Here is a 106,545-nt window from a genome sequence, read left to right on the forward strand (position 1 = left end):
AGGAGGTTTTTAAAGTCCTTTAAAATACTTCATTAGTTATCAATCAATTAGTAGTTACAAAGCGGGTTTGCGAGTCGCCGATTTTCGTAGCGAGGATAATAAACACCTGCGGTGGGAGCCAACCAGCGGGCCGCTGGTGACGCCATGCATGGCAACCACCCTAGCAACCAGTACACAAACCCTTCAACGTAAAACATCAAGTCAGTTGTTGTTTGTCGTGTTTCAAGGTGGGTGACGAGTATTTCCCCTCTGACGTGGAGCTACGAGTGGGCACCAAGTGACAGAAAAGCACGAAGTGTGGTCACAGTTTCATGGTGTGGTGCTCGGTTGTGGAATGATGCAAGGGGGAAACTGCGTATCTGTGTGACAAAGACCATTTGTTTACAGATAGGTGTGGTAACTCGTACCTTGGTTCATTCAGGGAAAAGTTAAGAATGAACGCGTGAGAGACGAGTCAGGGGCGTCCGCAGTACCCGTTTATAACACAGTGGGACGCGACACGCCTTACGTCGTCCCATCACCAGCACAAAGAGAATTTTAAGAGAACGCGCAGCTGACGTACTGTTAAATAAACCTTAAGGGTCACGCAGCTAACGTGCTGTCAACAGAATTTTAAGGGACTTTTAGCTGACGTACTGTTAAGATAATCTTAAGGGACTTGGAGCTGACGTAGTCCAAAGGTTCTATATGACGCGCAGTTGATTTTGGATGCGCGGCTGACGCGCTGTCTAGAGAATCTTAAGAACGTGCAGCTGTGTTAAGATAATCTTAAGGGACGCACAGCCGACGTATTAAGAAAGTTTCAAAAGACTCGACTGACGTACCGCCTTTCAGGCGTGGTGGTGTTTTACCAGCAGGATCTGCTTCACCATGCGAGCTGCTACATCAACATGAATCACATGTACAGTGTGGGCAGCAGCAGCAGCAGCGAGGACGCCTGGCCTCTGAGATCGTGTGTTAGGTCTCCATCTCTTAGTCCGTCTGAGGGCCGCCTTCCAGTAAGCAACGTGTTGCGCGTATCTTGCGTTGTGATGGGCGCGGGAGTGGCCCTCTAGCATCCAGTTAAGATGAGTGCTAAGAGGAAGCCCCGGACGCCCACACCGCCCCCAGGGAAGGAGAACGCAGAGGAGACCGAGGACTTGTACGCCGGCAGGAGAGTCTCCGTGTCGGAATTCGACGGGCAGGACTTCGGCTACGAAAGCGTCAGTTCCCCGGGGGCGTCGAGCACATCATCTGAACCCGGGTATATCAGAAAACCCGGGTTCGAACACCATGCACACGAGTTCCGAGCAACGCCATCCACCCCCACTCAGGTGGGTGCAAGTACATCGGGCGGGACTACTAGCCTAGCTACAAACCTGGCAGGAGGATTGGCTATCAGAACCTCCCTGCATAAGTCCTTGGTGCTGCAGTCTCCCACCGGTTCTATAGGTTCCAAGGGTAGCAAGAAAAAGAAGAGCAACGCCCATGAGACCAGAGAGGACAAGAGCGATGGTACCGGCTCACCCTCGCCCAACCCTTCCAGACCCAGGGTTAAAAAAGGTCAGTTTTATAGTAATGTGGATAATCCTCTTTCCTATCTATTAGCAGACGGAGGATCGAGCCTCCACTACTCTTTACACTGAATCACCCACATGGGATTAGCAATGAAAATCAATGAGTATGTACCTCACGACCCATACTCCATTCCCTACGGCAGAAAAAAGAAAGTATAACCAAAATTCACAATTGGTCAATACAAACCCCTATTACATACAGTGCTCTTCAAGCGCTCTTCTTACACCTTTAGCCCCTGTTCACGTTACAGTAAACAGACACCTGAGTGTTGACTTTCGCGGGAAGCATCCTGGGAGGGAAGGGAGAGGAGGTAGTAAATTTTAGATAAGGCTTTTTTTTTAAATGAGCCGAGGTAAATGACTGAACTAAGAGCTCTTAGCCTGTTAATGAGCTGAGGTAGGATAACAGCTCTTAGACTATGAATGAGCTGAGATGGGATAAAGAGTTCTTAGCCTGTCAACAGCTGGTGTAAGTATAACTTTTAACTTGTAAATTCAAGGATATTAAAACTGAGCTCTGCTTGATGCAATCACAAAAAGATATAAATGAGAACCGACTATAGAGTTTAAGGTTATTCTCCATCAAGGGGAACAGGGTGAGGTACCTTGATGCTAGTGAAGGGCTCTTGATGCAGGAAATTGGAGCTATCCTACTTTCACTCAGATCAAACCTAATTGCATCCTATTCCCCAGGCGTTGTATGAACCCCTACAGGTTTAACTATTCTACAGGAATGCAACACCAATAACATTGCTCCTTAGGATAAGTAAACAAGTATCATCAATAAGATGAAAAGTTAGTTGTAATATTCTGTAACTTCCTCAAGCATACGTCTAACGTGACGGTCTGGAGTTTTGAGACTCTCTGATCGAGGGTTCTAACCCCGCCCGTGGTATGGTTTGATACGTCTAATATTTTACACCTTCCTCGGGGAAGCTGTAGCATGTCCCTTCACCGAGACACTCGGAGTCGAAAAAATGAGCAGTGTGATAGTTTACATTAGTTTCCTATCATCACGGTAGAAGTTCTGAGCACCTTGAGACCTTGGGTGGGATGGAGTGGTTATAACTCTCATAGCATTGAATCTTCTTGTCTGTCCGTCAATTTATGGTATTTTATTTGGTGGGTTGAAAGCGTTGGGTGTTTGTAGTCACCAGACCACACTGTAGTGACCTGTTTCACTTGTGCGTTCTGGACTATTAGTTGTATCGGAATCTGTACTCATGATGGGGCAGCGGGCCTCCAGCAACAACAGCCTGATTGGCCAGGCTAGCACTAGACGAGCCTGGTCCATGGACGGGCTCCGGGAGTAGGAAGACTCGAAACTTATCAAAGGTATATGATGTTCATAGCCTCGGATACTAAACTTTGAGCTTCAGGTCAAGGTGGTTGAACTTGTCCATGTAAGGTAGAGCCAAATGTTTCGTGTCTCTGCTGCTGATGGTATGAAAGTGTTAGAAAGTGATGTAGAATAAGTAGTGGAGGACACGGTTTATATAGAACAAGTTAGGTCATCCACAGTAGTGGAGGACATGGTTTATATAGAACAAGTTAGGTCATCCACAGTAGTGGAGGACATGGTTTATATAGAACAAGTTAGGTCATCCACAGTAGTGGAGGACATGGTTTATATAGAACAAGTTAGGTCATCCACAGTAGTGGAGGACATGGTTTATATAGAACAAGTTAGGTCATCCACAGTAGTGGAGGACATGGTTTATATAGAACAAGTTAGGTCATCCACAGTAGTGGATGACATGGTTTATATAGAACAAGTTAGGTCATCCACAGTAGTGGAGGACATGGTTTATATAGAACAAGTTAGGTCATCCACAGTAGTGGAGGACATGGTTTATATAGAACAAGTTAGGTCATCCACAGTAGTGGAGGACATGGTTTATATAGAACAAGTTAGGTCATCCACAGTAGTGGAGGACATGTTTTATATAGAACAAGTTTGGTCATCCACAGTAGTGGATGACATGGTTTATATAGAACAAGTTAGGTCATCCACAGTAGTGGAGGACATGGTTTATATAGAACAAGTTAGGTCATCCACAGTAGTGGAGGACATGGTTTATATAGGACAAGTTAGGTCATCCACAGTAGTGGAGGACATGGTTTATATAGGACAAGTTAGGTCATCCACAGTAGTGGAGGACATGGTTTATATAGGACAAGTTAGGTCATCCACAGTAGTGGAGGACATGGTTTATATAGAACAAGTTAGGTCATCAGTAAGGCATTATTTCGTTATTAAATGCATCATTTAATTATCATTGAGATAAGAAACCTTTGTGATTATATATCACTATTTCAAAAATCCCAAGCGAACCTAACCTAGCTGTGCTTAATCGTACCTAAAATAGTTACCATAATAGTAGTAGTAATAGTGGTAGTGGTAGTAGTAGTAGTATGTAGTATATGTACGTATGTATGTATGTATTCATGGTTGTTAAACACTGTTGACAAGATAAGAAATTAGTCCTTCACATCAACAAAACCTCATTTGCTCTTCCCCTTCTTGATGCAATTAACGTGTATCAGATCATGATGGTTTGGCGGCTTCTGGCACTACACTCGTGATGGTGGGTTCATCCACCTCTCTAGTCAGTCATCACAGCCACTACTCTGGTGGTGGGTCATCCACCTCTCTAGTCAGTCATCACAGCCACTACTCTGGTGGTGGGTCATCCACCTCTCTAGTCAGTCATCACAGCCACTACTCTGGTGGTGGGTTCATCCACCTCTCTAGTCAGTCATCACAGCCACTACTCTGGTGGTGGGTCATCCACCTCTCTAGTCTCAGTCATCACAGCCACTACTCTGACGGTGGGTCATCCACCTCTCTAGTCAGTCATCACAGCCACTACTCTGGTGGTGGGTTCATCCACCTCTCTAGTCAGTCATCACAGCCACTACTCTGGTGGTGGGTCATCCACCTCTCTAGTCAGTCATCACAGCCACTACTCTGGTGGTGGGTCATCCACCTCTCTAGTCAGTCATCACAGCCACTACTCTGGTGGTGGGTCATCCACCTCTCTAGTCAGTCATCACAGCCACTACTCTGGCGGTGGGTCATCCACCTCTCTAGTCAGTCATCACAGCCACTACTTTGGTGGTGGGTCATCCATCTCTCTAGTCAGTCATCACAGCCACTACTTTGGTGGTGGGTCATCCACCTCTCTAGTCAGTCATCACAGCCACTACTTTGGTGGTGGGTCATCCACCTCTCTAGTCAGTCATCACAGCCACTACTCTGGCGGTGGGTCATCCACCTCTCAAGTCAGTCATCACAGCCACTACTTTGGTGGTGGGTCATCCATCTCTCTAGTCAGCCATCACATCATTTACATTCGTGATAGTGTCATCCACCTTTCTAATCAGCCATCAGAGCCACCACACTGGTGGTCGTGAGTACATGCACCTCTCTGGTCAACCAACACAGCCACTATATTGGTGTCGTGGGTTCATCTTCCGCTCTGGCCGGTCAACAGCCATTACTCTCCTGGTGGTGGATAGTAAGTATTCAGGTATACACAAATACAGTTACATAGATTATCATACATAGCAGCATATGTGTAGTGAACTTAGGATAACCCAAAAAAGTCTTAGTTACCATTATTCACAGGAGTATATGAACTGTTTTGTGCCTTAGCATATATAAACGGTGAGATGTGAATCTGTATATACACCGTGAGGTGCATATGAAAATTATTATGTGAGCAAATAACCTGCAGGAAGCTTACAGGGTATTACCTGAATTATTACCTGCAAGTAATTTGGTTGAGGTAAGTGGGACTTAAGTCACAGTAGGTCACTGAACAGTAATTCCCTCGAATGCCCACTTCTTCACCACACTCACAAAAAGCTAGACCTGGCATTAAATTAATACTCATAATACTAAAACCAGCTACTCTGGCAATTAAAGTTATGTGGATTGTATGTTATTTTGGTTTACTTGCTGGGTACACAAAATATTCATATTAACACTTACCATTTAATTACTGTAGATGGAATACACCACAACACTTACCTAATACCTAGACCCTACAATGGCCATCTGAGATCTAAATGCAAAGACTAATGGTGTACTTCCCAGTGAGTGATGTTGCATCCCTTATTTTTCGCCATTCACACGTAATTCTTGAGGTCCTGCAAATTTCCTATCCTAATTCTTCAGCAGGGGGCATTAACACGGGTTCCTATTACAAATTTAGGCCGAAACACCCCCAACTTGGCCTCGGAAAACGCCGAATTATATTGCACAATTAAGTCCAGTACGCACACATTAAATTCAATATGGCGTCTCTCCCCGGCGTCACTTAGCAGGTCTTCTACCCCCCCCCTCACTCGAAAGGGTCAAATCAGCATCACATTTTATTACACATTTATTGTATTATTCAAATTTACTCATGCTGAATTTAGGAAAATCCAAAATTTTCCAGAGTGCATATTACAGTGTATAAACACAGCATATACACAATAAGGCGTGCATATGAGCCTATCGTTTCCCGACGGGTAGAGAACTGCCTTTTACTAACTTTTTAACTGTCTTGCCAATGATTCGAACCCTACACGTACCCTCAGTGGTTTACGGTCATGTTATTACGATCCTGACGAGTCAGCCTAAGCAATCTTCTAGGCTTACATAGTTCTGGACCGAATATATCGCGTCAGGACGCTCTAGAAAAGACATTACAGTGTTTTTTCACTACGATATTTCTATTATCCTACTACGATATTTCTCCTATTATCCTACTACGATATTTCTCCTATTATCCCATCAGTGTTCTCCCACTGTGGTACTTGTGTTCTCCCACTGTGGTCCCTGTGTTCTCCCACTATGGTCCCTGTGTTCTCCCACTGGTACTTGTGTTCTCCCACTGTGGTGCTTGTTTTATCCCACTGTGATACTTGTATTATCCTACTGTGGTACATGTATTACCCCTCTGTGGTACTTGTATTATCCCACTGTGGTACTTGTGTTCTCCCACTGTAGTACTTGTGTTCTCCCACTGTGGTACTTGTGTTGTCCCACTGTGGTACTTGTGTTATCACACTGTAGTACTTGTGTTCTCCCACTGTGGTGCTTGTTTTATCCCACTGTGGTACTTGTATTATCCTACTGTGGTACATGTATTACCCCTCTGTGGTACTTGTATTATCCCACTGTGGTACTTGTGTTCTCCCACTGTAGTACGTGTGTTCTCCCACTGTGGTACTTGTGTTCTCCCACTGTGGTACTTGTGTTGTCCCACTGTGGTACTTGTGTTATCACACTGTAGTACTTGTGGTGCTTGTTTTATCCCACTGTGGTACTTGTATTATCCTACTGTGGTACATGTATTACCCCTCTGTGGTACTTGTATTATCCCACTGTGGTACTTGTGTTCTCCCACAGTAGTACGTGTGTTCTCCCACTGTGGTACTTGTGTTCTCCCACTGTGGTACTTGTGTTGTCCCACTGTGGTACTTGTGTTATCACACTGTAGTACTTGTGTTCTTCCACTGTGGTACTTGTGTTATCCCACTGTGGTACCTGTTATCCAACAACACTACTTGTATTATCCCACTACGTTACTTCTTGTATTACCCCACTATGCTACTTGTATTATCTCTCTATGCTACGTTCTGTATTACTCCGGGCGATACACAGTAAAGTGGTTCTTTCATCAGGGATAGTAAAAGACTAAATTGCCTACCAGGGTAATCAAGGGTATATTGATTATCCTGCTAGGATACAGAGGTAGTTCAAGCTCTTGTCAAAACTCCCTTCAAGAGGAGGGTGGGAAGTGCTTTAATACAAGGAAGAGTTCTTGATCTAAGGACCTGAAGCTACACTCTCCTTCAATGGATCAAACTTTATTACCTCCCATGGCGGGTAATGGAGGTTACTTTTGCTGTAGTTAGTACGGCAGTATGTATAAATTCTCTCCTTACTTTGGTTACTATTTGTGTTTTCCTTAGATAATATTTGTTACATGAAGTATAATTATTACATTTGTATGTGGTATTATATGGCCATGGAAAGCTTATTACATTTGTTGACAGATAAGGCCTATTTTGTTATTTTTATGTGCTGTGATGTACTTTTTAATAAAATATATAAAAAAAATGGAGGTTACAGCCTATTCACTACACTAGGCTCATTTAAGCTGCAGGTAACCTCTTCACTTTAAGCCATAAAATGGGGATTAGACTCTCAACATATATACTCCGAGAGAAATACTTCTCTGGGTGTATATATCCTGTGATTACCTCCAATTCTCCAGCTATATGACCCCTAAGGGTTTAGCGTTTCCCTGTGATTATAATAATATACTATAGGAAAAAAAGAGATCCATCATCGTGTTAATCAGATCAAAACGTTCATATAATTAATGATTATTTATAAAGTTATACACTTATATTATGAATAATAATATTATTATAATAATATTATTATTATTTTTATTATAAAAAAAAGCTAAACCACAAGGGTTACAATGAATGATAAATATGGCATTATGATACACAACTATTCAAAAAATTTAGGCCCAGACTTTCATATTTTTATAAATTATTTTCTTCATTACTGAGAAATTTATGCAACAACTTTAAACATTTTTTTTACCAAGTTTCTGAAGTAGTTTTGGGTTTCCGGGTGAAAAATATATTGTGGTTAAGGATAATGAGGACGGCTCCTACGGTAATAATAGTACTTATTTGTGGTTACAAGGGTTGATTCTCAGCTCCTGGCCCCCGCCTCTTGATTAACTTGCCACTGGCTAGATTCACTCCCTCGTAGTCGTGTGGGCCCTATCGTACCTGCTCTTAAAACTGTGTGATCCCTGATTTTGATGAAAACACACACACACACACTGTGTATATATATATATATATATGTATATATATATATATATATATATATATATATATATATATATATATATATATATATATATATATATATATATATATGTGTGTGTGTGTGTGTGTGTGTGTGTGTATATACACACTATGTTAGGTTTAAAACGTATCATCTGAGCGGGAGTTATTATGCTGCATTTCACCTGTACATTAACATCAAGAATATTATATTAAGATAGGGATTAAAGTAAACTCAGAGTATACAATAGGAACCTCACTACTCAGTGTATATACCCTGTCTTATATATCTTAATTACCGTGGCATTATCTGGAACACTGATGACCAGAGGGAGCAAGGGACTTTAATAATAGCACCTCTAAGCGACCCTGTCCTAGATACCTGTAAGCATATATATATATATATATATATATATATATATATATATATATATATATATATATATATATATATATATATATATATATATTTATATATATATATATATATATATATATATATATATATATATGTATTAGTTGGCGTAGGAATTCAAAGAATTAAAACATAAAATGTCACGCGTTCTTTCGTTCAAATCTTCAACGCTGATATTTCTTTCTTGTGGTCTGCGGTAGAGGGAGCTGGACTTACTGGACACAGAGATACTTTCTGGGACAGCACATCAACCGAAATATATATAATAATTATTAAGGCGAAACGCTGTGGTTTTTTGAATCTTTGAGCGTTGGAGTATTAAAAGGACTGTCCTGTCTTTTAATGACATGAGACATACTACTCTCATAGCCAGACTTTCCACCCAGAGGACATAAAGGAATAACCTCTCCGTGATCCTCATTTTTCCTACCTATTCTTCCCGCCCTGCCTGTACTCCCCCCCCCCCCCATCTACCATGATGCTTTATAAAGTTATATACTAATGCAAACGTACATACAAGTATACAGATGCATAAGGGCGCAGAAGACATGCACATTGATGAAGGCAGGCGCAAGACTCGGAAATGAATGCTGAAGACACGCACGCAGGAGACGCATATGCATGCATTTTGACGCAAAAGACACCTACATGAACGCACAAGACACGCACATATACCCACAAGATACGCACACGAGCATATGATACGGAAATACATGGGCAATACTCACAGGCATACACATACAGATACACAAAACACCCACACATAACAGGGGACAACATGACAAATTATAGAGCTTTAGGATGATTGCTAATGTTTGTGATGGATGGGGAGCAGCAATTAATGCCGTCTGCACCTCAACATTAATGATCTGAGGCTTTGATAATATCACACGTAAAATATACAATTACTGTTTGTGTATGTGCGACCGGGAGGTCACGATGAAAATATTGTCGGTCAAATGGTAGCTGCTGTGTGTTAATTCACCTATATGTGGGGTGCAGGGGTCGAGTCTCAGCTCCTGGCTCTGGAGTGTGTACTCCCCTATATGTAATTGCAGGGGTCGAGTCTCAGCCCCTGGCTCCGGAGTGTGTAATCAACTATATGTGGGTGCAGGGGTCGAGTCTCAGCTCCTGGCTCTGGAGTGTGTACTCCCCTATATGTGATTGCAGGGGTCGAGTCTCAGCTCTTGGCTCCAGAGTGTGTAATCAACCATATGTGGGTGCAGGGGTCGAGTCTGAGCTCCTGGCTCTGGAGTGTATACTCACCTATATGTGAGTGCTAGGGTCGATTCATAATGTTAGTCAGCACACTTGATACGTCATTGTTTCCAATCTACAACTTTTTACAGTTACTCCTCGATCCTCTATCCTTGCCAGCCGCCAGATAACAATAGCGTAAGCAGTTCTGCTAAAGGTCACTTAAAGCACTGAGAGTTAAAAAAAAAGTGAAAGAAATCGACCAGCGCTGGCCAACGATCGGGTTACAAATATCACCCGCCAGGGAGATGACACTCATGTATATTTAATTACTTCCTCCTGTTTACAGAAGTCATTGTGGTCACTGTTGATAAACAATGAAGAAAAAACCGATTAAATATTTAATACACACACAGAATATATATATATATATATATATATATATATATATATATATATATATATATATATATATATATATATATATATATATATATGTCGTGCCGAATATGTAAAACTGGTCAATTAGCAAGAACTCATTTAAAATTAAGTCCTTTCTGAAACTCTCTTATACGTTTAAAGATATATTTTTTCATTAATGTTAATGCAAACATTTTTAATTTTGCACCAAAAGAATCTTAGAAAACTTACCTAACCTTATTATAACAAGATCAATTTATTTTAGCCTAACCCAACTAAATATATTTTAAATACATTTACAGTAATTTAGTACTAAACAAACACAATCAAATATATTTTTTTTCGTTAGGTTCAGAATGATTTTGGCGAAATTATTGCATACACAAATTTTCACTTGTCCTATAAGGCAAGATGAACGTTGCTATTTAAGCCAAGATCGCAAGTTCTGCCTATTCGGCACGACATATATATATATATATATATATATATATGTCGTGCCGAATAGGCAGAACTTGCGATCTTGGCTTAAATAGCAACGCTCATCTTGCCATATAGGACAAGTGAAAATTTGTGTATGCAATAATTTCGCCAAAATCATTCTGAACCTAACGAAAAAAATATATTTCACTGTGTTTGTTTAGTATTAAATTACTGTAAACAAATCTAAAATATATTTAGTTAGGTTAGGCTAAAATAAATTGCGCTTGTTATAATAAGGTTAGGTAAGTTTTCTAAGTTCCTTTTGGTGCAAAATTATAAATTTTTACATCAACATTAATGAAAAAAATATATCTCTAAACGTACAAGAGAAAATTTTAAAAAGGATTTAATTTTAAATGAGTTCTTGCTAATTGACCAGTTTTACATATTAGGCACGACATATATATATATATATATATATATATATATATATATATATATATATATATATATATATATATATATATATATATATATATATATGCAATGCAAGGAATTCGCGAGAGCATGCGAAATATACACAAACACTGATCTCTGGCTGAAGGAGACTCGAACCTACGAACCTTAGGACAAAACGTGTAGCTCATGCTACACGCCAAGGTATTGGTCCAGTGTGGGTAGATTGGTAAAGCACTGCATACCTTGTCCTAAGGTTCGTAGGTTCGAGTCTCCTTCAGCCAGAGATCAGTATATATATATATATATATATATATATATATATATATATATATATATATATATATATATATATATATATATTTATTTATTTTTGTTGCAAAATACAGAATAGATTAAATGCCAAGTGGCCATACCGAGCATATTGTGCAACTCACTTGTATACTTGTAGTCAAGAATACTTTAATCCCTAAGATAAGGGTAAAAATAAACTCTCAGTGTGTATACTATGAAGGAGGTTGTTAGTTTGCCAGAAGCAATGGGTAAATATCTGCCGACGTGGGCGTTCTGGTAGCTACAAATAGTAACAAAGAGGTAATTACGTAGAAGTATATATACCATACAAACACAATCAGCACAAACACTGACATACAGCTGAATATGACTCTCGTTTCTGGTCTCAATTCTGAAACTACCTACCTGTCTCTCCCTACTTCCTTCCTCCGTCTCTCCCTACTTCCTTCCTCCGTCTCTCCCTACTTCCTTCCTCCGTCTCTCCCTACTTCCTTCCTCCGTCTCTCCTTACTTCCTTCCTCTGTCTCTCCCTACTTCCTTCCTCTGTCTCTCCCTACTTCCTCAGTCTCTCCCTACTTCCTTCCTCTGTCTCTCCCTACTTCCTTCCTCCGTCTCTCCCTACTTCCTTCCTCCGTCTCTCCTTACTTCCTTCCTCTGTCTCTCCCTACTTCCTTCCTCTGTCTCTCCTTACTTCCTTCCTCTGTCTCTCCCTACTTCCTTCCTCTGTCTCTCCTTACTTCCTCAGTCTCTCCCTACTTCCTTCCTCTGTCTCTCCCTACTTCCTTCCTCTGTCTCTCCCTACTTCCTTCCTCTGTCTCTCCTTACTTCCTTCCTCTGTCTCTCCCTACTTCCTTCCTCTGTCTCTCCCTACTTCCTCAGTCTCTCCCTACTTCCTTCCTCTGTCTCTCCCTACTTCCTTCCTCTGTCTCTCCCTACTTCCTTCCTCTGTCTCTCCCTACTTCCTTCCTCCGTCTCTCCCTACTTCCTTCCTCCGTCTCTCCTTACTTCCTTCCTCTGTCTCTCCCTACTTCCTTCCTCTGTCTCTCCTTACTTCCTTCCTCTGTCTCTCCCTACTTCCTTCCTCTGTCTCTCCTTACTTCCTTCCTCTGTCTCTCCCTACTTCCTTCCTCTGTCTCTCCCTACTTCCTCAGTCTCTCCCTACTTCCTTCCTCTGTCTCTCCCTACTTCCTTCCTCTGTCTCTCCCTACTTCCTTCCTCCGTCTCTCCCTACTTCCTTCCTCCGTCTCTCCTTACTTCCTTCCTCTGTCTCTCCCTACTTCCTTCCTCTGTCTCTCCTTACTTCCTTCCTCTGTCTCTCCCTACTTCCTTCCTCTCTCTCCCTACTTCCTTCCTCTGTCTCTCCCTACTTCCTCTGTCTCTCCCTACTTCCTTCCTCCGTCTCTCCCTACTTCCTTCCTCCGTCTCTCCTTCCTTCCTCTGTCTCTCCCTACTTCCTTCCTCTGTCTCTCCCTACTTCCTTCCTCTGTCTCTCCTTACTTCTTTCCTCTGTCTCTCCCTACTTCCTTCCTGTCTCTCCCTACTTCCTTCCTCTGTCTCTCCCTACTTCCTCAGTCTCTCCCTACTTCCTTCCTCTGTCTCTCCCTACTTCCTCAGTCTCTCCCTACTTCCTTCCTCTGTCTCTCCCTACTTCCTCAGTCTGCCCCTCCTTGCCGACCCTTTTCTCACTCCCCTCTCATCGGGAGGGGAGAGAAGGGGAAAGGACCCCGCTGTTTAACACAGGCAGGAGTGTAATTTACTCTTCACTGAGGAAAGGTCATGTGTTGTGTGGGAGTGGACGTGTACTGCGCCTTTTAAAAACTTCTCATATATCGTTCATTAGCGTTTAAAAAACTATTCGTCATAATGTATCGTCCATGCGTCTTTTAACAACTATGCCTCACAATATATATCACTAGGCTGTTTCACGAAGATCTAGGTCATCATACATCTCCTCCCTTCACGGACAGAAATTAATGTATCACAGTATATAGTATATATATATATATATATATATATATATATATATATATATATATATATATATATATATATATATATATATATATATATTTATATATATATATATATATACATATATATACTATAGGTAGTAGGTTGGTAGACAGTAACCACCCAGGGAGGTACTACCGTCCTGCCAAGTGAGTGTAAAACGGAAGCCTGTAATTGTTTTACATGATGGTAGGATTGCTGGTGTCTTTTTTCTGTCTCATAAACATGCAAAATTTCAGGTACGTCTTGCTACTTCTACTTACACTTAGGTCACACTACACATACATGTACAAGCATATATATACACACACACCCCTCTGGGTTTTCTTCTATTTTCTTTCTAGTGCTTGTTTTTGCTTATTTCCACTTATCTCCATGGGAAAGTGGAACAGAATTCTTCCTCCGTAAGCCATGCGTGTTGTAAGGGGCGACTAAAATTCCGGGAGCAAGGGGCTAGTAACCTCTTTTCCTGTACAAATTACTAAATTTAAAAAGAAAACCTTTCGTTTTTCTTTTTGGGCCACCCTGCCTTGGTGGCATACGGCCGGTTTGTTGAAAAAAAGAAGTTTATATATATATATATATATATATATATATATATATATATATATATATATATATATATATATATATATATATATATATATATATATATATATATATATATATATATATATCTGTCCTCGATGCATATACATCAGCTTGGAGTGTATACACATCGAGAGAAATATAACATTTTCATTATATTTATACGGAGTGATAATCCGTGTTTATCATTCAGCTCAAGTATTAGCGGAGTCCAAATTCTCCGTCCTAAACACCAGAAACACTTTACCTAACTGTATTCAAATGTATATAATTGTACAATCTTACCTTTACACCTTATGCTATAGAATATAAACACAGCAAATGACTCTCTGCCAAGTGAGTACTTACTGAATGTTGAGGACATAGGAGGCATATTGTTCCACAGTCTAATTGTTATTGTCACTATGCTTCTCAAGATGTTCTGACGCCCATGTAACTCTTGATCAAACCGAATTGCTTCTTATTCCTCGGGTACTTTATTACCCCTACATGTTTAGTGTTTCCCTTTCAATATACTACTACTACTAATAGTAAACTGTTCTAATCTCTAATAAGATTACGTAAGTTACTTAAATATTCAATACACCATTGCTGTCATGGCAGCACTGGCGGAGTGGGAGGAAATGATTGTAAGTACGCAGTAATAGAGCGTGTATAAGTAATTATTAAAATAATTATTTAAGCAATATTTATAGTCCTAGCTAATATGAAAATGGGCCTAATTATCAGTGCAAACATATGCTTGAATATTAGTCCATGAGCCAAATATGCTAGTTGGTACCATCTGTGGTGATGAATGTTTATATGAATTTAGCTATTAGCCCTTTGTCTAGTTTCACATTACTTTGATGGCATTGCGTAGCTTTTTTTGTCTTCAATGTGTTACAAATACCAGTTTACTGTTATTTTCTTACCAGTTTACTGCTATTTTCTTACTAGTTGACTGCTATTTTCTTACCACTTTACTATTTTTCTTACCAGTTTACTATTTTCTTACTAGTTTACTGCTATTTTCTTACCAGTTTACTGCTATTTTCTTACCAGTTTACTGCTATTTTCTTACCAGTTTACTGTTATTTTCTTACCAGTTTACTGCTATTTTCTTACCAGTTTACTGCTATTTTCTTACCAGTTTACTGCTATTTTCTTACCAGTTTACTGTTATTTTCTTACCAGTTTACTGCTATTTTCTTACCAGTTTACTGCTATTTCCTTACCAGTTTACTGCTATTTTCTTACCAGTTTACTGCTATTTTCTTACCAGTTTACTGTTATTTTCTTACCAGTTTACTGCTATTTTCTTACCAGTTTACTGCTATTTTCTTACCAGTTTACTGCTATTTTCTTACAGCTTCGTATTTCCTTAGAAGTCTATTAACAGCATCAAGGAACCTCTTTAAGAGAAGTGTTGAGTATTAAAGAGTGATAGCTGTTAACGTAATCCTGTAATACTGGACTGAAGATTTACTTCAGTCCTATGTACAGTCTTTTGTTTCTATCATATTTATAATTTTTTTTTTATTCGCCGGTATTCTCCCGGCCCGGGTCTTTTCCAAGTAGTGGTGACCCGGCCTTGGCTCCCTCTCTGGGGAGTGTCTCGAGACGTAAGTCTCCCATGGGAGGAGGTACAAGTACCCCCTCATCTTTGGGACCAACTGTCCCTAGGCCTAGCCACATTCCCCGCCCTCACGGGGCTCGTAGGGAGAAGCTAGACCTCTGGTCTGCCATCTGCCCCGCCCCACAAAGGGGCTCGTGGGGATGGCAGTCTTATGAGCTGCAGGTGGTAGCAAGCTCAGGCTATAATTTGGTTCATGGTAACTACTGTGTGATGGAGAGCGGCGTCAGCTGTATAAACAAACACGGGTTACGTCGAGCTTTGATTCCCCGTTCAGCCACTACGAGTACTGTATCTAAGAGGCTATGCTGAGACAGAATTCCTGCCATGTGTGGAGACAAACATGAAAGAAAATGCGTTACCAGAATGTCTTGTAAATGTTAGTTTTCTTACAGAAAACCTAAGTCAATTACAACTAGAAGACCCGAGTCAATTACAACTAGAAAACCCGAGTCAATTACAACTAGAAAACCCGAGTCAATTACAACTAGAAACCCGAGTCAATTACAACTAGAACAAGTTTTGAGACTTATCTTCTTCCGGCTTAGCTACGCGAGATCTGGAGATAATATCTTGAGGTTCTCAGTCATCCCAATGGCGATATATCAACTTTCTGTACAACTTTTCCAGATATGGTCGAAAAAAGCAGTATTGCTTCTGCAACGTGTTTCTTTTGAAGAAAACTGATATCTACATCTACACGCAAACAAATTACGAGACAAATTACGCCAGGTGTCTGCCTAACTTCTTTGCTAAGATGACATCAATAAAATCCAAGCATCCTAGGGTGTATCTGTGAGTTTATGAAAAGTTGCTTCTCTTTCAGCTGTCAAGTGATAACTGTTTCGCAAGTTCTCCAGTAGATCAAACCACTGAAGTTACTCTCAATAGATACGCAAACTCCAGAAGGAACATCGAAGTACATACTTTCATTGGGCAGCCAAGAGAAATGGTAAATAAAAGCTCCGAGATGCACACAGATCTTCAACAATTAAGAGCAGGAAGGGCGAAGAGGCTCTATCACCAGTAGTCAATATCTTAAAAGGTAGGCCAGTCCATTTAGTGGATCACAGGCAATAGTCGTGAGTAGTTCAATGGCCAAGGAAGCTACGACAGACGTAGCAAAGGATCAATTGCGTGCATACGTATTAGGTGAAACTGTTGGTGGAACAAAGACTCACTGACCTCAAGGACAACTTGTTAAAGAAATTTCATGGCGCCTAGCTTAGCGGTGTATCCCATACCCCCCGAAGCACCAAATATATATATATATATATATATATATATATATATATATATATTTATGGATTTGGAAAAGGCGTATGACAGGGTGGATAGGGGGGCAATGTGGCAGATGTTGCAAGTGTATGGTGTAGGAGGTAGGTTACTGAAAGCAGTGAAGAGTTTTTACGAGGATAGTGAGGCTCAAGTTAGAGTATGTAGGAAAGAGGGAAATTTTTTCCCAGTAAAAGTAGGCCTTAGACAAGGATGTGTGATGTCACCGTGGTTGTTTAATATATTTATAGATGGGGTTGTAAGAGAAGTAAATGCGAGGGTCTTGGCAAGAGGCGTGGAGTTAAAAGATAAAGAATCACACACAAAGTGGGAGTTGTCACAGCTGCTCTTTGCTGATGACACTGTGCTCTTGGGAGATTCTGAAGAGAAGTTGCAGAGATTGGTGGATGAATTTGGTAGGGTGTGCAAAAGAAGAAAATTAAAGGTGAATACAGGAAAGAGTAAGGTTATGAGGATAACAAAAAGATTAGGTGATGAAAGATTGAATATCAGATTGGAGGGAGAGAGTATGGAGGAGGTGAACGTATTCAGATATTTGGGAGTGGACGTGTCAGCGGATGGGTCTATGAAAGATGAGGTGAATCATAGAATTGATGAGGGAAAAAGAGTGAGTGGTGCACTTAGGAGTCTGTGGAGACAAAGAACTTTGTCCTTGGAGGCAAAGAGGGGAATGTATGAGAGTATAGTTTTACCAACGCTCTTATATGGGTGTGAAGCGTGGGTGATGAATGTTGCAGCGAGGAGAAGGCTGGAGGCAGTGGAGATGTCATGTCTGAGGGCAATGTGTGGTGTGAATATAATGCAGAGAATTCGTAGTTTGGAAGTTAGGAGGAGGTGCGGGATTACCAAAACTGTTGTCCAGAGGGCTGAGGAAGGGTTGTTGAGGTGGTTCGGACATGTAGAGAGAATGGAGCGAAACAGAATGACTTCAAGAGTGTATCAGTCTGTAGTGGAAGGAAGGCGGGGTAGGGGTCGGCCTAGGAAGGGTTGGAGGGAGGGGGTAAAGGAGGTTTTGTGTGCGAGGGGCTTGGACTTCCAGCAGGCATGCGTGAGCGTGTTTGATAGGAGTGAATGGAGACAAATGGTTTTTAATACTTGACGTGCTGTTGGAGTGTGAGCAAAGTAACATTTATGAAGGGATTCAGGGAAACCGGCAGGCCGGACTTGAGTCCTGGAGATGGGAAGTACAGTGCCTGCACTCTGAAGGAGGGGTGTTAATGTTGCAGTTTAAAAACTGTAGTGTAAAGCACCCTTCTGGCAAGACAGTGATGGAGTGAATGATGGTGAAAGTTTTTCTTTTTCGGGCCACCCTGCCTTGGTGGGAATCGGCCGGTGTGATAATAAAAAAATAAAAAATATATATATATATATATATATATATATATATATATATATATATATATATATATATATATATATATATATATATATATATATATATATGTATGTATATATATATACATATGCAAAACAACCACTCTGAAAGAATAGAGAAATTCCAAGCGCTTTCGTGACTACTCACATTATCAAGGAACTATGAAAGTGAAGCATCCAAGGAAGCTATATAAGGGGTCGGCCAGCACCTCACTATCAGATCCCACAACGGTTAAACATGTGACGCGCGGCGAGCCAACTTGGATAGGTCCTTTGCAAAACTCACCCCCAAGCTATTTATTTGTCCAGTGTCCAGCTTGGGGGTGAGTTTTGCAAAGGACCTATCCAAGTTGGCTCGCCGCGCGTCACGTGTTTAACCGTTGTGGGATCTGATAGTGAGGTGCTGGCCGACCCCTTATATAGCTTCCTTGGATGCTTCACTTTCATAGTTCCTTGATAATGTGAGTAGTCACGAAAGCGCTTGGAATTTCTCTATTCTTTCAGAGTGGTTGTTTTGCATATTTTGAAATCACCTGTTTACTGTGATCTTATTGCATATATACATATATATATATATACATATATATATATATATATACATATATATATATATACATATATATATATATATATATATATATAATATATATATATATACATATATATATATATATATATATATATATATATATATATATATATATATATATATATATATATATATATATATATATATATATATATATATATATTGTTTGAAATAACTAAACATGTATATACTACTAGAGGTATATATATTGTTGCTCTCTGTGCATATGCTCCAAGAATATATACAGAATATATACAAAATGTATTGTACATAATATACTTGTGACAAAAACATTGGAGCTCTGAGGACTGGGGTAATGATGGTCGAGTGTCACACTGAGGATGCAGAACTTCTCACGCATCCACTATTATTCATTGTAGCAAAACGGATTTATGTTTTTTAATTTATTTCTCACTTGTTATGCAAACCTCTGCAAGTGATGTCATCCGTCCATGAATAATCAATATCTGTTATTCATCTGTCTATGAATAATCATATGTGTTATTCATCTGTCTATGAATAATCAATACGTGTTATTCATCTATGAATAATTTGTGTTATTCATCCGTCTACGTATAATATGTGTTCTGCAAAGATGCATTTATTGATGTTGCGATTGGGGGGGGAGAGTTAGGATATGCAGGTGTTTGGGAGGTGGGAGAGTTAGGATATGCAGGTGTTTGGGAAGTGGGAGAGTTAGGATATGCAGGTGTTTGGGAGGTGGGAGAGTTAGGATATGCAGGTGTTTGGGAGGTGGGAGAGTTAGGATATGCAGGTGTTTGGGAGGTGGGAGAGTTAGGATATGCAGGTGTTTGGGAGGTGGGAGAGTTAGGATATGCAGGTGTTTGGGAGGGGGGAGAGTTAGGATAAGCACGTGTTTGGGACGTGGGAGAGTAAGGATATGCAGGGGTGTGGGAGGGGGGAGAGTTAGGATATGCTGGTGTTTGGGAGGTGGGAGAGTTAGGATATGCAGGTGTTTGGGAGGTGGGAGAGTTAGGATATGCAGGTGTTTGGGAGGTGGGAGAGTTAGGATATGCAGGTGTTTGGGAGGTGGGAGAGTTAGGATATGCAGGTGTTTGGGAGGTGGGAGAGTTAGGATATGCAGGTGTTTGGGAGGGGGGGAGAGTTAGGATATGCAGGTGTTTGGGAGGGGGGAGAGTTAGGATATGCAGGTGTTTGGGAGGGGGGAGAGTTAGGATATGCAGGTGTTTGGGAGGTGGGAGAGTTAGGATATGCAGGTGTTTGGGAGGTGGGAGAGTTAGGATATGCAGGTGTTTGGGAGGGGGGAGAGTTAGGATATGCAGGTGTTTGGGAGGTGGGAGAGTTAGGATATGCAGGTGTTTGGGAGGTGGGAGAGTTAGGATATGCAGGTGTTTGGGAGGGGGGAGAGTTAGGATATGCAGGTGTTTGGGAGGTGGGAGAGTTAGGATATGCAGGTGTTTGGGAGGGGGGGAGAGTTAGGATATGCAGGTGTTTGGGAGGGGGGAGAGTTAGGATATGCAGGTGTTTGGGAGGGGGGGAGAGTTAGGATATGCAGGTGTTTGGGAGGGGGGAGAGTTAGGATATGCAGGTGTTGGGGAGGGGGGAGAGTTAGGATATGCAGGTGTTTGGGAGGGGGGAGAGTTAGGATATGCAGGTGTTTGGGAGGGGGGAGAGTTAGGATATGCAGGTGTTTGGGAGGGGGGAGAGTTAGGATATGCAGGTGTTTGGGAGGGGGGAGAGTTAGGATATGCAGGTGTTTGGGAGGGGGGAGAGTTAGGATATGCAGGTGTTTGTGAGGGGGGAGAGTTAAGATATGCAGGTGTTTGGGAGGGGGGAGAGTTAGGCTATGCAGGTGTTTGGGAGGGGGGAGAGTTAGGATATGCAGGTGTTTGGGAGGGGGGAGAGGAAGCATATGCAGGTGTTGGGGAGGGGGGAGAGTTAGGATATGCAGGTGTTTGGGAGGGGGGAGAGTTAGGATATGCAGGTGTTTGGGAGGGGGGAGAGTTAGGATATGCAGGTGTTTGGGAGGGGGGAGAGTTAGGATATGCAGGTGTTTGGGAGGGGGGAGAGGAAGCATATGCAGGTGTTGGGAAGGGGGGAGAGGAAGGATATGCAGGTGTTTGCGAGGGGGAGAGGAAGGATATGCAGGTGTTGGCGAGGGGGAGAGAGGAAGGATATGCAGGTGTTTGTGAGAGGGAGAGGAAGGATATGCAGGTGTTTGCGAGGGGGGAGAGGAAGGATATGCAGGTGTTTGCGAGGGAGGAGAGGAAGGATATGCAGGTGTTTGCGAGGTGGGAGAGGAAGGATATGCAGGTGTTTGGGAGGGAGGAGAGGAAGGATATGCAAGTGTTTGGGAGGGGGGAGAGGAAGGATATGCAGGTGTTTGGGAGGGGGGAGAAGGATATGCAGGTGTTTGCGAGGGGCAGAGGAAGGATATGCAGGTGTTTGCGAGGGGGAGAGGAAGGATATGCAGGTGTTTGCGAGGGGGAGAGGAAGGATATGCAGGTGTTTGCGAGGGGGGAGAGGAAGGATATGCAGGTGTTTGGGAGGGGGAGAGAAAGGATATGCAGGTGTTTGCGAGGGGAGAGAGGAAGGATATGCAGGTGTCTGCGAGGGGGGAGAGGAAGGATATGCAGGTGTTTGCGAGGGGGGAGGAAGGATATGCAGATGTTTGCGAGGGGGGAGAGAAAGGATATGCAGGTGTTTGCGAGGGGGGAGGAAGGATATGCAGATGTTTGCGAGGAGGGAGAGTTAGGATATGCAGGTGTTTGGGAGGGGGGAGGAAGGATATGCAGATGTTTGCGAGGGGGAGAGGAAGAATATTCAGGTGTTTCCGAGGGGGGAGAGGAAGGATATGCAGGTGTTTGCGAGGGGGGAGGAAGGATATGCAGATGTTTGCGAGGGGGGAGAGGAAGGATATGCAGGTGTTTGCGAGGGGGGAGGAAGGATATGCAGATGTTTGCGAGGGGGAGAGGAAGAATATGCAGGTGTTTGCGAGGGGGGAAAGATATGCAGGTGTTTGCGAGGGGGGAGAGGAAGGATATGCAGGTGTTTGGGAGGGGGAGAGGAAGGATATGCAGGTGTTTGCGAGGGAGGGAGAGAGGAAGAATATTCAGGTGTTTCCGAGGGGGGAGAGGAAGGATATGCAGGTGTTTGCGAGGGGGGAAAGATATGCAGGTGTTTGCGAGGGGGGAAAGATATGCAGCTGTTTGCGAGGGGGAGAGGAAGGATATGCAGGTGTTTGCGAGGGGGGAGAGGAAGGATATGCAGGTGTTTGCGAGGGAGGGAGAGAGGAAGAATATTCAGGTGTTTCCGAGGGGGGAGAGGAAGGATATGCAGGTGTTTGCGAGGGGGGAGAGGAAGGATATGCAGGTGTTTGGGAGGGGAGAGAGGAAGGATATGCAGCTGTTTGCGAGGGGGGAGAGGAAGGATATGCAGGTGTTTGTGAAGGGGGAGAGGAAGGATATGCAGGTGTTTGCGAGGAGGGAGAGAAAGGATATGCAGGTGTTTGGGAGGGGAGAGAGGAAGGATATGCAGGTGTTTGCGAGGGAGGGAGAGGAAGGATATGCAGGTGTTTGTGATGGGGGAGAGGAAGGATATGCAGGTGTTTGCGAGGGAGGGAGAGAGGAAGAATATTCAGGTGTTTCCGAGGGGGGAGAGGAAGGATATGCAGGTGTTTGGGAGGGGGGAGAGGAAGGATATGCAGCTGTTTGCGAGGGGGGAGAGGAAGGATATGCAGGTGTTTGTGAGGGGGAGAGGAAGGATATGCAGGTGTTTGCGAGGGGGGAGAGGAAGGATATGCAGGTGTTTGCGAGGAGGGAGAGGAAGGATATGCAGGTGTTTGGGAGGGGGGAGAGGAAGGATATGCAGCTGTTTGCGAGGGGGAGAGGATAAGATAAGATAAGATTTCGTTCGGATTTTTAACCCCGGAGGGTTAGCCACCCAGGATAACCCAAGAAAGTCAGTGCGTCATCGAGGACTGTCTAACTTATTTCCATTGGGGTCCTTAATCTTGTCCCCCAGGATGCGACCCACACCAGTCGACTAACACCCAGGTACCTATTTGCTGCTAGGTGAACAGGACAACAGGTGTAAGGAAACGTGTCGAAATGTTTCCACCCGCCGGGAATCGAACCCGGGCCCTCCGTGTGTGAAGCGGGAGCTTTAGCCACCAGGCCACTAAGGTTTTATGCCAACAGCATTTGGCGTTCCCAGGCGGTCACCCATCCAAGTACTAACCAAACCCAACGTTGCTTAACTTCGCTGATCGGACGAGAAGCGGTGTGTTCAACGTGGTATGGTATGTTTGAGAGGGGGAAGGAAGGATATTCAGGTGTTTGCGAGGGGGGAGAGGAAGGATATGCAGGTGTTTGCGAGGGGGGAGAGGAAGGATATGCAGGTGTTTGCGAGGGGGAAGAGGAAGGATATGCAGGTGTTTGCGAGGGGGGAGAGGAAGGATATGTAGGTGTTTGGGAGGGGGGAGAGAGGAATTATATTCAGGTGTTTGCGAGGGGGAGAGAGAGAGGAAGCATATGCAGGTGTTTATCCTACGGTAGTTTTAATAGAGGACTTCTACCCGTGTGGTCTTGGCTACCTGGTCTGTGTTATATCTGAGATATAACTTACCTTTTCTCCATCTCTTTATTAAATTATCAAACCAGTGTTGATATATGATAAGTAAGGAACATGTACAAGCAGGTTTGGATTAGATATTATCACCTTATAGGTCTACCGGGCTACTCTCATTGTTGGTTGGTTTGAAATTTGAATATTACAGCCTAGGCTTCTCTCTGTTACATCGCTTACCTTATGTGATGTTCACAGTGAAAAACTTTAATTATCAAACGTTTAACCCTTGACCACCCGTTTTACATCATTTAATATATGGTGCATACGTGCAAATTAAATATGTTCTTGGAGTCTACCTGGAGGGTATTCCGGGGATCAACGCCCCCGCGACCCGGTCCACGACCAGGCCGCCTGGTGGATCAGGGCCTGGTCAACGAGGCTGCTACTGTTGGCTGCACGTGGTCCAACGTACGAACCACAGCCCGGCTGATCCGGCAGCAACTTTAGGTATCTGTTCTGCTCACTCACTGTACGAGTAACATAATTCACATATCAGTAAGGGTACAAGAAAAATTAAAACTACATCGATGCAGTAAACATATTAACGAATGCTGGATTCATAAAGTATTATACGGAATCTTACTTTGTATACCATTATAATTTGATAAATGTTAAGTCTCCACGCTGACGAGTCGTCTAGAATTCCCATTTGGCAATGTAAATATGTTTAAATATATACGAATTGATTATCGGTGAATTATAAACCGAAATTAAATACGAATATCAAACTAACGCCTTTCTGCATAATAAATTTGACAACTGGTGACGTAGTCAATGCGACAGCGAAGGTCGTGTGTGCGGGTGTTAACTTGCGGCAGATGGAGGGCCTCCTTATAGGTCGATGACTGTTAAGTCCAACAAGGAAGGACGGTGGAGGTGCTGGTCTGGCTGACTTAGCATGGCTCATGATATTACCTCGCTCTACAGTCACAGTCTTTGTCAGTTACATCAACATCCTCATGAACTTGCACCGTAAGTGTAAATACAATACGGAAAACTCAAAAAATTTCTGCGATTGAAGAATGTAGTAAGTAGGTACCCCTCTAGGAGTTAAATCAGCTAAGGGCCACAACCAAGGGGACGGTTCCTAAGGGCCCAAGGATGTATACACCGACTTTGTATGTCTCATTGTATATATGGTGAGTTTACTTCCATCCTTCTTTTAGGTATTACAGTATTGACTGGCGGTGAACTCTTAAGATTATACCGATCCTCATGTCAACCAAGCCCTTCACCATCGTCAGGGTTCCTTGACGTTGGTGAAGGGCTTTTGATCTAGGGAACTGGATCTGTGCTCCAGTTCCCTACATTAAGCCTGAATACCTTCCACATCCCCCCACAGGCGCTGCATAGTCCTATGGGTTTAGAGCTACCCCTTGATTATGATAATAATTGCCATTTCTGAGAAAGACATGCACACGGAAGATGTATATAGATGTATATATGCGGAAGGTTTACGTTACTTCCTTTATTAGGGATTAAAATATCCTTGACAGGCAGTATACGGGTGACTTTAAGCAATAATGACTCGTGTAAACTGTAGATTTTAAATCTAATAAAACGACAACCTTTGGCTTTCTTGCGTTTTCATGGGAATAATAATTCGAAAAAAGTCTTCAAAGTTATAGATGTCGTGACTTAAAACGCTGGCTTCCCTCCCTTCCCAGTTAGCTTCGCAGCCTACTGACTACACGTGGATCAGTAGGGCTGCAATGCAATAGTTTATAAACAGCGTATATAAATTTGAGACTATACACATCTCGGTGTATATACTGTTTTTACTTCAGAGGGTAAAACTTTATTAAATAGTCATACATTTCATGTTATTCATTTTCTCCTTAGTCACCTTTCGGAAAAAAAAACTAATACTGCATCTCCTGATGAAGGGCTCTTGGTCCAAGAAACTGGAGTTGCCTTCGTTTCCTCTGGATCTACTCTAATTCGCCTCACATTTCCCCAGGTTGGGTATGACCCGTGTGGGGTTAGCGCTTCCGCCATCAATGTGTTAGTAATAGCATAGTATTGTGAGGTCAGCACAGGGCAGAAAGTAGGAACGGACTGGGCCGGGCGGAAGCGTACAACATAGCACGCAATGTGAATTTGAGGCAATAAAGACACTTGCAAAAGAAAAAAATACTGTATATATTAATTATTAAGTGCCTTCTTTCCAGGTGGATGGAGTTCACTAATGACCAAGTGCTGTTGTGTGACCCATGCGAATTTAAAGTTTGTTTTTGTATAATAATAATAATAATAATAATAATAATAATAATAATAATAATAATAATAATAATAATAATAATAATAATAATAATAATAATAATAATAATAGTCTTTCTGGGCAGATAGCCTTCATGCGGACATTAAAAATTTTTCCTGTTTTGCAATGCATCTCCCTTAACCCTCCAAGTTTAGTGAACCCTTCAAAATACTGCACATTTTGATGCAGAGCTACAACTGATGTCACAATATGAAGTTATATGTCACAATGTGAAGTTAATCCTGTGTTAGAAAATGTATACAGTGGCAACTTGTGTAAAATTCAAGCGTACCCTAGCCGCGTTGAAAGGTCTGCCACCGAGTACGAATCAGTGGAGATCGGTGAATGACCCAAATGTGGAGAGGTTACCTTCACCTGTAGTCGTTTCCTGGGGTCACCACCCCTCGACGCCCGGATCCAGAGCAAGCCTACTGGTTGCTGGTATGATCGATTAGGCTGTTGATGCCCGCGGCTCTACACATGCACCACAGCCCGGTTGATCAGGAACTGAATTTAGGAATATATTCAGTTCCTTCTTGAAGAAAGCTAAGGGTTTGATTGTAATTCCTCTTAAGCACGGTGGGAGGAGGTTAAAGAGTCGTGATCACCTTAGATTTACCAAATTCCTTCTCGGCGTACTGATCGCCCCCCCCCCCGCCCCCTCAACCTTCTTTTCACTGGAGGCATGACACAACGTCTGTCAAGCCTCGTGCTTTCGTAAGGAGTGATTTCGCTGTACAGATCTGAGACCATTCTCCCCAAAATCCTTCATGTGTAGGTCACGATGTATCTTTCTCGCCTGCGTTTTAAGGTGTACAGTTCGAGGAACTTAAGGAGCTCCCTGTAATGGAGACCACCCTGCAGCTTATCAAGGACCACCTTCGCCTTAACATACGTAGTGAGGACCTAAAGGATTGCAAACTGATGGGCTACCAAGCAGGTAAAAAAACAGTGCTGTTAAAATTCCAAACTAGCCTACAAAGAAACAACCTACTAAAAACATCTATTTCTATGAAAACTGAGGTTTACGTCAATGAGTGCCTTACCAAAACAAGACAAAACCTTCTTTTTCGGCTAAGAAAATTACGCTATGCCCAAAAAAATCCACCAGTGCTTTGTGAGGGATGGAAAAATTGCAGTTAGGAAACAGCCCACTGGGAAGAGATACTTCATCTCTACAGAACATGACCTTAAAACATTCCTAAGTGAGGCTGGACTAACAGAATCGGAGTAAAGTGCAGATAATTCCCATAGTCCACCGTTAGTGTTATATTGTCATAAATTTGTGCCCCCCTAAAATTCTAATACCCCAACTACTTTTGATTGTCATTGTTGTATTCAACGACCATTCTACCTCATAGTCTTAATTGTGTTTAATATCTACAGAATCTATCTCCTTTTTTACATCTTACCGCATCACTGTTCCATCTTATTTTATTATAAACTAGCCATAACTTGTCCTCAATAATTCTACCTCACTTTAAGAAATACTCAATTGCCCAATTTTATTCTAAAATCCCTATTATTGCCCAATTTTGCTTTAAACTATATTGATCAAACTTATTGTAAACTTCTTTTATTGACCATTTTATTCTATACTTTTTTAAACTAGTATTTTCAACTACAACTTTTATATTATCCTGTCTACCATCTTACTAGCATATTATAACCAAGTCATTGCCATTTTTATTTTTATCATTTTTTTTATTACTATTCTTTTGCTACCTTAATTAACTTGTGTATTTTATCCTGTCAATTTAAATCTAGTTATACTCTAATTCTTGTAAACAACTTATATAAGACCTTAGTGCAATTACAATTGAGAGTCTTGTGCCTTTTTTATATTATTAGATTAAACACAGTTGTACTATAGTCAATACCAAATTCATTATATTAGACCATAGTGCAATTACTAGTGAGAGACTGGTGCTATTTTTAATTTGTATTTTTATATTATTAGATTAAATCTAGTTGTACTATAGCTCATTCTAGCTCAAAACATAGACTCCACAAAAGTCATTATATTAGACCTTAGTGCAATTACAAGTGAGAGTCTTGTTCTATTTTAAATTTGTATTTTTATATTACTAGTTTATACCTAGTTGTACTTTAGTTCATTCCAGCACAACACATAGACAACATCAACTTCATTATGTGTAGTAGTGACTATACTCTATATGACCAAAATACTCTAGCTATATACTTATCCAAACTTCCCACCACTACAGATATCAGTACTAGAACTCAACACACAACTCAAGATATAAATAACCATAATTTAAACCTAGAAGATGATTGATCACGTTGACCCTGATCTAAACCTCCATAATCTGACACCCAATCAAAACCTATTGGAAAGTAACTGCCTTTATTACACAGCATCACAAGCCAGCACTATCCTAAACAATGCTAAAAGTCTATCAGTACTTAACTACAACATCAGGTCCTTAAGCAAACACTATGATGACCTCCTGGCACTCCTTGAATCACTAAAGACACCCTTCTCCTGCATTATTCTTACTGAGACCTGGCTTAAGCAGGACACAATAGATATCTACCCTCTACCAGGATACACAGCAATTCACAACTGCAGACCAAACCAAGTTGGGGGTGGTATTGCAATCTATTACTCTAACCAATTATCTTGTATTAGCACCACTTGCTTTAGTGATGAATATGGGGAATACATTTTTGCTAATTTTACTGTAAAAAAACCTTAAGACACCTATAACAATCGGTGCCATTTACCTGATACCTCACACAAACATCCCAAATTTCAGTGAGAAATTAAAGTCACTAATAACAAACAGACAAATGAATAAGCACCACCTTCTCTTAGCTGGAGACTTCAACATCAACCTTGGCTTACTAGATGATCAGCCTGTAACTGATTTCATCAACAATATGAACAACACACTTCTCATACCAACAATAACTAAACCAACCAGGCTCACTGAGACAAGTGCAACCATAATAGACCACATATGGACCAATATACTAGCCCCCCTTAAATCAGGGATAATCACAGATAGCACTACAGACCACTACCCTACCTTCCTCCTGACAAACATTAGTAAACCACCACTTGAATTCAACAAAGTCTCATTTAGACTCCATGACGAGGCCTCAATAAGGAAGTTCACAGCTGACCTAGAGATTGTTGACTGGCCTACAGAATTCTCCAAGGCCAATGGTATTGATGACTGGACAGACATTTTTCTTAACAAATTACTTAGACTATACAACAAACATTGTCCTATAAAAACGAAACAGATCACAAACAAACGGCTTGGTTGCCCATGGCTAACCAGTACCATTCTGAAATCCAATGACAAGAAACACCAATATGAAAAGCAATATAGACAGGGCTTAATACACAAAGATATTCTTAAACACTTAATCATCAGTTCTCACCAAAGTAATAAAGAAAGCCAAACAACTATACTACTCCCCAGGTAAACTCCAGTAGATTCACAGACACTAGAGGAGATATGAAAAAAGACCTGGAAAACACTCTCTCAGATTCTAGGGACCCACAAACTGAAAAAAAAACAAGAATATTGTCCTAACTAAACCTAATGAAACACCACTACATCCCACTGACACAGCTAACAAGATAAACGACTTCTTCTCAACCATAGGATCTAATCTCGCCAATAAAATCCCACATACCAATGCCCATGCCGGTGACTACCTAGATGGGAATTTCCCAAATTCCTTCTATCTTGCACCAACTGAGCCCTCGGAAGTCACCGAGATTATAAAGTCACTTAAAAACAACTCAGGGAATCTGTCTAATGTCCCACCATTACTGTACAAGCGAGCGGCCCATATCCTTTCGCATGCTATTTCATTACTTTTTAACAAGTCACTAGAAACTAGCACCTTCCCGAAACTACTCAAGATGGCAAGGGTTACACCAATACATAAAGGTGGTGACCCTACAGACTTAAACAACTATAGGCCAATATCAAACTTACCATTGCTATCCAAAATCTTTGAGAAACTCGTGCACAGGAGACTATATTCATTTATAACAACACAAAACATACTCAACCCCTGCCAATTTGGATCCAGGAAAAATAAAAGCACTAATGATGCAATCATAAAAATGCTAGATCTGCTTTACACAGCATTGGAAAATAAGGAATATCCACTAGGAATTTTTATTGACCTAAGAAAAGCTTTTGACACAGTAGACCACGACATCCTACTCCACAAACTTGACCATTACGGTATAAGAGGCCATGCGCTTGCTTATTTCAAATCTTACCTTACTAATAGGTATCAGTATGTCACCATTAAAGACACAGCATCAACAACACGGCCACTTGATACTGGAGTTCCGCAGGGGAGTGTCCTTGGTCCCCTGCTCTTCTTCATATACATCAATGATCTTCCAAACGTATCCCAACACCTGAAACCCATTCTCTTTGCTGACGACACGACTTATGTCATCTCTCACCCTAATCTAGCCACCCTCAACACCATTGTTAACGAGGAGCTGATCAAAATATCGACTTGGATGACAGCCAATAAACTTACGCTTAACACTGACAAAACCTACTATATTATGTTTGGTAGCAGAGCAGGAGATGCACAAATTAACATTAAGATCGACAACACTCTAATTACCAGACATAATGAGGGCAAATTCCTAGGCCTATACCTTGACAACAACCTGAATTTCAGCACCCATATCCAACACATAACCAAAAAAGTATCCAAAACGGTTGGGATCCTCTCCAAGATACGATACTATGTGCCGCAAAATGCCCTTCTCACACTATACCACTCACTTATTTATCCATACCTCACCTATGCTATTTGTGCTTGGGATCAACTGCAGCAACACACCTAAAGCCAATAATAACCCAACAAAAAGCTGCAGTAAGAATAATCACTAAATCCCATCCCTGGCAACACCCCCCCCCACTCTTCATAGATCTAAACTTACTCTCTGTTCAGTACATCCACACTTACTACTGTGCAATCTACATCTACAGGACCTTAAACTCCAATATCAACCTTGACCTAAAACGCTTTATTGATAATTGTGACAGAACCCACAGGCATAACACCAGACACAAACATCTCTACGACATTCCCCGTGTCTGACTAAACCTTTACAAAAATTCAATGTATGTCAAAGGCCCTAAAATCTGGAACACCCTACCTGAGAACTCTAGAACTGCAGACACATTCATCACCTTCAAAACTACCATTAGAAAACATCTTATCTCCCTGATACACCCCATCAACTAACTACACGAATACCACCTGGTGGTTCACACTTACACTCACTCACCCATTTGACCATAAACAGAAATATTAATCTCAATCTTAAAATAATGAATCCTATGATATTCCAATACTGAAACTATGTACTGTGCCAAAACAAAAGCATTCACATTGCTAAACTCACAAACTAGTATTTAGTCACTTAGCCATAATACCAACTTACCTCATAATTTGTAATATTTTAAAATAAAGAATTAAACTAAGTCTGCCCGAAATGCCTAGCCATGCTAGGCGTTCTAGTGGTACACTCTGTAATCATTATTTAACTACATGTAAACCACACAACAACCAAATTCTGTAAATTCAACATTGTAATCTTTAGAGAGAATAAACTTTGAATTTGAATTTGAATTTGAATTTGAATATACGAGTTTAAAAAATTGGAAAATGTCGTTCACCTTTTTTTTGGTGCAGTAGAAGTCGTTAAGATTTTTCCTCTATTATGAAATTGCAGTTTAGTTATAAAAATTATTAAAGTTTAACTTGGCCAACATATTATTTACTATAAATACCTGGATAGGTGTCAATCGTAGTCTGGTTACTAAAACCAATTACAATTAACCGGGATAGCAGAATATGTGTCGCAAGGCGTATTCTGTGTATATACACACCGAATTTACCTTAATCCATATTCTAGGTGATGTACAGGTAAAATATGGCCTTACGACAGACAAATCATTATACGAATCAGTTAAAACAAATTTGAATTTAACTGTACTCTCAGTCATGTAGTGTTAGCCCCCCCCCAAAAAAAAAAAAAAAAAAATACTGATTTCTTTAGACCATAGGTGGACTTAAGCTGGCCTACTTCACGTAGCGAAATTACACAACCTTAACTACAGGACCTAGAACTTTGACAGTTTATCCTGGAACTAAACGTTTTGGGATGGTAAAACTAGTTAAGAGAACTAAACCTCACATCAGTAGATTAAAAAAATGTAGATATTATCACAACATAAAATATCAGGAGACACTGGCAAAGTAAACGTTCAGAGAATGATAGAGAAAAGAACGAAGTAACAGCTGACATGAACAAGACGAACGAATTTTTTTTCAGTGTAAGACAAGGGAACGGTAGTTAAATAATAACATTTTACTAATTCTGTGGCATCTTAAAAGTGTTATATAGCAACGTACCTTTCAGATGTGGTTCCCTGATACTAGTAAGGGGCTCTTGATCGAAAGTTTTGGAACTGCCCTCTCCTTCCTCGGATCAAAAAATTAACCTATTCCTAGGTGCTGTATGATCCTACGGGTTATGCGCTTTCCCCCGAATATTTATAATACTGTCATTATTCTACCAACATTATCACAATATTATAATACCTATTTTTTATATAATACAATCAAACATTTCCCAGCATTAATGCCAACTTTTACGTCACTAGGATACCTGGCTTTATAATTTTATTTTGTCAGTTTTTATAAAAGTCAAGAAATTACCGAGACGAAATATCAAGTAATTTATATAGTAACAAATTATCAAGGGGGAAGCGCTAAACCCGTAGGATTATACAGCGCCTGTGGGGGAGATGTGGAAGGTATTCAGGCTTAATTCGGGGAACTGGAGCACAGATTAAACTCCTTAGATCAAGAGCCCTTCACCAGCATCAAGGAACCTTCCTTGAGGGGTACATAGTAACAAAAAAGTTCATTTATTCCATTCAAACTTTTATTATACAGAATATAAACTGATAATGGATGCGCAAATTACTTTTTTTTAGGCTACACAATTATATTGTTAGAATAATACAAAAAAAGAAATTGGTCTCCGTTGTACCTGGTGTGGGACACTATATCGTGTTCATCAGTGTCAAGTAGATCGAAAACTTTTGGAAGTTTAAATGCCAGGGATCTTTTGTATTTATATAAGACAATGATGACCGATGTTGTTCTGCTCACAGTTACACAGCTCTGTAGTTGATCAGAGACGCTAGGCTGTCCCTATAAGTACTTTAGTTACGTCAGCTGGCAGTGAGTACCGGAGAACTATCAAACTAATCACCAAATAATCTAAATCGAATCATCTAGAGCCCGTGCGATTGTAAAGTGCATCTATTTGTGTAACTATTATTAGAATCTTGAAGTCTTTCAATCTTGCAAAAATATTACGGATCTAGAACTTGACCAGCAGCATGTACAACAAACGTGGACATCGGATTTTTGGTCTTCATTATTCTTTCATCATGCTTTCCACCTCTCCTGAAGGTCTGTATCTTGTCTCTTGGGTCGTCAGTTAGATCGTCGTAACTGATGATAGTACCTGAAGGTACACCATCAATTCTGGCCCAGGCGATCGAAGCAGAAACATCCGTTTACCTAACACTTGTATGCTTTCGTATGCTAGTAATAGCAAATTTTCATGTCTCTTCAGGAATACATGTACCCAGTAAGTGCCTAGAAGATTACTGGCAGACCCTGGTATAACTCTGATTGCAGTACAGGTAATATCTGACAAAAATTCTCAACTCGGTGACAATGAAAGTCATTCCAAAATCACCCATTATTATTATAATCAAGGGGGAAGCGCTAAACCCGTAGGATTATACAGCGCCCAGGGGAGGGGGGATGTGGAAGGCATTCAGGCTTAATTCGGGGAACTGGAGCACAGATCCAATTCCCTAAATCAAGAGCCCCTCACCAACATCAAGGAACCTTCCATGAGGGGCCAAAATCACCCAAAGAAGCTATACTTAGCGTTATTGCCATTTCTTCATATCGAAGGAGCGCTGGTTTCTTCCAAATTTTTGGGGCGACTTGGACCTTCTAGTGAAATGTTGCAAACTTCTCCTAGGGTTATTTTATACTGTTACACGTCATTTCTTTGTGACATTCCTCTTGACAATGTTATCAAGGCATTCACTACGCTCTCCACAGTACTGCAGCCTTGAGGTCTTCCTTCTATACGTGCTCATTATCTTGTAGACAAGAGAAACAATTTTGTATTAAATACTGTATATTAAACTTAAGAGTCGTAAAACATAGCACCATGTTGGAGAATGTTGAAAAACCTGGGAACTGGACAGTGTCTTATTATAGAAACACAAAAGAGCCCTAGCATATTTAGTAAGTAAATTTATTCAGGTATACACAAATAGTTACATAGATTATCATACATAGCAGGATATGTGTAGAGAACCTGGGATAACCCAAAAAAGTCAGACAGAGTGACTTATTTGCCCAGGTGAAAAATGACAGCCGCTCTTAATACTGAAGGTTTCGGATGACCCATGTGTGCTCTCCTTTTTCCCTTACTCCAAACTTATCTATAACTTAATTACTAACTTACATAAATGTAGAATAACAGCAAATACGAGTAGGTGGTCAATGGCTCAGGTAATTCTTAGTAAATTCTGGAAGAAGTTTCAGCAGTTAGTGTTCTGGGTTTGATGGGGAGTGTAAAGGGCTGAAATAATAGACGTCCTTCGCTCTAGTAGCGGTATATTAATAACAACAGTTGTATGCGTCTGTCAAGCCTAGTCCTGTCTGTAATAGGTCCGATTCCTTCTGACACCCACCGCCCGAGAGGTAAGGAAATATGAATAGTATAAAGGAGTTGCAGGGTACATGAGGTACATACCATCTACCAACCATCATACATTTGTTGTATAAATATAATACACGGCCTATAGATAGTAATGACGTATGCACAGACTAATAAAAAAAATGAAAAATATTAAAGCACATATTAGTAATAAAATAATGATTTTTAATACATTAATTTATTATACTAATCATTTTTTTAAACTATACAAGGCTCATAAAAGTCAATTTAAAACCCATTTTCTCTACCTGGTCTTAACTGCCTCGTCTTTCTCAATCACCCTGCTAGGTCTAGTTACCCTGCTTGACGGTACCTTCAATTTTCAGAGTAATGATTAACAAACGAGGGATCGACGCTGCCATCTCACCCTAAATGCAAATTAACTGATTATCTTCACGTTGAAGCTCTAGACCCGTTAGGTCATACAGTCCTTGAGGAGGAGCAATCATATCTGATCCGAGTAAGAAAATAACTTCGGTTTAAACGCGAGGATAATGTACAAAGAAGCGTGTTTATCTTTGTAAGCTGAAAACTTACTCTAATTGCTGTCTTAAAAATCACTGATATGTATGTGTGTTGTGTGTGCGTGTACTCACCGAGTGTGTACGTGATTTTTATATGTATTTAGTGTACCCACGTACATATGTATTCAGTGTGTGCGTGTGTAATTACCTATTTGTCAGCTATATATAGTAGCAGAAGTTCGTCGTGTCCCGGCCCAAGTGTTTGGCTTGTTATACACTATTTTAGAGTGTCCGCTGGTTCTGCAGGCGCTGTTCGATTCCTACAGGTTTTGCGTTTCCCCCATGATAATAATAATTCAGTGGTTATAGCAGATGCCATCTCCTCTTGGATCCTATTCCAGAAGTAAGCTATATTATTGGCAATACCCTGCACGAGGGTATTCATTAAAGATGCATACACCAGTCAAGAATACTTTAACTCATGGGGATCAAAGTAAACTCAGTATATACAGAATGTCATAGCACTTTAACAGAGTATACTTTGCTTAGCTGAATATAAACTGTTTCATAACAGTTGCTATCATGGTGATTTTTTCCCCCACTTCTCTCATTTTTTAAGAATTTTAGTACGAGTATTTATCAATGTGACAGGTTATTCATGTTTTTATCTGAAACTCGAAGGAACATCTCGATCCTCCGCCCCCCGAACAAGTCATGCATGTCACTCTCTTACAGGCTTTCTCCCTTTTTTTTATTTTTGATAGGCTTTCTCCCTTTTTTTTATTTTTTTAAGATTTTACCTATCTTTTTTTTTTAATATCAAGTAAATGATCGTCATTTTCCATCTGTAGTGTATATTTATTGTAATTGTAATAAAAGCGCTTTAGCAACACGTGGAGAAGATGAGGCAAGAGTCACTTACCTTATCAGATGATAGTTGTACACAACCCTCGTACTGTAACACGCGAGGCTCCTTGCATGTTATACATTGGCTAAAATCATACCTCTTACTCTATTAAATCACGCTAGACTGGCATATTTCATACACACCATTTTTCAACAGAGGTTCACAGTTTTGAGCTAAACGAATGAACACCAAAAATAAGAGAACCTCGGAAAATATAACTGCGATGCTTGAGTAAATGTAACCAACCCCTTTTGTGATAGTCTGCTCTCAAGATTATTTAACGAAACTATTGTCAGAGACATAAATAGCAAGATAGTAAGTCCAATAAACGGTGTACCAGACGAAAAGTGGTATCCATCTCATTGCTATAAACACTAAGTGACTGGAGTTTTGCTGTTTCAGTGACACGACTTTGTCCAGGAAATTCTGGCTTGAAAGTCTAACCTCGGTGATATTACATAAATTTAGCTCTGATTTCGTGGTTGATGGCGGTAGCCTTAGAATGTTCTTTACATCAACTTATCCAGACAAACCATACTATGCAAGTCCTACCATTGAGAATTATGGGTAATTTGTTTTAAGTACTTTCACTGTCAAAGAACATTAGTTTATATCTTAGGGATGTGCCAAAGTATTGGTATCAGTAAGTATCGGCCATTTTTACGGAATCGGTGAAAAAACGGCCGATACTTTTAAAATATTAATGTTGCGTTATGCTTAAAAATATCTAAATTAACACTCACTCGAACGATTGTGAGGCTACACACACACACACACTATCGTCAAGAGCCTTTGACAACCAGTAACTAACACAACAGACCAAGTGTCTTTTGACAAGTGCCTCTGACAACTAGTAACTAACATGCTGTAACTAGGACATTTTATTAATACAATGTCCTAGTTATTGCATGTGTCTATTTTACATATTTGTCAGTATTAATCGCCATTTGTATCCTCAGTCGACACTTTTTTTTTTTATATTTTATTTAAAATACAGTATACATTATACGTGTAAGCAAACATGTCACTAAACCAATCAACATGTAACAACAAAATTAAAGTACAACATACGTATACACAATCAAAAAAGAAAAAGAAACTTCACACAGGTGTACCAACAACATATCCAGAGAATCTACTTCAGCACACTTAAACATCTTATGCCAAGTTTTATATACAAAACAATTCTTAAAGGTAAAAACCTCACCACATACCATTAAAACCTATACATCCCCTCCCCCACCAAAGGTACATTTATAAAGTCGTACATATGTGCTCTGGAAGTAAAAAGGTACCCCCCCCCCTCATCAAATACCAACAAAACAATGACATACTATAAGAGCGCAGGATGCTACTATCACGTCCCGAGTCGTAGCATTTGGTCAACTCCTGTTGAATACACACTGAAACTGTTCGTAGAATTATAATGTAAGGATTATATAGAGCGGAATCAGAGAGACTGATATCAGGGTAGACTGCGCGTACAAACAGAACCAAAGTTCACACACTGCTGCTGGTCCCTCACAGCTCAGCTGATCTATAAAAGCTAAATATTTCATGCCTGGGAATGCATTAAAAATTGAAGATCACTGCGCTTGCTTGCCCTCCACCTTCCTTTTACCCTTCCCCACTCTTCAAGGGAAGGGATACCTTGGTGCTGGGGAAGGACTCTTGATTCGAGGAATTGGAGTTACCCTGCTCGGATGAAGCTTCCCTTATCACAGGTGGAAGTTCAGAGATTCCCAATTAATATAATTTAACTTTCCTTTATTCGAGACTTATTTGCTAGGTTGGTTATTTAAAAGTGTACCTAAGCCTTTCCTAACAGTTGAAACAAATTTACCCGACACGACTTGATTGCTGATGTACTGGCGGTTGGTACTACAAGTTTATTGTGAAGTGTATGTATATGTGGTCTCCCATCACCGCTTATGCTATCGGCAATAAAATTAACCCTAACACCCTTTGCATCATAAAAAAAAATGACTAAGCGCATCAATCTGTGTCATCATTAAACGGAGCCATTTTTCGTAATGTCCATCCCAACAGGTGTAAGTGAGGTGGAAAGAGACCGTATCCTTGAGACACAACAATTCGTTGTCAAGGTCACACCTTACCCAGTCAAAACTACACCTCACATGGTTGTCAAGACCACAGTCGACCTGGCCGTAAAGGCCCTCAGTGATTTGGTCCAAGGCCCCACGATATCTGGTCAAAGGCCCCACGAGATCTGGTCAAAGGCCCCACGAGATTTGGTCAAAAGGCCTCACGAGATCTGGTCAAAGGCTCCACGAGATTTGGTCAAAAGGCCCCACGAGATCTGGTCAAAATCCCCACGAGATCTGGTCAAAGGCTCCACGAGATTTGGTCAAAAGATTCCACGAGATCTGGTCCAAGGCCCCACGAAATCTAGTCAAGACACGAGCTTATACACACAATCAACCTGGTCGTCAAGACCCAATCCCATCTGATCATGATAACACTGGAGGGCCAACTACGCTAAACGCGCGGGCAGGATACCCTACCTTTAAGTGATATACTACTACTACTACTACTACTACTACTACTACTACTAATAATAATAATAATAATAATAATAATAGTAATAATAATAAACTGAAACCGTTGGCTTGTCAGCAATCGCAACAGAGCTCTTATTCAGGAAATTTTCGTCACACACAAAACCGCGTAGAAATGAAATTCTTTCCAGACATTCAAATATTTTCATCTGAAACTGCTTTGACTCCATAATTTGTGGAGGGTAAGTACATGCTTTGCACACTACCCATTTAGATGCTAGAGACACGTAGTGTTACGCTAGGTGTGCAATTTTGGTAATAGCATGATGTTTGACATGGCATTAGGCTACCTTTATGTTAGTGCCCAGCCTACATACGTTGCTGCTACAGAGTCGGATGAAGAATTGGGTTGGACTGTGGGGTTGGTGAATGTTAAGTCATAAGTAGAGGTTTTGACGAATAGTGCAGCCATAAGTTGAAGTTTTGATGAATGTTGCAGTTTTAGGTCGATGGGTTGGCAAGTTCTGCAGTGTTAGGTCGATGGAAGAATGTTTTTTGCGAGTGTATAGTTAGATGTAAGTATGGGCTGGCGGAAAGAATTGTCAGCCGTGGCTGATGCATGCACGCACAGCCAGGCGTTTGCCAAAAATTTTGGTTAAAGGTACTAGATGTGTGTTCACCTTTTTTTTTTTAGTGGCAGTCTTTTTCAGACAACATTAGAAACCTGTTATAATAATACTACTAATTATTATTAGTACTTTATCAAAAGAGGAAACTAGTAAGATTCTTCAATGATTCCCCATAATAAGCGAGTCTCAGATCCCTACATTCAAATTTGTTGGAGGGAATATGCGAGATGAGTTCACCACTTAACTTGGATGCTGCAGGTGATCTTAAACTGCAGCTTTGATGAAGTTTATGTGAAACAATTGAAGTTTTTTCTTTCGGTTCCTAAACTGGTGGTGGACATTTCTTTTACATTGCTATGGGGACTATAACGTTGATTTTTTTCTGTTTCTGAATGAACTAAAATACGTAAAAAAATCACGCTTTTAATCGAAACTGCTGCTACAATTGCTTTTTATGGAAAAAAGAAGCCATATTGTATTATTTTTTCAAGTAGTATACGTGCATATTTTAGCGAAAAATTGATGTTATTACTGCTGTTATTTACAAATTTTACAAACACAATTATTACTGTCATTAATGCTTATGATATTGCTAATATGACTATTAATGTGGTTGTTTTTTCCTTACATTTCTAGATCCATTGCCGATGAAGATGAGAGCGCTGCCGCAGAGCTTCTGGTTACAACCCAACAAGAATAACAACTTACCACCCTCTTGTTCCACACTTCCTCCACTCATCCTCGGCAAGGACTCCAGCGACGTAATTGGTCAGTTGAGTTTTAATATTTCTTTCACTGACAGGCGAAGTAGTGCATTATTAATTAAGAAAGATTGTAATATTGAGGGAGTTAGTGACTGTAATGAGGGGTAAGCTCCTGCAAACCTTCCACGCTATCGACTCCATTATGGTGGCTTCAGTAAGAAAATTTCAGACTTGCCAGAAACTGGACTTTATAATGGTTAGTAAGGGTTACCAGCTGCCACCCTAAGTTGCTGCAAGTCTTTACAGAACTCGACCCAGGGTAAAGCTCTTGTCCCCATCTGCTTTTAAGGTCATAAATGTTATGAACAGTTATAACTTCTTTTTAACATGAGGCATGCAGCTGCAATTTTTCCATGCTACTGACTTGCTGTGGTGCCTTACACACACACAAGCAGTCTATGGGTAACCGTGGCCAGTGACACCTACGCTACTCTGAAACCTCTCTGCCTGCTTTGCTTGCTCCCTTGCAACATTGCACAGGTCCTGATGACGCACTGAGAAGTGTGAAAGCACTTGAGGTAAAGATTTCCACCCCCCGTGGCTTGTCCCGCATAGTTAAGATCGCCCGTCTGCGATTGTTTGCATATATATATATATATTATTTATTTTTTTTATTATCACACTGGCCGATTCCCACCAAGGCAGGGTGGCCTGAAAAAGAAAAACTTTCACCATCATTCACTCCATCACTGTCTTGCCAGAAGGGTGCTTTACACTACAGTTTTTAAACTGCAACATTAACACCCCTCCTTCAGAGTGCAGGCACTGTACTTCCCATCTCCAGGACTCAAGTCCGGCCTGCCGGTTTCCCTGAACCCCTTCATAAATGTTACTTTGCTCACACTCCAACAGCACGTCAAGTATTAAAAACCATTTGTCTCCATTCACTCCTATCAAACACGCTCACGCATGCCTGCTGGAAGTCCAAGCCCCTCGCACACAAAACCTCCTTTACCCCCTCCCTCCAACCTTTCCTAGGCCGACCCCTACCCCGCCTTCCTTCCACTACAGACTGATACACTCTTGAAGTCATTCTGTTTCGCTCCATTCTCTCTACATGTCCGAACCACCTCAACAACCCTTCCTCAGCCCTCTGGACAACAGCTTTGGTAATCCCGCACCTCCTCCTAACTTCCAAACTACGAATTCTCTGCATTATATTCACACCACACATTGACCTCAGACATGACATCTCCACTGCCTCCAACCTTCTCCTCGCTGCAACATTCATCACCCATGCTTCACACCCATATAAGAGCGTTGGTAAAACTATACTCTCATACATTCCCCTCTTTGCCTCCAAGGACAAAGTTCTTTGTCTCCACAGACTCCTAAGTGCACCACTCACTCTTTTTCCCTCATCAATTCTATGATTCACCTCATCTTTCATAGACCCATCCGCTGACACGTCCACTCCCAAATATCTGAATACGTTCACCTCCTCCATACTCTCTCCCTCCAATCTGATATTCAATCTTTCATCACCTAATCTTTTTGTTATCCTCATAACCTTACTCTTTCCTGTATTCACCTTTAATTTTCTTCTTTTGCACACCCTACCACTTTGTGTGTGATTCTTTATCTTTTAACTCCACGCCTCTTGCCAAGACCCTCGCATTTACTTCTCTTACAACCCCATCTATAAATATATTAAACAACCACGGTGACATCACACATCCTTGTCTAAGGCCTACTTTTACTGGGAAATAATTTCCCCTCTTTCCTACATACTCTAACTTGAGCCTCACTATCCTCGTAAAAACTCTTCACTGCTTTCAGTAACCTACCTCCTACACCATACACTTGCAACATCTGCCACATTGCCCCCCTATCCACCCTGTCATACGCCTTTTCCAAATACATAAATGCCACAAAGACCTCTTTAGCCTTATCTAAATACTGTTCACTTATATGTTTCACTGTAAACACCTGGTCCACACACCCCCTACCTTTCCTAAAGCCTCCTTGTTCATCTGCTATCCTATTCTCCGTCTTACTCTTAATTCTTTCAATTATAACTCTACCATACACTTTACCAGGTACACTCAACAGACTTATCCCCCTATAATTTTTGCACTCTCTTTTATCCCTTTTGCCTTTATACAAAGGAACTATGCATGCTCTCTGCCAATCCATAGGTACCTTACCCTCTTCCATACATTTATTAAATAATTGCACCAACCACTCCAAAACTATATCCCCACCTGCTTTTAACATTTCTATCTTTATCCCATCAATCCCGGCTGCCTTACCCCCTTTCATTTTACCTACTGCCTCACGAACTTACCCCACACTCACAACTGGCTCTTCCTCACTCCTACAAGATGTTATTCCTCCTTGTCCTATACACGAAATCACAGCTTCCCTATCTTCATCAACATTTAACAATTCCTCAAAATATTCCCTCCATCTTCCCAATACCTCTAACTCTCCATTTAATAACTCTCCTCTCCTATTTTTAACTGACAAATCCATTTGTTCTCTAGGCTTTCTTAACTTGTTAATCTCACTCCAAAACTTTTTCTTATTTTCAACAAAATTTGTTGATAACATCTCACCCACTCTCTCATTTGCTCTCTTTTTACATTGCTTAACCACTCTCTTTTTCTCCATATACTGTTCCCTCCTTGCATCACTTCTACTTTGTAAAAACTTCTCATATGCTAACTTTTTCTCCCTTACTACTCTCTTTACATCATCATTCCACCAATCGCTCCTCTTCCCTCCCGCACCCACTTTCCTGTAACCACAAACTTCTGCTGAACACTCTAACACTACATTTTTAAACCTACCCCATACCTCTTCGACCCCATTGCCTATGCTCTCATTAGCCCATCTATCCTCCAATAGCTGTTTATATCTTACCCTAACTGCCTCCTCTTTTAGTTTATAAACCTTCACCTCTCTCTTCCCTGATGCTTCTATTCTCCTTGTATCCCATCTACCTTTTACTCTCAGTGTAGCTACAACTAGAAAGTGATCTGATATATCTGTGGCCCCTCTATAAACATGTACATCCTGAAGTCTACTCAACAGTCTTTTATCTACCAATACATAATCCAACAAACTACTGTCATTTCGCCCTACATCATATCTTGTATACTTATTTATCCTCTTTTTCTTAAAATATGTATTACCTATAACTAAACCCCTTTCTATACAAAGTTCAATCAAAGGGTTCCCATTATCATTTACACCTGGCACCCCAAACTTACCTACCACACCCTCTCTAAAAGTTTCTCCTACTTCAGCATTCATGTCCCCTACCACAATTACTCTCTCACTTGGCTCAAAGGCTCCTATACATTCACTTAACATCTCCCAAAATCTCTCTCTCTCCTCTGCATTCCTCTCTTCTCCAGGTGCATACACGCTTATTATGACCCACTTCTCGCATCCAACCTTTACTTTAATCCACATAATTCTTGAATTTACACATTCATATTCTCTTTTCTCCTTCCATAACTGATCATTCAACATTACTGCTACCCCTTCCTTTGCTCTAACTCTCTCAGATACTCCAGATTTAATCCCATTTATTTCCCCCCACTGAAACTCCCCTACCCCCTTCAGCTTTGTTTCGCTTAGGGCCAGGACATCCAACTTCTTTTCATTCATAACATCAGCAATCATCTTTTCTTGTCATCCGCACTACATCCACGCACTAAATATTTAAGCATCCCAGTTTTATAAAGTTTTTCTTCTTCTCTTTTTTAGTAAATGTCTACAGGAGAAGGGGTTACTAGCCCATTGCTCCCGGCATTTTAGTCGCCTCATACGACACGCATGGCTTACGGAGGAAAGATTCTTTTCCACTTCCCCATGGACAATAGAAGAAATAAAGAAGAACAAGAGCTATTTAGAAAAAGGAGAAAAACCTAGATGTATGTATATATATATATGCATGTGTGTGTCTGTGAAGTGTGACCAAAGTGTAAGTAGGAGTAGTAAGATATCCCTGTTATCTAGCGTGTTTATGAGATAGAAAAATAAACCAGCAATCCTACCATCATGCAAAAAAGTTACAGGTTTGTTTCACAGTCCTCTGGCAGGACGGTAGTACTTCCCTGGGTGGTTGCTGTCTACCAACCTACTACCTATATATATATATATATATATATATATATATATATATATATATATATATATATATATATAATATATATATATATATATATATATATATGTATATATATATATATATATATATATATATATATATATATATATATATATATATATATAGATCTCTATATATATATATATATATATATATATACCACCCAGGGTTCATATATATATATATATATATATATATATATATATATATATATATATATATATATATATATATATATATATATATATATATATATATATATAATATATATATATATATATATATATATATATATATAATATATATATATATATATATATATATATGTATATATATATATATATATATATAATTTCGCCATATATATATATATATATATATATATATATATATATATGTATGTATATATATATATATATACATTCTTAGGATGAAGAGCCCTTCACCAGCAGCGAGCCTCACCTCGCCTTCCTTGTATGCATCAATTTATAATCGTGAATTTATCATAAAGTTATTTTTATTACGTGACTGCCAGTGATTAACCTTTAACCTCGTGCCTTGACCCTGGGACCTCTCTGACCCCCGGCGACCTGCACCGTAACTCTGCAGGCCAAGGTCACTTCAACGTCGAAATAAGAGGTCATTGCTCTTACCTGCTTCCACAATAACTTGACCATCTATAATCTGACCCCTCACAACCTAATTCTTCACGACCTAAGGTCCCCATAGTCTGATCTTGTAAGAAGCTAACACCTAACAACTCTTCACAATGACCCTCGCCCCTGCATCCTAGTTCCTTAACAACCTAGTCCCCCCGCAGTCACTGGGACTAGGTCTTGGTTACCTTTCCCAACCTTTTACCTTTAATTGAGCACCAACTTTCCCTTCACCTCGAAGTAATACCTATGAAACACCAGGAAGACCTAGGTGCAGGCAGGCAAGCAGGCAGCCACCCAGCTAGTCAGTCGACCTTGAACAACATTATCGTAGGTGGCTTGCTATATTCGCCGACTGTGTACTAAATTATTTACGAGAACTCTGCCTGAAGCACTAGCGGATACCGCTATAATATACACCTCCACAACAGAAGAGGCGGCAAGATGGCCGCCCTCTGCGGGTGGCCATTATTATACAAACTCGGAAGTATCGTCTGCTAAAGAAAAATACTGCAATTTTATCCCAGTTATAAAAGCTAATTTATAAAGTACCGTCCTATCTCCTATGCAGGAAGATTTTCTGAGGAGACATTTTGTCCACTACGTATACGAAATATTTCAACATACGCAAAGAGTGCCTAAAACGAAGGTGCGATTTTTTTTTTTACACTATCTGTGGCGTTAGTTTTACATACAGACTCAATATTTTATATAGATGTTAGGGGCAGTTTTACCTGAGGGGTCAATAGTACCACCATCTTACTATGTCTATATCAATGGAAAAATCTAAAAAAAAAAATCAAGTTGTGAATATCGGTAATATCATGAACGCTTGAGGACCCCGATTGCAATGAGGACTTTATTCACATCAGTATTATCGAAAACGCTGATAACCCAGGAATCCAAGAAAAAAAAATGTGATTTGGGAGCCTTTTTTAAGTCCGTTTTCCAGGATGCGACCCATAGGTTAATTAATCCTTAGATTTCTGCTAAGTATGAGGTGTTACCAGACTTGCCCATGGATCTCTACTCGTCCAGGATTCAACCTGGTCCTCTTGGTCGTGAGCCGAATACTTTACCACTGAGAGGGTTGTCCCCGTGTTTACACTGCGGTGACATGGGTTTTTTTTTTGTGATCAGTGTTCCCTGCTACAGTTCTGGATCTTGATGACCGCATTAAAAACAAGCGTAGTTATTATATTCAAGGAGAAGCGCTAAACTCACAGGGGACACAGCGAATGAGGAAATGGAGGTAATCCGGTTTGATTCAAAGAAAGGGACAGTAGCTCCAATTCTCTTCACCGGCATACAGGATCCAACCCTCCCCCTTGTGTCGTAACTCCTGAACGTGCCAAAGAGGTAAATTTATTGGATTATTAACCCAGCAGGGTTATCTCAATCTGTAACTTCATTCAGAGTATATATATATATATATATATATTTTTAAATTGCGTTTAACTACTGCCTCCACGTATAGTGGAGGCAGTAGTTTTGTGAAAGGTAGTATTATGTGAAACTTGATTTCCAGATTAAAGATACAATTCCTCTTGCATGATTCTTATACGTGCAGAGCGCAGGCATCGTAAAATGAGAGGCATGTTTATTACGGATTTATTGTACTATGCAGGTTTTGTAGACTAAGTTAATAAGTAAGCAAGTTAAGTTTATTTAGGCACAGGTACACTTAAGTAAGCAAGTTAAGTTTATTTAGGCACAGGTACACTTAAGTAAGCAAGTTAAGTTTATTTAGGTACAGGTACATGTAAGTACAATTATTATTCATAGTGTAAATTACATAGGATAACCCCCCCAAAAAGTCAAAGTTACTTATTTCCTTTGAGGTCCTTGGAGGATAATATACAAAACGGCTCTTCACTACAACAGAGCCGTCACCACTAAAATAATGTTCACATCCATCAGTTGTTTCCTCCAAACCAGCCGTTACTACTCCAGTGAAAATAACTAAAAATAGTGTAAAGCAAATAGCGATAAGGACGACATTCCCAGACGGTCAGTGGCCCCCATTTACCCTTGATGACCCCTCCTCCCCACTCCTCACTCCCTCCAGCAATGCCCAGGAAATAAAGCAGGTGTCTGGCAGTAGTTGGTGTTTTTCACCAATATTCATTACGATTAAGTAAGGTCTGTCAGGAAACAAGACAAGTGTTTCCTGACGCAGGTCTTAAATTTATTACGGTTCAAATGATATGTTTAATTTTGTGGGTGCCGGGGTGTAGGGAGGAAAAGAAAGTCGAAAGGATGGAGAGGAGGGAAGGAATGAAGCGGTAAGGAGAGAAGGGTAGGAAGTATGGACACAAAGGAATAATGGAGTGAGGTATAGAAGGGAAGCAGGGAAGGAAGGAGGTGATGGAGTAAAAGAATGGGGCAAGGAAGGATGGATTGAAGGGATGGAAAGGACAGGAGGAAGGCTGTAATGAAGGAAGGGCTGTAGGGAGGCAACGATATAAAGAGAGGAAGGGGAAGATAATCAGATATCGACAAACACAGGTAAGATGGGAAGAACATAGAAGCAAGAAGGCCGTGAGGAAAGCGAAAAAAAAAATACAATAACTGAATGAAGCTAAGAAAAAAAATGATGTGGAAGAGAAATGTTGAAATAACATAAAAGAAATAGACAGAAATTAAAGAGACACGTATAATATATTGGATAATCTAGGCGTCATGTGCAGCGAGTAAATCTCTCTCTCTGACACCGTATCTGGGACAGTTATATATGTAGTTTGTATACAATACCTACCACACAAAAAAGGCCTGAGCTTGCTATCACCTGCAGCTCACAAGACTGCCATCCCCACGAGCCCCTTTGGGGCGGGACAGATGGCAGACCAAAGGCCTAGCTTCTCCCTACGAGCCCCGTGAGGGCGGGGACTGGGGCTAGGCCTGGGGACACTTGGTTCCAAAGATGAGGGGGTACTTGTACCTCCTCCCATGGGAGACTTAGGTCTCGAGATACTCCCCAGATAGGGAGCCAAGGCCGGGTCACCACTACTTGGAAAAGACCCGGGCCGGGAGAGTACCGGCGAATAAAAAAAAAATACCTACCACACTTGCGGCAGAGTTATCCTGTTCATGTCCACCTCACTGCGTGACTGTGTCCTATACGACACTCTATCTTGCAACATATCCAATTTGCCATTATCACAAAATTACCTGCCTCATTGCATTGCCAATTTTTCTTGGACTCCCTGCCACGATGAAGGTAACAGACGCGCATTGTATTGTCAAGGCTTAATTACCATCATTAGGACATAAATATTGCGAAATGTGCTTGGTTTTATTTTTGTTAGCACGTAGATATTAACTTCAATAAAACTCAGTTTATAATATATTCATGTCATTAATTTCTTTGTTTTGCTTACTTATTTATTTTTGTTAGCACGCTGATATTGACTTTACTACAAACTAACTCAATTTATAATGCATACATGTCATTAATTTTTATTTTGCTTGCCTCTATTTTTGTTAGCATGTAGATATTGACTTTAATTAAATTTATAATGCATACATATGTTCTTTATTTCTTTGTTTATTGTAAAATAAGCCTCATGCTTACTTACCTTTGTTTCTAGATTTTCTTTACAAGTACACGTATACTATAGTTTTTTTTATATATTCTTCCCTGCCAGACGTACTACCAATGTTTACGTACCTTGCTTCCTTGCCAGACGTACGATCATCGGTTACCCATTTTACCTGCCAGAAGCTCGGTCATTGCTAATATTTTTCTCCTGCTTCCGTTGTTAGATTATGGTTGTTGTTTATATTCCTTTTTCCCTGCCAGAGTTGCATTTCTTTTTTGCAATTTAACCTTATTCTCTACCAAACATACCTTTGTTTATTGCTGACATTTTGGTTTTCCCTGCCGAAGTATGATAACTTCTCTGCTTTCCCTGACACTACGATAATTATTTATTTGCATATTTGTTTTCCCCTGCCTGAAGTACTCATTCTTGTATATCACTGATTTCCTTGCAAAAACCTACGGTAATTAATTTATTTTCTTTCCCTGCCAGACGTACACTCGTTTTTTTTTCATTCCCTGTTCTTGCCGACGTACACTTTTTTTTTTTTTTTATCTTTCCTTGTTCTCCTTGCCAGACGTTCGACCAGTGACGCCGCCGGACGAGGAAAGTGATCACAAGGACACGAAAACTGACAGGGAGGAGTTCAAGGCAGAGCGAATGATTAAGGTGGGAAACACCGATCTCCTCTCCAGACTGTTCGACTCCGTGGAACAGATCGACAAGAAGAAGATTACAGTAGTCAGAAGAGGAAGGTTTGTAAAGTGACTTGATTATGTTGTAATTTATGGGACTGAAGGATCTGGAAATACAGTTCCGTCAATATAAAAAATGTTGGGTAGTAATGGTTAAATCATAACTATAATTTTTGAAGAGGTGGAGGGGTAAGCCAGCGGAAGGCCTCGGTCAGATGACCAAAAGCTCCCAGCTGCGGGGTCATGGTATGACTAAGACCCGCGTCAATAAACAATTGTCCTGTTTCCTGACAAACCTTACCTAACCTAACCTTCCGTCACCAGTAAGGATAGAATAAAAGATGTCATCCTTGTAATGATTTCTTGTGTTATGTAGTAATCTGGCTATTAAATTTGCTGTGCTGATTCACACTGCAGGTGGTTTTGCTGTACAACAAAATCACAGTGTCTACCTACAAGCTGTGTCGTTATCTCTCATCAGATATACTTTTTTTTCCACTTTTGTTGACACGCGATATTTAAATATTCACCTGTTTTCATTCGTAAGCTGTTATCACACTGCATCTGCTGATGTAATCTAACAAAATAAAAGAGATTTTGCTTAGTTCTGGTTGAGATGTTTATTTTTCAGTGTCTGACAATCCTATTCGATTGTCATGTATAGCTGACATTCTTGTAAATATGTGTCGAGAAGGTCATTCATTCAAACAGCGGACCGCTTTCAAACAGAATCGGGGTCAGTGTCCCGCAGGTGCATGTAGACGCGCGCCAGAGCCGCGTCCGTCCCTGGGTGTTTGTTGGTACTAGTGTAAGCCGCGTCCGTCCCTGGGTGTTTGTTGGTGCTAGTGTAAGCCGCGTCCGTCCCTGGGTGTTTGTTGGTGCTAGTGTAAGCCGCGTCCGTCCCTGGGTGTTTGTTGGTGCTAGTGTAAGCCGCGTCCGTCCCTGGGTGTTTGTTGGTGCTAGTGTAAGCCGCGTCCGTCCCTGGGTGTTTGTTGGTGCTAGTGTAAGCCGCGTCCGTCCCTGGGTGTTTGTTGGTGCTAGTGTAAGCCGCGTCCGTCCCTATGTGTATGTTGGTGCTAGTGTAAGCCGCGTCCGTCCCTATGTGTATGTTGGTGCTAGTGTAAGCCGCGTCCGTCCCTGGGTGTTTGTTGGTGCTAGTGTAAGCCGCGTCCGTCCCTGGGTGTTTGTTGGTGCTAGTGTAAGCCGCGTCCGTCCCTGGGTGTTTGTTGGTGCTAGTGTAAGCCGCGTCCGTCCCTGGGTGTTTGTTGGTGCTAGTGTAAGCCGCGTCCGTCCCTGTGTGTTTGTTGGTGCTAGTGTAAGCCGCGTCCGTCCCTGTCTGTTTGTTGGTGCTAGTGTAAGCCGCGTCCGTCCCTGTATGTTTGTTGGTGCTAGTGTAAGCCGCGTCCGTCCCTGTGTGTTTGTTGGTGCTAGTGTAAGCCGCGTCCGTCCCTGTGTGTTTGTTGGTGCTAGTGTAAGCCGCGTCCGTCCCTGGGTGTTTGTTGGTGCTAGTGTAAGCCGCGTCCGTCCCTGTGTGTTTGTTGGTGCTAGTGTAAGCCGCGTCCGTCCCTGTGTGTTTGTTGGTGCTAGTGTAAGCCGCGTCCGTCCCTGTGTGTTTGTTGGTGCTAGTGTAAGCCGCGTCCGTCCCTGGGTGTTTGTTGGTGCTAGTGCAAGTTTACCTGGAGTTTACCTGGAGAGAGTTCCGGGGGTCAACGCCCCCGCGGCCCGGTCTGTGACCAGGCCTCCTGGTGGATCAGAGCCTGATCAACCAGGCTGTTGCTGCTGGCTGCACGCAAACCAACGTACGAGCCACAGCCGGGCTGATCAGGAACTGACTTTAGGTGCTTGTCCAGTGCCAGCTTGAAGACTGCCAGGGGTCTGTTGATAATCTCCCTTATGTGTGCTGGGAGGCAGTTGAACAGTCTCGGGTCCCTGACACTTATTGTATGGTCTCTTAACGTACTAGTGACACCCCTGCTTTTCATTGGGGGATGTTGCATCGTCTGCCAAGTCTTTTGCTTTCGTAGTGAGTGATTTTCGTGTGCAAGTTCGGTACTAGTCCCTCTAGGATTTTCCAGGTGTATATAATCATGTATCTCTCCCGCCTGCATTCCAGGGAATACAGGTTTAGGAACCTCAAGCGCTCCCAGTAATTGAGGTGTTTTATCTCCGTTATGCGCGCCGTGAAAGTTCTCTGTACATTTTCTAGGTCGGCAATTTCACCTGCCTAGAAAGGTACTGTTAGTGTGCAGCAATATTCCAGCCTAGATAGAACAAGTGACCTGAAGAGTCTCATTATCCATCCTGTCATTTTTCTAGCAGATGCGATTGATACAATGTTATGGTCCTTGAAGGTGAGATCCTCCGACATGATCACTCCCAGGTCTTTGACGTTGGTGTTTCGCTCTATTTTGTGGCCAGAATTTGTTTTGTACTCTGATGAAGATTTAATTTCCTCATGTTTACCATATCTGAGTAATTGAAATTTCTCATCGTTGAACTTCATATTGTTTTCTGCAGCCCACTGAAAGATTTGGTTGATGTCCGCCTGGAGCCTTGCAGTGTCTGCAATGGAAGACACTGTCATGCAGATTCGGGTGTCATCTGCAAAGGAAGACACGGTGCTGTGGCTGACATCCTTGTCTATGTCGGATATGAGGATGAGGAACAAGATGGGAGCGAGTACTGTGCCTTGTGGAACAGAGCTTTTCACCGTAGCTGCCTCGGACTTTACTCTGTTGACGACTACTCTCTGTGTTCTGTTAGTGAGGAAATTATAGATCCATCGACCGACTTTTCCTGTTATTCCTTTAGCACGCATTTTGTGCGCTATTACGCCATGGTCACACTTGTCGAAGGCTTTTGCAAAGTCTGTATATATTACATCTGCATTCTTTTTGTCTTCTAGTGCATTTAGGACCTTGTCGTAGTGATCCAATAGTTGAGACAGACAGGAGCGACCTGTTCTAAACCCATGTTGCCCTGGGTTGTGTAACTGATGGGTTTCTAGATGGGTGGTGATCTTGCTTCTTAGGACCCTTTCAAAGATTTTTATGATATGGGATGTTAGTGCTATTGGTCTGTAGTTCTTTGCTGTTGCTTTTACTGCCCCCTTTGTGGAGTGGGGCTATTTCTGTTGTTTTTAGTAACTGTGGGACGACCCCCGTGTCCATGCTCCCTCTCCACAGGCTGGAAAAGGCTCGTGATAGGGGCTTCTTGCAGTTCTTGATGAACACAGAGTTCCATGAGTCTGGCCCTGGGGCAGAGTGCATGGGCATGTCATTTATCGCCTGTTCGAAGTCATTTGGCGTCAGGATAACATCGGATAGGCTTGTGTTAATCAAATTTTGTGGCTCTCTCATAAAATATTCATTTTGATCTTCGACTCTCAGTCTGGTTAGCGGCTTGCTAAAAACTGAGTCATATTGGGACTTGAGTAGCTCACTCATTTCCTTGCTGTCATCTGTGTACGACCCATCTTGTTTAAGTAGGGGTCCAATACTGGACGTTGTTCTCGATTTTGATTTCGCATAGGAGAAGAAATACTTTGGGTTTCTTTCGATTTCATTTATGGCTTTTAGTTCTTCCCGCGATTCCTGACTCCTAAATGAGCCTTTTAGCTTAAGTTCGATGCTTGCTATTTCTCTGACCAGTGTCTCCCTACGCATTTCAGATATATTGACCTCTTTTAGCCGCTCTGTTATTCTTTTCCGTCGCCTGTAAAGGGAGCGCCTGTCTCTTTCTATTTTACATCTACTCCTCCTTTTTCTTAGAGGAATAAGCCTTGTGCATACATCGAGTGCCACCGAGTTAATCTGTTCTAGGCATAAGTTGGGGTCTGTGTTGCTTAGTATATCTTCCCAGCTTATATCGGTTAGGACTTGGTTTACTTGGTCCCACTTTATGTTTTCGTTATTGAAGTTGAATTTGGTGAATGCTACCTCGTGACTAGTCTCATTATGTCGGTCTGGGGCTCCACGCATACATGTCTGAACCTCAATTATGTTGTGATCTGAGTATATTGTTTTTGATATGGTGACATTTCTTATCAGATCATCATTGTTAGTGAAGATGAGGTCTAGTGTATTCTCCAGTCTAGTAGGCTCTATTATTTGCTGGTTTAAATTGAATTTTGTGCAGAGATTTAAAAGCTCGTGTGAGTGTGAGTTTTCATCAGAGCTGCCTCCTGGTGTTATTACTGCAACAATATTATTTGCTATATTCCTCCATTTTAGGTGCCTTAAGTTGAAATCCCCCAGGAGCAAGATGTTGGGTGCAGGAGCTGGAAGATTTTCCAGACAGTGGTCAATTTTTAACAGCTGTTCCTGGAATTGCTGGGATGTTGCATCCGGAGGCTTGTAGACTACCACAATGACTAGGTTTTGGTTCACGACCTTTACTGCTTGAGCCGCATGCGGCCCTGGGTGTTTGTTGGTGCTAGGGCAAGCAGGCAGGGTGCTTTAACCGCGTCCGTCCCTGGGTGTTTGTTGGTGCTAGTGCAAGCAACCAGGTGCCCGAGCCGTGTCCGTCCCTGGGTGTTTGTTGGTGCTAGTGCAAGCAGGCAGGGTGCCTAAGCCGCATGCGTCCTTGGGTGTTTGTTGGTGCTAGGGCAAGCAGGCAGTGCTTGAGCCGCATGCGGCCCTGGGTGTTTGTTGGTGCTAGTGCAAGCAGCAGGGTGCCCGAGCCGTGTCCGTCCCTGGGTGTTTGTTGGTGCTAGTGCAAGCAGGCAGGGTGCCTAAGCCGCATGCGTCCTTGGGTGTTTGTTGGTGCTAGGGCAAGCAGGCAGGGTGCTTGAGCCGCATGCGGCCCTGGGTGTTTGTTGGTGCTAGTGCAAGCAGCCGGGTGCGCGAGCCGCATGCATCCCTGGTTATTTCTTGGTGCTAATGCTTGCGTCCCAGGCAGGACCAGACGTATGGACGAGTGTCCTAGAGCTTGAAACTCCTATTCAACTAGCAGTAGTTACACGGGTGTTAGTCGACAGTTCTGTGTAATAAAAAAAAACGACAATCACTATAGGTATCCTCTTCGGGGGATAACTAGTTAAACTTTTATTGTGAGGGATACCTAATAAAAAATTTTGTTTTCTTTGTTTACTAGAAGCGTTAAGAAATTTAAGTACCTTGTGACGAAGTTAACTAAACGAGGCTTGTTTTGTATCCTGGGGAGGTGGTAGTATCCCCTAGGGCTGAGTTAATGTTAAGTACCTTGTAAAGATATTAACTTTAAAAATAAGGATTGTTTTGTATCATCGGGAGGTGGTAGTATACCTTACGACTGAATTAAGTGAGTTATGATGGCAATTTTTAACTTGCATATTCAACCGGGTAAACAAAAAATAATAAAAAAAGCGTCTGCCCCAGGACAATTATTATTATTATAATCAAAGGGGCGCTAAACCCGTAGGATTATACAGCGCCCGGGGGGGGGATGTGGAAGGCATTCAGGCTTAATTCGGGGAACTGGAGCACAGATCCAATTCCCTAAATCAAGAGCCCCTCACCAACATCAAGAAACCTTCCATGAGGGGCCCCAGGACAAGAGTTAAGGGACGGGGGTAGCAACACCTTGACACTGTCGTCATGCGGGCCTCGTACTCAACAATAAAGACTAATTACTCAACTGCCAATCGATGCTTGTAAACACATGGAGGTCACTATCCGCCTAACGTTGGGAGAAAGTTCGTACTGCACACTCCTTTCCCTACCATGCTGTTTTTAAATGTAACCCCTTAAATTAAACCACATTGTATGCTATATAAATTTTAGGATAAAACTTTTTGTAGTATGATATCCTCGTAAATTTCACTGCTCTTGTATGTGGCAGGTTATCTTGATATGTGTTTAATACCCACACGTAATAGAGACTCCAGACCCGCATCTTGCAAATACGTCTATTTTCTAACGTGATTACTTGCATCAATTTTTTAACTATTAATGTAAAGGGCAGTTAAAATATTATATATTTTGTCAGGTTAGATTACTTTCGTATCATCAACTGCTTATAATAAAAGATAAGACGGGAGGGTACGGTATTCTGCTGGGTTTAGCCCCGACTCTTCTTTTTTCCTCTCTCCCATCTGTTCTTCATCTATTCCCATCCTCTCCTCACTCCTTGTGGGTCCTTACCTGCGAGTTCTAGTCTCGTCTAAGGTAAGGTCTGGTAGCGGACGACACACCACACATCTTATATTTGTTGGAAACAGTACGCCTGTCATGTATGGTTTGAGCAACCAGCTTTACAATCAGAATTTAAAAAACTAATGGTTATAATTATAGCCTTAATTTTCAAAGGGGGGGTAAGCCAGTGGAATGCCTCGGTGAGATGACTAAATGCTCCAGCGGCGGGTCATCCTATGACTAAGACACGCGCCAGAAACACTGTCTTGTATCCTGACAGATCTTACCTAACCTAACTTACAATTAGAACGTGCTTTATTTGACGAATTACGCTTCATTCATTCTGCATGCTCGAAATTAAAAAAAATATATATATTCGTCTCAGTTACGTTCGTTTAGGGCAGTGGTTCCCAAACTGGGGGTAAATTACCCCCTGGGGGTAATTTAACCATTTTTGGGGGGTAATGGAGGGGTGACAGAAAAAAAGTTATGAATTCTGAAAATCAAGAAAACAATGCGGTACCCGGTATGAGGATTATTGTTAACTTTGTCTTAGTATATAAAGTTGTAAAGTAAACCTATTATAAGTAATAAAGTTAAACCAAATAACAATAAACATCAAAAACTAATATACAGTATTAGAAAAGAAGAAATATATAGCTAAGTGTGTGGAAACCCAAAAGTATTTTGACAAGTATGCTTCAGGACAAAAGTCACTCAGTAGCCCAGATCGACCTGTCCAGTACGCGTCACTCACTTCCTGAGGCTGCCTCTATTTCACACTGTCAGTTTATCTGTGAGCATCAGCCGAGGTAGACATAAGCTGGTATGTATGTGTACTGCCCTGTGCAGTATATAGTTAGTATTTACCCACTGTTACTGTGAATTTGTAGCTATTATTAATTTTATATATAATGTATGTGTGGTTCTTACGTTTTCAATGGTTTTGCTAGGATTAGCAGAGTTTGCGAGGCTGTATACGTTCACGTTTAGCCATTTATATCAATAATAACAACATTTTGTGAAAGGGGTAACATGCTTTATGTGGCATGTTAAATTGGGTAACAAGCTGAAAGTTTGGGAACCACTGGTTTAGGGTAACATATTAACTCATAAATAAAACTTCCTGACAATAACGAAATAAAATCTGTGCTTCCCCATGAATATATTTAGTTGTACCTCCTCCCATGGGAGACTTAGGTCTCGGGATACTCCTCAGATAGGGAGCCAAGGCCGGGTCACCACTACTTGGAAAAGACCCGGGCCGGGAGAATACCGGCGAATAAGAAAAAAAAATACAATATTTATAATAAAAAATTAATAATTTCTGGGTCGACTCGCAAAATCGTAACAAGACGATTGTAAATGTCTCAAGGAACGGGCAGGATTCGAACCCATAGCAAACCAGTTGTAAAACTAGATTTATTTCGGTTAATGAGTGACCTGAGAAAGATATCCCTGTATCCCATAAGCCCAGCTCCTTCTACCTCGATGTACGCACAAGGAATAGTGGAGGGTGGTCATAAAATTTCACTGCAGCAAAATATGTTTGTATGTTTGTACGTACGATTTTGCATGTATGTCTACTTTCATAAGTAAACGTGTATATGTGTGCGTATGAATGGATGTTGGTATTTGTGTATTTACATATGTAAAGTCTTCCGTCGTAAGTCCAACGTCGTAAATGCCGTAAGTCTAACGCTGTAACTTCGCCGTGAATGTCAGTCGTCTACAGTCGTAGGTCTAGCGTCATAAGGTTAACGTATATTTAAAGTCATAAGTTTAGCGTAATTTTTAACGTCTTAAGTCTAACGTCGTAGGTGTCGTAAGTCTATAGTAGTAAATTTTCAATCATAAGTCTAGTACCGTAAGCATAACGTCGTAAGTGTCGTATGTTTAACGTTGTATTGTAAATCTCCCGTCGCAAGTTTAACGTTGTAAGTCTAACGTCTTTGTTAAAGATACTTTACACTTCTACAGGAAGACCTGTGGTAGTATCCCAAAACTCAGAGCCAAAACTTAGATAACTACTAAAGCAGACTTAACAATTTCATTTAATTTAATCATTTCCCCACAAAGTGGTTCCTTGATGTTAAGAGGGCGCATGGTCAGAGGAACTGGACTCGTGTTCTAATTCCTTGAATCGAGACTGAATGCCTTACATTCCTCCCAAGAGCTGTATCACCTCCTGGTCATACGACGCCTGGGGGCCTGGTGTATTTGCATTGTATACAGTGTGGGTCCCACTGGGACTTCTACACTGTATACAATGTAAACAATTATAGCTCAGTCATGAGCGCCTATTATTATGAGTGCCCAGGGAGAAGAGAGACATTATAATCCTGATCACTAATCCAAAGTCATATTTTACTGTAAACAAAAGTATAAGGCAAATGCTCATGACTCATAAGAATCAGGTTTACCAATGGAAAGAATGTGGTTAAATACTGGACTCGTGCGGCCAATAATCTTAACACGTTAAGAAACAAAGAAATTCTTGGGTGACTATCATTGCCCTGTTCTGAGCAGAACATTACTAAATATCTTCGTCTAAAGACTAATTGGCGCTATGGACCGTATGTGTAGGAAAACTATTGAAAACATGGAATAAATGATCAAAATGAGCTTAGGTAAGCATTGGCACAAAGCAAGTTAAGTCGATGAGTGAGGCGATGACTCAAAATTGATGACGTAAGCCCGACTACCACCGCCCCTCCTGCTGCTGCTACTACTGTTTCTTTTGTTGCAGCTTCTGCACTTGTTGGTTTGCTTTGGTTGTAGCTTTTGTGGTTTGCTTTGCTTTTATGGTGATGCTGCTGCTGATTCTGTTGTTGCAGCTTCTGCTTCTGTTGTTTCTGCTTTTGTTGTTAGTTTGCTTTTGTTGCAGCTTGTTATTATTGTTGTTGCTGCTGTTGCTTTTCATGTTGTTACTACTACTCTGATTGTTGTTGCTGCTACTTTTGTTGCTGTTGCTACTACTTATGATTTTGCTGCTATTGTTGGTGTTCTTGTTGCTGATGCTGCTATTGTTGGTGTTATTGTTACTGCTGCTACTCTTGCCGCCATTGCTGTTGCTGGTGATTAGTGCTGTTATCGTTGCTGGTTCCAGTATTGTTGCTACCTGCTATGGTTTGCGCAGTTATTGTTGTTACTTCTGCTATTGTTGCTAGGAGTTGGGCTGCTGCTGTAATCATTGATGTTTCTGCTGTTACTGATGCTGTTGCTGGTGCTCCTGCTGCCCCGCCGCCACTGGAGGTGAGTCACAGGTGAAGTCAGATTACGAATCAGGATAACGGGGGGATGGGGGTGCGCATTGTTGTACATAGTCTGAGGGCTAGACACCATCACTGCCACACACATTTATCGCTAATTCCTCTTAAGAGCGTGGCTTATAGAACCTGGCGAAGTGAGAATTTCACACAGCCTAGTAGTGATTTTTTTTACATAGCCTAGCGAACCTTTTACATTGTCTAGCCCCTCAAAGGAGGCTCCTTGATACTGGTGAGGGACTCTTGATCTAGGGAATTGGGTCTGTGCTCCAGTTCCCTGAATTAAGTCTGAATACCTTCCATCCCCGTCCCCACAGGTGCTGTATAATCTATACGGATGTAGCGCCCCCATAATAATAATAGCCTAGCAAAGTGTCGATTTTACAGCCTAGCAAAACATTTCACCAGTCTGCCTTGCTAAATAAAGATTTCACTCAGTCTAGTGAAGCATTTACAATGCCTAACAAGGTAAAGAATTTTACACAGCCTATCGTGGTGAAGATTTTTTATTTAGTCGACTTCGTTAACCAGGAAGGCTAGTGACTCAAGAAAACCACTCTGACTTATTTCCATTGGGGTCAGTCGATCTTCCCCCGGATGCAACCCTTAAGAGTCTGCTTACTACACCCAGGTACCTACTTACTGCTAAGGAGAACTGGCGTATGGAAACATTTCCAACGTTTCCACTCGACCTGAGTTCAAACCCGAAGCTTCAGTTGTGAGCTGAGGGTTCTTTCCCTTTAGCCACAAAACGCGGAGATAGGAGAGATTACGTGTGATTTACAGATAGACACTTCGACGATTGATTTACAGATAAAGATACTGTCACGTGATTTACATAGACCATCACGAGCGATTTACAGATACTGTGACGTGATTTACAGACCACCACCAGTGATTTACATATACTGTGACGTAATTTACAGACCACGAGCGATTTACAGATACTGTGACGTGTTTCACATAGACCACCACCAGTGATTTATACTGTGACGTGATTTACAGAGACCACGAGCGATTTACAGATACTGTGACGTGATTTGCATAGAGCACCACTAGGGATTTACAGATACACCATAAATCACCAAACAGGGTCTTGAAAGGGTTTATCTCCAGCTACTTACTAAATATTTACAAATCAAATTCATCTTTGAGATCCCCATTATTATTATTATTATAATCAAGGGGAAGCGCTAAACCCGTAGGATTATACAGCGCCTGGGGGGAATGTGGAAGGCATTCAGGCTTAATTCGGGGAACTGGAGCACAGATCCAATTCCCTAAACCAAGAACCCCTCACCAACATCAAGGAACCTTCCCTGAGGGGTTGAGATCCCCAAGATGCCGATAAAGGGCTCTTAATCCAGGGAAAATGGGGCTTTCTTAACCATGAATCGAATCTGATGACTTCCCATCCCCCCCAGGTGTTGCATGTCTCTTAAGGGTTTAGCGCTTTCCCCATTTGTGTCAAAATTACTGCATTTTAAAATTCATTTACACGAGAGCTAGTTCTATATGAGAGAGAGAGAGAGAGAGAGAATTGTGGGTGAATTTCACAGGTACAATCCTGAATTAACATTTCACACACATAACTGAAGAACTCTGGCACATCTAAATTATTATTATTATTATAATCAAGGGGAAGCGCTGAACCCGGAGGATTATACAGCGCCTGGGGGGGGGGGGATGTGGAAGGCATTCAGGCTTAATTCGGGGAACTGGAGCACAGATCCAATTCCCTAAATCAAGAGCCCCTCACCAACATCAAGGAACCTTCCTTGAGGGGTGGCACATCTAAAACAGATCAACACTTACTGACATAGTTGTACCTCGAGAGGGGTGGGACTTCAACAGCAGTGGGTCACTGTACTGTCCCTCCCTCGATGCCCACCTCAGCTCCCCAAACTCACACAGCTGGACCTTAAATTATGTGAACATATTATTATAATCAAAAGGAGAGCTAAACCTACAAGGGTCATGTGAACATATAGTTTTTAAAATTATCACATGAAATTTCCAGCCAGTAACACTGGTGGTATTAAGTTTGGTTGCGGACTCTATTAATTACTGGAAAATTATTTTGGACCGGACAACTTCGAGTAATTTATTGTTTCACGGTTTAAATTGATTTTATACACCATTTTAATATTACATAAAATTGAGTGTACATAAATGCAGTATAAGAATTACTTACCACTTACCAAGTTATTATCTTGATAACAGATCCTTACGCCTCCTTAAGCAGTTATGCAGAATATTGGCCAATACTAGATATGTCACCTATTTGGTGGGTTGATACTATATATAAGGGGGCGAAATTAAATTATTGTAGGTACACACGATGATCGTCATATCCAATCACTGCGTCCAGTATTATCTTCATCATCAGCCTTATAATGGCCAGATTACTTTGTATCTGAACCCTTCCAGATACCTATTATATACACTCATTTCACAGTCCCCAATTATTGCCGATACACTCTTCATCGGCTTCGATTACCCACGATCAAATTCTGCAACACTCCAGTTAATGTATACGTTCCGCCATTTTCGTTGCTCCTCCAACGTTTTGTTTACCAATACATCTTTTCAATTAATTTAATAACACTTCCAGGTGTGTACTACATTTTCATTATTAAAATATTAATTTCCTTGAAATTACAATAATTTTCACTTATTCAACTCCTTACAGAATATAAAGAAATAATAGAGAATGTTAGTTCTCATGTCAGAGAACATCTTTTAAAAGTCACTGGAGATACACACTACATGAGATTTTATAAATACTCTTATGTCCAGCACTTCTTACACACACGGTGGTCTTGACTACCAGGTCTGGTATGGTCCTGATGACTAGGTCCGGTACGGTCTTGATGACTAAGTCTGGTTGTGGTCTTGATAACTAGGTATGGTTATGGAACTTGATGCCTAAGTTTGGTTGTGGTCGTGATAACTAGGTATGGATATTGATGACTAGGTCTAGTTGTGAGCTTGATGACCCGGTCTGGTTGTGGTCTTAATGACCCGGTCTGGTTGTGGTCTTGATGACCCGGTCTGGTTGTGGTCTTAATGACCCGGTCTGGTTGTGATCTTAATGCCCTGGTCTGGTTGTGATCTTGATGCCCCTGTCTGGTTGTGGTCTTGATAACCCGGTCTGACTGATCTTGACGACCAGGTCTGGTTGTGGTCTTGATAACCCGGTCTGACTGATCTTGACGACCAGGTCTGGTTGTGGGTCTTGACGACTAGGTCCGGTTGGGGTCTTGACGACCAGGTCCAGCTGTGGTCTTGACGACCACGTCCGGCTGTGGTCTTGACGACCAGGTCCGGCTGTGATCTTAACGACCAGATCTTTCTGTGGTCTTGACGACCAGATCCAGCTATGATCTTGGCGACCAGGTCTGGTTGTGGGTCTTGACGACCAGGTCTGGCTGTGGTCTTGACGACCAGATCTTTCTGTGGTCTTGACGACCAGGTCCGCCTATGATCTTGACGACCAGGTCCGGCTGTGGTCTTGACGACCAGGTCTGGTTGTGGGTCCTGACGACCAGGTCTGGCTGTGGTACTGACGACCAGGTCTGGTTGTGGGTCTTGACGACCAGGTCTGGCTGTGGTCTTGACGACCAGGTCTGGCTGTGGTCTTGACGACCAGGTCCGGCTGTGGCCTTGACGACCAGGTCTGGCTGTGGTCTTGACGACCAGGTCTGGCTGTGGTCTTGCCGGCTAAAGAATGCATCATCCTTCTCTCCACAAACGATATTTTTTCGATTTTGCAATTTTCTCTAAGTTAAAAGAGAAAGGTATTGATTTGCACGTGCGAGGCTTGAGGTTTATGAGCATTTTATAGGCTACTCAGGTATGAAGAATGTTGTGGCATGGACTTCAGACTCGGACCAGCCCACGCACACGAGATAGAGAGAGAGAGACAGAAAGAGAGAGAGCGTAAAACCAGGTACGAAAATGGCAGTAGAGTTGTAGATGAGTGGAACAAAATTCCAGGTACATCATGTGAGTGTATTACTGTTGGTAGAATTACCGACAAAATGTTAGGTAAAAGGATACAAGTATAACTAATGTGACATTTTATTGTGGCACCGTTTCGCTCTCCAGGAGCTTTGTCAAGAGAAATGTTGCCAAAATAAAATGTCACATTAGTTGCACTTGTGTCCTTTTACCTAACACTGTGTGAGTTGGAAGAGCCTAGTATGGGCCAGTAGATGAATTATGCTTGTACGACACCTGGGGCTCTTTATTTTGTAGACTTTTGCCAACTTTATTAGTACAGTACAGGGACAAACATACAAGACTGCAGAAGTTGAGGTAACCAGTCAGCCTTGCATCATTATATTCAGAAGACACTAAAAGATGAGATAATCAGTCCCTCAGGCTAGGAGCAGGTGTTCAAGACCATAGTCGTGATGAATCTGAAGCACACACGGTTAGGTTAGGTTAGGATAGGTTAGGTTAGGTTAGATTAGGTAAGATTTGTCAAGTAACAGAACAAGTGTTTCTTGACGCGGATCTTAGTCATATGATGATCCACCACTGGAGTTTTTGGCCATCTGACTGAGGCCTTCCGATGGCCCTAATGGAAATAAGTTACTCTGACTTTTTTGGGTTATCCTAGGTTCTGTACACATACACTGCTATGTATGATAATCTAGGTAACTATTTGTGTATACCTGAATAAGCTTACTTACCGGTTCACCCCTTTAAAAATTATAGTTATAATTATAAACATTTGATCTTAGCAAGTAGTTTGTGGGGATAAGGACAGTAGGCTTGCTCCAGTGTTCATTTTTGTCCTAAATTCCCAAACAGATGATCCCAGGTTTAATTCCACAACGCGTGAGTGACTAAGACGGTTAAAGTCTATCGGCAATAAGCGGGCCACTAAGGCCGTATATCACCTGTTCACTAGTCAGGAAAAATTTAGTCCTTTAAAATAAGGAGTGGAGTAAACTCAGTATATACTCCACGAGACATATACCTCTCTGTATATCTCACATAAGGAAAAAAGTCTGATTAATCGTTCACCACAAGCAAGGTTAGCATAGTGAAGCTTCAGTTACTAAACACATAAAAAATGAAGTATGCTATAAATTGCTTCTTGGAAGTGGAATAGTGTTAAGTAATTAGGCTAGAGTGAGGTGAAGACAAAGAAACAACAAATAACATTTTATTTGCCAGCGTTATAATTGTTTCAAGTGAAAACTGGCATATTGTGTCCGTAAGTTTCTCTGCCTGAACCTCTCTCTAGACGGACGATATTGTTAAAATTACCAACCACAGTCGTAATAACAACATTGTTAATAGTAACGATGATGATAATAATAATAATAATAATAATAATAATAATAATAATAGAGATAATAATAGATAAATATAATAATAATAACAACAATAAACTCTTGAGCTGGAAGGCTTCTGTAGGTAGAGGTAGAGGGAAGGATGGAGGGTAAAGGAAGAGAATGGAGGTATTGGAAGAGGCTAAGGGAAGTTGTAGCGGGGAATGGAGGGCGGAAGAAAGTGAGGGTTGACCGTAGGGTGGATCATAGGGAGGGAACAGGGAGAAGGTAAGGAATGTGAGAGGTGGAGGGGAGAGATTATATATACGTATATGATCAGTGTTACCGTGCTGGCAACGCACCCCCCAACAATCCCTCGCTCTTATGCTATTAATTAAGCAGTACAGGGAAGACGAATGATTCATCACATGTGTGTGTGTGTCTATTCATCTATTTGTACCCACCTATTTTGTGGTTACAGGGGTCTATTCACAGCTCCTGCCTTCCCCTCTCTTTACTGGCCGCTACTAGGTGTTTGTGGAGGGGAGGGGCGGTGAGCGAGCATATGGGGATCGTCAGAGTATGGTATGAGGTGTAAGATAAAGTTAAGTTTTTCTTGTAATAAATAAAAAGGTACTTTTTCACTATAGGCATCGAACGTTATATATGAAATCAGGGGAAAGCTGCAGAGAGAGAGAGAGAGAGAGAGAGAGAGAGAGACAGACAGACAGACAGACAGACAGACAGACAAACAGAAAAGGCGAAAAATAAGTTTACTTGTCTGGGTCGTGGTAACTAGAAGGGACCATCACTCATTAATTAGAAAAGGCGTTGTCTATATACATACGCATATGTACGATCACAAAATATGAAGGTAAGTTACATCACCTCAATCAAATTTATTGGTTGAAGGAAGTGAGTCATAGTGTCAACGGTGTTTAGATGAATCGTCGTGGAGGAGAGGCTGCTGGAAACGGAAGGTGATTCCATTCACAGGGACGGAGGAGAGGGCGACAAGGAAGGTCGAAGAGAGGGCAGGAGGTGAGGATATGTAGGATGGTGAGGATTCTGCTACAAGGATGTGTATGAGGAAATTCCCTGGCGATGTAAGATTGGAGTGTTTTTAAGACTGAGGCAGACTAACAACCTCCTCATGGCGATTAACATGATAGGAGGAAGGCCTATCTGCGATAGTAAGTTTGAATTTGTGGAAAATAGTCAGGCTGGTCCACTGACTCTTCTACAGAAGATAGAGCGTTTTCTTCCTCAAAGAGAGCAGTAACCTGGGCTTCCGTGGAAAATAAGAAATTCCCTTGAGTTTTTATGGCGACTTCACTACGGTTCGGCTTGGTCATTAACGAAGATGCTACAGTGATCAGGTACTCATACCAAGGTGATGGACATGACACACGAGTAATTTATTAATAATGTTGCTCGGTATCTCATTTGAGTCTCTCTCTAGTTTTTATAGCTTGCCAATGCAGGCACTAAGTCATAAAATAACGAAGCTTCCCAGTTTTACAAGTAATGCAAAATCTGTCTTGGTCTGTGGTGAAGAGCTTGGCAGTGAAGACTCATGTGTGTGTGGCACACTTAACCTGAGGGAACATTCACCTGTATCAACAAATTCACTCATCTTGGAACCATCATTATACAAGCTGTGACTGAGGTAATGGGAGAGAATTTGTCGAATCTTTTAGACCAACACTTTCGGAGTACAGTTACTTTTTGGGTGGGAACTACGACATACACACTTTGATTCTAGATTACTCACAGGGCACAAACTTTTCTTTTACCAGCTTGTCTACCGCATTGCGATACCTATTGCTTAACAGAGGTACTGGTGGCTTACGGCTAGGGGCCTGTAACAACGTAGAAGAAACTGCTGATGATGTTGAAGCAGTCACCAGAGGATGGTTGATTTTTTACCTCCCGTCCGTCAGTGTAAGCTGATCTCGGCGTAATTGGAAGGAAGGCACATTTGTTTCTGTTTCCCTCTTCTTAATCCGGATGCAGAACAACGCTTCAAAATACATGTGAACATGCATTCTGGACGACATTCAACCTCCTCAGAGCCTTATAAACCATTAATAAAGATTTTCTGTTGGCGCCCCAGTAGGTGCCAACAGATAATTATCTGTTGGCACCTAGTGGGGCCCCAGCTCAGCCTGTGGTCGAAGTGCAGGCCCAAGGAACTTTGGAGTGAGAAAGGAATCACTGAGGCAAGGCAGTAAAATCTCCCTGCCCCTGGAGGTAAAAGAGAGGTTCATGATGTTTGGAGGTTGAATTAATTTCATGATGTATGGCATCGCTGGCGGCCCGGGACCAAGGTCAGAGTTACGGGCGGACATCACGCCTCCCATATTCCTCCTGAAGTATCACCGACCACCTTTAAGTGCGGGGTCGTGTGTTAACCTGTTGCTCATTCCCATTCTCTATGCCTCCCTATGAATTGTTTTTATAGTTAATTTTTAGATGGTAAAACTGCAGTCTTTGGTCATGTTTGTTAAGGAAGGGGTTTTATATTTATAACTGAACTTTTAACCGAGAACTTAATGCGACGAAGAGGTTGGTACACACTCTCTGGGTAATCATATCCACCAGTCTTCTCCAAGGTGTCTCATAACCTTTAATATTTTAGCATGCTTTGTATTTTGCTATGAGTTTTGACACCATTCATCCTTTGTAGTATTGAAGTTTGCCTGTGATAAAGATCACGCGTGAGGCTCTTATTAGCGCTGGAGTCCTTTAAGACTTAGGAAGTCCAAGGATGTATATACTTCTATATATGTATGTACTTCTAACTATAACCCTTTCCCATTCCCCGGAAGAAAATATATTGGGTTTGACGGGCTTTAATAACTAGTTGATAGTAGTTACGAGGGGAGTGAGGACCTATGAATTAACTCTTGCAAATACAGCTAAGTACACGAAGTTAAATAATACTTAAGCGGGGTCCAGGAGCTGAAGTTCAACTGTAACATGACTATTCTCTCTCTCTCTCTCTCTCTCTCTCTCTCTCTGCTGCTCATTATTATTTGCATTCATAAACTTAAACTCAGTGTCGCCTGGACCTCCTTTTATTAAAACTTCAATCAAAATATACTGAAACAAATCTTATTGTATATAATGAATGCCATTATTTCAAAGGTCAGTTAACACAACCACACTATGTACCGTTGTTTAATTAGATCTGAAAACTGCGACGTTCATTTGAGTGCGATGGGCTGAGCAACACCGAATAACCGCGCGTGTTCTGGTAACATTTGTACGCGCCTTTCTGTGCAGTTCTAGGAACTCTTCGCTCTACGATATTTGGCGTCATCGATTGTAGCCTCCAAGGTCGTGTGGCGGAGTGCTGGCAGCCTCTACTCCAAACATAAAACCACAAGACGCGTATTTTCATAAAGATTTGTCACGAACAATATCAGGTAGGGATGGTTTAAGGGGACTTTGTCAGTACGTTAGCAAAAGTGCCCCCGAGACTGGTACTTCGACGGACAAAGATGGATGTTGTTGCCTGTACCCTTGGCAACACTTTGTTATTATTGACGACCTGTTGACTAGTGGTGGCGCTGGTGACATTGACCTGGCTAGCTGGTATGGACTTGACCTGCTGGCATTGACTTTGAATGGTGGCAATGACCTATTAGGGTGACATTGCCCTGGCTAGCGGGTATGGACTTGACCTGCTGGCACTGACCTTGAATGGTGGCAGTGACCTGCCCCGAAGTCAGTGACCTGTCTTGGTGAAAGTCTCTTTCCCAGAAGAAATCGACCTGCACTAGTGTCATCAACCTTTCATGGCGATGAAGACCTGGCCACTGACGTATAATTATCTCTTGAAGTTTACCGGGAGGGGGATGAAGTAAGCTCTAGTGCTTGAGATCACACGTGGCACATAAGAGGAGCACCATAGGCTTGATCTGGGAATCCTTACCACCAAGAGGGAATGATTCTCGAGATAACTAAACACTTTTAACGGAGGTATACCTTGGACATGCTCTTGTCGTCAACTAAAAATCAGTTTCTTTCTTTTCCAACCCTCGTGTTATATTTCCATGTAGCTATCATGTCGTCTCTCTTATTTCTTTGGTTATTTCCTCCCACTCTTCCTGTGGAGCCTCCACCACTTCTTGTGCTGCATGCCCCAAACTGCTCGTCGTATTTCACATAAATTATAATAATCACAACTGCCATAATTTCCAAGATATAACAGGACTTTTTTTCGGTTTGTATGAGAAACTGTCAGTGCTATAAGAAAGTTGGATCTTCCTGGGCTGAAGATTCGTGAGTTTAGCTCAAAATATTTATGCGTGTGATTATGTGTGTGATAAATTGAGCTGTAAGGTAGCAGTTATACACTGCAGGAGACGTGAAAAGGAGCTGCGCGTGTTTCACTCTAATAACAGGACGTGTTTCGAAAATTTCCGGAAAAGTTCGCAACTAATGCGCACTTGGAGAAGAAACTTGAGACGAGGTGAGGCTTTAAGGTGGACCTTCAAGTTACATGTGCAGGTCCGTGGTGGGTTCATGGTGGACCTTCAAGTTACAAGTGCAGGTCCATGGTGGGTTCATGGTGGACCTTCAAGTTACAAGCGCAGGTCCGTGGTGGGTTCATGGTGGACCTTCAAGTTACAAGTGCAAGTCCGTGGTGGGGTCAAGGTGGACCTTCAAGTTATAAGTGCAGATCCGTGGTGGGTTGAAGGTGGACCTTCAAGTTACAAGTACAGGTCCGTGGTGGGTTCAAGGTGGACCTTCAAGTTACAAGTGCAGGTCCGTGGTGGGTTCAAGGTGGACCTTCAAGTTACAAGTGCAGGTCCGTGGTGGGTTCAAGGTGGACCTACAAGTTACAAGTATGGATCCATGGTGGACCACCAGATTACAAGTGCAGGTCTGTGGTGGATCATCAAGTCCCTGGTGTGGCTCGGTTGTGATAAGGTTCACCCCACTGTATTGTGACTTCGTCTTTCCATAAATGCTTAATTTTGTTTAAATTTAGCTAAAGGCAGCGTACCCAAAACACCCTGATGTTTTTAGTACTGATTTCTACGATCCTGGAGTTCAAGAAGGCCTTTGGCAACGCTCTAAATTGTTTCATACATAAACCGGGTTTCTCGCTTTTAAATAATAATAATAATAATAATAATAATAATAATAATAACAATAATAATAATAATAATAATAGTGGGTATACAGGTCTGATGAGAAGCTGTTCACTCGGATACAAGAGCTGAACTGAGAGCGAGAATCGCGAAGAGTGAAGAGCACCTGGAGTTTCGCAAGAAACTTTCTTGGTGTTGGTGAAAGTCTCTTGATTCAAGGGGCTGGAGGTACCACTTCCCTTGGTTGAAACCCGAGTGCCTTCTTTTTCCCCAGGCACTGTATCCTTTGAGGATTTAGCACTTCCCCATTAATACTGCAGTCCTAGGACACTGTTTTCCCTGTTCTAGGGAACATTGTTTTCCCTGTTCTAGGGAACATTGTTTTCCCTGTTCTAGGGAACATTGTTTTCCCTGTTCTAGGGAACATTGTTTTCCCTGTTCTAGGGAACATTGTTTTCCCTGTTCTAGGGAACATTGTTTTCCCTGTTCTAGGGAACATTGTTTTCCCTGTTCTAGGGAACATTGTTTTCCCTGTTCTAGGGAACATTGTTTTCCCTGTTCTAGGGAACATTGTTTTCCCTGTTCTAGGGAACATTGTTTTCCCTGTTCTAGGGAACATTGTTTTCCCTGTTCTAGGGAACATTGTTTTCCCTGTTCTAGGGAACATTGTTTTCCCTGTTCTAGGGAACATTGTTTTCCCTGTTCTAGGGAACATTGTTTTCCCTGTTCTAGGGAACATTGTTTTCCCTGTTCTAGGGAACATTGTTTTCCCTGTTCTAGGGAACATTGTTTTCCCTGTTCTAGGGAACATTGTTTTCCCTGTCCTAGGGAACATTGTTTTCCCTGTTCTAGGGAACATTGTTTTCCCTGTTCTAGGGAACATTGTTTTCCCTGTCCTAGGGAACATAGATTTCTCTGATGTATGTAGACGACCTGTCAGAGGTGACAGATTGCAATATCAAAGGTGACAGATTGCAACATGAGAGGTGACAGATTGCAACATCAGAGGTGACGGATTGCAACATCAGAGGTGATAGATTGCAACATGAGAGGTGACAGATTGCAACATCAGAGGTGACAGATTGCAACATCAGAGGTGACAGATTGCAACATCAGAGGTGACAGATTGCAACATCAGAGGTGACAGATTGCAACATCAGAGGTGACAGATTGCAACATCAGAGGTGACAGATTGCAACATCAGAGGTGACAGATTGCAACATCAGAGGTGACAGATTGCAACATCAGAGGTGACAGATTGCAACATCAGAGGTGACAGATTGCAACATCAGAGGTGACAGATTGCAACATCAGAGGTGACAGATTGCAACATCAGAGGTGACAGATTGCAACATCAGAGGTGACAGACTACAATGTTTCGGTGTTTACACATGATGCAAAACCAGTTAGAATATGAGCTGTATCTCGCATGCGGGTTTATCGCTCATTTTTAATACACTGTTAATTAGATGAATGGAGGATCTGCAGAAACACTTGGAGAGGCTCTAGGAATGGCCAGGAAAGTGGTTATTAGAGTTCAACCCAAGTATGTTAACAATTTTAAAACCGGTGGCTGGGAAGTGGAGACAAGAGGACGACTTGCTAGCCAGGGAAGGCAGTAGTGTGTCCGGGGATAGTGAGGGACTTAGGTTTGATCCGAGTTAAGGGATGGTGGCCTTCCTTGGATCACAAGCATTTCCCCGGTACCATGGCACCTTTCTTGGCGTCTAGGAGAGGAGTATCTAAAGGTGTCAAAGATCATGGAGGGGACATCGTGCCAACTAATTAGTTGAGGTTAAAGAACTTTTAGTGAGTTTATTGGGTTAGTTTAAGGCATTTCCAATACACGAGGGTCACTGAGGCTGCAATTTGTCTGTAGATTATTGAGACACATGTGCAACACTTAGGTATATTAATGAGACACATGTGCAACACTTAGGTATATTAATGAGACACATGTGTAACACTTAGGTATATTACTGAGACACATGTGCAACACTTAGGTATATTAATGAGACACACGTGCAACACTTAGGTATATTTATTGCTGAAATGTTTCGCCTGCACAGCAGGCACCTTCAGTCGGATAAAGATGTGATTAATACTGTGGAGACAATTGAAGAAAATGGAGACTTTGTGATGTTAAGTTGCTCAGCCTTGATCAGTTCCATGTCGTTGATCCCTCAATATATATCATAGATGAGGGACTGAACACCTCAAACTCTTCACTTCTTCAACTGTCTCTCTATATTAATCACCTATGTATTCGACTGAAGAAGTTTGCTGCTCAGGCACATGCATCTTTTTCATTAATTTGTCGGTATTGCAGTGTTTGGAATGAGGCGGGTGAGTTCCTCATTCCAAAGGGGGGTTGACGATGCAGTCGGCTATACGGTGAGGGCATGGCAAATAATAATAATAATAATAATAATAATAATAATAATAATAATAATAATAATAATAATCTCTACAATAATTTTTACAAGTACTGTACATGATACAACTTATACAGACTTAACTGACATCGATGACATGCTATATAGAAAGTCCCCGATTATGCAGAGCATTTCCCGCAACTTAGGTTAATTTTGTCCCTAGGATGCGACTCACACCAGTCGGCTAACTCCCAGGTACCTACTTACTGAACAGGGACAGCAAGTGTTTTAAGGAAACACGCTCTGTGGTGTACGGTGGCCACATCAAGGACGGGAATAGGAGAAAGGAGGTGGCCGTGATGCCAGTGAAAACCTCTTGTTACACAGTATTACCGCTACCTTCTCTGATCGAACCTTCTCACTGCATCCCATTCCCCAGGTGCTGTAAGGTCCTTATGGGCTTATCACTACTCCATGAATAGATAAATACATGAGTGAGAGAGGGTTGGATTTGAATGAGACTTGCACGCGAGTTAATATCATTATCAAAGCGAATATTTTTGTTAGTGAGTTCGGGTTTGACAAGGACTTGCCAAGTATAGGCCAGTAGGGCTGTTGCAGTGTTCTTTTTTATGTTCTTATGAGTGATGCCACTGACCGTGCTGTCTAACGACGTCAATACGAGAATAGGTAATCGTTAGTCCCGTTGCCCTTAATTAACCATTTAGCCAATTATAGCATGCAATAACATCAATAAATTCAATAATATATAATTGTGACACTGTGAAAAGGTTAACAGAAAATAGAGAGACACCTAGTAGCCCGAATATCATCATGTGTAAACTCCACGTTCCCGTTTGTGTCCTAGTTAGTTTACCGATGATCTTGAGCCAAGGAACAACAAGCAGCTTTATAAGTATGAACATGGAAATAAATGGTATAAAATACCGACACAATGGAAATATAAACACAAATGCAGTGTGACTTGAAAAAGCCCACTGTGTGGGTGAAACGTTGTCAATAAAGGATCACATTATACTGCATTTGTGTTTATATTTCCAAGTATGAACATAAAGCCACAATCTGCAGTACAAACTTTTACTGGGACAACATTTCGTTTCGCGTAGAGTGAAACATGTTCCCAATACAGGCTTGTTCTCTGTTATGTGTGTATAGTATAGTATGTAATCCGCATCCGCACTATACTGTAAGCAGATATCCGCATCCGCACTTTACTGTAAGCAGATATCTGCATGCATCCGCATCCACACTTTACTGTAAGCATATATCCACATATGCATCCGCATCCACAAAAAAAGTAGCACATCCGAATACACATCCGCATTCGCGGATATCTAAATTTTCACACCCGATACATCCCTAGTGTATACTCCATGGACATGAAAGAACCTCGCTGGAAATAAGTCGCTTTGTCTGACTTTTTTTTTTTTTTGGGGGGGGGTTATCCTAGATAATTTACACTATGATAATTGTACTTATGTGTACCTGTGCCCAAATAAACTTGCTTACTTACATAACACCTGCGTTTGCTTAGGAGGAAGGGTTGTGGCCCTGTGGGTGGCTGCGGCAGCAACAGCAGCTGGCTTACCCGGTGCTGCAATGCTGCACTCAGTGGTCTGTAGTGTACCAATATGTCATGAGTACAATGTTATCGACGGCTACATTAAATTTGAAGGACGCCGGGACAATGGAGCTTTACAAACTATAACTAGTTTGAGTCACTGCCAAATTCTACATTAGAAACCAGCAGAGGCGTGAACCGGCTGTAGACTTCGACTCTTTGTGGGAAACCGGCATGAATGCATTCACACAGGACCTTTGTTGAAGATATTTCGGTCTTTGGACTTTGGTATTTGAAGTGGTCCGTGTCCAAGGGCCGAAACGTCTTCAATAAGCGTCTACAAAGTGAATGTATTCTTATCCATTTCTCTCAAGTTGTCGGCAGTTATTTGCCTTCTTACCTTACTCTTTGTGCTGAAATTTCGCAATAAACAGATGTAACAATTCAAATGACGAGACGGGGGCTCGAACTGGTGGTTTGGTAATCCGGGAATTACCAGTCCGCCGCCTTACCTAAGCGCACCACAGTTGGCTAAAGTGGCGTGCTAGTAATTCTCAGACCTCCAGATCAACAGTTCGAACCTCGTCACTTCTTTTGAAAAGCTTCATCCTCTTCTAACCTGGCCAGTATATTTTCACGTCACTTTGGACACTCGAGTTAATGATTCCCTTTTCGTGAACCTGACTTACGTATGTTACTTTTTCCCAGTCTTTTGTTCAGTACACGCGAAGGCAATTTTGACTTGTGTTTAATGGGGAAACCTGTATGATTGTTATAAATATTACGAAGCCCCGTATGACTCTTATGTATATTATGAAGACCATATGATTCTTATATGTATTATGAAGCACGGCATGACTTATACGTATTAGGAAAAACTGTTAGTGTCATACGACGCCAGGGAAATAATAGATAAATGAGGTTCTGCCCGAGGAAAGGAAGAGGTACTTCCAATTCCTCGACTCAAGAACCCTTCACCAGCCTCAGTTCGACAACCCCTTCACCTCCCTCCCTCTCCCTGAAGTGATCGCAAAGTAAATTTAGTAATTTTTTCAGTCCTGAAGTTATTGTTGGACTTCCAAATAGCTGGTGGATTTGTGCCAGTGTAACCTAATTTGTTTATGTCACGTTTTGAAGGGGGGGGGGGAGGTCATAATGCCAGCGAAGGGGCTCTTGATTCAAGGAACTAGAAATATTGGACCTGTCTTCTCCATGTAATAAAGCTTCAACTCTTCCATATTCTTCTTCGTCTTTTTCTTCTTCTTCTTCTTCTTCTTCTTCTTCTTCTTCTTCTTCTTCTTCTTCTTCTTCTTATTATTATTATTATTATTATTATTATTATTGGATCAAACGTGATTACCTCCCACTTTGCTTAACCTCTACGTGTTTAGCTAGTTTCCATGTATATTACAATATTATTATTGATAAATTAGACACATGTGCAACTCTTGGGTATCTTTATTGAGGAAACGTTTCGCCACACAGTGGCTTCATCAGTCCATACGTAGGAGAAACTTGAAGAACAGGAGGAGAATGAGGTAATCAGTCCCTCAATCTTGAGTCGATGTGTTCAGTCCATCAATCTTCAGTCCATCATTCTATTCAAGATTGATGGACTGAACACATCGACTCAAGGTTGAGGGACTGATTACCTCATTCTCCTCCTGTTCTTCAAGTTTCTCCTACGTATGGACTGATGAAGCCACTCTGTATCGAAACGTTTCCTCAATAAAGATACCCAAGAGTTGCACATGTGTCTAATTTATCAACATGTCGGTTCTCTGAACCATTCATCTACAAATATTATTATTATTAGTAGTAGTAGTAGTGGTAGTGAATTCCTACTTGAACATTAGTGATAACAAACCATTTTTAACTTACATTATTTGGACTTCCAGAAGCACTGGTGCCAACTGCTGTTAAAAGTTTGATGTTCCTAGTATACCTGTATTATTCAAAGGCCTCTGCTGCGCCTTGGCATTCACATACTTCATGTGTCAGGGCCACTCCCAGGCGGTTTCAAGGCCACTCCCAGACGGTTTCAAGGCCACTTCCAGACGGTTTCAAAGCCACTCTCAAACGGTTTCAAGGCCACTCCAAAACGGTTTCAATGGCACTCCCACACGGTCTCTATCGGTCACTCCCTTTACACTAAATTCATAGGTGAAACTGCTGGTCATACATCACCTGTGGGAATAGAAGGAATTCAGGCTCGATTCTAGAATTTGGAGCAGAGAGTCAGTGCTTAGATCAAGAGCCCTTCACTACCTAAGTCACTTCCAAACGGTGCCAGGGGTCACTCCCAGAAGATGCCAAGGACACCCACTCACTCTTCACCGTCAGCAGCAGCAGCAGTTGAAGCTAGTTAACTAGAATTATCACTGGCATTCTATTCATTCTGGGAAGACCTGTGTTGTATATACACTGCAAATGACGAGGTGAGGGAACGAAGTGAAGGGACGAAGTATTGGGACGAGGTGAGGAGACGAGGAAAGACAAAGAGGTGAAGATTCTGCTGCCTGCTGCTGCTGCTGCTGCTTGCTCATGGGGGTCAACCATGAAGCATCTGACAGTTGTGACCATATGGCTAAGCACATTCTCATATTTTATTCATGGTCGGCCTTGGTCATTTCATTTAAGTGTTTGAGAGTATTCACACACACACACACACACACACACACACACACACACACACACACACACACACACACACACACACACACACACACGCACACACGCACACACACACACACTATTAGGGACGAAATTAAAAGAATATTTGACAAATTCACTGGAGTCATAATGTATATATGCTAAGAATTGAATGTAAAGTTTCAGACTGTTTTTATAAGAAGAATACACTTAAAATGTAACAGCTGTACAACCTTAATAAACACCTGAAATGGGGGATATTAATGTTACTAAACGGGAAGTAAACGAAGTATTTCTGGATACGGACAAGAAAAGGTAAAACGAAAATATGGGATATCTCTCCGAGTTTTACAAAAATGTAAATGAAATTTTGAGAAACTCGTATGTTACTCTGTCAACCTAGAAAGTAACTTTCAAATATATGGGTGAACAAATACTGAAAAATCTATTTACAACATATGTAAGGCTAGAATTGTAACACACAGGAGAAAATAACTCACAAAATCGTAATGACATGATTGAAAACAAGCCACGGTACGGATGGGGATTGAACTCAGGGTAAGTGAGTCTTTAATAAAACTCCAGGCTGGCCCAGTGGTTGACGCACTGGCCTGGAGTTTTAAGATTCACTTGCCGCGAGTTCATTCCTCACCCGTACCCCGTGGTTTACATGTGGATAAGTTAGAAAAGGTCGGAAGAAGAGTTACGAAATATCTACCAGAGATGAAAACTTGAGATATGATGAAAAGTTATTAACACTAAAGGTAAAAAAGCCGGAGACAAGATAACTACATAAAGGGTGATACAGGGCCACGAAATACTGCATAAACATTTGTTTTAGAAACTACAATGGGGACAACAAAAGGTCAATTGTTAAGAAAAAAGCGGAGTCGAAGGTATACAAGTGAGTTTTCTTGACAGAGAGTGATAGACCAGTGTTGTTAAATGAAAGAGGAATTAATAAATGCTGCGAAAGTTGGAAATTAAGCAAAAAAATGTGATGAACAAAATACCGAACATGGAACACCACGAGCCTAATTCTGTTGCTGGTGTTACTTAGGGGATCCGCACATACAGCAGGGGCCCCAAACATACAGGAGGGGGCCCCACACATGCAGCAGGGGCCCCGCACATACAGGAGGGGCCCCGCACATACAGGAGGGGCCCCGCACATACAGGAGGGGCCCCGCACATACAGGAGGGGGCCCACACATGCAGCAGGGGCCCCGCACATACAGGAGGGGCCCCGCACATACAAGAGGGGCCACGCACATACCGGAGGGGCCCCTCAAATACCGGAGGGGCCCCGCACATACAGGAGGGGCCCAGCACATACAGGAGGGGCCCAGCACATACAGGAGGGGCCCCGCACATACAGGAGGGGCCCCGCACATACAGGTGGGGGCCCACACATTCAGCAGGGGCCCCGCACATACAGGAGGGGCCCCGCACATACAGGAGGGGCCCCACACATGCAGAAGGGGCCCCGCACATACAGGAGGGGCCCTGCACATACAGGAGGGGGCCCCGCACATACAGGAGGGGGCCCCGCACATACAGGAGGGGGGCCCCGCACATACAGGAGGGGGCCCTGCACATACAGGAGGGGCCCCGCACATACAGGAGGGGGCCCCGCACATACAGGAGGGGCCCCGCACATACAGGAGGGGGCCCCGCACATACAGGAGGGGGAGGGGCCCCGCACATACCCCGCACATACAGGAGGGTCCCCGCACATACAGGAGGGTCCCCGCACATACAGCAGGGGCCCCGCACATACAGGAGGGGCCCCGCACATACAGGAGGGGCCCCGCACATACAGGAGGGGCCCCGCACATACAGGAGGGGGCCCGCACATACAGGAGGGGCCCCGCACATACAGGAGGGGCCCCGCACATACAGGAGGGGCCCAGCACATACAGGAGGGGCCCCGCACATACAGGAGGGGCCCCGCACATACAGGAGGGGGACCCCGCACATACAGGAGGGGCCCCGCACATACAGGAGGGGGACCCCGCACATACAGGAGGGGCCCCCGCACATACAGGAGGGGCCCCGCACATACAGGAGGGGCCCCGCACATACAGGAGGGGGGCCCCGCACATACAGGAGGGGGCACATACAGGAGGGGACCCCGCACATACAGGAGGGGCCCCGCACATACAGGAGGGGCCCCGCACATACAGGAGGGGCCCCGCACATACAGGAGGGGCCCCGCACATACAGGAGGGGCCCCGCACATACAGGAGGGGGCCCCGCACATACAGGAGGGGCCCCGCACATACAGGAGGGGGCCCCGCACATACAGGAGGGGGCCCCGCACATACAGGAGGGGCCCCGCACATACAGGAGGGGGCACATACAGGAGGGGCCCCGCACATACAGGAGGGGGCCCCGCACATACAGGAGGGGGGCCCCGCACATACAGGAGGGGGCCCCGCACATACAGGAGGGGGCACATACAGGAGGGGCCCCGCACATACAGGAGGGGGGGCCCCGCACATACAGGAGGGGGCACATACAGGAGGGGGCCCCGCACATACAGGAGGGGGCCCCGCACATACAGGAGGGGGCCCTGCACATACAGGAGGGGGGCCCCGCACATACAGGAGGGGGCCCCGCACATACAGGAGGGGGGCCCCGCACATACAGGAGGGGGGCCCCGCACATACAGGAGGGGGGCCCCGCACATACAGGAGGGGGGCCCCGCACATACAGGAGGGGGCCCGCACATACAGGAGGGGGCCCCGCACATACAGGAGGGGGCCCCGCACATACAGGAGGGGGCCCGCACATACAGGAGGGGGCCCGCACATACAGGAGGGGGCCCCGCACATACAGGAGGGGGCCCCGCACATACAGGAGGGGCCCCGCACATACAGGAGGGGGGCACCAGGAGGGGGCCCCGCACATACAGGAGGGGCCCCGCACATACAGGAGGGGCCCCGCACAAACAGGAGGGGGGGAGGGGGCCCCGCACATACAGGAGGGGGGCCCCGCACATACAGGAGGGTCCCCGCACATACAGGAGGGGCCCCGCACATACAGGAGGGTCCCCGCACATACAGGAGGGTCCCCGCACATACAGGAGGGGCCCCGCACATACAGGAGGGGCCCCGCACATACAGGAGGGGCCCCGCACATACAGGAGGGGCCCCCGCACATACAGGAGGGGCCCCGCACATACAGGAGGGGCCCCGCACATACAGGAGGGGCCCCGCACATACAGGAGGGGACCCCGCACATACAGGAGGGGCCCCGCACATACAGGAGGGGCCCCGCACATACAGGAGGGGGCCCCGCACATACAGGAGGGGCCCCGCACATACAGGAGGGGCCCCGCACATACAGGAGGGGGCCCCGCACATACAGGAGGGGGCCCCGCACATACAGGAGGGGCCCCGCACAGGAGGGGCCCCGCACATACAGGAGGGGGCCCCGCACATACAGGAGGGGCCCCGCACATACAGGAGGGGGGCCCCGCACATACAGGAGGGGCCCCGCACATACAGGAGGGGGGCCCCGCACATACAGGAGGGGCCCCGCACATACAGGAGGGGGGCCCCGCACATACAGGAGGGGGCCCCGCACAAACAGGAGGGGGCCCCGCCCAAACAGGAGGGGGCACATACAGGAGGGGCCCCGCACCTACCGGAGGGGGCCCGCACATACAGGAGGGGGCCCGCACATACAGGAGGGGGCCCCGCACATACAGGAGGGGGCCCCGCACATACAGGAGGGGGCCCCGCACATACAGGAGGGGGGCCCCGCACATACAGGAGGGGCCCCGCACATACAGGAGGGGGCCCCGCACATACAGGAGGGGCCCCGCACATACAGGAGGGGGGCCCCGCACATACAGGAGGGGGCCCCGCACATACAGGAGGGGCCCCGCACATACAGGAGGGGGCCCCGCACATACAGGAGGGGCCCCGCACATACAGGAGGGGCCCCGCACATACAGGAGGGGCCCCGCACATACAGGAGGGGCCCCGCACATACAGGAGGGGCCCCGCACATACAGGAGGGGCCCCGCACATACAGGAGGGGGGCCCCGCACATACAGGAGGGGGCCCCGCACATACAGGAGGGGCCCCGCACATACAGGAGGGGGCACATACAGGAGGGGCCCCGCACATACAGGCGGGGCCCCGCACATCCAGGAGGGGGCCCCGCACATACAGGAGGGGCCCCGCACATACAGGAGGGGCCCCGCACATACAGGAGGGGCCCCGCACATACAGGAGGGGGCCCCGCACATACAGGAGGGGCCCCGCACATACAGGAGGGGGCCCCGCACATACAGGAGGGGGCCCCGCACATACAGGAGGGGCCCCGCACATACAGGAGGGGCCCCGCACATACAGGAGGGGCCCCGCACATACAGGAGGGGCCCCGCACATACAGGAGGGGCCCCGCACATACAGGAGGGGGCCCCGCACATACAGGAGGGGCCCCGCACATACAGGAGGGGGCCCCGCACATACAGGAGGGGCCCCGCACATACAGGAGGGGCCCCGCACATACAGGAGGGGGCCCCGCACATACAGGAGGGGCCCCGCACATACAGGAGGGGGCCCCGCACATACAGGAGGGGGGCCCCGCACATACAGGAGGGGGCCCCGCACATACAGGAGGGGGGCCCCGCACATACAGGAGGGGGGCCCCGCACATACAGGAGGGGGGCCCCGCACATACAGGAGGGGGGCCCCGCACATACAGGAGGGGCCCCGCACATACAGGAGGGGGCCCCGCACATACAGGAGGGGCCCCGCACATACAGGAGGGGCCCCGCACATACAGGAGGGGGCCCCGCACATACAGGAGGGGGCCCCGCACATACAGGAGGGGGCCCCGCACATACAGGAGGGGGCCCCGCACATACAGGAGGGGGGCCCCGCACATACAGGAGGGGGCCCCGCACATACAGGAGGGGGCCCCGCACATACAGGAGGGGGGCCCCGCACATACAGGAGGGGGCCCTGCACATACAGGAGGGGCCCCGCACATACAGGAGGGGCCCCGCACATACAGGAGGGGGCCCCGCACATACAGGAGGGGGCCCCGCACATACAGGAGGGGGCCCCGCACATACAGGAGGGGGCCCCGCACATACAGGAGGGGGCACATACAGGAGGGGCCCCGCACATACAGGAGGGGGCCCCGCAGATACAGGAGGGGCCCCGCACATACAGGAGGGGCACCGCACATACAGGAGGGGCACCGCACATACAGGAGGGGCCCCGCACATACAGGAGGGGCCCCGCACATACAGGAGGGGCACCGCACATACAGGAGGGGGCCCCGCACATACAGGAGGGGCCCCGCACATACAGGAGGGGCCCCGCACATACAGGAGGGGGCCCCGCACATACAGGAGGGGCCCCGCACATACAGGAGGGGCCCCGCACATACAGGAGGGGGCCCCGCACATACAGGAGGGGCCCCGCACATACAGGAGGGGGCCCCGCACATACAGGAGGGGCCCCGCACATACAGGAGGGGCCCCGCACATACAGGAGGGGCCCCACACATGCAGAAGGGGCCCCGCACATACAGGAGGGGCCCCGCACATACAGGAGGGTCCCCGCACTTACAGGAGGGGCCCCGCACATACAGGAGGGGCCCCGCACATACAGGAGGGGCCCCGCACATACAGGAGGGGCCCTGCACATACAGGAGGGGGGCCCCGCACATACAGGAGGGGCCCCGCACATACAGGAGGGGCCCCGCACATACAGGAGGGGCCCCGCGCACATACAGCACCTGTTTTCGGTGTTCTACGTTTTCATTAGCTTTCACTTGAGCCATTGTTCATTATGTTCGGTACTTTGTACCGCTGCTCCGCCGTTATCGCCATAATCATAGAACAGTTGCATAAGGCAAGGAGGACCGGCGCCATATTGAGAGATGTATGAGCGGGGCTCCTCCTATATAGGTAAGCACACTACACGCACACGCGCGCGCACACGTTCATGAAGGCCAGGAGGCCAAGTAAATGTCGCCCAGGTCAACGCTAGAGGCGGTGTCGGGAGCGGTGTCTCGACCCCCCCACACACACAACTCGGTGAGTAAACTTGCTCACACACCAACTATAACCTGCGCACTTGTTTCTTACCCCATCGCCTGATGTTAATAAATTATTCAGGCCTCCAGTATATATATCATCTTTGCCCTTTTACCTATTGCTTGCTTCACTCACGTGTAATTTGCTTACTGCTCATAAAGTTCGCAGCAATTTTGAGTTAGGATTGGCGCGTGCGCTCACATATATGAGGTTGTAAGGGTGGAGTCTTAGCTCCTGGCCCCGCTTCTCACTATGTGTGTGTGTGTGTGTGTGTGTGTTTAGTCATGCGTTTAGTGTTCAGTATGTCATATTTTCCTTTAACTTTCGTGTGGGTGTAGCATACGCTATCTCTTGGACCCCATGTCATACGCTATCTCTTGGACCCCATGTCATAGGCCATCTCTTGGACCCCATGTCATACGCTATCTCTTGGACCCCATGTCATACGCTATCTCTTGGACCCCATGTCATAGGCCATCTCTTGGACCCCATGTCATACGCCATCTCTTGGACCCCATGTCATACACCATCTCTTGGGCCCCATGTCAGTAATATAACACTGTGTGAAGAAATACTTTCCGTTACCCTGTCGGCCATGTTTTTCATGTGATATTTATAACATCTTATTTTCCCTTTTAATGCCAGGAATTCCCCTTTATCTTATTTTTTCAAGTTTTTTCATGGTCATATGTGACGTTACAATGTCTTAGTCTCGCTTTTCATTTTGTAATGGTTTCAATCGTTCTTTGTAATTATTATAATTATTATTGTAATTATAATCATTATTGTAATTATAATAATAATTATTATCATTATAATCATGGGTAATCGCTAAATCCGTATGTCATACAGTGCCTGGAGAATGGGAGGTAATCACGTTTGATTTAAAGCGAGTGTGGCTTCAGTTCCTAAAATCAAGAGCCCTCCACTAACATGATGACTGGTAGAGGACTTTCATATGTAGCAACACTCACTGCTCCATGTGTGGTTATTTGCTGACTGTATTATGTTTATGGTGACTGGACGCCATTCTTGTTTGACTTGTTCAACACTTCGTAATATCAACCTGTAGCACCTACAATTATCATATATATATATATATATATATATATATATATATATATATATATATATATATATATATATATATATATATATTGTGTGTGTGTGTGTGTGTGTGTGTGTGTGTGTACTCATCTATATGTGGTTGCAGGGGTCAATTCAGAGCTCCTGGCCCCGCCTCTTCGCTAGTCGCTACTAGGTCACTCGCTCCTTACTCGAAGAACGGGGAGAAAGAGTGTGTGCATAGATGTACATAATAAATAGAATTCGAGAGAGAGAGAGAGAGAGAGAGAGAGAGAGAGAGAGAGAGAGAGAGAGAGAGAGAGAGAGAGAGAGAATATTGTATAGTCTATTTCTGGTGGACAGGATCGGGAATAAGAACTGTAGCCTTTTCTGTTTGTGTTGATCAGAGGGACACATCGCACTGAACATGATATATTACTCTGAAAATAACAGGCTGGACGCATGATGCATTACCTTTACTGGCAAGAACGTGGTGAGGGTTATTGACTTGCATATGACTTAATAGTTGCTATTTTTTTCACGCTGAATCTCTTTATCACACTTTATCTGTCCGCTCGTCTGTCTGCTAGTGTTCGCTGTATTGGATAGCCAGTTTCTGAGTTCATCCGTGTCTAGCTGTCTTCCCAGGCTTCCATCGATAGCTGATAGATGGAATGATTTATGAAAATACTGTGTAACAGTTTATTGGGAATTTAATCTTGTATGTTATACATACAACAAACCACGGTACGGGTGGGGGTCGAATTCACGGCAAGTGATTCGTAAAACTCCAGGCCAGTTCGTAAGCCCCTGGAGTTTTACGACGTACTTGCTTTGAGTTCGAGCCCCACCCGTACCGTGGTTTGTTTACAGTTGTATTATTACGATTTCATGAGACATACAAGAAATGGGACATCATGAGAATAATATCTATACTTGTAATTATAAATTAGCAATTAAACTTTTAGTATTCACCTAATTGTGGCTGCAGGAGTCGAGTCATGGCTCCTTTAGTGATGTGTAAGATGTGCCACACACTACACTCTTCTCCGTCAGTTAAAGGGTGGAAGGAAGTGAATACTTGAAAACACACATGTGGGTGGTGGGAGTTACCCACACAGTTACATGGGTAACTCATACCATACCTCACAGAAAAGCATTAATGATACATACAACTGGTCATGCACTTAATGTATAGAGACCTTTATTGTTTGTGTCTGTAGGGGCGACAAGCCTCGAACTTATCCTGGAAATCGCTTATAACCAACTGATTCCCTAGTGCTGTGTCACTGTCTGGTCCTTGAACTAGACTGCATCTCTGTGTACTGTAATTTACAGTAGTCTTATAGCTATAAGACAAATATTTCTATAAACTACAGCAGCTATGAACCTTTTCACAGCAGAGGTCTTCCCTGACAAGCTTGGAGATTCTCCCTTCACTCAGCATACTATATCATTATTAGATTCCAATAAGGCTTCAGATTTGTCTTGTTATATTGAATTCACATCAGAAGATAAATTACCTCTGGACGTATAAGGTTGATGGTTACTGATGGCTAGTTTGAGCATACAACTTTGTTTTATCCCATGGGATGTGTCATATCCTCTCGTTTGACCACTTCATTCATCTCTCCTGAAACCGTTTATCGTCTATAAATAAATAATTCTATTTTTCCTGACATCTGATCGTTATATTATGCATTTAAACCTAAAAGGGTTACATTTTATAAAAAAAAAATCAATTTGAAAATTAGGCTTTTCCTATGCTGTCTCTCTCTCTCTCTCTCTTAGAATATCAGTGAAGGAGTTGGCAGTTCCAGCTTATCTTTAATTATTTAATGTATCGTCAGGATTTCCAGCTAATGTCTGTGTTATTTAGCTATTAACAATATCAGTATTATATATTTATGGGGATGATGTCATACAACGCTTAGGAAATGGAAGGAAGTCATACTTTCTCCAATTCCTTGGACTAAGAGCCCGTTAGAATCGAGGCTCCCCCTTCATGGGGCTGCAAGAAAAATTAAATGAAACATGGGTAACAGTAGTTTATTTCATTATTACAGCGGTATATGACTCACGAAGGGGATACTGCTTAGTTATTATAATAATATGGCTGTTAAAAGAGGATGTTTGTTGTCGTGTATAATTTATATAGTATAGATGCTTCGTGACCTATCTTGCGGGTTTAGTGCTTCTCAATGAATATATTTCTTTAGCAAAGAGTTTATCCTTATCTACATTTCCTATGCCCAAAGGTATATTTTTAATCATGTATCGTCTTGTTCTTCGTTCCTTCCTTGTAATAAAGTTGTCAGGTAAGGCCTATACAATTATAATTATGGGAGGGGGGCGTTAAACCCGTAGGAGAGACCTGCACAAATGCTGACTCTATCTTTGGTTTTTCTCGAGTTTCTGTACTTTTCTAGGTGAGGGTTTTACACCACCAGTGTATTTTGCTATTAGTCATATGTATGTTTTGAATGAGTCATTTGGGTTTCCTCTAAAGATTCTTGTGTGTTAACTACATACGAATTACTGTAATTTGTTTAAGAGCGCTTCAGATTATTTTCTGTAATGACTGATCTTAGATCTTTATATGTTGTTGCAGATTGTTAGATTTTATCTTCCTGTCTTTCCTCCTCCTCTTCTGGGACCCCAGAAGAAACAGTGTAAAAACAAATTACTGGGTACTTGAAAATTGAACGATTAATTTATAATAAAAAAATCTTATTCTTGCAATTACACACGCACACACAGTTGAGGTGTGGCCAGGAGCTTGAACTCGATCCCTGCAACCACATATAGGTGAGTTAATACTGGTTACTGAAGGTCCTTTCCCAAGATCTCCATCAAGCTGAATGTCAGTTGTTTACTGCTGATAGTAAATTAAATAAGGGTAGAGTTTACCGTGGAGTTTCAGTTGATTTAAGGATTCCAGTATTTTTTACCACCATTAAATTTATGTCATAAATCGCCTAGGGAATGGAAGGCAATCAGGGTTATTACAGTGAAGTGAATTGCAGTTCCATTTCCTTGGATCAAGAGACGTTTACCAGCATCAGCCTTATTCTTCTTCAGGGGGCAACATTTACCACAGAGGTTCTATTATTATTCCAGTATTATAATGGGAGATAATTATTATTACAATCAAAACGAAGCGCTAAACCCACAAGGGTCACGCAGCACTGCAATGGGATCTAATACCCATTACAAACACTAATGTAAAATTTCTTCAAAACACAAACTAAACTAAATCTTACTATTATACAAACATACAAGATATTAGCGAAAAAATTACTGTTCTATTATATGTAAAGATTCTCTGAACATTTTTTTTTATTGGTATGTCCTTACCTCCCATGACAGTCCACTGTTGTCTTACCTCCCATGACAGTCCACTGTTGTCTTACCTCCCATGACAGTCCACTGTTGTCTTACCTCCCATGACAGTCCACTGTTGTCTTACCTCCCATGACAGTCCACTGTTGTCTTACCTCCCATGACAGTCCACTGTTGTCTTTCCTCCCATGACAGTCCACTGTTGTCTTACCTCCCATGACAGTCCACTGTTGTCTTACCTCCCATGACAGTCCACTGTTGTCTTACCTCCCATGACAGTCCACTGTTGTCTTTCCTCCCATGACAATCCACTGTTGTCTTTCCTCCCATGACAGTCCACTGTTGTCTTACCTCCCATGACAGTCCACTGTTGTCTTTCCTCCCATGACAGTCCACTGTTGTCTTTCCTCCCATGACAGTCCACTGTTGTCTTTCCTCCCATGACAGTCCACTGTTGTCTTACCTCCCATGACAGTCCACTGTTGTCTTACCTCCCATGACAGTCCACTGTTGTCTTACCTCCCATGACAGTCCACTGTTGTCTTTCCTCCCATGACAATCCACTGTTGTCTTACCTCCCATGACAGTCCACTGTTGTCTTTCCTCCCATGACAATCCAATGTTGTCTTTCCTCCCATGACAGTCCACTGTTGTCTTTCCTCCCATGACAGTCCACTGTTGTCTTTCCTCCCATGACAATCCACTGTTGTCTTTCCTCCCATGACAGTCCACTGTTGTCTTACCTCCCATGACAGTCCACTGTTGTCTTACCTCCCATGACAGTCCACTGTTGTCTTTCCTCCCATGACAGTCCACTGCTGTCTTTCCTCCCATGACAATCCACTGTTGTCTTTCCTCCCATGACAGTCCACTGCTGTTTTTCCTCCCATGACAGTCCACTGCTGTTTTTCCTCCCATGACAGTCCACTGTCTTTCCTCCCATGACAGTCCACTGTTGTCTTACCTCCCATGACAGTCCACTGCTGTCTTTCCTCCCATGACAATCCAATGTTGTCTTTCCTCCCATGACAGTCCACTGTCTTTCCTCCCATGACAATCCAATGTTGTCTTTCCTCCCATGACAGTCCACTGTCTTTCCTCCCATGACAATCCAATGTTGTCTTTCCTCCCATGACAGTCCACTGTCTTTCCTCCCATGACAATCCAATGTTGTCTTTCCTCCCATGACAGTCCACTGTCTTTCCTCCCATGACAATCCAATGTTGTCTTTCCTCCCATGACAATCCACTGTTGTCTTTCCTCCCATGACAGTCCACTGTCTTTCCTCCCATGACAATCCACTGTTGTCTTTCCTCCCATGACAGTCCACTGTTGTCTTTCCTCCCATGACAGTCCACTGTTGTCTTACCTCCCATGACAGTCCACTGTTGTCTTTCCTCCCATGACAGTCCACTGTTGTCTTTCCTCCCATGACAGTCCACTGCTGTTTTTCCTCCCATGACAGTCCACTGCTGTTTTTCCTCCCATGACAGTCCACTGTTGTCTTTCCTCCCATGACAGTCCACTGTTGTCTTTCCTCCCATGACAGTCCACTGTTGTCTCTCCTCCCATGACAATCCAATGTTGTCTTTCCTCCCATGACAGTCCACTGTTGTCTTTCCTCCCATGACAGTCCACTGTTGTCTTTCCTCCCATGACAGTCCACTGTTGTCTCTCCTCCCATGACAGTCCACTGTTGTCTTACCTCCCATGACAGTCCACTGTTGTCTTTCCTCCCATGACAGTCCAATGTTGTCTTTCCTCCCATGACAGTCCACTGTTGTCTTTCCTCCCATGACAGTCCACTGTTGTCTTACCTCCCATGACAGTCCACTGTTGTCTTTCCTCCCATGACAGTCCAATGTTGTCTTTCCTCCCATGACAGTCCACTGTTGTCTCTCCTCCCATGACAGTCCACTGTTGTCTTTCCTCCCATGACAGTCCACTGTTGTCTTTCCTCCCATGACAGTCCAATGTTGTCTTTCCTCCCATGACAGTCCACTGTTGTCTTTCCTCCCATGACAGTCCACTGTTGTCTTTCCTCCCATGACAGTCCACTGTTGTCTTTACTCCCATGACAGTCCACTGTTGTCTTTACTCCCATGACAGTCCACTGTTGTCTTTACTCCCATGACAGTCCACTGTTGTCTTTACTCCCATGACAGTCCACTGTTGTCTTTCCTCCCATGACAGTCCACTGTTGTCTTTCCTCCCATGACAGTCCACTGTTGTCTTTCCTCCCATGACAGTCCACTGTCTTTCCTCCCATGACAGTCCAATGTTGTCTCTCCTCCCATGACAGTCCACTGTTGTCTTTCCTCCCATGACAGTCCACTGTCTTTCCTCCCATGACAGTCCACTGTTGTCTCTCCTCCCATGACAGTCCACTGTTGTCTTTCCTCCCATGACAGTCCACTGTTGTCTTTCCTCCCATGACAGTCCACTGTTGTCTCTCCTCCCATGACAGTCCACTGTTGTCTTTACTCCCATGACAGTCCACTGTTGTCTCTCCTCCCATGACAGTCCACTGTTGTCTTTCCTCCCATGACAGTCCACTGTTGTCTTTACTCCCATGACAGTCCACTGTTGTCTTACCTCCCATGACAGTCCACTGTTGTCTTACCTCCCATGACAGTCCACTGTTGTCTCTCCTCCCATGACAGTCCACTGTTGTCTTTCCTCCCATGACAGTCCACTGTTGTCTTTCCTCCCATGACAGTCCACTGTTGTCTTTACTCCCATGACAGTCCACTGTCTTTCCTCCCATGACAATCCAATGTTGTCTTTCCTCCCATGACAGTCCACTGTTGTCTTTCCTCCCATGACAGTCCACTGTCTTTCCTCCCATGACAGTCCACTGTCTTTCCTCCCATGACAATCCAATGTTGTCTTTCCTCCCATGACAATCCAATGTTGTCTTTCCTCCCATGACAATCCAATGTTGTCTTTCCTCCCATGACAGTCCACTGTCTTTCCTCCCATGACAATCCAATGTTGTCTTTCCTCCCATGACAGTCCACTGTCTTTCCTCCCATGACAATCCAATGTTGTCTTTCCTCCCATGACAATCCACTGTTGTCTTTCCTCCCATGACAATCCACTGTTGTCTTTCCTCCCATGACAATCCACTGTTGTCTTTCCTCCCATGACAATCCACTGTTGTCTTTCCTCCCATGACAGTCCACTGTCTTTCCTCCCATGACAATCCAATGTTGTCTTTCCTCCCATGACAATCCACTGTTGTCTTTCCTCCCATGACAATCCACTGTTGTCTTTCCTCCCATGACAGTCCACTGTTGTCTTTCCTCCCATGACAGTCCACTGTTGTCTTTCCTCCCATGACAGTCCACTGTTGTCTTTCCTCCCATGACAATCCAATGTTGTCTTTCCTCCCATGACAGTCCACTGTTGTCTTTCCTCCCATGACAATCCAATGTTGTCTTTCCTCCCATGACAGTCCACTGTTGTCTTTCCTCCCATGACAGTCCACTGTTGTCTTTCCTCCCATGACAGTCCACTGATGTCTTTCCTCCCATGACAGTCCACTGTTGTCTTTCCTCCCATGACAGTCCACTGTTGTCTTTCCTCCCATGACAGTCCACTGTTGTCTTTCCTCCCATGACAGTCCACTGTTGTCTTTCCTCCCATGACAGTCCACTGTTGTCTTTCCTCCCATGACAGTCCACTGTTGTCTTTCCTCCCATGACAGTCCACTGTTGTCTTTCCTCCCATGACAGTCCACTGTTGTCTTTCCTCCCATGACAGTCCACTGTTGTCTTTCCTCCCATGACAGTCCAATGTTGTCTCTCCTCCCATGACAGTCCAATGTTGTCTTTCCTCCCATGACAGTCCACTGTTGTCTTTCCTCCCATGACAGTCCACTGTTGTCTTTCCTCCCATGACAGTCCAATGTTGTCTCTCCTCCCATGACAGTCCACTGTTGTCTTTCCTCCCATGACAGTCCACTGTTGTCTTTACTCCCATGACAGTCCACTGTTGTCTTTCCTCCCATGACAGTCCAATGTTGTCTTTCCTCCCATGACAGTCCACTGTTGTCTTTCCTCCCATGACAGTCCACTGTTGTCTTTACTCCCATGACAGTCCACTGTTGTCTTTCCTCCCATGACAGTCCACTGTTGTCTTTCCTCCCATGACAGTCCACTGTTGTCTTTCCTCCCATGACAGTCCACTGTTGTCTTTCCTCCCATGACAGTCCACTGTCTTTCCTCCCATGACAGTCCACTGTTGTCTTTCCTCCCATGACAGTCCACTGTTGTCTTTCCTCCCATGACAATCCAATGTTGTCTTTCCTCCCATGACAGTCCACTGTTGTCTTTCCTCCCATGACAGTCCACTGTTGTCTTTCCTCCCATGACAGTCCACTGTTGTCTTACCTCCCATGACAGTCCACTGTTGTCTTACCTCCCATGACAGTCCACTGTTGTCTCTCCTCCCATGACAGTCCACTGTTGTCTTTCCTCCCATGACAGTCCACTGTTGTCTTTCCTCCCATGACAGTCCACTGTTGTCTTTACTCCCATGACAGTCCACTGTCTTTCCTCCCATGACAATCCAATGTTGTCTTTCCTCCCATGACAGTCCACTGTTGTCTTTCCTCCCATGACAGTCCACTGTCTTTCCTCCCATGACAGTCCACTGTCTTTCCTCCCATGACAATCCAATGTTGTCTTTCCTCCCATGACAATCCAATGTTGTCTTTCCTCCCATGACAATCCAATGTTGTCTTTCCTCCCATGACAGTCCACTGTCTTTCCTCCCATGACAATCCAATGTTGTCTTTCCTCCCATGACAGTCCACTGTCTTTCCTCCCATGACAATCCAATGTTGTCTTTCCTCCCATGACAATCCACTGTTGTCTTTCCTCCCATGACAGTCCACTGTCTTTCCTCCCATGACAATCCAATGTTGTCTTTCCTCCCATGACAGTCCACTGTCTTTCCTCCCATGACAATCCAATGTTGTCTTTCCTCCCATGACAGTCCACTGTCTTTCCTCCCATGACAATCCAATGTTGTCTTTCCTCCCATGACAGTCCACTGTCTTTCCTCCCATGACAATCCAATGTTGTCTTTCCTCCCATGACAGTCCACTGTCTTTCCTCCCATGACAATCCAATGTTGTCTTTCCTCCCATGACAATCCAATGTTGTCTTTCCTCCCATGACAATCCACTGTTGTCTTTCCTCCCATGACAATCCAATGTTGTCTTTCCTCCCATGACAATCCAATGTTGTCTTTCCTCCCATGACAATCCACTGTTGTCTTTCCTCCCATGACAATCCAATGTTGTCTTTCCTCCCATGACAATCCAATGTTGTCTTTCCTCCCATGACAATCCACTGTTGTCTTTCCTCCCATGACAGTCCACTGTCTTTCCTCCCATGACAATCCAATGTTGTCTTTCCTCCCATGACAATCCAATGTTGTCTTTCCTCCCATGACAGTCCACTGTTGTCTTTCCTCCCATGACAGTCCACTGTTGTCTTTCCTCCCATGACAATCCACTGTTGTCTTTCCTCCCATGACAGTCCACTGTTGTCTTTCCTCCCATGACAATCCACTGTTGTCTTTCCTCCCATGACAGTCCACTGTTGTCTTTCCTCCCATGACAATCCACTGTTGTCTTTCCTCCCATGACAGTCCACTGTTGTCTTTCCTCCCATGACAGTCCACTGTTGTCTTTCCTCCCATGACAGTCCACTGTTGTCTTTCCTCCCATGACAATCCAATGTTGTCTTTCCTCCCATGACAGTCCACTGTTGTCTTTCCTCCCATGACAGTCCACTGTTGTCTTTCCTCCCATGACAGTCCACTGTTGTCTTTCCTCCCATGACAATCCAATGTTGTCTTTCCTCCCATGACAGTCCACTGTTGTCTTTCCTCCCATGACAGTCCACTGTTGTCTTTCCTCCCATGACAGTCCACTGTTGTCTTTCCTCCCATGACAGTCCACTGATGTCTTTCCTCCCATGACAGTCCACTGTTGTCTTTCCTCCCATGACAGTCCACTGTTGTCTTTCCTCCCATGACAGTCCACTGTTGTCTTTCCTCCCATGACAGTCCACTGTTGTCTTTCCTCCCATGACAGTCCACTGTTGTCTTTCCTCCCATGACAGTCCACTGTTGTCTTTCCTCCCATGACAGTCCACTGTTGTCTTTCCTCCCATGACAGTCCACTGTTGTCTTTCCTCCCATGACAGTCCACTGATGTCTTTCCTCCCATGACAGTCCACTGTTGTCTTTCCTCCCATGACAGTCCACTGTTGTCTTTCCTCCCATGACAGTCCACTGTTGTCTTTCCTCCCATGACAGTCCACTGTTGTCTTTCCTCCCATGACAGTCCACTGTTGTCTTTCCTCCCATGACAGTCCACTGTTGTCTTTCCTCCCATGACAGTCCACTGTTGTCTTTCCTCCCATGACAGTCCACTGTTGTCTTTCCTCCCATGACAGTCCACTGTTGTCTTTCCTCCCATGACAGTCCACTGATGTGTTTCCTCCCATGACAGTCCACTGTTGTCTTTCCTCCCATGACAGTCCACTGTTGTCTTTCCTCCCATGACAGTCCACTGTTGTCTTTCCTCCCACGACCGTCCACTGATGTCTTACACCCATTACTGTTGTTAGGTAAGACACATATGCAACAGTTAGGTATCTTTATTTCGAAACGTTTCGCCTACACAGTAGGCTTCTTCAGTCGAGTACAGAAAAGTTGATAGAAGCAGAAGATACTTGAAGACGATGTAATCAGTCCATCACCCTTAAAGTTTTGAGGTGGTCAGTCCCTCAGTCTCGTGAAGAGCATTGTTCCATAGTATGAAACAATGTCTTTCCTCCGGTATTTTATACCATTTTAATGTTCCACCCATTACTGTGTCGACAGACCGCGGAAACCACCATCAACAGTGTTACCACGAGTGCTGCGTGATGAGGATCCTTGCTTGGTAAGCACTGTGACAGAGTCTATCCTACCTCTCCTACCAGACAAGACACCAGCCTCCTCCGGTTCCTCCACGCCCCTTGGAATCCGTCAGGGACCCCAGGTCAGCTCCTCACGGATTGTGGGTGCCAACATTCCTTGTTACTATCCTTATTTTGTGTTTTAATTAGCTCTTGCTCTTCTTGATCTACCTGTGTTAATAGTTATCAGAAGGGATATAAAGATATATAATACGAACATATAGTGGAAAAAAGAGAGAAAATTGATAACAATGATCACTCCACCAATATGGAATGACTAAGGTCCCAGGACCGAAATGTTTCCATTGAACTTGTTTTAAAAGTTATTGTATTTTGCTTTTTTTCACTAGTTATTAGAAAAGTGAGGCGAAGCTAGTTAGCGTGATGATGGGAGGTTGTAAGCTATTTGGTCAAGTTTTAGAGAGGGTTTACAGATACGTTGAGGATTATGGATACAGTGAGGAAGTGGATAATATCAAGATCATGGATGATGGGCATAGGTTCAGGATTTGAAATAATGTGTGGATGGGGGATAGGTTCAGGATTGGAGATAGGGGGAGTATGGGAAATAGGATGAGGATTGGGTGAGTGATAGGTTGATGGGGAATAGGTTAAAGATGAGGAATAGAGTTAGGATGAAAGGGTTTGGGCTGAAAGGTTGGCTTGGTTAAGAGGGACTGAGAAGATAAAGTTAATAATAGTGCATGAAGGATTGTATATCATGAGGGTGCATATAGTGTGGGGAAGGGGTGGAGGGAAGAGAAATGGAACATACTTTGACTTTTACACAGGATTTCCTTGCTGGGAGACTACTGGTGTGTTAAAAAGAAAATTGATCTTGTGTCAATTTATGTGATTCCTTATTAGTGATCATGTGTAATTACCTACTTGAGTTAGCAGGGGGCAGAAGGGACGAGCATTTATTCATAGTTTAGTGCAGGTGTGCATAAAGTATATACAGTATGTAGTAACAGATAAGGGCATTAAGATACAGTACCTAATACCCAGAGTTAAATAACTGTCCACATGACCAAAGATGACTTTCCTCTTGTCTTGCAGGTGCTGGAGATGGTGAACCTTCGTGATGGTGACCGCACCATTTCCCTTCCCTCACTCAATGTTGAACACAATTATAACCAGATTCTCTCAGAGCTGGTCCTCAAACTGTAGCCCTCTAGGATAGATGACCTTGGCCTCCACTGCTCAATGCTGAAGTGTTTACTAGTGGGAATAATCAGCTACCTAGAATTTTTTATATCATCAGACAGCATTAGTGCATTTGTCAGTTTAACACTGATGCCACAGATTAGCAAAAGAACAATACTATACAGGTACTGAAAATTAGGCATTTTTTACTACAAGCATCATCTATATTTTCATTAATTTTTTAATTGTTGTATCATTCAGTATTCCTCAATCAGGGTTTACATTCCAACCACTGCCAGTTACTTTGCTATAATAGCGAGAAACAAGAATGTTTTGCTCAATATATATCAATGGCAGCTTTTAATTACATAACAGTGTTGTAAGTTTATTCACTCAAAAGCAATAAACACAATTCCTGTGATGTTATATTAAGGAATGGTGAAATTAATGGAGTGTGGTATCAGTTATCAAGTGTGCTGGGTTTCTTCCGATCATTAGCTGGATTTTCAAACTTTCGTAAAATAAGTTTGAGCATGTCTGATAGTTTAAAAATACCAGGGTAGTTACTTGAGCATCGTGCAATACCTTCTAAGTTCCCACATTTATTGTAAACACTGAAAATTTATGATATATGGAGGCTACAAGTGATTTTCTGTTATGGTCACAAGTTATCATGTGATAACCACCAAACTGAGTCAACATCGAAAAACTGATCTCCGTCCTACCTTGGACTGTGGCAAATGTCCTTGTAAGTCAGTAAATAAATATTGTTAGCTGTGGCTCCCCATCCTTCCTGCGTCACATTTATGTGAAATTATCCCATATCTCAGGGAAGGATGAAGAGGGCTTACGTGGGAAACTGTAATTCCACTAAGTTGTGATACAGGGTGACCAGGAGATGCTGGAGCCACAATCGTTACTGCCTTATAGATGGCAGTTGGTTGTAGTCAATAAGGTTAATTGTCTCTTTAAGGGTGTGATGTCTAAAGGCATTCGAAACAAAGCAAAAGTGTGTGCCATATTTTTGTAAGAATTCCGATGATTATTTTAATTTTGTACTTGCCTTTTTTGGAGTTTGTGTCCCTTGGGAGAGGCTAAAAAAAAAAAAAAGAGTATTTAGGGGTGAGTATTTTCTGATAGAACGAGGGCAGCTTTGAGACGCAGAATGACCACTGGTCAATATGGCATTAGGCAAAGATGCACCAAAACTTGAAGAGTTCCTAGCTGTTTTCAAATAGCTTGTTTTTAAAGCTTTAATTAACTTTTGTGTAGGTTTAGAACAGAGTAGAGAATATCTATACATGAACTCTTCTTTTTTGAAAGCTTGCTAATAATATATTTGGAACAACAAACTTCACTTACAAAGAGAAATTTTTATGGTATTCTAATTTATATATCTGAATTATGGGCAGGATATAAACACTGAGAGGTGCTCTCTGGGATACATTAGCAGTAATTCTGAATTCTGCTTATTAATATATACAATAAAAATTAATAAGGCTGCATTTTATAGTGCTTAAGATAGTTCACAGGCCTTCAGTTTTAACACACTCTAATGCAAAGCAAAACAGTCTGTGGTACTTCTGTGCAAACTATACTTGGAAATCCTAATGTGGAATGAGTCGGTTTTAATTTGATAACATATTCAGACTGTATAGAAATCTCTACTCTGTTGTTGTGCAATACCAAGTGACTTCACAATACCAAACAGTGTCAGAAGCAATGCTGAAACTCTTACAGAAAAATGTACAAGGAAGATATTCTAAATATAGGTTAACAAGTTTATTTGTAAAGTCTAGGGTAAGAAATTACTGAAATGGAAACTAGTCCCTCCAGAATTATAATAAGTATAAATTATACATTAGAGTTAATTTTCTTGAGTCTAGCCTTGCTTCTAACTGGCTGTGACATATGGACTGTGATATTAGTCCCGCACTCTTTGTGATAACACTCACCATCTGCAAGATGTGTCGGCCCTTGTAGGTACTTGCTTGCCCTGCTACTGTATGGTCAGGATAACAAAACTGTGTTTTGGTCATATTACAGTTTTGTGAAGAAAGTAACATCATCCATGCCAAATTCACACACACACACACACATACTTTTTTAGTTTACAAATATCATTTTATTGTAGCCTCATAAGAACATAAGAGGCTACTCTTATTGCTTCCAGGCGTTGTAAGAACCACATCATTTTATTGTTGGAGTCTTGTAACTAAAATTTTTTGCAAAGGTACTTTGCTATGAGTTATTGTAACTTCTGGTGAAGCATTATTATGCATACTTCTGTTTGATCTTATCTTACAGATATTTACTAATAACATGTATGAACAAAGTATGTAGTAACATATCAACTTAACTTTGGCTTGAAATACCACAATAAAGCAGCAGTTGTAAATTAAACCTTACCAAAGAAAGTTACCATAGCCATGATATAACATATTATATACTTTGATACCATGGTTATAACATAAATAAGGCTTAAATTGTTTTAGTTGCTGCATTGATTTAAGTTTCTCATTCCTATGTCTTCAACAGACTTTCACTGGCACAGAGAACAATGCAGAAAACCAATTTAAATAAAGTGTAATCATCTCAGCTCACAGTAGACTGTGCTTATAGTCTTCCTGATGCTATATCTGCAGTATACTGTATAGGTAAGTACACTGAGAGATTTAAATCTTTCAGTGTACATTTTATACAAAGAGTGGTGGCACATAGGTGATACAGTTTTAATAACCCTCATGCAGTCGATTGGCTTTAAAACAAACTGATCATTAGCATATCAAAATTGTATTTTTTTATAGCTATTGAATCTAGTTGAATTTAAGGTAGTTGTTGAAAGGAGTAGTGGGGCTCTTTTTCTTTTAACTTCCTTGTTATGTGTATGAACATAAGTGAATATGGAGGTGGATGTTTCTTGTATGAGTACTCATGTACCTGATGAGTAGTCATGTGTACCTGATGAGCAATCATGTGTACCTGATGAGCAGTCGTGTAACTGTATGATTAGCCACGTGTACCTGATGAGCAGTCATGTGTACCTGTATGATTAGCCTTGTGTATCTGATGAGCAGTCATGTGTACCTGACGAGCAGTCATGTGTACCCATATGATTAGCCTTGTGTATCTGATGAGTAGTCATGTGTACCTGTATTAATACCCATGAATACCTGTGTACCTGTATGAGCAGCCGTGTACACAAAATTATCCATTGTATAAATGCAGTATGTAAATGCTTATATGTGAATGTGGTTATTTAAGCGTATATCTAGTATAACCTCTGTGTATATACAAATGCATTCACACATGACTCCCAGCAAACACCCACACACAAGGACACTAATGCACAAAGATATGCAAACTGGAAAGCACATGTAAACACTTAAGTGGTCACACAGAGGTATACTAAGTAAAAATTTGCTTACAAATCCATGCATACAAGCATTCCCATCAACACTGTCATTTACAGGATATATGTGCTTACACAGGTACACAGAAACAATGAGGATGTTAAAAAGAAAAGCTACACTGATGTCTCCTGTACTCCCTCCTCCTTTCATCCTCCTATAACTACAGTAACCAATCCTAGCTTTTGTTTCAATAAATTCAATCATATACAGAGTTAAGATATTGTATAAGTTATAAATTAATCATGAGAAATTAAAGGAGGCAGTGAACAAAAGTAATATACAGTATCTTACTTTAGGGAAACTAGTCACTGTCACCTACTTAGACCTTTCATAGCAGTGGGAAAATTACTTACCATAGGCTAGAATGATGAACAACTTGAGTAAATCCACTCTGAGGATGAAGTTTGGGACAATGGCTCAGCACCTTAAGATATACCACAGACATTCTTATGAAAACACCAGATCTGTTTAAGCCCATACTAGAGGGCTAATGATGGGTTTCAAAGCTCGTGTAGGATTAAAAAAAGCTTTATGGGACTCTTAGGTAGGTAGGATATACTGTATGCTAAGAGTTATATTTCTCAGTGTGTATGTTAAACTGTTAGGGATAAAAGTACACTAAAAGGTTAGAAACTTAACAGTTGATAGGGCTTAAAACTTACTCTAGGAAGGACTGGATTATAATGCATCACTCTTAATGTAAGTGAGGGCTGTTTTCACACTGATGTTGGCTAATAGTGTGTTTGGAAACCTCTTGAAGGCATTTGAATTCATGACAAAACAATATAAAATAAATTATGAAGTTAACTGAACACCTCTTCAAAGTCAAGATTTACAAATCCTAAGATCAACAGACAGTATGTATATTAGTAAATTTAATATTAGTAATTTAAGATTTACAAATTAAAGGAGAATGCTTCATATACTATTTCCTTGAAATTTAAAACCATATCAATTAATAGGAAATATAGGTGAATGCAACTTTAATTAAGTAAGGTGTTACTGTGTGGTTGACTGACACAACGTGGCATTAAAAATTAAAAATATTACTATTTTTTAACATTTAAATTCTAAAACAAGATTGTGATATGACCAAAACCAGTGTGTGACTCATCAGAAAACCAGACAGAATCTATATGAAGTTTTAGTTGCTGTAGGCTTACATGTACCAACAATGGGACCATATATTATTGAAATGATACTTAATGGGGTGTGGCATGCAAGTTTATTGGAAATATTTCACTTGACAAAATACCTGACATGGCAAAGAGCTATGTATTTGCTTCACAAAAAAAGTCAAAATACTAAAATGTCCAGTAAGATTCTGGTACAGCCACACCTCACTCTGGTACAAACACAGGAAGTTGTGCCTTGTGGCTTAGGAAATACTGGGAAGCCTATAAGGACATTATAGCACATGCTATGACCCATCATCATTGTTTAACCTGTAATAAACTCAGCTGACCTTTACATTAAATTGGCCGAGTGAATTTTGTGTTCATGGAGGGCAGTGTGACTACCCCAGCTACTCTGATTACTAATAATATAATATATTGTAGTAAACAATGATGATGGTTCACCTAAAGATTCACTCTTCCCAAGGATAACGGTTAACTATAGTTATACAGTTTTTGAATATGCTAATTTTTAATTTTGCACCAAAACCTTACCACACTAAAATTTATATATAATACAGCTTCATTTAGCTGTATAATTTAGTTAACTGCTTTCCTTGGGAAAGGGAATAAATAACCAATCTTGAAGTGGGGCCTTTATGACTCCTGGATACTTGCCTGTTCTATGATGACCTTGCACGTCAGTGACACTGGCTTTCCCTCTCACCGTCCAGTAAGACCATAGAACTATTCCTATGTTAACAAAGTCACTAAGTATCATCCCACTAGTTATGTTGAACCTCATATAAAACAAATTTGAATATAATCTTTGTATTTTCCAAGGAAAATACACAAGATAGTAAGTATATTTTATAAGTGTTACAAGCCCAAGAAATAGATACCTAAATGACCTTGATAATACACATCAATAAACAATACTATGAATAGATAATGTGTGCACGTGTGTGCAAACATACATATAACCCATCATTTAAAACTGTACACGGAATAGAGAACAACTTGATAAACTGAATTAATACAAGAATTAAAGATCTTATTAAAACTGATAAAAGATTTACTTATAGGTAGTAGGTTGGTAGACAGCAACCACCCAGGGAGGTACTACCGTCCTGCCAAGTGAGTGTAAAACGAAAGCCTGTAATTGTTTTACATGATGGTAGGATTGCTAGTGTCCTTTTTTCTGTCTCATAAACATGCAAGATTTCAGGTATGTCTTGCTGCTTCTACTTACACTTAGGTCACACTACACATACATGTACAAGCATATATATACACACCCCTCTGGGTTTTCTTCTGTTTTCTTTCTAGTTCTTGTTCTTGTTTATTTCCTCTTATCTCCATGGGGAAGTGGAACAGAATTCTTCCTCCGTAAGCGACTAAAATGTCAGGAGCAAGGGGCTAGTAACCTCTTCTCCTGTGTAAATTACTAAATTTAGAAAGAGAAACTTTCGTTTTTCTTTTTGGGCCACCCTACCTTGGTGGGATATGGCCGGTTTGTTGGAAAAAAAAAAGAAAAGAAAAAAAAAAGTGTAAATTGGGGGAAAGTGCTAAACCAGTAGTGTCATATGGTGACGTGGGGGAGGGAGGGGAATGGGAGGCATTCAGGTTCAGTCTAAAAAAAGGAAGGCTAGGGCCAATTCTTTGGATCAAGAATCCCTGTGGCATAATATATTTCTTTTGAGGGGGGAAAAGAAAAGGTAAAAATCAAATTAATAAGAGGACTTTAATTAAAAAATATACTGTATATCATACTAGTTTCTAAAACAGTGATCTGCAGCTCCTCTGTGAGCAGTGTTGAACCTTAAAATAACCAGACTTTCTAAACAGTGGTCTACAGCTTTCTTGTGAAGTGCTATACCTTAAAATAACATGATGATCAGAGTTTCTAAAGCAGTGATCTGTGGCCTCCTGTGAGCAATGCTAAACCTTAAAACTTGTGTTTCAGCAGGTAGTGGCTGAGAAACACTGTACTCACCTAGTTGAGGTTGCAGGGGTTGAGGCCAACTAAATATCCTAATACTATGTTAATGAGTTTTATATTTACATACTAATTAAGTACTGCAGTAAGAGAAGATAACTATTTATATTGAGTCTGATGTTTGCCACAAGGAGACATTTTGGTCAACTCTGCTCGGTAACAAACTTCATTCTATTAAACCGAGCATAGGTTACTGGCCGTCTTCTTGTCATCAGTGCCGAGGTTGGGAGACCACTCTCTCCCGCCTTCGCATTGGCCACACTCATCTTACTCATGGGTATCTCATGGAGAGGCACCCTGTTCCTCTCTGTGAGCAGTGTCAAGTTCCAGTATCGATTAGCCACATTCTGTTAGACTGCCCTCTCTATCAACGAGCACGCAGAATTTACCTCCAACGTCGTCTTCGTTCTACTACTCTCTCTTTACCTTCCCTTCTTGCTGATGGACCCTCCTTTAATCCTGACTCTCTCATTGACTTCTTGACAACGACTGATTTACTCCACAAACTCTGATGATACTTTTCGCACTCCCCTCAGCCCTTTCTAGTTCAGTCTCTTGCTGCCCTTTACCCTTTCACCATCCACTGCCCCGCTGTTATCCGTAACCTATTACTCATCCATCTCCCTTTTGTCACCTGATGCCCTCGTTTCCTTCCTGCCCTGCAGCGCTGTCTAGCCCTTGTGGCTTAGCGCTTCTTTTTGATTATAATAATAATGAAGGAATACTGAAAAATATTCTCAAAAGGAGTGGTAGGCAGATGAAATAAGATAATAGTATATGCCAAAACCATTGAAATTTAAAAAATTTACACTTAATTTATAACAGAAGACAGCTTCCACAAGCATAAGGTCAGTTCCTTTAACTACAAATATGCAGAAATTTTGTTATAACACTGGCTGTTTCCCACAGGCAGGGTGACCCAAAAAAGAAGAAACACTTTCATCATCATTCACACTGTCACTGTCTTGTCAGAGGCGCACTGATGCTACAGTTTAGATGCCTTTTCAAACTATATATATCTCCACCCATTCTTAGAGATGCTGTACTTCTCACCTCTAGGATTCAGTCTGGCTTATCAGTTTCCCTGAATCTCTTCACAAATCTTACCTTGCTCACACTCCAGCAGCTCATCAAGTCCCAAAAACCATCTACCTCCACAACTATCTAACATGCTCACACACACCCTGCTGGATGTTAAAGCCCTTCGCACACAAAACATACTTTACCTGCTCCCTCCAACCTTTCCTAGGGTGCTCTCTACCCCACCTTCCCTCTGCTACCAATTTGAAAACTCTCCAAGTCATCCTATTTTGTGCCATCCTCTCAGAATAACCAAACCATCTCAACAAACCCTCCTCAGACCTCTGGATAATACTCTTAGTAATCCCACACCTTCTAATCTCCAAGCTACAAATTCTCTGTATAAGATTTACACCACACCCTTGGACACCCTTGGACATGATATCTCCTTTGCCTCTAGTGTCCTCCTTGCTGCAACAGTCACAGTAAATAATTAAACTCACCGATACATAATTACATATAAAAAATTACACATTTCATATGCATTTTACTATATGAAATGTTTTTAAAAGTTCTTTAGGGCCTATTTCTTGGGTTTGTTGCACTACCTGTTTTCTACGTAATATAGATTGGCTGACTGCTAACTACCTTGTATCCTGTTCTAGCTCTTTAATATGACCCTTTAATAAATTCTGAATCTAAAACATTGTAATAATACATACTGATAAGAAAATCTAAGCTGTAGTCAGCCTTGCTTAAATGAATTATTGGTAAGAAAAATTATTGTTGTCAGCAGTCAGACATATCTCATCACAAAACCACCATTGTAACTACAGCAGACTCTGTTAATTAAATTTTAGTACCGATTTCATGACAGTAAATATTTTTATTCATAAACTTGAATTGAAAATATATTACGTTCACTTTTCTAGTACCTAAGTTTAACTTTTGAGTCCAGAACCATTAGATTATGTCTGTAGTTGTATCAAATAAAGATAGGAATGTCTAATACACAACTCATTGTTACCATGGTGGTACAAGTATTATGATCATTTTGGTGATGTGGCAGTTACAACTTGGCTACAGCCACTAAACCCAAGGTTGTCCAAGCTATACTTACACTGTGTAAAGCACTGTAGTCATACCTGGTAGTGTTTGTGACTGTATGGGTAATCTGAGAGTTGTGCGGACTGCCAGGAACTTCACGTCTTGAGTTTTACAAAAAAGAATTCATAAATATTTTTGATTATTAAATATTATTTAAGAATCTCTTAACATTTGATTTTTTAAATTGTTAAGGACTTTACTTTCTTAAAACAAAAATACATTAATAAAATAAAAATATACTGCAATAGAGTATGGGTATGACATTTTAAATCATATTGATTATATTACAACTTATTCTTCGATGTCACACTGAGGCCTTGTTCAGCAAACTAAAAAGTATACAAGAGATCAAGTTTATACAAAGACAGGTCACATAATACAAGTCAAAGGCAGGAAACAAATGACTTCAAGGCAATGGTAGTTACAGTACCATGTTTTCAATGGCCTTGTGAAATGTTGAAGTGACATCGAGATCCAGTCACTGGCAACTCAGTATTTTGTGATTTACATACAGTTTGTTCTATACATAATTGAAGAAGCTTCCCAGTTAATATTAAGGTTAGTTCTTAACAGCTTGGAAAAGTGTCTTGTGCATATCTTACGTTCTGTTACTCTCACGAATAAATTTATAACAGTTTGTCTTAGGTTTGATTGTTTAGTCTTTGCAAGGGATTTCATATACACTGGGCACATCAAGGGTAAAATATGCACAATACAGTTCAGCATGTTATGAATTGTAACCATTGTATTAAGTGCAAAATCCTCAAGCCTGTTAAGATTGCATTACCACCCAGTTTCATCATCTTACAAGACCAGTGAAAACCTGATGCTCTACCTACTCTTGCTGTATAGTCCTTGTGGCTTAGCGCTTCTTTTTGATTATAATAATAATAATCTACCTACTCTTGCCCATAAATCACTTGTTTGTGCCCCTGACTTAGGTCATGTGGTCTGCCTTTGTTTGTAGCCTTCATCTCTTGTAGACTTTTTAGTCTGTTAAAAAAGAACCTCAGAATAAGGCCAAAATATGTAGCATTAATCTTATTTTCTGTTTTAATGGCTTGGTGTGTATTTCTTTGTTACTGAGTTTTTACTTACACACACACACACACACACTGCAATCACAATTAGGTGAATACACACATACATATGTGCACAAACACATGCACACACACATACATGTACCACATGTACACACACACACATGCACCACATGTACACACACACACATGCATGCACGCACGCACACACACACACACACACACACACACACACACACACACACACACACACACACACACACACACACACACACACACACACACACACACACACACACACACTTTTAACACACACATACACGTGCCATGCGTGCACACACATGCACCGTATATATATTTATTTAATTCCAGATATAGGCAATGGTGATAAAGAATTTGTAATATTTCCACCAGGTTCATGATGTGTCCCTAAGTCCGCATGCTCTTACAAACTCTGTGTGTGGTTGTAGCTGGCACATTACTATTCACCTTAAGTACTAATGCTGTAATGGCTAATCTTCTCTGCATATTTCTCAGTGCAAATATGCCAGAAGTGAATAATTGGGAATTTATAATATTTTATGATTAAGTTTTAATTTGAGTTCTTGTTCAATATTGTACTGTATATACTGTAAATACAAATAAATACTATCTTTAAGTGATAAGGCATAAAATCTATGATATTATCAGAGCTTCTAAGTGTTAAAATACTAACATCCTTGGCTTGTTTTCAAGACAAGTGATCAAATTATGCTTGAACTTCAAACCTTCCTGAGGAGGAAAATGTATCAAGTTTTATTCATAAATATATCCCTATATGGTAGGATACGGCCGGTTTGCTGAAAAAAAAAAAAAAAAATCCCTATATAACCTTAGAAGCCTTGTGTATGTTTTTATAATATTGTCATCAATTAAAAAAGTTCTTCTTTCAATTACTGTGTTTCTATAAAATACCTTCCACTATACAATAGACTGTAGTTCTGAATTTCAGAATAGCACATTTTCTGTGAGTAATAACAACATACATTACTCAAGTTAGAAAAGAGAAACTTTCATTTTTCTTTTTGGGCAACCCTTCTTTGGTGGGATACGGCCGGTTTGTTGAAAGAAGAATAATAACATGGCAAGAGAAGGCATTAACTGCTCCATGTGATATGAGCACCGGTGGAAAATTCTCAGTTCTGCTCAAAGTGTGACCATGGAGAATAGGAGGGGTCACCTGCACAATTAAAGCAGCAAGGAGTGCAGAATTGACAAAGATCATTGTAGACTCACTTGCAGGTTGAGGATTAACTGGTAAAGTGACAGTAGTGACTTTATTGCAATGCAAGGAAAAAAAGGCACAATACTATGACCAGAACAATACACAAATAACTCCCACACAGGAGAGAGGAGCTTACTACGACTTTTCGGTCTGACTTTGTAAATGGTCCAAGTTGGACCGAAACGTCATCATGAGTTCCTGTCTCCTATGTGTATTTGTGTTTTATTGCAATGTTTATTTTTTTATTATTATCACACCGGCCGATTCCCACCAAGGCAGGGTGGCCCGAAAAAGAAAAACTTTCACCATCATTCACTCCATCACTGTCTTGCCAGAAGGGTGCTTTACACTACAGTTTTTAAACTGCGACATTAACACCCCTCCTTCAGAGTGCAGGCACTGTACTTCCCATCTCCAGGACTCAAGTGGGAAGTACAGTGCCTGCACTCTGAAGGAGGGGTGTTAATGTCGCAGTTTAAAAACTGTAGTGTAAAGCACCCTTCTGGCAAGACAGTGATGGAGTGAATGATGGTGAAAGTTTTTCTTTTTCGGGCCACCCTGCCTTGGTGGGAATCGGCCGGTGTGATAATAATAAAAAAAATAAACATTGCAATAAAACACAAATGTGTTTTTATCATTTTATTAAGCAATGAACTCATAAATATTGTAACAGTAAAATTTCTAGGTTTACATTTATACCAGGGTCAAAGTTAGTGTGACAGAAGTGTGTTTAAACACATTTGCCTACCTTCCTCTCTCCCAGCCCTCAATCATAATAAATGAGAATTGGACAGTCAATTCAAATGTGTGGTTGTGTTTATTAATATATTCACAAAAAAGTTTTTAAACCGAGCCTTATAAGAATGAAATTACTGGTAGAGTGGTGGGTGGAAAGCTACCTCTTCATCATAAATTCAATTCTCACAGAAAAGAACTCTTCCTCCGTAAGCTATGAGTGTTGTAAAAGGTGACTTAAATGTTGAGAGCAAGGGTCTGGTAACCCCTTCTCTTTTATAAATTACCCAATTTAAAAAGAAAATTTTTTGTTTTTCTTTTTAGGTCACCCTGCCTCGGTGGAATATAACCAGTTCATTGAAAAAAAAAAATTCAGATGTGTAGAAGAGCATTTTGTTGTTATTATTTTCATAAAAAACAGCCAAACTTCTCAACAAACTATTAGTGAGTCAAATTGTTGGAGTCCACAGCTATGTTGTGACTGAAGTCATTGAACATTTGAGTCGAGGCTGCTAACAACAATCACAATGTGGAGCATTTTTTTTGTAACCTATTTGGTTTTTGTGTTTCATTGGCAGCTGTTACATTATGAATGATATCTACAACTGTTATTGATAAGTATTGCAATTAGAAGGGAAAGACAGTATAATTAAAAGAAATTACCAGTAGTGGCTCACTTTTTACCTGGAAGACACATTCAGCTGGGAGATGAAGGGAATGAGAGAGATTGTAGGTTTTCTCGATTCAAAGTAGGAT

The 106,545-nt window shown here is 42.4% G+C and overlaps 1 protein-coding gene, 1 long non-coding RNA gene and 1 pseudogene across 2 annotated transcripts; 1 reads left to right on the top strand and 2 right to left on the bottom strand.

Annotated features, from left to right (window-relative positions):
• The first annotated feature begins 222 nt into the window (after window positions 1-222).
• On the top strand, window positions 223-104,708 carry LOC128702423 (uncharacterized). Its single transcript, XM_070102158.1, has 5 exons — window positions 223-1,542; window positions 39,972-40,103; window positions 48,995-49,172; window positions 92,874-93,033; window positions 94,010-104,708. The coding sequence occupies exons 1-5, from the start codon at window positions 1,068-1,070 to the stop codon at window positions 94,118-94,120; spliced, it is 1,056 nt and encodes a 351-aa protein (XP_069958259.1). The 5' UTR covers window positions 223-1,067; the 3' UTR covers window positions 94,121-104,708.
• Window positions 23,273-23,392, bottom strand: LOC138855088 (5S ribosomal RNA; annotated as a pseudogene).
• LOC138855083 (uncharacterized) lies at window positions 57,245-61,041 on the bottom strand. Its single transcript, XR_011394234.1, has 3 exons — window positions 60,696-61,041; window positions 60,310-60,414; window positions 57,245-58,474 (listed from the first exon to the last, which is right to left on the bottom strand). It is a non-coding gene; the product is annotated as an uncharacterized lncRNA (long non-coding RNA).
• Window positions 104,709-106,545: the final 1,837 nt, after the last annotated feature.

The sequence above is a fragment of the Cherax quadricarinatus genome, chromosome 80 (assembly GCF_038502225.1).
Source record: "Cherax quadricarinatus isolate ZL_2023a chromosome 80, ASM3850222v1, whole genome shotgun sequence".
In the NCBI taxonomy this organism is placed as follows: Eukaryota; Metazoa; Arthropoda; class Malacostraca; order Decapoda; family Parastacidae; genus Cherax; species Cherax quadricarinatus.

Excerpts from the sequence above, each read along its gene's own strand:
- LOC128702423 (XM_070102158.1), top strand. The coding sequence starts at position 1,068 with ATGAGTGCTAAGAGGAAGCCCCGGACGCCCACACCGCCCCCAGGGAAG. Across the intron at positions 49,173-92,873 it reads ACAGTAGTCAGAAGAGGAAG|ACCGCGGAAACCACCATCAA; the intron begins GTTTGTAAAGTG and ends CTGTGTCGACAG. Across the intron at positions 93,034-94,009 it reads GAATCCGTCAGGGACCCCAG|GTGCTGGAGATGGTGAACCT; the intron begins GTCAGCTCCTCA and ends CTTGTCTTGCAG.